Below are 127,755 nucleotides of genomic sequence, written 5' to 3'. Positions count from 1 at the left end.
CCTCTCCCTTCCTCTCTGTAAAAAATCAATAAAATATATTTTAAAAAATTTAATCAGGAACTCCAGGGTGGGGCCCAGCATCACAACAATAAGGCCTCCAGGGCATTAGGAAGCTCCCTCAAGTTTGACAACCACTTCCCTGTGGTTTGTATTCCCTGTAAACCAGAGGAGAGATGTAGAGGCTTGATGAAATTCAGAATAGTGTTAAAACTACTAAATCTTAAACAAAACAAAAAAAAGTCAAATTTAACAAAAAGAGGGAGCCTAACCAGTGTTGCTCGGTTGGCTGAGTGTCTGGTAGTCCCAAGCAACAGAAGGCTTCCGAGCCAGGGATTGCAGGCATTCCTGGTAGGGGACATGGGGGAGGCAGCTGATTGATGTTTCTCTTTCTTCAATGTTTCTATCTCTCTCTCCCTCTCCCTTCTCTCTGAAATAAAAAACATTTTAAAAAAAAGAGCCCTGACTGGTTTGGCTCAGTGGATAGAGCGTCGGCCTGTGGACTGAAGGGTCCCAGGCAAGGGCATGTACTTGGTTGTGAGCACATCCCCAGTGGCAGGTGTGCAGGAGGCAGCTGATTGATGTTTCTCTGTCATCGATGTTTCTAACTCTCTATCCTTCTCCCTTTCTCTCTGTAAAAAATCAATAAAATAATAAAATAAAATAAAATAAAATAAAATAAAATAAAATAAAATAAAATAAAATAATAAAATAAAAAGAAGGAATCAGGCCTGGCTGGCGTGGCTCAGTGGTTGAGTGTTGACTTATGAACCAGGAATTCTCGGTTCGATTCCCAGTCAAGGGCACATACCTGGGTAGCAGGTTCAATCCCCAGTGTGGGGCATGCAAGAGGCAGCCAATCAATGATTCTCTCTCATCATTGATGTTTCCATCTCTCTCTCCCTCTCCCTTCCTCTCTGAAATCAATAAAAATATATTTTTAAAAAAGAGGGAATCAGGCTTTCATACAGACTTTGACTGAGCGCCCACTGTTATTGTCATTTTGGGGAGGGACACTGCTTCTGGGGAAACCCATTCTGACATGTATCTCCAGCTGTCCTGTCTAGCTTTCTTTTTTAAAATGCTGATTGATGGGAGAATAAGATAATTAGGGAGGAGTAGGACAAATAGCTTTCTCATCCCTTGACAAGTTTGTTGGCCCAGATTTTTCTCATAGTTTTTATATAAATGATTTGCATTGTGTTAGTCCTGTCTTCAGCATCTACATTAGTCCTTATAACCCAGAGATGACAGAACCAGGTAAGTTTTCTCTTTCCTTAATTATCTGACTTTGGTTGTGTTCCTTAATACAACAAAATGTGATGTATACATAGGGTAGCCCAAAAATGTATATGCACACTTTGAATCATTATAGAGGCAGTGTTTATTAAAATACATTTCGGCCACCACAGCGCCGGTCAGACGCGGTCGGCGCCCCTCGCGGCGTTCCTCCCGTCCCCACCGCTCCGGAGCCCGGAGTATTCGCCTGCGGGCTTCCAGGCCCCAAGGGCGCACTGAGATGCGAAGGGCTCAGGAGCCCTCCAGAACTCCGAAGGTGTCTTGGATGCAAACTGTAGTTCAGTCACCTACGCCACCCAACAGCGGGCGCCCGCGTCCCTTTGTGCTGGGGAGAGGGGCTGGAGAGGTAACTGAGCGCTCCGTGAAGGAGCCTAGGCCAGGGCATAGCCTTTTGCATCCTTGAAATGGATTTTCCTTTGAATTGGCAAGTATTTTATCCACTGGTGCCTTAACCTGGGTGAACTCTTTCCAAATTGCTTTGCTAAACTCAGTTAACAAATCGATGAGCCCAAACAACTTTGTACTCTTGTACCTAAATCACTGTTTATATGCATAAAATAAATTGCCTATTTAAATGCAAAAAAAATACATTTCATTTTCAAAATTGAGCTCTCAGCTGTTACAGTGTATACACATTTTTTTGAGACACCCTGTACTTAGCTGGACACTTTCTCCTTTTTTTCTCCCATGAGATAGGCATTTTTTGTGGATGCTGTCCTTGCTTTACCTTTACTGTTTTTTAAGGGCTTTGTCAACAGTGACGCACAGACAGAAATGATTTATATTGTTTGAAAGAAAATGTTTTTAGACAGGATTATGCTGCAGCCCCCTTTTGCATATTCCAGTCACTGATTTTATGTCTGTTTTCCTGAGACGGAGGACAAATTCCTAAACAAAGATTTGGTAGTTACTACCAGCCCACTGGTCCCATAAATTATTTCCGAGGAACTCTTTTGTAATGTAATATGTAAAATGGCTTGGCCCAGGTTCGGCAAGTCATATGATATTTGTGATTTTAAAACAATGTGTCACAAAACCCAGCAATTATTTTGAAAAGAAAAATTTGATATGGACTACCTACATTGATGCAAAGCAAAAAGGAATAATGAGATTAGGCTTAAAACTTAATTTTAGTTTATTATTGCCCTTATTTAAATCCTCAGTGTTCCCCCAAAGCTCTTCCTCAAAATCCTTGATAGATTCACTCCATATATTGCTTCCAGAAGCAGTCTGGTTTTGTATCCTGACACAGTCCAGACACCAATTCAAAAGTCATTAAGCTCTCAAAAAATGTTGTTTGCCTGATAGATTTGTTCTAACTCCATACTTTACTTATTAGGTCTCCCCCCCTCCCCAGTTTCTTCTTTTAAAAAAATATTTTTATTGATTTCAGAGAGGAAGGAAGAGGGAGAGAGAGATAGAAATAGCAATGATGAGAGAGAACCATTGATTGGCTGCCTCCTGCTACCCCGGGATGTGCCCTTGACCAGGAATCAAACCCTGACCTCCTGATTCATAGGTCAATGCTCAACCACTGAGCCATGCTGGTCAGGCTCCCCACAGTTTCTTCTGAATTTTTCACACCCACTCTCACTCTCCCTTAGACTGGCAGGGAAAGAGAACCTAATGGACTCTGTGGTAGATTTTATAATAATCCAATCAAAATTTGTACTGCCCCTCTCTTCCCAGGCTTCCTACTTGAACACTGAAAATGACATGTGGGACTCACTTTATATTCCCATTAGACAGCTCTGGTCTGAGGCAATCACGGCATGGCAGAGACAACTAACTATCCACCAAATTACTTGCGCTATCCCTTGGATGATACAGCAATACCTTCAGTAAGAAGTAAACCAGCCAGGAATTCCACCCACATCTCAGTATCCCTTGCAGCTAAGTGGAGTCATGTGACTAGTTGCTGCCAATGAAATGTGAGTGGGAATAGTATGAGTGAGTCCCTTAGAGCAGTGGTTGGCAAACTGATTAATCAAAAGAGCCAAATATCAACAGTACGACGATTGAAATTTCTTTTGAGAGCCAAATTTTTTAAACTTAAACTATATAGGTAGGCACATTCAACTTTAAATTCAACTTTAAATTCATGGTTTTCGTCTTCCGTTTTTCTTTGCTTCTTCTTTGTAGCCATCTCAAACAGGGCACCTAAAAAATGTTTCATTTTATAATAATAAAGCCACCAACACAAAAGAATTACAGTTCTTAAATTGATGACAAAAATACCTGTAGGATTTGCAGCTGGTTGGAAAAATACAGGTCACTTTATGCTTCGAGTAGGTACTTTTGTCACCCGAGCGCGATTTGCGGACGCGACTAGCACTAACCACTGCACGATGAGACTGCTGACTGCCTGGCTCACTCAACTCGTTCATGAATCTCGGGCGCCTCCTCCGCGCTGCGTATCTCCCGGCCCGCCTGCGCCGCGTCTCCCGTTGCCCGACTGACCGACACCCCCCACTTCTTCTAACGCCACTTCTTCAAAATAGACTCGCCCAGGCCAAAAACCGACTTCTGCGCATGGGCCACGAAGTTTCAATCACGCTGTATGTGTGCGCCCGCACGTGGTATTTTGTGGAAGAGCCACACTCAAGGTGCAAAGAGCCGCATGTGGCTCGAGAGCCATGGTTTGCCGACCACTGCCTTAGACGCAAGGTGGTTGGGAAGCAGTGTGTCTCTTCCATACTCTCCCTGTTCTGTCAGCTTGATACAGAAAACCATGATAAAATTGTAAGATGGGGGAACTACAAGATGGAAGAAGCCCGGTCCCTGAATTACTGTTCAGAACAGAGTCGTAAGAGGCACATCTGTTTTGGACTTTACATGAGGGAGAAAAAAACTTCTATTGCATTTGAGACAGTCTGCATCTTGGTGGTGGGAGTTGTTGTTGTTATAGAAGCTAGCATTGCCTTAACTAATACATGTGATTATCACCTTCTTTTTGGCCAGTGACTAAGCTTAGTTTAAGAGTCCGTGTAACACCTACTATTGGCCAATAAGAAGCAGAAATCTGTAGGGAGCTTCTGGGAGTTTCCTCCCTGGTGGAAGGAGAGAGCAGTAAAAGGAGGAGCCTACCACTAACTTCTTCACACCTTTGATCACAGTGGAGTGAGGATGGGACTCAAAGTGCTGTCCCCAGAATCTGGATGTCATTGAGCTGCCTTTGGAGTGTGTTATGTATTATGTGTGATTAATAAATAACCTTAATATTGAAGCCACTTCTGCTGTGTGTGGTAGAACCATCCAAATTGATATACATATGCTCAATTTTTAAAAAACATTTACAGTGGAACCTCGGTTTTCGAACTTAATTTGCTCCAGAAGACTGTTCGAGAAGCGATTTGTTCGAAAACTGAATCATTTTTCCCATTAGAAATCATGTAAATTGAATTAATTCATTCCAGACCCCAAATTATTAAGTTTTAACCTTTCTTATATACAGTACATGTCTAATGTACTGTTTAATCTATAAACAAACACTTCTTTTCTTAAACTTATTGAACCACCCCCTACTAGCCTTAAAGGAATCACTTTCAGCACTCCTTCCAGGGGTGTCTTTCAGGAGGTCAGCATGTGGCATCTTTGTTGCTGTCACTGGCTAACTGCTTTACATTTATCCAAATCAACAACAGTTTTTCTACCTCTTCAATTGCTTGTGATCAATGTTTCTTTCACACCATTAGAAACATTAGCACCCTTGATGGCCTCTTTATGTTTTAAAGTTGTGCTAATCATCCATTTGCCAGCATCAAAAGCAAAAACAACAACAACAACAAACACATACAAAAATGTTCACAGCACAATTTTCTGAGATGTTAGCGGTAAACTGACTCTTACTGGCACATTCTCTCCTTTGTTTGTGGCCTGAGAGATGCTTTGTGTCATGCTGATGTATTAGCACTAAAGGGTTGTGAGGTATAAAAACCGAAGTTTGTTCAACAACCAAGACACTTTTTTTTCATGAACAACTTGGTGGAGAACCAAGGTTTGACTGTATTCAACAAAGTTTTATTGTGGATCTACTCTATGATAGGTGCTGGGGATCCAAAAGCAAACACAAAACCCAGGATCGTTGAGACTGTCATCTCATGATAGAATATGGGTCTGGCAAAAAGATAAGAACATCAGAGGCCATGAATTTTAATTAATAGATTTCCTCAGTGACAAATGTGTTTATTCACTCACAAATATTTACTGAATACCTGTATTCGTGGTAGGAATATGGCAGCCCTCTCAGCTTACAGTGAGGGAGACAGATATTAATCAAAGAATCAAACAAAGGTCTCACCTCAAACTGTAATAATATGAAAATGTGTAGCAGACCTGACCTCGTTACCCACCCCAGTTGCAAATAATAACTTCCTAAATTATTTGTCTACTGTCTCTCTTCCCTGGTAGACTGGGATCCAGGAGGGCGGGACAATATCTCGCCACATTCTCTGCTCCCTCCCATCCTTAGCAAAATGCTTGGCATGGAGGAAGGAATAGGTGTTTACACATAGTTGCTTCATAAATTAGCATTTCCTCCTAGATGACAAAAAAAAATCTAATACCAACGTTCTGTGCTTCCAGATAGAGGGTGCAGGTACTAGTATTCTGCTGGACCAAGCAATACAAAAATAGATCAAATGACTTCTGCAGAAGATTCCCAGGGATTTGCAAAGTCAGCAACAACTTCTGGTGAGGGAAGCTGGTTGAGATCAAATGAGAAGCTTGCAATTATAGCTAGAAGATGTGTAGGCTGGCAAGAGCCTCTAGGGCAAGCATGTCAAACTCATGCGGTTGGTTCTGTGTGTGTTACAGGCAGTAACATTGAGGTGTGGTGGGCCAAGGCAAACACAGGCTCCAAAGAAAATCTTGGGGCTTGGAGCAGAGCTGTGTACATCCTGGCTGTATGTGACCTTGGACAAGGCACTTCACTTGTCTTGGCCCTCATGATAAAGTGGGCACAGCAACAACAGTGCCTATCTCCGAAAGTCTTTCTTAAGGTTAAGAGAGAGGATGCACGGAAAGTCCTTCGCACAATACCTAGCTGGCTCAGAGCGGATTCCCCAGGAACAGACTCTGAGACCAATGAGCATGTGGGAAGTACATGGGGAGTGCTAGTGGAGGAAGCAGGAGGGAGGACTTGGGCTGCAATGCAGTCTCAACAAAGGCCTCAGGTGAACCCACAGGGAGCTCTGAAGCTAAGACAGTCCCTCTGAGTTGTCTCACCTTGAAGCAAAGGCCTTTATATGCCCAGTTACCCAGTCATTGGATACAGGCTGCCCAAGTGAGGGGGTTTGACTTTGTTGAGGCAGCCTCCTTCAGGCAAGGGCAATTCTCAGAGGGAACTCTCCCAACAAGACTCAGCAACTCTACCTCCAGCCTCTGGAAGGAGACATCTGGAAGGACAAATACCTCAGTCCTAAAGGGGAGGTCTGTCTGGGTGGCAGCACACCAGCACATCCACAATGCTAGCATTTAATATGTACCTTTAAGAACATTGTGGCAGCTGTTTAAAATTCCCCAAAGCCTGCTGAGGGCTTAAAGCTTCCTCGTTCTCAAAGCATAACTTCCCAAAGGTTCAGAGCATAATTGGGATGTAAATATACAGTGATCTAAAAATATTTGTCAAAAACGTGTTTAACTCATTAAGGAGCAGGATGACAAAGCTGGATCAAGGGAGGATATGGGAGCTGATGTTATTATGTACATACTGATGTAGATCTACACACAGCAACAGACAGACTTTCTACACACAGCAACACACAGATGCATTTAGTGGGGGGAAATGCTGTAATGAGTTTGTAAAGTTAGATACAAACAGACATAACCTTTGGAGTTGGCTTTTCTACAGGACAAAGTCATCTGCAACTTTCTGTGTAAAGCGAATCACTCAGAGAATGGGTCCTAGTCAATAGCACATGGTCAGTCATAGAAAATCGCATCCCCCAAGACCCAGCAGCCCCTTGGGCTGCCTCATGGTGACCATGATCTAGAGCAGGGTTTTGAAAGAGTGCAAAGCTGTCTTTCAGCCTTATTTCTACATTCTGGATAATTTCTTACCATTGGTGAACATCTCACACCAGCTAGCAGGGCCATCTGTGCACAGGGGTGGCCCTTGAGAACACTTCAGAAGGCCAGGTCCATTGAGGAAATGGAATTTATTCTTTCCTCTTGGTGGTACCAGAGGATTCAGCTTTTGTTCTAGAACAGCCTTTGAGTCGTACCATGGGGACTGCATCCAATCCAATCAATTCTCAGCATGTCTAGTGTGGATGACCTAGCCCCTTCCCAGCTACTGCTTTTTTATTGACAAATTTCTGGTTGTTTCAAAGACGAGCTACACACCACTAAGAAAATGATTAAAAGACAAGGACAGCCACCAGAGAGATGTTGCCCCTAATCTGAAAGATGTGACTTTAGGTAAATCCTTGGGACTCATTACATACATTTTACATTTCCTAAGAAAAGGTGAGGGAGGGAAAGCCTGCCTTCATACTTTCTTGGAAGTACAGAAGGCTGGCTGCTTTAGCCACTTCTCCTAATGCCAACCATCCCTCAATACCAATGGGAGAACTAACCATTGGTATTTCCTAACCACCTCACAGAAGCTTCACACTTGTTTACTGCAGAGCTAGAAGGAAGGGTGGGGAGTGAACTTTCTAAGCATGATATCTGAAGCTGATTAGCTCCCAGTGCCTTTTGCAAGATGCCCCTCCAGTTGTAGGCTGTGGAAGGGGTGATTTCTTTCCACAGTGCATGCAGCGCCCACTGTCTTGGACCCTGACCTATAGATCTCGGGGGAAAGAAAGAAACTAGGCACCACTGAAACACTCTCTCCCTCATGGTCGACAGGGGCCATCTGTCTCTGCAACACCAGGGCAAGTAGAGCCCGCCCTCACCCGCCTGATCTAATGGTAACACGTTAAAGGTACATCTCCAAAGGTTCAGGATTTTCAATCAGTTTTAAATCAGTTTCACCCACTCTATGTCTCGCATCGACCTAGAAGTCCCGTGCTGGGTATCTGATAAGTGAGCCCGTGTTTGGCATTTAATCCAATATTTATGCACAGAGATTGTGAAACAACACAAAACAGTCCTCCCCTCCCCCAATTTCACCTACTGGAAGAGAGAAAGATATGTGACTGGTTCAGGGAAGACTATTTTTGAATGCCATGCTCTTGCCTCCAGGTACAATGGGAACTTGAACTGATGATAAAGCCAAGCTCTCTGCTTTGAGTAGACCAATGGATAAGAAAAGCTTGCAGCCCGAAGTGAAGTAAGTCCATCAGAGAAAGATGAGTATTGCATGATCTCACTCATATATGGAATCTAATTAACAAAATAAACTGATGGAGTGGATCCAGAGACAGGGAAGCGTGGAACAGAGTGCGGAATCTCAGAGGGAAGGCAGGGGAGGGAGGATGGGTAGGAGATAATCAACCAAAGACATTATATGCATATATGCATAACCTATGGATGCAGACACTGGGGTGGTGAGGGCCTGGAGCAGGGAGTGGGGTAGGGTGGGGTGGGCTGGAGGGGGTTGATGGGGGGGAAAGTGAACATATGTAATACTTTCAACAACAAATATTTTTTAAAGTATCAAATTGTACACTTTAAATATGTGCAGTTGACTATATGTCACTGATATGTCAATAAAACTATGTAAAAAAAAAAAAGAAAGAAAGAAAGAAAAGAAAAGCTTGCAGCCCGGCCAGCACGGCTCAGTGGGTGAGTGTCGACCTATGAACCAGGAGGTCACACATGGTTTGATTCCAGGTCAGGGCCCATGCCTGGGTTGTGGGCTCCATCCCCAGTATGGGGCATGCAGGAGGCAGCCAATCAATGATTCATCTCTCATCACTGATGTTTCTCTCTCTCCCTCTCCCTTCCTCTTTAAAATCAATAAAACTATTTTTTAAAAAGAAATGCTTGCAAAAGCACACTTAGATGAAAATGTTCTAGAGTTATAGTGGTGATGGTTGCACAACTTTGTGAAAATTCAAAGATAGAGATGTCTACTTTAAAAGGGGGAATTTTATGGTATATGAGTGATACCTCAATCTTTTTTTTTTTTAAATAAAAGCACACTTAAAACTAGGATTCCCCATGGGGGTTCAGGCTCTTCTTGGCTATCTGCACCTGTTCTAGCAAAACACTGCTCTCAGGGACAGAAGAGCTTGTCAGCTTCCCCAGGGAAACCAAAGCTGGGGCTCTGGCGTCACCCCCAGCTCTGCCAAATTCCAGCTGTGTGTTCCTAGGGACATAACCCTCTTCTACCTACCTCAGAGCCTGGAGAAGTCTTAGGACCATCTCACATATAGCAGGAACTCAGGACGTGCCGACTGTTGAAGTCTACTCCTGGAGAAGCGTAAACCATAGCGAGTAGAGACCACTGCTTCTCACCTCCTGAGATCATGGCACATCCTGGGGAGAGGGGTATCAATTTAGGAACTTTAAAGGCTGGTAACAAGCCTTGTATCTAAATTTTTCCCTATCTTAAACTTTGAACCATAATTTGTACCCACACCTTGGATCCTCTTTCTGTCTTTATCATTTCCTCACTGACTTCAGAGGGACACTAAGTCACATATTCTCTTTATAGGAATAAATGTTCCAACCCTGCCCTATCATGCCTTCAAGTCTTACAACTCTTGGGTACATCGCTAATCTCTATTTCCATTCCAAATTTTGTCTATTTCTCTACCAGACTACACTGTTTTAGTTTTTGGAAGTTTAATCATATAGTTCACTATTTGTTGGGGGAAATTCTCCCTTTTAAAAACTTTTTTTAAACTCCCTTTAAAAACACGTTTCTTAGCTTTGTGTTCATTTTCTTTTCTTTTTTCCAAGAGAACAAATCCATTTTATTTATTTACTTTTCAGTAAGTTTAAATCCTTGAGGGGAACAGCATTATACGAATTCTGTGTCCAATGGCCTAAGCAAGAAGGTTGTTTTGGAAATACCCATGAACCATGCCACTGTTTCCATGAGCACAGTTACCCTTCCCCAGGTGACTCTGGTTCTGTTCGCTTCATCACCAGGAGTCACTTGCTTTGCACACATAAGCACATCTCTTGTTTAGATAGAATTCAGTATCTTCTCACGCATAAACACCTTCAATTTTAAGATATAATTCTAAATTATATCAAGCATAAACACTTTCAAATTTGAGATCTGTGTGCTCCCTCTGGTTCTAGAGACCCTGCTTACAGCCAATAACAATGGCCTTGGACTACAGACTTCCAGGCATACAGGGTGTCCCTTAAAAAAACAACTTTGGGGGGAAACCCTTTATGTTTTCTTATAAAAGTTCTGTTCCAAGCAGCCTCCACAGGCTGCAAGATGGAGAAAAGAGTGTGTTTATTTTTTTTTTACATGAAGTGTAAAAATATACTTTCAGGTTGCAAAAAAGGAATTCCATTGATTGGAATCATTTCGTTTACAAATACTGCACAAATGTGAGGGCCACCTACTACTAGTCTTCTTCACAAGCGTAGGTTTCCCCATTTGGGAACATGGCTTGTCTTTCCATTTCCATCTATGCTGATGCACTGTAGTCATGTTTTAGACATAGCTTAATTTTAGGAGTGACATGGCTTCTGTTGGGATTTACTTCCTGTTTATTGTTAATGTGTAAGAAAACTATCAATTTCTCTATTTAGTAGTTGGCTCCCCTGTGAAATTATTCTAAGAGTTTTTTAGTTGTTTCTCTTGGATTCTCCCAAAAGAGACTACCTATAAAGGCTTCTCTTTCCTAATGTTTCTAAGAGTTCTTGCTCCATTTTATATAATTGTGCTTTCTGAAGGAGGCTGAAGAGTGGGGCTAGAGGTAACCCTGTGTTGTGTCCCAATGGGATACCTCTAGAAACAAATTAGTTCCTTACATTTGCTTTCTAAATTTAGTTTAAAGAAACATTTGCTAATAGGAAAACTGTACATACTGAGAAAAATTTAAAATGTTCACAAAATAGATATTGCTCTTAGGAGTGACTGGCCTCCACTGTGACCCTCTGGCCAGAGCTCATGATGACAGAAGCTATTTGTAATGCCACTGTCAAAGGCCAGCATATGGAAAGAGTTAGGATGTCCACTCCTGTGCCCTTGCCAAAGCCTTTGTCAGCAGAGCTAGGAAGTCTGCATTTGACTGAGCCCCAGCTTTCGAGATTGGAGCCCAGAAGTTACCATGTGGATTCCAACATCTCCATTCCTGTGCTGCCTCCCTGGCTCCTGGTCCTGGCTGGTACTCTCTCCCGGGCTGTAGGCAAGCCATGAATTATATACAAAAAAGCTGGTCTGGGTTTCAGCTTACTGGAAAATAAGGGTCACTCACCATTCCATTATAATTTTGTTTAGACACCAGATAGCTATGTGGAATGTTTTTGTAGGTTACACTAAGGTTAACTTCATCTTAACTAGCTGGAAATCCCTCCCATCATTGGTCTGAAAGTACAGCAACTTTACTGTACTTAGAAGTTCATCATGTCCTAGGGCAGCTCATCACTTAAGCTTATTTCCACAGTTGGCTTCACTTGGAACTGACAATAGAGGAATTTTAATGAGTTTGACAGGGAAAGGACAGCCACACAAGATTTTTGTGTGTGTTTTCCACATGGACTTAAAAAAAAAACTGGTTTGCTTTCAGCAGATTTCTTCATTGAGCCTACAGAAACAAACAAAATATTAGCATGCTATCAAACTCTTCAGTGAAAATGTATTTCACATTAAAGACAATGTCCACATCATGCAAATGAGGCATCACCCCAGTTATAATGACACTGTGAAGGACAACAGATCACAACAAAACAGACCTTTGGCAAAATAAAGTTGTAAGAAAGAGGGCGAGGCATTTTTTGAAAGGCACACTATGCTACCATTTTCTGTGCTTATCATAAAATGGATTTCCCCCAATAGTTATCAAGACCAATGGCACTGCGTTAGTGAGGCATATATTTTATTTTAGTTTTTACACATACACAAACATACACAGTTCCCATAACTAATAAAGTCTTAAACTGCAGCTGGTTTTGAAAGCACATAAACAAGATTACTATTGACACTGTTTGTATTTCCTGGTTGCAAACCTCGGTCAGAAGTATGGATCTTTCTAAGCTCTTATTGTACAAGTCAAAAAAAGGGTTTCAAAGAAGGAAAGGTCATTTTAATCTGAAAGTCACATTTCACCACAAGAAATTAAATTAAGAAAACACATTATAGGGCATAAAACACGAGGAGTATACATTCTAGCGTCATCTATTCTCTGTTCAGATGTTCTATGTTAAAGTCCATTATAGTGACACACAGAGTCTCGTTCAGGGCCCCTTCATTTCGGAGCATTGTCATTTTCACTTGTGCCTGGTTTTATTAGAATTGAGCAAACACAGGAGCAAACAAAGAAACAAAAGCCCCAATAGCAACAACGTCAAAACCAACCACCAGTGCATGAGACACAGGATTCACTCAGTTTAAAAGCCACTTGATGGTTTGGAGTGTCTACAGCTTGGAGATTTTAAGGTGCAACATGAAAAGGTCCTCGCTAGATTCAGCTGCTCATGTCTATAGGAATATACATCAGAAAACAGCAATCATTCCACTGTATAATGGATTCCTTACTCAACAAGTTATTCCATTAGCTCCTCAAGGAGTAATCTGGCACAAAGCATTTGGCAGGTGACTAAGCTTAATAATAAAACAGCTTCTTGATAGTAACTTCCAACAAAGAAACCTCAGAGAGAGGGGAAAACCCTCTGGAATTTCTTCTTTTAAACACAGATGGGAGAGATGCAGCCCACGATCAGTATATGTTTAAGTAGAGTCTGGGTAAATGTCTAGAATATATACAGGAATCATCTAAATGTTTATGTGCTCCAACTTTGGGAATAAGAATGGTTACAAGGTGAACTTCCCAGCTGGAATGACTCATTGGTTTCAGATATCACTATGATAATAGAGTAAATAGTATAGTAAGCACTTTATCAGCAGCCGAAGCTCATAAATAGAACCGTAACATGAAATGTCGCTAAAGCCCGACAAGGCCAACTTAGCAAGGTTTCTACCAAGAGTGGCCAGTGTTTGATATACTAACTAGGAATACAATTACATCTTGATTTAATGATTTGGAATCCAGTGGTTAGGGACGACAGGAGCTCCTTCCAAGGGCTGGCAGCTTGGATCTCATGGCCAGCAGCTTCACGGTTTCTCTAAACGCCACCTGTGTCAATTCACAAACAGACCTCAGTGAGACCAATGAAGAGACTGAGTATTTGCAATTTGCAGCCTCTAGGCCAGCCGTGGGCAAACTATGGCCCGCGGGCCGGATCCGGCCCGTTTGAAATGAATAAAACTAAAAAAAAAAAAAGACCGTACCCTTTTATGTAATGATGTTTACTTTGAATTTATATTAGTTCACACAAACACTCCATCCATGCTTTTGTTCCGGCCCTCCGGTCCAGTTTAAGAACCCATTGTGGCCCTCGAGTCAAAAAGTTTGCCCACCCTTGCTCTATGCCTTCTCCCTAAATGCTCCCACACTGTGAGATGTTCTGCCTGCCTGGTGAGTTTCTTTTCCGTGGCTCACACGGCATCTCTCGGCAGAAGTGCTGCAGCATTTTGAGTAGGACTGTTCTTCTGGGTGGGCTGAGTTTTCTTTGTGTGGATTGTCTGAAAACCTGCAGGATGTTCAAAGTCCCAAGCTTTGCTTTCCAGATGCCAGAGCTGCCACCAGCCATTGTGACAACAAAAAACCCCCAACAGCCCAACCTGGTTTGGCTCAGTGGATAGACCGTCGACCTGCGGACTGAAGGGTCCCAGGTTCGATTCCGGTCAAGGGCATGTACCTTGGCTGCGGGCACATCCCCAGTAGGCTGTGTGCAGGAGGCAGCTAATAGATGTTTCTCTCTCATCGATGTTTCTAACTCTCTATACCTTTCCCTTCCTCTCTGTAAAAAATCAATAAAATATATATATTTTAAAAAGCAACATATTTCTAAATGCTCCCCCCCCCAACCCTGCAGGTACCACCTCTGGTTGGAAAGAACTTGAGAACTGGACTATATGAAAAATGTATACAAGCAATAGGAATGCAATTATTTAGCCCAGGTATTTTTTTTTCCTTTTTGGACAGGGAGTTTGCACTTCTTTTAGTTAGAAATGCAGGAACTAGACTAGAGGAGTCTAGGTTTTGTGGATTTTTCTGGTCCTTACTGAATAGTGAGGTCAGTGAACTGAAGGGTTCGAGGTATGCTAACAACAAAAGAAAACTTCTATTAAATATTAAGCCGTATGTCAGGGAAATAGAATCCTTAGGTATGGTTTTTGTTTTTGAAGTGTTCAAGAAGGCAGCTGCTCTTCCAAACCAGGGATATTCTTTATTTTAAAAATTATCTGTCATACATTCCCTCCCACATGTGAAGGGACCACAACTGCTTTCCCAGGAGCCAAGAGAAGGGAACTCTAAAATGTGCTGTGTACAGCCAATAGCTGAGGTCAGACAGAAAGAAGTATAAGAAACACCATGACCTCATCCATGTGGCCTCCCCAACCTGTTTCCTCACTTGAGAAAGAGAAAGATTGGACTAAGTCATATCAGGCATCAAAGTTCTGTTATAGGAGTGGAGCAGCAGGGAAAAAAGTGACCGAGAGAATGTTGAGACTATAAAAATATATAAAAGGAGTGTACAGCGGGAGGAATTTGGCATTATTAAGTTATAAAAAACCTAATAAGTTCTAATTTCCAAATTTAGGACTAATTTATAAATAAATTCTAATCACTGAACAACAAATGAGCCTCAAACTGAAGTAAATCCAATGTGAGGTGTGTATAACTAAATGCACACAAATGCAGAGGGGTTTGGGACCCATAGATATAACTTAAACAATAAGAGATTCTAGAAGAACTTTGGCAAGTCAAAAGGCTAAAAGTGGGGAACAAAAACTTCAGGGTACAAACTTCAGTCCCCCGCCTCAAACCCCTACTCCCTCAGGTATACTCCAGGAACAAATGTTTGCTTTGGAAGACTCCAGAACGGGTCAACAGAACAGGCAATCATTTGGCCCAACATCAATGTATACAAATGATTCTAGCTAGAACATGAGATGTTGCTGAGTAAAACTAGGGGAGAAGTTCATTTTATTAACTCTACCTCGCACCACTATGAGAGCATTCTCTCTTCTAAATAAGGTCCTACTTGAGACAGGTGTTAGGTCAAACTTGTAGGCAGTGCTTTTCAACACATACACCCCATCCACAGACCCCAAACAGCAGAGCTGGGCAAGGCAGGTGTGGTGCTGAAGGTTCCCATATGAAGGATTTACTTGAAATCCACTTCAATTATTGTGTGTGCTGCAGTATATACCATATATTCATATTCATGTTTGCATTTTTCAAATAAAACTGACCATCCCAGCCCAGCTGGCATGGCTCAGTAGGTGAGTGTCAACCTATGAACCAGGAGGTCACAGTTCGATTCCCAGTCAGGGCACATGCCCACGTTGCAGGCTCGATCCCCAGTGTGGGGCATGCAGGAGGCAGCCGATCAATGATTCTCTCTCATCATTGATGTTTCTATCTCTCTCTCCCTCTCCCTTCCTCTCTGAAATCAATAAAGTATTTAAAAATAAATAAATAAAACTGACCACCCAGGAGGCTGAGTGATATTTATCCTACCTTCACAACCCCAGTTGGAGAGTTATAGATGTAGACTATCATCAAAAGACTGTACCTTTCATTAAAGAGATGCTGTATTTGTCAACAGAAGGTGTTCAGAGTACTTTCTTGGCTGGGACTGTTAAATCCTTCGATCAGGTTTTTGTTACAGTCATCCAGGCTGAGATTTTCACTGGATCTCTTGGGGAACATGGGGGGGCCGGTGAAATCTAAGAGATCTTGAAGAGCTCGGGCATTACCAGTTCCATTTTGGTCCAGAGACATCCCAGGAATCATTTCACTCACTGGTGAAAATTCTGGGATGGAGATAAGCTCTTCTTTTGAAACAGGACTAAGGGGGGGAGGGGGATGGGCAGAGAGAGGAGGAGAGAAGGAGAAGGAGAGGGAGAGAGACAGACAGATAGACAGATAGAACTATTAATTCTAATATTTTGTTACACTACTCTTCTTTTCTAGAGAAGGTGGATTTAGAGCCAGAGCTTGTATGTAACACATTGTAAAAAAAAAAATGTTAGCTCAAATCTGAGTCACTGACAGACACAAGGCCCCGTGGATGAGAACAAGGGAAGGGGACTGAGCAGGGCTGTGAAGGTCAAGCTCACACCGTGTACAGGAAGGAAGGATATAGGAAGCGCAGGCACCAGCCCTCTACTGCAGAGAAGCCAAGTACTTCCCAAACCTTGGAAATGGGAAACCTTGACAGAATGCAAAGGCTGGAAGTTGAAAGTGAGCCGAGGAAGGGTCCTAATTGGCCTCAGGGCTTGGGATGCTGCCTCTCTCTAGCAGTGCAGCCTGGGCGAACTGCTTTTTGTTCCCCAGCCTTAGCTTCCTCCACTGTAAAATGGGACAGTCATTTCTCCTGCCAGGGTTCCTGTGAGCAAGCAGGACACACTCCTGCTGGGGGCGTTCCTGCGAGCCACCTGCTGTGAGTGCTCAGTGAAGGTTGGGGCCATCTCAACAAGGACCCCACCATCCAACCCAGCACCTGCAGTGAATCTCTCCCTCTCCCCACTCCTTCTCTAAAGTGAGACTTCCACTCCGCCCCCTGACTTATCCAGCTCCTGCCTAGTGGGGAGGAGAGAATGCCCCAACCTTGGGCACAACCTCCAGAAATCTCTCTCCAAAAGCAGAGGTAGCCACAGGGACGACTCAGTAAGCACAGAAAGCTCCTGTCCTTTCTTGAACCCTGGCTGATGCCATGTCTTGCCCTCTTCCCCCACCCAGAGACATGAAGACTAAGGGGGTTCATGCCCTAGCCCAGTGGTTGGCATACTGCGGCTCACGAGCCACATGTGGCTCTTTGGCCTCTTAAGTGTGGCTCTTCCACAAAATACCGACTTCTGTGCATGGGCCACGAAGTTTCAATTGCACTGTACGTGCGCGCCCGCACATGGTATTTTGTGGGAGAGCCACACTCAAGGGGCCAAAGAGCCGCATGTGGCTCGCGAGCCACAGTTTGCCAACCACTGCCTAGCCGGTTTGGCTCAGTGGATCAAGCGTCGGCCTGCGGACCAAAGGGTCCCGGGTTCGATTCCGATCAAGGGCACCTACCTCGGTTGCAGGCTTCTCCTTGGCCCTGGTTGGAGCAGGCTTGTGCGGGAGGCAACCAATCAATGTGTTTCTCTCACATTGCTATTTCTCTCTGTCTTTCCCTCTCTCTTCCAGTCTCTCTAAAAATCAATGGAAAAATACCCTTGGGTAAGGTTTAGAATAAAAAAAAAAGAAGAATCAGGTTCAGCATAAGGGTAGGGGGTGGGGTGGAGTGAGAATGTTATGTTAACCTTTAAGTTGCCTCAGCTGTTTTCCCTGGGGGCAGCCTGCTACGATGGTGGCTGGTGGCCAGTGGTGACGGGAGATGGGGAGATGGCGGCAAAAGCTGAGAAGGCCCTGCTATCAGTTTGCATAGGACTTGCTCTTCTGGTGATGGGGCTGCCAGACCCTGGGTTTTCACATATCCGGCTCAGGCCTGGGTGCCAGAGCTGGGGTAGTTACAGTCGGTGTGCCCTGGGAAAGACCTCGGCCTCATGCCCTCCTCTCCCTCAGACCAAGCTGGGAATTCACAGCCAAGGGGCAGGGCAAGCTCCAGTAGAGCTTTTACACGACACTGTGGGTCCCCCCTGACTCAGAGAACCCCACGCACTCCCAGACAGAGGGAAGGCTGACTGCCCAGGGCTTTCCGTTCTAAGTGCCTCTGCCCAACCCCATGCAAAGGGCGGTCTCCTCTCTGTCTGGGGTTAATTTGCCAGGTTGTGTCATCCACAAACATACTTAAGTTTTTAGAATCTGAAAGCAAACTAGTTCCATTATCAAGTCTCCAATGACAGGTTCACTTAAACATGAGGCACTAGACACTGTGGGCCCTGTGGGTGCCCCTTTACCTGCAGGCGCACTCATCCCTCAGCTGCAGAGAGCTTGCTGCTAAGGATTCAGAGCTGCCACCCGTTTTCAGGAAAACTGCCTTCAGCTGATGGGAGCCTCATGCCCATAGACATTATACCAGCATCCCCCTGCCCTAAGCAGCCCACAGCCAATGACTGATGGATCAGTGGCGTGTAGGCTGCCTCCGTATTTCATTCAGACCATGCTCTGATAGAAATTCATCCTCCAGGGCTCCCGTGCCTAATGATTTCCCCTGCTCCATCCTGTTCCCTGCTCTGTCCACTTTCTCCTGAGAACTCTGATAAATCGCAGGCCCTAGACCCCCTCACCCCAGGCTCTGCTTCTAAGGAGCCTGACCCAAGACACTAATGTACCACTGAGAGCTTTCCTGAATGGCAACCAAACCTACCTGCAGTGAGCTGGGTGTGTAAAAATAAAGAAATCAACTATGAGGCTGGGGAGGTGTTTGGAGAAGAGATGAGGCTCAAATGCAACAGAAATCGACTTACCTCACATCCATTGACTGAACTTCTTCAGTTGAGTCATCCAGACTGTTTGATTTCCCGTCCAGGGCATCCAGATGAACAAGTGCCTCAACTGGTTTAAGCCCACTGGAGCAACTGTCTCGGGGGAAAGTTGCTGGGGCAGCACGCTCCACACTGTTAACTTCCTGGCAGGTGCTCAATCCATTGATTTCTGATTGAGAACACAAAGTCGTTGTGTTAATCATAAAATATCCAAAACACTCAATTTAAAGGCAAAAACTGTCAAACTGGATTAAAATAACAAGTCCTGAATATATGCTGTTTACACTTAGAAGGACACACATAGGTTTAAAGTAAAAGGACAGAAAAAGATTTACTATGCAAATGCTAATCATAAATAGACTGATGAAGTGGACTTTAAGACAAGTATTACTAGAGATAAAGAAGGACATTTCTTTTTAAAAAATGTGTTTTATTGATTTCAGAAAGGAAGGAAGAGGGAGAGAGATAGAAACATCAATGATGAAAGAGAATCATTGATCAGCTGCCTCCTGTACACCCCACACTGGGAATTGAGCCGACAACCCGGTCATAGGTTAATGCTCAACCACTGAGCCATGTTGGCTGGGCAAGAAGAAGGACATTTCTAATGATAAAGGTGTCAACTCAGTAGGAAAATTAAGTCATTTGAATTATATATTCACCTAACATGCTAAAAAAGAGCTGGATTACCCAGAAGTGTGGAAGGCAGGAGACAACACCACAAAGCAGTGGTCAGTTCTTAATAGAACCTGCCCAGCAGTTAAACTCCTGGAAAGCAGTATGGGCCAGCAGACTGCTGGCTCCTGTTCCATTACTATTAGAGTAACTGAGGAACCCAGTGCTTTCCAAATGGACCTGGCAGACCTGTGCTGGAGATGGAGATTCCAACGGGAAGGGAAAGTATGCAGCCCTCGTCCAGCAATCACGCTCTTAGGACCCCCGGGTACTTGTCCCCTGCAGGAAATGCGTCAAGCCCTCACCTGCTGAAAGGAGAAACCCAAGAACCAGACCTCACACTCACCTATTTTGTTCGGGACAACTGGTTCTAGCTTATTTTCCATACACACAGCAGGCTGGAGCTCTATTTTCAGGTCTTCTTTCTGAAAACAGAGGGAAGGCTGACTTCACATAGAAAGACAAATGCTTTAAAAAGCATTGGAGGGTATTTGGAACCACGCTGAGCCATCTGCCTGCTCCATGGTAGTTCTTTGGATCTTCTGAGCTTATTACAAATCAGCTGTGTTTCCCTTACTCATATGTCACCATTCTCTTTTTTTATTCATGACTACTGTGTCTCTCCCTGCATCCCCACCCCCATTTCTCTGAGGAAATTTTTAATTACCACCCTGTCTCTGAGACTCCTCTCTGAGACTCCTCTTTTCGGGCACCTGCAGTCTCCTTAATCCAGCCAGGAACAAGGCAGGAAGGGTCCATTTTGTCTGGCTGCTCCTCTCCGAGATCCACGATCCCTCTGAATGTATTCTGCCACTCAGCACATGGACTATCACAATGGTATTCTGAATGCCTACCTTCACTTCCGGAGACACGTCACTCCTTCTTGTTCTCTTCATGATTTCATCTATTCTCTGGGAATCAAAAAGAACCAGGTAAGAGAAATATAAGACCAAAACCACATAAAATTATCTGGGACTATATGCAATTTCACATTTCTCAGAAAACTCATGAAAGAGAAACGTCAGCAGAGGATAATGAGTATAGAAAGGTTTTCCATTGGTTTTGAAGATGTACACCTTTGCCCTACTGACAAGGTCAAATGTTTGAAAGTAAACTAGTAACTATCTAGAATGTTGCTTTCATTTACATCCCATCTTTCTCCTTCCTCTCCCTAGGTTACCTAAAATTCAATAAATCACTACTTGCTATTCAAGAGGACCGCCCTAGAGAAAGTGAGGCTGAGATGCAAATCGGGAGGGGAGACCACAGATTGGTCTCCCGGCTCCCAGGCCTACAGCAACACAAAGCCCAGACTGGTACTAGGACACCATGAGAATGGACCTTTATAATCAGCCTCCTTAAACACAATGTTCTCTGCGAATGCATTAAATATAAATAGATCAAATACTTCAATTTAAAGGCAAAGACTGTCAAACTGGATTAAAATAACAAGTCCTGACTATATGCTGTTTACACTGATAAGGACATATATAGGTTCAAAGAAAAAGGACGGAAAAAGATTTACTATGCAAATACTAATCACAAATAGACTAACGAAGTAGATTTTAAGACAAGTATTACTGGAGATAAAGAAGGATTTTTCTAATGATAAAGGTGTCAACTCAATAGGAAAATTAAATAATTTGAAATATATATTCACCTAACAGCAGAGCTTCAAAACATATAAGACAAAAGTTGATAAAACTGTAAGGAGAAATGGACAAATCCATAACCACAGATGGAGCTTTTAACACTCCTCTCTCAGTAAATGATCGAACAAGATGACAGAAAACTAAGATGTAGCAGATCTGAACAACACTATCAATGAACCTGATCTAATTTGAGAATTCTAAGATCACTCTACCCAACAACAGCAAGAGTACTGAATTTGCCTCCTGTTCCTGCCTCATGCTCAGTCCTCCAAATCCCTTAGCTCTTACCTTCTTCCTCTCCAGTCGCTCCTGTTCAATCTGCAGCATGATTTGTTCTCTTTCTAGACGCATCTGTTTAGCTGCCTCCTGGGCCTTTGCTTCTGCTGCTTCCTTCTGATAGGAACAGGTAAACCAAGGCATAGGCTTTACTAAGTTAAGAAAACACTATAGTAATTCCCTGGGGTTTGCATGTGTTCCTTGACTCATCTCTACCCCAAAGTGGTGCTGCTCCAACATTCAATGTGGATTTACACAGCCGGTTCTATGACACAGCAGACTGGCTAGACCTCACTCATCTATCCTTGGTCCACCATGAAAGTCAAATGCAGACATTTCTCATATGTAGCCAAGGTCTTTCCATGTCTGATGGCAGCCTCTGGCCATGAAGTATATATGTGGCCAGGAGTTTTGGGAAGCTAATTCCCAAAGGATTGACTTTCAGCCATGAGAGGCAGAAGTTGGTAGATAACCCCGTTTCCTCACCCCTCAGAGGGACAATTCTAAGGCATGTTCCACAGTTTCTTAGATAGTCCCAAAGGCAGTGAGTTCCAGTTGCCCACAGTATTCCACTCATCAGTGCGCTTACATTGGCTTTCCATTCACTCCCCGGGTACCAGCTTCCTGGGATCTTCTCCTGAGTTAATTACTAGCACCCATATTCTCATCCAGGGTCTGTCTTTGAGGGAACCCAGACTGACATACAGAAAACATTACCAACTTCACTTTTATTGCCCAAATTAACTCATATATGCATATATTTTAATCCTCTCCCAAGGATATTTTTTCCATTGATTTTAGAGAGTGGAAGGGAGGAGAGAGGGAGAGAGGGAGAGAGGGAGAGAGAGAGAGAGAGGGAGAGAGAGAGAGAGAGAAACATCAATGTGATAGACATATCGATTGGTTGACTCCTACACGTGCCCTGACTGGGGGGTGGGGATTGGACCTGCAACCCAAGTACATGCCCCTGACTGGGAATCAAACCTGAGACACTTCAACCCTCCAATGTGCAGGCCATGCTCTAACCACTGAACATGCTGGCCAGGGCAAAGTAACTCATATTTAATAACCAGCCCAGTTGGTTTAAGAAAATACTTCAAGTAAATATTGAGTCATTCAAATTTAACTAATTTTACCTAATGTTAACTAAGGCCCTTAAGGCAAAGTCTATATGAAGACTCATAAGTACCTGCTTTTCAATCATGGCTTTTTCTTGCTTTTCTTTTTCTTGTTTTTCCTTTTCTTGTTCTTCTTTCAACAGTTGCTCCTCTTTGGCCTTCCTCTTGGCCTCCTCTTCCTCCAGTCTTTTCTTTTCCTCTTCCTGCCGCTTCTTTTCCTCTTCCTGCCGCTTCTTTTCCTCTTCCTGCTGCTTCTTTTCCTCTTCCTGCTTACGGGCTTCCTCTTCTAGGTGAAGTCTTTCCTCCTCTTCCTTTTTTTCCTGTTCCTCTCTCTCCAGCCTTTTGAGAACATAAGTGTTGTTAGAAGACAGGGACATGCTCAGCTCAAAAGGCAAACTGTCAAAGAACCGTGTGCTGACAGGAGTGTAATGCATGATATAGTCACAGACAAGTGCACCTGAATTAGTATCCACTTAAGAAAATGACTCATCCTTCCCAGGAAGCCACTCCAGCCCATATACTTACAAAAAAAAAAAAAATTAACGAAGGCTGACTCCACAGTCTGTTATAAAGAGTAATGATATTGTGAACATATTGTAATGAAGACACAGATGTTCCCCAGTCAATCTACAAATGACTATAGCCCCATCATTCTTTTTTTTTTTTTAAATCCTCACCTGAGGATATTTTTCCCATTGCTTTTTGGAAAGAGTGGAAGGGAGAGAGGGAGGGAGGGAGACAGAGACAAAGAGAGAGAGAGAAAAACATCAATGTAAGAGAGACACATCAATTGGCTGCCTCCCATCATGCCTCCACAGAGGCCAAGGATCAAAAAATCTGCAACCCAGGTACGTGTCCTTGACTGGGAATCGAACCCATGAATCTTTGGTGCACAGGCTGATGCTCTAACCACTTAGTACCATCGGCTAGAGCTTATTCTTATTTAATGACAATTCTTTAAAAACTAAGCAAAGTAAGTATTTTAATACTGACTTAACCTAGAAAAAACTAAATGTCTCAATGGCCACAAATGTGCCAGTCAACAATTTGAAAGCAGTGACTAGGGTTCCAAAGTTCACTTTGGGTTTTAATTGGCATATGACTTCTGAAGCAGCAAATGGAAGAAATGCTCCAAAGAAACTTGACATTTAATATAGAAATTAAAATATCTATTTTTCATTTATTTTGGAAATCTTTAAAAATCTGTCTTAGCTTTTATTCTTTGCTGTATAAAATTAAATGGCATTTGGACATGCCTTTTATCCACAGATGCAGAGTTGGTGATGTGATGATAGCTCTAGGCAGTGAGGGGAAATTCTGTAACATCTAAGCGCTTATTTTTACGTTTCTAGTGTTCTTCTTGCTCACATGCGTGTCACTTTCCTTATCTTTGAAAAAACGTGAGTAATCATACCTTGCAGTGTGCTCCTGACTGGCAATGTGACATATGGGCAAGACCAAGATTGCATTCTGACTGTGCCACTCACCGTGTGACCCTTCCTTGCAAAGTGACTGAACATCTCTGATGCCCATTTACAAAATGGAAACAGCTATATCATTGGCTCCATGACACCACTGTGAGAATGAAATGAGATAATGCATGGGAAGCACTTAGCACAATGCCTGGCTCTGGGTTGGTTCCCAAATGCTGGTTTGTCTTCCAATTTAAAATGAATCCTCTCTCCAACTCTTAATGTCCTTCTAAGAGCATCTATAAAACTGTGTCTTTCAGAAATTACCTTTATTTGGAAGCATGTGTCACTGACTTACTGGATGCTATTATACTGTTATAAAAAGATGAAGATTATAAAGAAGATTCTTCTATCCTAATGGTTGGCTTCAGGAATCGTGGAGACAGTTAGCCTATGTGTCACAAAAGAGATATTTTTAAAAGGTAAATAAATACTTAAAGACATCATTTAGCCTAAGACTGTAAAAGTGTCTGATAAACATATTCTACATTAGCAGAGGTTGCACTGCCCAGAAGCATTGCTACAACAACTGGAATTAACAACAGATATTCTGGAAATCTCTGGAGAAGAGCATTAGGGGGACGAATCAGGAAAAATACACACACAACAACCTCCAGTTCTTAGGTTCCCCAGTAAAAGGCTGAGTACGTCCAACATAGGATTATCACAAGTAGATGTGTGGAGAACAAGATTTATCCAGAGGTTAAGCAGAGCACTGTTTCAGTTCTCATTTCTTTTAAGGAGCCAGTTGTGACTGTCCCAGACAAGCTAATACACAAAGGATCTGCTGTGTGTGAATAAATGCCCAGTTGCTTCACCTTTCTCTTTAGGATCTGAAAAGCCACTCTGTTCCTTCCATTTTACCATGAGGACTTCAGAGGTGCCCAGTGCACACACACAGAGTAAATAACATATCCTCTTGACCCCTAAGTCTCCATAATCACCCACAACAGAAATTTCTCCCCACAGGCCCATTAGCCCCTGCCTGTCCCTCCCTATTACAGACAAAATTCCCTCCATTAACCACAATCTGCTTCCCCCAGAACTGGCTTCGCCTGTGTGAAACCAAGTCACTCAATGTCCTCTCCAAGGCTGCACATCCTTTCTCTTCCTGCTTAAAAAACTGGAGTGAACACGGATTTGGTCCTTTCTCCAGCCCCTCTTCTGCAGGTGGCCTGCACCCCATTGCCCTTGTCATCACTACTCAGTTCCCTACAGAGTTCACCAGACCTGTGTACAGTTCTGTCACCCTCTCCGTCCGTGTTCCTGTCACCTATTCCAAACCTGCCCCTCTTCCTCACCAGGTAGAAAGGATCAGAAAACTGTGGACCACGGTCATCCTTCAGCAGATGCATCCTTATCCCCATCACCAGCCATTGGTGAGGGTCTTCACTGAACAACTCGCAAGCTCCAGCACTTCACCACCTCCTGTCCCACCCTTTCACACTTACACCACATCCCCGACATGTGCTCAGCCTTGAGTTGTTCAATCTGTGGACAAGTATGTAGGTTTCACTATTCTCTCTTCCTTATGTGCTTAAAAGTCTTCAGTTTAAAAAGCTTAACCATTAACATGTTACACTTTGTCTTGTGTGATCTGCTCTCATCCCATCCTTCATTGCCTTCTCTCCTGACCTGTGCAGTCACTTGCTCCCTCTTCTCTGTGCCCCAAGCCTCCGGTCCCCCCCTGAGCACTTCCGGGATAGCATGGAGCCCACTCTGCTGCCCAACTCCAGGCTCAGGTAGTTCCCAGGACCCCTTGTGCCCTCCTGGGCTGCCAACACTGTTAGAGTAAGGCCCCAATAATGCTGACTGGTCATCTGTCCCTGGGCCTCAGCTAACACTCCAGCCTTTTGGCCCCATCCCTACCCCTGATCCCTGTGGAAACAGTCCAAACCTCTACCTTGTCTCAGTCTTCAATATCCTCCTTTGTTGATTGCATCACCAACCACTTTACAGAGAAGCCCGGGGCCACCTGATCTGAGCTTTTGCCCTCTATTTCACTGTTGCTCAGAAATTTCAAAAGGACTATAAATGCTACCACTTGTGCTATTAATCACACACTCTCCCACACCATGCTCCCGCCACTCTCCTGTGTCCTTCCATCATTTGACCCTTCTACACTTACCTTTCCATGGCCTGGGAAAACGTTCAGGTCTCAGGTGTCCCAAACAAATCTCCCCTGCCTTCCACTCACAGCCTCTTAACATCCAGCTGACGGTTCATCCTCTCCCCTCTCACCTCTTCCAAGCTGGCTTAGGTCTCCCCATATCAAATTTCCCTCCCAAATGTCGGTTCATCTCCTAAATGTCAAGACTTTTCCTCAGCCTCGACATATATTGTAGGTACAGATATCCTTAAAGGTCTCTCCTGTGAGGACCTCTCCCCAGCCCTGTGTTTATGAGGCTCTCCCTCCTGCCTTGGCTGCCGCGATGCCCACCACCCCACATTGCTGGGCTTCACCTGCCCCAACAGCCAACCACCTACAGCAGTGATGGCGAACCTATGACACATGTGTCAGAGGTGACACGCGAACTCATTTTTTTGGTTGATTTTTCTTTGTTAAATGGCATTTAAATATATAAAATAAATATCAAAAATATAAATCTTTGTTTTACTATGGTTGCAAATATCAAAGAATTTCTATATGTGACACGGCACCAGAGTTAAGTTAGGGTTTTTCAAAATGCCGACATGCCGAGCTCAAAAGGTTCGCCATCACTGACCTAGAGGCTCAGCCAGTGAGGCGTGATTCTGAGTGGCAGAAGGACCTCTTATGTGGACATTGTGACCTTGCTCATGGGGGCTAACTTGAATGTCTTTCTGTGTGGGCACCTAACAGCTATTTTAGCTTCTTGACGTGACTTACCGGCCCCACTTTGGAATCATAGTAAGATCTCTGGCTTACTGGTTTCTGTCAGTGCCTTCCTCAGGGTAGACCTGGGCTCCAGGCTTTCTTGTCCCAACTCCAAGAGTCCTGATTTACATCTTAGCCCACCCACAAGCCCAGGGGCTATGCCCTGCTCTGTGTGCTTCCAAGAGAGCCCTGATGTCACTGCTAGTGGGCTCTGGATCAGCTTTTGCTCTTCTTCCTAAGCCCCAGCTATCTGGATTCTTGTCAGCCCTGCTGTTCTGAATAGTCTCATCCCTGATGGCATTTCCCTCACCAGTTTGTGACAATAATTGGCTTTCCACAGTTTGACTCAAGGACCTTTATTTTTTCTTGGCAACTGCATGTCTGTGGCATTGGCTCTAAGCTCAAAACAGATGTGGGATGATCTTATTGTAAGTGATATCCACTGTGTTTCATACCCAAATTGTCTGGTATTTTCTCACCTCCCATGTGGTGCTAGGCAAAGCTTCACATTCTGGCAAGAGAGAGGAAAACTGGTTTTGGGTCAAATATATTACTCTCATTTTTAGTTAGGCACCAGGCGTCAACTCCATTTTCAATCAGCTGAACATTTTGCAGGCACTTTCAACTTAGTGTGTCTAAAGTCAAATAGATAGTTTTTACCCTCTAAAATCAATTCCTTCTGTCCTTCCTTTATCGGTTATTGGGTATACCATTCTCCTAAGTCCATAGAGACTCAACCCTCAGCATCAACTCTGAATTGGCCAGTTTTGTTAGGTTGTGCAAGTCTGCAGACTGGAGCTGGCCCACTTGACATGAACTCACCCTCCCTTTTTCAGGTTTACCTTCACCACACTGCATTAGCCTTTGCCTTCTCTTAGCCCGAAACTGCAATGGTGTCTTAGATGGGTCTCTATCTCCTTCTCTGCCTTCTTTGTACATGTACTGAGTGCCAGTGCCAGTGATCCAAGGACTGTATCCCAGCCTTTCAAGATGCTTACTAGGGGTAAGCAGGCCAGTGAACAGACAAGGCTGTGTTAGCCGAACAGCTGGGCTCAGGAAGGGGGAAGAGGAAGAGATATCAGTTCTCTCCTAGGGGCAAGGCCAGAAAGGCTGCAGACAGGAAGCTAGGCTTGACCTGAGTCTGGAGAAAAGGTGGGTCTGGTGAGGAGCATGAGTCCATGTGCAGCAGAGGGAAAGCAGAGGTGTGGAATCACATGGTGAGGGCCTATCAGGGACTCTGCACGCCAGTGTCTAGAATGCTGGAGGAGGAGGGGCAGGTGGTGGCCAGGTCCTGCCCAGCCTTGAAGGCCTGGTGATGGGTTTGGATGGATCCTGTGGGCAAGGGAGTTACTGGCTTATTAAGGAATGGGAGCATGACAATGATACTATGTGTGAATAGTCACTGGGAACACAGTGTGAATAGCAGACAAGCTCTAGGAGACCTAGAGCAGGGAGCTCAGCTCGGATGCCACAGACACAGTCCAGGTGAGAGACAACAAGGTTTGGAGCTTAAAGAAGAGGATGGGCTGGAGGGGAAAGGAGAGGAGAGAGATGCGAAAGAGGCAGCCTGGATAGACCTGGCAGATGGGACACTGAGGAAGAAGGAGAGGGAAGAGTTGGAAGCTGGCTGAGACTTCTGATTTAGGTGACTGGAAAGATGGGGGCACGGAGCTTGTGAAAGAAAAATGAAGTTTGGGAGAAAGATAATAAGGCCTGCTTGAAAAATGCTTGGTTTGAAGTGTATGTAGCACACACTCAAATGAAAGTATAAGGCAGTTCGAAATATGGCCTCTATCCAATAGAACTTTCTATGATGAGGGAAATGTTCTAGAGATCCATGATGGCCATGGTAGCTACTAGCCATGCACCTGATGTGTACTTGAAATGTGGCTAGTACAGCTGAGGAACTGAAGTTTACCTAATTGCAGTGAATTCACATTTCGGTAGCCACATGGGACTAGAGGCTATAGTGGTGGACAGTGCAGCCCTCGCAAGAGACCAAGCCGTAGGCACAGATTCAGGAGCTACCAGTACGCATGTGTTGCTTAATGCCACTCTTGTACCAGAAAGTATTGAAGGTTCACAGAATAAGAAGAAATTAGCTTCAGAAGCAGATAAAAAGGGAAAATGAGAGTAGAAAGGGAGGTGAGAGCAGAGTTGGTTTAGCACACCAAATGCCCATTATGAACCCATGGTGTGAAATGTGAGCCCCAAATCTTTTGAAGTTGGAGAAACTCGCGGCGTGACAGGGGCACTGGCAGAGCAGAGGATTGTCAGGTGAAACTGGCCAAGGACTGAGGACTGGGAGCCCAGATGACACGTGAGTGGAGGAAGGAGACCAAGAAGGATAGGCCAAAGAAGCCAGGGCAAGCTGGACAAGGTGAAAGCCAACAAAGAAATGGCTTAGGCATCTGGCAGTTGGGTGGAATGGTGAGTGTGATATATGAGGACTGAATGTGAGTTAAGGAAACAGACAGGAGTACAGTCAATTATTTCAGGAGCTGAGCTATGAAGAAAATGTGAGACAGGGTAGATGCTGGAAGGGAAAGAACTTCACCTTCCTCAGCACATAGCTATAATCATGTTACTCACCTGTTCAGGGCCTGCAATTACCAAGGCCTGTCATTTGAGGTCCTGGGGTTCATCTTCATCTTCTGTGACCTCCCTTCACACACCCTATGGTACACCCAAACCAGCCCAAGCTCACCAGTCAACAAAAAGGTCTGCCGCTGGCAGGTGGGAAAATCATCAGAGAAGCCTGGTATTTGAAGAAGGAACCAGCCAGACTACCCACCCACCACCACCACTTAAAAAAAAAAATCAGTAAGCCTATAATCAGAGACCACAAAAGACCTGTCAAGGTCACTTCAGGATCGAGAATACTCTATTATTTATTACTCTCAATTCAGTGCCAGTCTTGAAGTGCTGCTTCCTGTCATGTTAATTCTCTAAATAGTATTGGACTGCACTCTGTGATTATCCTGAAAGCTTCCTTTATCAAGTTAAGAGATAAAATCTACCTTGCCTTTCCACATGCATTCCTTTCTGAATATAAAGTTCAGAAAAGCCAGGCTGTCTATATGTTGACCAAATACCCATTACTAACAATGCAGTAGTTCTCAAATATTGGTGAGCTGTTGAGGCAGGACAGGGCCTATGCCTGTGCGTTTTCACTGCACGTCTGGGATGATTTGGACACCCTCCAAAGTTTAGGGACCAGTCTTCTGTCATGATCCAGGATGGGAGTCCCCATACCCTATATCTCATGAACTACGAGGTAGGCTTCCTACTCACTGAGTGGTCTCTGCTCAACCCTCTTCTCTCTCATTTTGGGGTGTGAGTTAGGATAATTTAGATGAAAAACATGATTCAGGAAGCAGAATCAAAACCCTTACATACACAAACTCCTGTTTTTTCAGGGAGAACCTTATTCTATAAGCAAAGCTCGAACTCCTTTGATAGCTCTATGAGGTCTGGTTGGTCCTAGAGTCCAAGAGGAAAATGGGAAGCTGCTGGTAACATTTAGATCCCGGAGCTATGAGTTTCCAGGTCGCCTGAAAAGACCAAAGTTCCATCGCTGTTAATAACATCTAGTAAAAGGTACAGTCTCCTAGACACCTACCAGGCAGATCTATACTTCCACCGACGCTTTATCAACTCCAGCACTAGAAAGAAAGGAGAGTTGCTCTTTCCACCAAAGCCTTTGGGGCAAGATCGCAGCAAAACTCTGAGCATCTGGAATTCCAAGATGGTGGCGGATTAAGTGGAGGCTACACTGACATTCTCCCAGGACCAAACTGTAATTACAATTAAAATATAGAAAAACCATCCTGAACAACCAACTAAAAACTAGCTAGAGAAAACCCTTATAATGAAGGACGTAAAGTAGAGACCACATAAAGACTGATAGGAAGTGCAGAGGCAAGAGAGGCATGGCCTGGCTCCCACAGGCAGCAGCTGAAGTTCTGGAGGGAAATCTTAGCTGTGGCGGGTTCCCACCCACACTTTGGGCAGAAAACATGATTCAGGAATATATATTCTGTCTACAAGAGACCCACCTTAGAACAAAAAACTCACACAGGATGAGAGTAAAGGGATGGAAAAAAATTTTCAATGCAAATGGAAACAAACAAAAAAGCTGGGGTAGCAATACTCATATCTGACAAAATAGACTTAAAAATGAAGGCCATCACAACAGATAATAAAGGTCACTACATAATACTAAGGGGATTGATACAAGACATAAACCTGGTAAACATATATGCACCCAATACAGAAGCACCTAAAAATGTGTGTGTGTGTGTGTGTGTGTGTGTGTGTGTGTGTAAAACACTATCTGGAGTATTTTAAGGGAGAGATTGACAGCAATGCAGCCATAGTAGGGGACTTTAACAACCCACTAACTTCACTGGATATATCTTCCAGACAAAAAATCAACAAGGAAACAGTGACTCTAAATGACACATTAGATCAGATGGATTTAATTGACATTAACAGAACATTTCACCTCAAAGTTGCAGAATATACATTTTTCTCAAAATGCATATTCCACATGTTAGGACACAAAACAAGTCTCTACAAGTTCAAGAAGATGGAAATCATATCAAGCATCATCTCAGATCACAGGGGCATGAAATTAGAAATCAACTCAAAAATATTCAAACACGTGTGCTTCTCATCCGCTCCCTCCCTACCGGCCTTCCCCTCTTGTGTCCCCAGGTGTAACCCGTCTCTTCCTTCTCCTCCGCCTCAGATGGAGTCACCGCCAAGATGCAGATTTTTGTGAAAACCCTCACGGGGAAGACCATCACTCTCGAGGTCTTGAACCCTCGGATACGATAGAAAATGTAAAGGCCAAGATCCAGGATAAGGAAGGAATTCCTCCTGATCAGCAAAGACTGATCTTTGCTGGCAAGCAACTGGAAGATGGGAGTACTTTGTCTGACTACAACATTCAAAAGGAGTCCACGCTTCATCTTGTGTTGAGATGTCGTGGTGGTACCAAGAAAAGGAAAAAGTAGTCTTACACCACTCCCAAGAAGAACAAGCATAAGAGAAAGAAGGTTAAGCTGGCTGTCCTGAAATACTACAAAATGGATGAGAATGGCAAAATCAGTCGCCTTCGTCAGGAGTGCCCTTCAGATGAATGTGGTGCTGGAGTTTTTATGGCCAGCCACTTTGACAGACATTATTGTGGCACATGCTGTCTGACCTATTGCTTCAACAAACCAGATGACAAGTAATTGTATTTGGGTTCATAAAAGACACGAACTAAAAAATAAGAAAATAATCCAAACACATGGAGGCTAAATCACATGTTATTAAACAATGAATGGGTTACCAATGAGATCAAGGAAGAAACAAAAACTTCCTGGAAACAAATAAAAATGAATACAAACAACCCAAAATCTATGAGACACAGTGAAAGCAATCCTGAGAGGGAAATTCATAGCACTACAAGCCTACCTCATAAAACAAGAAAAATTTTCAATAAACTATCTAACACCATAACTTAAAGAACTAGGAAAAGGCCAATAAGAAAAGCCCAGAGGAAATAGAAGGAAGGAAATGATAAAGATCAGAGTGGAAATATGACACAGAGACTAAAAAAAAAAATACAAAAGATCAATGAAACCAAGAGCTGGTTCTTTGAAAGGATAAACAAGATTGATGAATCTTTAGCCAGACTCATCAAGAAACAGAGAGAGAAGATCCAAATCAATAAAATTAGAAATGAAAAGGGTGAAATAACAACTGACACCTCAGAAATACAAAAGATGGTAAGAAAATACAAGGAGAGGGAGAAATAGAAACATCAATGATGAGAATCACTGATTGCCAATGAGAATCACTGATTGCCAACTACCGCACACCCCCCACTGGGGATCGAGCCCACAAACTGGACATGTGCCCTTGACCAGAATCGAACCTGGGACCCTTCAGTCCACTGGCCAACGCTCTATCCACTGAGCCAAACCAGCTAGGGCCCATTTTTGATAAAAACTCTCAGCCAAGTGGGAATAGAGCGATTATACTTCAACATAATAAAGGCCATGTATGACAAACCTACAGTGAACATCATACTCCAGTGATGACAAACCGATGACACACATGTCAGAAGTGACATGTGAACTCATTTTTTTGGTTGATTTTTCTTTGTTAAATGGCATTTAAATATATAAAATAAATATCAAGAATATAAATCTTTGTTTTACTATGGTTGCAAATATCAAAAAATTTCTATATGTGACACGGCACCAGAGTTAAGTTAGGGTTTTTCAAAATGCTGACGTGCCGAGCTCAAAAGATTTGCCATCACTGTCATACTCAATGGGCAGAAACTAAATCCATTTCCCCTAAGAACAGGAAAAAGATAGGGATGTCCACTTTCACCGCTCTTATTCAACATAGCACTGGATATCTTAGCCACAGTGATCAAAAAAGGAAGAAAAAGTAAAAGGCATCCAAATTGGAAAGGAGGAACTAAAACTGTCATTTTTCGCAGATGACATGATATTATACATAGAAAACACTAAAGACTCCATAAAAAACTACAGGACTTGCCCTGATCTGTTTGGCTCAGTGGATAGAATGTCGGCCTGCGGACTGAAGGGTCCCAGGTTCAATTCCAGTCAAGGCAACCCCAGTAGGGAGTGTGCAGGAAGCAGCTGAATCAATGTTTCTCTCTCATCGATGTTTCTAACTCTCTATCCCTCTCCTTCTCCCTTCCTCTCTGTAAAATATCAATAAAATATATATATTTTTAAAAAACTACAGGACTTAACTGAATGCGACAATGTAGCAGGAAACAAAATTAACACCCAGAAATCAATGGCATTTTTATACACCAATATTAAACTCTCAGAAAGAGAAATGAAAAAAATCAATCCTGTTTACCACTGCAACAACAACAAAAAATTAAGATACTTAGGAATAAAGTTAACAAAGGAGATAGAAGACCTGTACTCAGAAAACTACAAGACATTGAAAAGAGATAGAGGAAGATATAAACAAGTAGAAGAATATACCATATTCATGGATTGGTAGAATCAACATCATTAAAATGTCCACACTACTTAAAGCAATCTATAGATTCAATGCAATCCCTATTAAAACACCAACAGCATATTTCATATATCTAGAACAAACACTACAAAAATTTATATGGAACCCAAAAAGACTCTGAATAGCTGCAGCAATTTTGAGAAAGAAGAACAAAGTTGGAGGAATCACAATATTGGATTATAAGTTATACTACAAAGCCATCCTACTCAAAACAGCCTGGTACTGGCACACAAACAGGCAGATAGATCAATGGAACAGAACAGAGACCCCAGGAATCAACCCAAGGCATTATGCTCAATTAATATTTGACAAAGGAGGCAAGAGCATACAATGGAGTAAAGACAGTCTTTTCAATAAATGGTGCTGAGAAAATTGGACAGATACATGCAAAAAAAAAAAAAGAAAGAAAGAAAAAAAGAAAGAAAGAAAGAAACTAGACCAACTTACACCATACATAAGAATAAACTAAAAATGGATGAAAGACTTAAATATGTCATTAAACCATTAAAATTTTAGAAGAAACCATAGGCAGTATAATCTCAGATATCTTTCATAAAAATCTGTTTATGAATACATCTCCTAGGCCCTAGGACTACATCAAAATAAAAAGCTTTTGCATAGCAAAAGAAACCATCAACAAAACAATAAGAAAGCCCATTGCATGGGAGAACATATTTGTATTTGATATGGGGTCAATTTCCAAAATATATAAGGAACTCATACAACTTAACAAAAAGAAGACAATCCAGAGGAGAAAATGGCGACCAGCAGGAAGGTAGGGAGGGAGAGAGTGTGAGAGCGCAAGGAAGTGATAAAGGAGTGTGTGGACGCGTGTGGTGTGTGTGTATGAGCTAGGGACAGTTAGATTCTGCAGGTCTTCTAAGGGGCTGCTAAACCGGGCAGTCTTAGGCGGCGGAGTCCCGCTCCCTGCGCGGACACTCCTGGGCGGCCAGCACAGGCACGGCGACCACGCCATCTTGGGAAACAGAGCTGCTTGAGACTACGATCCTGGCCTCAGCACCACCCAGTCTGATCGCAGCCACCGGGGACAGAGACCTGTGACCACAGCTACAGACCTGCGGACACCAAAAGTTCAGAAATCCCCACGGCAGATCCGTGAGTAACAGAGCCCATCCCCCCTTCCCGCAGGCTTGCGGGCAGCGCCAGAGTAACTAACTGATAGACCCACCCCTTGCCAGGGCCTCAGAGCTCCAGGAACTTTAGCCTGGAAGTGCGCGAGCACCTTGGAACTGATCCCGCTCCAGGAACTTTAGCCTGGAAGTGCGCAAGCACCTTGGAACTGATCCCGCGTAGGGCCGGCTTCTGAGCCCTGGGATGGGAGCAATCGAGCGAACACTGGGAATTTGTCCCGCTTATCACAGGCCCAGGGACCCCAATTCTCTGGGCAGGAGGCAGCACCAAGCACCAGTGACTTGACTGTGTTTCTTATCACCTGCGCCTGAGATCCTGATTCCCTGTGCATTCATACTAAGAGCCAGTGACTCCAATTCCTGGTGCAAGGGCATACAGGGACCCTGATTCTCAAGGCAAGGTCGTGCGAAGCAACAGAGACTCTGATACTGGATTCTGGGGAACTCTGACTCCTGGCGCACGCTAGGGGGCTCTGGTTTTCAAAACGCTTCAGGGGGGTCTCTGTTTCAGCACGGTGCAGGCAGGGTCCCTGATTCTAAGGGTGCCTACGAGGCCACACTGAGCGCTGACTACACTGACTCTGAGCGAGCCTGGTTCCCACCAACCCACCACAACCACACATCTTAGTGTCAGAGCTCTTCAGTGACACTAGGGTGGTGGGAGGCTCCCACTGCACATGGCCCAGGCCCACGCAACTCGACATTTGAACCATCGGGAGATAATCAGAATGAAGAGACGAAACAACACCCAGAGGAAAGACAATGAGGAGTCACCAAGAAAGGACATTAATGAAGCTGAAGCATGCAACATGACAGAAAAAGAATTCAGAGTAATGGTTGTACAATTCATTCACCGGATGGATGAGAAAATCAACAACCTATGCAAGAATCAGGAAGAAATGAAAAGTGATATAGCTACAATCAAAAACACCATGGAAAGTTTCAACAGCAGACTAGAAGAAGCAGAGGACAGAATTACTGAATTAGAAGATAAGGCAGAGAAACAAGCTCAATCTGAACAGCAACTGGAGAAAAAAATTAAAAAGCAGGAGGAGAGCCTAAGGGAGCTTCGGGACAACATGAAACGAAGTAACATATGCATAATAGGGCTGTAAGAAGGACAAGAAGAGCAGCAAGGATTAGAAAATCTATTTGAAGAAATAATGTCAGAAAACTTCCCAGATATGGGGAAGAAAAAAGTTACAGAAGTACAGAGAGTCCCAGGCAAGATGAACCCCAAAAGACCCACACCAAGACACATCATAATAACGATGGCAAATGTACAAGACAAAGACAGAATCTTAAAGGCTGCAAGAGAGAAACAGAGAGTTACCTACAACGGATCCCCCATCAGATTATCAAATGATTTCTCAACAGAAACACATCAGGCCAGAAAAGAATGGACAGAAATTTACAAAGTGATGCAAAGCAAAGGACTGAATCCAAGAATACTCTATCCAGCAAGGCTATCATTCAAAATTGAAGGGGAAATAAGAAGCTTCACAGACAAAAAAAGGCTAAGGGAGTTTATCACCACCAAGCCAGCAATGCAAGAAATGCTAAAGGGACTGGTGTAAAAAGAAGAAATAAAAAGCCCAGAAAGAAAACAGCCACAAAAAAAAAATAGAAATGGCTACAAATAAGTACCTTTCAATAATAACTTTAAACGTAAATGGACTAAATGGTCCAATCAAAAGACATCGAAGTGGCTGAATGGATAAAAAAACATGACCCATATATTTGCTGTCTACAAGAGACCCACCTCATTAGAAGGCACTCACACAGACTGAAAGTGAAGGGATGGAAAAATATCTTTCAGGCAAATGGAAATGAAAAAAAAGCTGGGGTAGCAATACTTATATCAGACAAAATAGACCTCAAAGTGAAGGCCATAACAAGAGATAAGGAAGGCCACTTCATAATACTAACAAGAGGATATAACTCTGATAAACATATATGCACCCAATGCAGGAGCACCCACATACATAAGAAAACTCCTGGAAGATATCAGGGGAGAGATCGACAACAATACAATCATAGTAGGGGACTTTAATACACCACTGACATCACTGGATAAATCCGCTAGACAAAAACTCAGCAAAGAAACAGCAATCCTAAATGACTCACTAGATCAGATGGACTTAATTGACATCTTCAGAACACTTCACCCCAAAGCCACAAAATGTACGTTCTTCTCAAGTGCTCATGGGGACATCTTCAAAAATAGACCACATATTGGGTCACAAACAAAGTCTCCCCAAATTCAAGAAGATTGAAATCATACCAAGCATCGTCTCAGACCACAAGGCCATAATATTAGAAATAAACTACAACAAAAACAACTCAAAATACTCAAACACTTGGAAGCTGAATAGCACGTTATTAAATATTGATTGGGTTACCGATGAGATCAAAGAAGAAATTAAAAACATCCTGGAAACCAATGACAATGAAAACACAACAATCCAAAACCTTTGGGATGCAATGAAAGCAGTCCTGAGAGGGAAGTTTATAGCTCTACAGGCCTATCTCAACAAACAAGAAAAAATGGTAGTAAATCATCTAAATCTACAGCTCAAAGAATTAGAAAGAGAGCAACAAGAAAAGCCCAGAGTGAGCAGAAGGAAGGAGATAATAAAGATTAGAGCAGAAATAAATGACATAGAGACCAAAAAAACAATACAGAAAATCAATGAAACAAAGAGCTGGTTCTTTGAAAGGATAAACAAGATTGACAGACCTCTAGCCAGGCTCACCAAGAAGCAAAGAGAAAGGACCCAAATAAACAAAATCAGAAACGATAGAGGCGAAATAACAACAGACCCCACAGAAATACAAATGATTGTTAAAAAATACTATGGACAGCTCTACTCCAACAAACTAGACAACATGGAGGAAATGGACAAATTCCTAGAAAAATACAACATTCCAAAACTCAATCAGGAAGAATCTAAAAATCTCAACAGACCAATAACTATGGAAGAAATTGAAGCAGTCATCAAAAAGCTTCCATCAAACAAAAGCCCAGGACCAGACGGCTTCACAGGGGAGTTTTACCAAACATTCAAGGAAGAACTAAAACCTATCCTCCTCAGACTACTACAAAAAATTCAAGAGGAAGGAACACTTCCAAGCTCATTCTATGAAGCCAGCATCACCCTAATACCAAAGCCAGGTAAAGACAACACAATGAAAGAGAATTACAGGCCAATATCCCTCATGAACATAGATGCCAAAATCCTCAACAAAATCTTAGCAAATCAGATCCAGCAGTACATCAGAAAGATCATACACCACAACCAAGTAGGATTTATCCCAGGGATGCAAGGATGGTACAATATCCGCAAATCAATAAATGTGATACATCACATAAACAAATTGAAAGAAAAAAACCCCATAGTCATATCAATTGATGCAGAAAAAGCATTTGACAAAATTCAACACCCATTTTTGATAAAAACTCTCAGCAAGGTGGGAATTCAAGGATCATACCTCAACATAATAAAAGCCATATATGACAAACCCACAGCCAACATCATACTCAATGGACAAAAACTAACACCATTTGCCCTAAGAACAGGAACAAGACAGGGATGCCCACTCTCACCACTCCTGTTCAACATAGTACTGGAAGTATTAGCCATTGCAATTAGACAAGAAGAAGAAATAAAAGGCATCCAAATTGGAAAAGAAGAAGTAAAACTGTCCTTATTTGCAGATGACATGATATTATACTTAAAAAACCCTAAAGACTCCATCAATAAACTATTAGACTTAATAAAAGAATTTGGCAATGTAGCAGGATACAAAATTAACGCCAAGAAATCTATGGCATTTCTATACACCAATAGTGAATGTGCAGAGAGACTAAAAAAGCAATCCCATTTACCATCGCACCAAAAAGATTAAGCTACCTAGGAATAAACTTAACTAAAGAGGTAAAAGACCTCTTCTCAGAAAACTACAGGACGTTGAAAAAAGAGATAGAGGAAGACATAAAGAAATGGAAGAACATACCATGTTCTTGGATTGGTAGAATCAACATCATTAAAATGTCCATACTGCCCAAAGCAATCTATAAATTTAACGCACTTCCCATTAAAATACCAATGGCATATTTCACAGACCTACAACGTACTCTCCAAAAATTCATCTGGAATAAAAAACGACCCCGAATAGCTGCAGCAATCCTGAGAAAGAACAAAGTAGGTGGGACCTCAATACCAGATATCAAGCTGTATTACAAAGCCACTGTTCTCAAAACTGCCTGGTACTGGCATAAGAACAGACATATAGATCAATGGAATAGAATAGAGAGCCCAGAAATCAGCCCCAACCAATACGCTCAATTAAGATTTGACAAAGGAGGCAAGAACATACAATGGAGTCAAGATAGTCTCTTCAATAAATGGTGTTGGGAAAATTGGACAGATACATGCAAGAAAATGAAACTAGACCACCAACTTACACCATACACAAAAATAAACTCAAAATGGATAAAGGACTTAAATATACGACGGGAAACCATACAAATACTAGAAGAATCCAAAGGCAACAAAATCTCAAACATATACCGAAGCAATTTCTTCACCGATACAGCTCCTAGGGCATTGGAAACTAAAGAGAAAATACACAAATGGGACTACATCAAAATAAAAAGCTTCTGCACAGCAAAAGAAACTATCAACAAAACAACAAGAAAACCCACTGTGTGGGAAAACATATTTGCCAATGTCATATCTGATAAGGGCCTAATCTCCAAAATTTATAGGGAACTCATACAACTTAACAAAAGGAAGATAAACAATCCAATCAAAAAATGGGCCAAGGATCTAAATATACACCTTTCAAAAGAGGACCGTCAGAAAGCCAAGAGACATATGAAAACATGCTCAAAGTCACTAATCCGAGAGATGCAAATCAAAACAACAATGAGGTACCATCTCACACCTGTCAGACTGGCTATCATCAACAAATCAACAAACGACAAGTGTTGGAGAGGATGTGGAGAAAAAGGAACACTTGTGCACTGTTGGTGGGAATGCAGACTGGTGCAGCCACTATGGAAGACAGTATGGAGTTTCCTCAAAAAACTACAAATGGAACTCCCATTTGACCCTGTGATCCCACTTCTTGGAATATATACCAGGAAACCAGAAACACCAATCAGAAAGGATATATGCACCCCTATGTTCATAGCAGCACAATTCACCATAGCTAAGATCTGGAAACAGCCTAAGTGCCCATCTGTAGATGAATGGATTAGAAAACTGTGATACATCTACACGATGGAATACTATGCTGCTGTAAAAAAGAAAGAACTCTTACCATTTGCAACGGCATGGATGGAACTGGAGAGCATTATGCTAAGTGAAATAAGCCAGTCAATGAAGGAAAAATACCACATGATCTCACTCATTTCTGGATAATAAAGACCATTATAAACTTATGAACAAAAATAGATACAGAGGCAGAGCTGCCTCGAACAGTCTGTCAAACTACAGCAGGAAGGCCGGGGAGGGTGGGAGGGCAGGAGGGGGGTGGGTAAGAGATCAACCAAAGGACTTGTATGCATGCATATAAGCATAACCAATGGACATAAGACACTGGGGGGTAGGGGAGGCCAGGGGATTGTCAAGGGCGGGGGAAAAAAAGGAGACATATGTAATACTCTTTGTAATACTTTAAGCAATAAAAAAAAAAAAGAAGACAATCCAATTAAAAAATGGGCAAAGGACCTAAATAGACACTTCTCCCAAGGGGACATACAGATGGCCAAGAGACATATGAAAAAGTGCTCAAAGTCACTAATCATCAGAGAAATGCACACAGACACGTCAGAATGGCTATCATTAACAAATCAACAAATGCCAAGTTCTGGCGACAATGTGGAGAAAAGGGAACCTAGTACACTGCTAGTGGGAATGCAGACTGGTACAGCCATTATGGAAAACAGAATGGAGTTTCCTCAAAAAGTTAAATATGGAACTACAATTTGACCCAGTGATCCCATTTCTAGGAGTATATCCTAAAAATCCTAAATCCAATCAGAAAGAATATATGCACCCCTATGTTCATAGCAGCACAAATTATAATAGCTAAGATCTGGAAACAGCCCAAGTGCCCATCAATAGACGAGTGACTAAAAAGCTGTGGTACATATACATCATGGAATATTATGCAGCAATAAAAAAGAAGGATCTCTTACCCTTTGAGAGAGCATGGAGAGACCTGGAGAGTATCATGCTAAGTGAAATAAGTCAAGTCAGCCCTAGCCAGCTTGGCTCAGTGGATAGAGCATCAGCCTTTGGACTGAAGGGTCCCAGGTTCGATTATGGCCAAGGGCACATGCCTGGGTTGTGGGCTCGATCCCCAGTAGAAGGTGTGTAGGAGGCAGCCAATCAATGATTCTCTCTCATCATTGATGTTTCTCTCTCTCTCTCCTTCTCCCTTCCTCTCTGAAATCAATAAAGAAATATATATATATATATAAGTCAGTCAGAGAAAGACAAGTATCACATGATCTCACTCATATGTGAAATCTAATGAAAAAAATAAACTGATGAACAAAATAAATCCAGAGACATAGAAGCATGGAACAGACTGATAAATCTCAGAGGGAAGGCAGAGGTGGGTGGGTGGGGAAAGATTAACCAAAGAACTTGTATGCATATATGCATAACCCATGGACACAGACAATAGGGTTGTGAAGGCCTGGGGAGGGGGTGGGTGTGGGGTGGAGGGGGTCAATGGAGAAAAAGTGGGGACATCTGTAATACTTTCAGCAATAAAGAGAAATAAAAAAAAAAACCCTGAGTACCCCCATACCTGTCTTGCTCCATCTTTTCCAGCCTCTCCTGTTCCTTCTGTTCCTTCTGCAGCCGGGCCTGGCGTCTCTTTTCTGCCAGGATCTTTGCGGCCTCTCCTGCATTGGTGGTACCTGCAATAGGCTTCCCTGAGGCTGCACCAGAGGGATCAAGGGAAATGAAATTGATCACACTCACTTAGCAGCTGCCACTTGAAAGGGAAGATCCTACCCAGTGGGGGATGGGAAATGCCGCAGGACTGGCACAATTAGCCACTGAGCAGAGATGCTGCAATGGGCGGCTATGACTGGAATATATTTCACAGTGGAGAGCAGTGGAAAGGCTAGGAGGAGAGATAAGGTCACTAGCAGGTCCCACAGCAGCCACCATCCCTGCGCCCATCTGGGTGAACTCGTTGCATCCTTCACAGCAGCTTATAGGACTAAAGGAAGAGCCTCTCTGTGGGATGTGCTGATGCTGGCCCGATGCAGCAGGGGACAGGACTGAGGGGCAACGTGCAAGCCTCGAGAGCACATGACGTGCAGTTTTCTATATGATGGCCCTCTTTTCCCTCTCTCCCCCAAACACGAGACTCCCATGTGGATCGTGGACCAGGTCAAAGGACAAACAGGCTGGAAAAGCCAAGGCTGGAGTGGCATGGGCAAGGAGGGCCCACCTGCGCTGCTCTCGGCCTTCCCTCCTGCAGCCACGTTCTTCTCGGAGGCATGCTTCTCCACCAGGCGCTTCTCTGAGGCTTCCACCCTGAGTGAGCCAGCTGCCTGCTGAGCCAGGGCCCCTTCCCGTTCCTTGTTGCTCTTCTCTTTGTCTGCTTTCTTCTTGGGTGTTTCCTGGCCGGAAAAGGTGGCTAAGCGGTTCTGCACAGGAGACTCCGGATATGGCACCTTCACATTCTTTGGAGACAGTGGGAATCCTTTGGCAGTAGCTCTGGAAGACCAAAACCATGCCAGAAGGTAATTACTGTGCCTGACTACAGAACTCTCCAATCCTAAAACAGCTGGTTCCCTAAAGTTGAACAATTTCATCTTCTAAGAAGAACAAATGTAAGGCTCACTAGCACAAACTCAAAAGTCCCTGTCGCACTATTACCCTAACAGGAACATATACTATCTATAAGATGTCCCAGGTGGAGGTGACAATATTTTTGGAAGCCACGTTGTTGACACCATGTCCTAACATCACTTAACTTTGATGACAATGTAATGATGGAGTGTTAGGCTTTCTTCCACCACCTCTTTTAGATGGACACCAGAGCTGGATCTGGCATATTAGACTATGGCAATAGACATTGTAGCAAAATACATGTAACACAAAATTTGCCACCTTAACCATTTGTAAGTATACAATTCAGTGACATTAAGTACATTCACACTGTGGTGCAAACCACCACCACCATCCACCCACAGAACTCTGTTCCCATTAAACACTAACTTCCCATTCCTCTCTCCCCAGCCCCTGGCAAACTCCTCCCTTCTGCATTCTGTCTCTAGAAATTTGACTATTCCAGGTAGCTCACAGAAATGAAATCATGCAGGAATGATTCTTTTGATCTGGCTTATTTCGCTCAGCATAATGTCTTCAAGGTTCTTTTGCTCACACGAAGTTTGGTAATTTCATCCCCCTGCCAATTTCCTAGAAATAAGTATCTTGGCTGATTAAAGAAATTAAACACAAATTCATCATGGGAACTTACTGTGCTTTCATAGAGTTTTATTTTTAAGTGCTTCATCTATTTAATAAGGATCTATTTGATCACCAGGAGGACCCAATGAGTAGGTAGGAAACAATGAAGCCCGGCCAGCATGCCTCTGGTTGAGCATTGACCTATGAACCAAGAGGTCACAGTTCAATTTCTGACACATGCCTGGGTTGCAGGCTTGATCCCCAGTGCAGGAGGCAGCTGATCAATGATTCTCTCTCATCACTGATTTTTCTATCTTTCTCTCCCACTCCCTTCCTCTCTAAAATCAATAAATAGAAAGAAAGAAAGAAAAACGAAAAAGAAAATAGAAAAAAAAAAAAAAAAAAAGAAAAAACAAAAAAAAAAAAAGAAAAAAAAAAAACAAAAAACCAACAAAATAAAAAAGAAAAAAAAAGAAAAAAAAAAAAAAATAAAAAAAAAAAAAAAAAAAAGATAAGAAAAAAAAAGAAAACGAAGAAAATAAAAAAAAAGATAAGAAATCTTAGCAAGAAAGAAAAAAACAAGAAAGACGAAAAGAAAAAAAGAATAAAGAAAGAATAAGAATAAGAAGAAAGGAAAAAGAAAAAGAAGAAAGAAAGAAAGGAAAAAATAGAATAGAAAGAAAAAAGTAGAAAAAGAAGACGAAAGAAGAAAGAAAACGAAAAGAAAAAGAAAGAGGAGATAAGAAAGGAAAAAGAAAGAAGAAGAAGAAAAGAAAGGGAAAGAAAAAGAAGAAAGAAAGAAGGAAAAAGAAGACGAAAGAAGAAAAGTAAGGGAAAAAGAAAAGGAAAGACAAGAAAGAAATAGAAAGAAAGAAAGAAAGAAAGAAAGAAAGAAAGAAAGAAAGAAAGAAAGAAAGAAAGAAAGAAAGAAAAAACAACAGTGAAATTGCCAGTGCAGGGAGCCCAGACCTACTGAAGACACTCACCTGTAGTCAGGGATGACCATGCCACACATCTTCCAGAGCAGCCTATGGAAATGGTGCCCGCTAATAATCGATTCAATGTCCTCGACCTCCAAAGGAAAAGGCTGGCTCCAAGAGCCTTCCGTGAGGCTGTGATTCTGAGTGGGAGGTACTTAATGGGAGCCATTCAGACAACTTGGTCTTAATTTTTTTCCTCACATGGACAAACAAAATGTTTTATTTCCAATGCATGAGAAAGTGAAATTAACCTAGGCTAGGTTCCTAATACAAAACTGATCTCAGATATGAGCTATCTCTGATGGTGATTATTTAGCAGACTATTTTCTAAAGCTGGCCATAATAATAGCTCCTCCCATCCCACATGATATTTTGAGTTTTTATCGACATCCCACTGAACCTGGGTTGGCCTGACTGTTTTGAACAATAAAATACAGCAGAGAAGTAATGCTGTTCCAATTCAGGGCATAGTCCTTAAATAGCCTGGCAGCTTCCACTCCCTGTCCTGGGAGACACCCACTCTTGGGGATACTCCCTCCTAGAACTCAGTTGCCATACTGTAAGATGCCCAAGTCATATGGAGAGGCTACATATGGGCATTCTATTCTGGTTGACAGCCCCTGCTGAGCTCCAGCCAAAGCCAGCATCAACTGCCAGCCAGGTGAATGGCCCACCTTGGACCTCCAGCTCAGTTGAGCCCTAGGTTAACTCAGCTGACACTGGAGTGTAACTGTGTGGAAGATTCCAAGTGAAAACTGCCCAGTGAGCCAAAATCAACCCACAGAGAACCCACACAGATAGATGACCCAAAGAGAGACCTTCTGGTTAGCCTAAGTCAAAGAGCTGTGAGAATTAATAACAGATTATTTGTTTTATTCCACTAAATTTTGATAGTTTCTCACAGCAGCAATGAACAGAAACATTCCCCATCATAATGACCAAAGGAACAGAATATACTTCTAAGAGCCTGAAACCACTGAAGAATATTTTACACGTTAGAATTGAGAGGACGGGCACACCTACAGAAGTTGGGGCGATCCACTGGGCCATACTCAATTTCCTCTCTCTAGGTTACAAGAAGAAAGCTATGCTCAGCCACATCTTTGAGAGTGTTGCTGAAGCTAGTTTTCTAAAGCCCATGCAAGTACCCGATAATGGGAACAATAAAAATAAACTTGAGCCCTAGCCAGTTTGGTTCAGTGGATGGAGTATCGGCCTGCGGCCTGAAGGGTCCCGGTTTCGATTCCAGCCAAGGGCACATGCCTGGGTTGTGGGCTCAATCCCCAGTGGGGGTTTGTGCAGGAGGCAGCCACTCAATGGTCCTCTTTCATCATTGATGTTTCTTTCTCTCCCTTTCCCTTACTCTCTGAAATCAATAAAAATATTAAATAAATAAATAAATAAACTTGAACGCTGAAAAGAGCAATACCATTAATATGTACAGCCACCCACAAGTGGCTTAGCTTATCTGAAATCTGGAAGGGGAATAATGTGCTATCAGAGCCATTCTTCACATAGCTCATCTGTGTTGGATGGGAGTTCAAGGGAACTAAGCCCAAAGCCACGCCCATATCCAGTGTGCTTTACAGATCACACACTTGGTCTGCACAGAGGAGAGTTTGAAAACACCACTTCAGTTGGAGTTTATTTTGTGTGTGACACCATTTTAAAAATCAAGTGCTTCTCTTTTATTGACTTTCTTCAATATTGCGTATGCAAAAGACTATTTGTAAAATACAAAAGGTGTAAAGAGTGATATAACAAATGCCCATACATCCACAAACTAGTTCAAAACAAGGATATTGCAGCCCTAGCCGGTTGCTCAGTGGTTAGAGAATTGGCCCACAGACTGAAGGGTTGCAGGTTCAATTCAGGTCAAGGGCACATACCTTGGTGACAGGTTCAATCCCCGGCCCCAGTTGGAGTACGTGCGGGAGGCAACCAATTGATGTGCCTCTCTCACATCAATGTTTTCCTCTCTCTGTCTCTCCCCCTCCCTTCTCTCTCTCTCTCTAAAAATCAATGGGAGAAAATATCCTAGTGTGAGGATTAACCAAAAAAAAAAAAAAAAAAAGACATTGTAATTATGCCGGAATCTCCTGTGTGCCCCTCCCTGATAGCTTTCCCCTCCTCACTCAGAGGCCAACATCACTTTGCATTTTATGTTTGCCATTTTCTTTTACTAAAACTCATTTTACCACATTTATATTCTTTTTTTTTTTTAATTTTTTTATTTTTTTTATTTTTTTTTCTGTTCATCAGATTATTTATTCACTTGATTCTTAGATTCACTTGTTGATAGATGCATATTTGTTGTTCATAATTTGTATCTTTACCTTTTTCTTCCTCTTCCTCTTCTTAAAGGATACCTTTCAGCATTTCATATAATCCTGGTTTGGTGGTGATGAACTCCTTTAGCTTTTCCTTATCTGTGAAGCTCTTTATCTGACCTTCAATTCTGAATGATAGCTTTGCTGGATAAAGTAATCTTGGTTGTAGGTTCTTGGTATTCATCACTTTGAATATTTCTTGCCACTCCCTTCTGGCCTGCAAAGTTTCTGTTGAGAAATCAGCTGAGAGTCGTATGGGTATTCCCTTGTAGGTAACTGAGTTTCTTTCTCTTGCTGTTTTTAAGATTCTCTCTTTATCTTTTGCTCTTGGCATTTTAATTATGATGTGTCTTGGTGTGGTCCTCTTTGGATTCCTTTTGTTTGGGGTTCTCCGCGCTTCTTGGACCTGTAAGTCCATTTCTTTCACCAGGTGGGGGAAGTTTTCTGTCATTATTTCTTCAAATAGGTTTTCAATATCTTGCTCTCTCTCATCTTCTGGCACCCCTATAATTCTGATGTTGGTACGCTTGAAGCTGTCCCAGAGGCTCCTTACACTATCCTCGCATTTTTGGATTCTTTTTTCATTTTGCTTTTCCGGTTGGGTGTTTTTTGCTTCCTCGCATTTCAAATCATTGACTTGATTCTTGCGCTCCTCTGGTCTGCTGTCGGGAGTCTGTATAATATTCGTTATTTCAGTCCGTGTGTGCTTAATTTCTAGTTGGTTCCCCAATATAAGATCGAGGGTCTTATTAGTTTTCTTGTAGATCTCATTAAGTTTATCGGCGGCTTCTAAACAGTTCTTGAGAGACCTTAAAAGTGTGGTTCTGAACTCTATATCTTCCATTGACAATTTTGTCCTGTTTCTTTGTCTCCGCATTTTGTTATGCTTCCTTGGTGCACCCCCTAGTGGTCTTTGTTCGCAGTCTTATAGTTAAATCTTGATTGTTGTAGTTAATTCCAGGGAGGGTTTGACCTCCAGGCCAAGTGGCTATGAGAATCAGCTGTGTCAGCAGTGAGAGAACTTCTGTCCTCTAGGGAGGTGCTAATCTGGCGTTTGCCTGAGGCTATCCAGCAAATGCCTGTGTGCAGGGCTTGGGCGGGGCGGGTCGCACAGGATCAACAGGGTGGGCCGGAGAGAGCAGTTATGGCGGCTCTCAGTCCTGTCCCCAGGGGCTCTGCCTCTCTGAGTCCCAGCACCCGCTGCAAAGCTCAGAGAGAAAGCTGCACTCACTCTGACCGAAGCCAGACAGTCCCGCTTCTCCCGTTTGAGTCTGGGTCCCTAAAGACTCGCCCGGATCTGGAGCTCAGAGTCTGCGACTCCCTCCCGATTGAAAACGCCAACCGCGCCCTCCGCCGCCAGCCCGCTCCGCGCACTCCGCACCTCAGAATTTGACTTCAGCACTGCGCTTCCTCTGAGTGTCTGTATGCGTTTCTCTTTCCTCCTAGTTGTAGGACTTCCACTCAGCCAGCGTTCCTGTGGTTCTGGGTGATGTCCCTTCCGTTTTTTGGTTTCACTTTTGAAGTAGTTGTTCAGAGCAGCAAACTCCGGCGTTAACCTATGCCGCCATCTTGGTTCTCCACATTTATATTCTTAAAATAACAGTGCTTAGTTTTGTAATTTGAGAACTCGATCTATTCAAATTCTTCTACAACTTCCTTTTTTCTGTTTGACACTATGTTCCTGAGATCCACCCACTGGTTGTAGGCAGCTTCCATCCATTCTTTTCCACTGCTGTATACTCAATTATAGTTTTCTTGGTTTTTTTGTTTTGTTTTGTTTGTTTGCTTGTTTTATTTTAGTCAATTATATCTCAATAAAAAATAAAATAGAAAATCGTTCCTGAAACACAACCTTCAAGATTTTCAACTTCAAAGCAATAGCACAAAAAACTGAAATGCAGACAAGCATTCAGAGACAGGGAGGCGGACCCCTACTGTGGCACCTGACATCCCCACTGGGTCCAGGGGAGGAAGAGAAATGGTGCAGCTCGCTGCTGACCACAGGACAGAGTCATATCTATTGTGGCAGTGCACCCCTACCTTCAATGGGGCTTGGAGAGCCAGGTTCCCAGAACATCACCTGCCAAGATTCTGCGTTTAGGCCAAGTCCTGTTCTTATCAGCCTTAACATAGCTTTATACTTCTTTTGTAAAACAGGTAAGAAAAATACCCCTCCCTTTTTCATAATACAAAAGTAATATCTGATTTTTGTAGATAATTTTGAAAACAGAAAGACAAAAAAGAGAGGGGGAGGATAAAAACCTCACTGTCCAAGAACCACTGATTGCGTACACTTATATACATTCACCAATGTGGTTAGGTATATGTATATTAAATATCTATGGATCTTTTAAAAATAATTTATTAATCCTATGTCTAAAAATCCATCTTAAGGAAATATTAATCAATATAGAAAATATGTACTTGATAAAAATGGAACCATGTTCCACATACCATTTCTCACAATATCCTGATCATCTTTCCATGTAATTACATATTGTTCTTCATAATTTTTTGTGGCTGTATAGTACTCCATTGTTTGGATGCGTCATAATTTATTTAGCAATTCTCTATTGAGAATATTTATGTTGTCTTCAATTTCACCCTATTAAAACAAGGCTACCCATATAGTATAAAAAAAGAAATAACACAGAGCCTACGGAGAGTTTGCTTCCATAAACTGAATTCTCTCTCTAGAGAGAGGGCAACATCCCTTGTTCACGTTAGTGAAATTTACAATGATGATGATGAAACTTGTCAACTACTATCCATGTAGGAACCGTGAGTCAATATTCTAGAAAGGGCAGGGGAAATCTGGAAAAACCTCAGTGTGAGCAGGCTTTTCTCTTTGCTAATGTCAATGTCCCAAACTATCACCAGAGTTCTGACATATGAAAGGAAGACTCGGAAATAAGACAAATGGGGACCTTACAGCCCACCTATTGGATGTAGTTTGCAAGAGAGCAAAATATCATAACCAAAGGCAGGCAATAAAAGAACAGAAAGGATGCAATGGACTTAAAAAATTAACAAACCAAGATGCTATGAATTTAGCAATGAGCTATAGAAGGCTTTTCCTTGTGGAAGATGGATACAACAATAGCAGGAATTAGAAGTCTATAAAAACATAGCAAAATAATAATAGTGAAAAAGTCTCTGTTAGAAAGTAACATATTAGAAATAAGAGCTCCTGTCACCTTGAAATATTTTTAAGTAATTCCCAAGTGTTCATTAAATTTGTGTTTTAGCTTATGTTCTTTGAGCCAAACTGATGCATTAAAAATGAGTTTAGCCCTAGCCAGCTTGGCTCAGTGGATAGAGCATCAGTCTGTGGGCTGAAGGGTCCTGGGTTCGATTCCGGCCAAGAGTACATGCCTGGGTTGCGGGCTCAATCCCCAGTAGGGGGTGTGCAAGAGGCAGCCGATCAATGATTCTCTCTCATCATTGATGTTTCTATCTTTCTCTCCTTCCCCCTTCCTCTCTGAAATCAATAAATATACTTTTTAAAAATAAGTTTTATATGATTCTTTCTATATAAAGGATTTCCTATTTTCCCAAATTAAAATCATATTTCTCAGTACCACTGAAGATGTTTCCATTCTACTGCTGGACTGAGTTACTGAGTCATTCTTATCAATTACTATCAGTAAAATATTTTAATGACTTAATACAAAGTCATACAATGTAAATTTGTTTTTCATTTACATAGTTTCATGGTGAATTTACCCAACTTTTTAAAAAAACACATATAACGGCTTTGTTAGAAATAACCATACTACTAACGGTGGCTGATAAGTTGTTATTGCGTCTTTTAATGAAAGACTCACGAGCGAAATGTAACCACTTCACTCCAGATGCAGCTGAAAGAGAAAGGAAAATGCTAGAAAAGCAGAATGGAATTAATGGGCCTAAAGAGAAAATGCTGAATGGCTCATCTTGGTAACTAAGAGTCCCATATCTCTACCAAGCAACAAGACCCCTTAGCCCATTGTTTCCCACCCCAGCTGGTTTGGCTCAATGGATAGAGCACCGGCCTACGGACTGAAAGGTCCCGGGCTTGATTCTGGCCAAGGTCACCTGCCTGGGTTGTGGGCTCGATCCCCCATGTGGGGCTTGCAGGAGGCAGCCAATAAATGATTCTCTCACATCATTGATGCTCCTATCTATCTATCTATCTATCTATCTATCTATCTATCTATCTATCCATCCATCCATCATCTCTTTCCCTCTCCATTGCTCTCTGAAATCAATAAAAGTATATTAAAAAAAGAGCCCATCATTTCTCCAGAAGATACTCAAAGAGTGAAGGAGGTAAGTCACAGTTCAGCATTCCTCCTGCTCACCTCTTAGGGCCTTCTATGCCTTGTGGGGAGAAGGATACACATCCTGCACTGCACAGAGCCTCACCCAACTGGTTTAACCTTCTGACTGTGACAAAGGGGAAAGATGATTACCTGCATGACCCGGGAGAAGGTGATCTGTTAGAAGAGTCTACAGGAGAATTGTATCTTTTCACAGGGGACCCAACGCTCGTGTTTGACAAAGAAGGTGTTGCTTGTGAATCCCTCTTCATCTTCTCCATCTCCATCTGTAGGGGACATAGAATAGGACAGCCATGACCCACAACTGCAGTTTCTAAAAATACCCCAGATGGAAGCGATGCACAACTTCCTTTCAGAAGGACACAATGGGAGTATTTGCAAAGAAGCACCATGAGCTCATTATAGTTAGGTGATTTAGTCAAAAATAAATTCAGCCTCAAAATGCAAAGATTTCTTTCTCCTTGTTTTCTTGAGAAGAGTTAACAGAACCATATGATGGTCCTGGATACAGGACAAAGTAGGTTAAAAGTAGGTGAAATTACCAGCCATCATTACCTAAAAGATAAATCATAAGTAGGGATATAAAGTAATAATAATAATAAAACAAATAATACAAATAAATATAATAATTAATAAATACATAATAAAATATACTGTTTTACATACTCAGAATTGTAAACCTACTTTTGCCCACTCCTGTATATAAAGATCTACAATCATTAGGAAAAGTTTCAGGTGTGATTATAACACAAAATGGTGAATTGTGACCCTGGCCAGGTGACTTAGTTGGTTGGAGTGTCTTCTAATACACCAAAAGGTTGTGGGTTTGATCCCCGGTCAGAGCACGGACAGGAAGCAAACAATCAATGTTTCTATTTCCTATCTCTCTCTCTCTCTCTCTCTCTCTCTCTGCATGTCCTCAGGTGAGGAATTTTTAAAAAGGGGGGCAGCCCTAGCTGGTGTGGCTCAATGGATAGAGCATCAGCCTCTGGACTGAAAGGTCTTGGTTTCGATTCTGGTCAAGGGCATATGCCAGGTTTTGGGCTCCATCCCCAGTAGGGGGCATGAAAGAGGCAGCCAATCAATGATTCTCTCTCATCATTGATGTTTCTCTCTCTCCCTCTCCCTTCCTCTCTGAAATTAATAAAAATATATTTTAAAGGGTGGGGGGCGGTGGTTTAAGTGAAAGCTACAATGACATTCTTCCAGAACCAAACTGAAATTACAACTAAAATATAGAAAAACCACCTTGAATAACCAACTAAAGAATAGCTGGAGAGAACTCTCAAAACCAAGGATGGAAAGTGGAGACCGCACAGAGACTGGTAAAAAATGCAATGGTGCCAAAGAGCTGGCAGGCTCCCACAAACTGTGGTACACTTACACCATGGAATACTATGCAGCTGTAAAAAAGAAGGATCTCTTATCCTTTGAGACAGCATGGAGAGACCTGGAGAGTACTATGCTAAGTGAAGTAAGTCAGTCAGAGAAAGACAAATATCACATGATCTCACTCATATGTGGAATCTAATGAGCAAAATAGATCCAGAGACACAGACACATGGAAGAGATTGACGAATCTCAGAAGGAAGGTGGGTGGATAGAGATTAACCAAGGAACTTATATGGATACTAGAGGCCCAGTGCATGAAATTCGTGCACTCGGGGAGGGTCCCTCAGCCCAGCCTGCGCCCTCTCGCAGTCCGGGAGCCCTTGGGGGATGTCTGACTGCCAACTTAGGCCGTGAGCCCAGCTTCTGGCTAAGTGGCGCTCCCCCTGTGGGAGCGCACTGACCACCAGGGGACAGATCGTGCATTAAGCGTCTGCTCCCTGGTAGTCGGTGTGCATCATAGCAACCAGTTGTTCTGTTGTTTGGTTGATTTACATATTAGCCTTTTATTATCTAGGATATTATATAGGATATGCATAACCCATGGACATAGACAATAGTGTGGTGAAGACCTTGGGGGTGGGGCAGGTCCAGGGTAGAGGAGGTGAATGGGATTTTAAAAAAGGGACATATGTAATAGTTTCCACAATAAAAATCTGTATATATAAAAGCTAATATGCAAAGTGTCCCCTCAGGAGTTTGACCAGGAGACTGGGAGTTTGATCGCTATCTATGATGTGCACTGACCACCAGGGGGCAGCACAAAATGAAGGGAGGCCCCGGCTAGCAGCCGGAAGGCCCCAATCGGCCCTGATCGCTGGCCAGGCCTAGGGACACTACCCATGTACAGATTTCATGCACCAGGCCTCTAGTCCTATCTAATAAAGAGGGAATATGCTAATTAACTCTCACACCATCACAAAGATGGTGGTGCCCACAGTCAATAAGGAGGGAATATGCTGACTGCCACGCCCTCAAAGATGGTGGTGCCTATAGCCACAGATGGCAGCACCCAGTCCCCTCAGCCCCACCAGGGTGGCAGGCGTATGGCAAGGCCAACCCAGGTGGGCCTGGCCGCTCTGCGTGCCTGCCTCTGGAGTCCCCTAGTCCCCTCAGCCCCCAGCCTCCCAGGGCCAGCCTGAGGCACAGGCAAGCCTCAGATGGCAGCTGCCCAACCATCCAGGGCCGGCCCAAGGTGCAGGCAAGCCTTGGATGGTGGCTGCCCAGCCGCCCAGGGCTGCCAGAGGCTCAGGTAACCAGGGCCGGCCAAGGCTTGCGCTGTTGGCAGCAGCAGCAGTAGAGGTGTGATGGGGCGTCGCCTTCCCCTGATCACCTCCTGCCCCTGAGGGCTCCTGGATTGTGAGAGGGGGCAGGCCAGGCTGAGGGACACCCCCCCTCCAGTGCATGAATTTTCATACACCAGGCCTCTAGTAAATTTATAAAAAGACAGTGAGCTGTGGACCCTGTGACCCTACCCACCCCTCTATATCTTCCCCATGGTCTCCCTCTACAGGAGGCTAGAGGCATGTGCCTCGGTGCCTGGCCCACAGTGGGTGCTCTGCAAGGGTGGTTCCCTTCTCCATCACACTTTTCTGTAGCAAATCCTTATTTGGTCCTCACACCCATATTCATAGGCCCCCCTCCACAGAAATATACCCTACTATAAAAACCAAGGGTCCGAAACATTCACTTCTCATGTGAAAACCTTAGGGCTACCCTGGATTTAAAAAAATGTGGTGTTATAAAAATAAATGCCCAGTAGTACAGTAATGTGGTGGTTTTAAAATAAATGCACACATAATTGGGTGTTCTCCCTTCAACAGATGGGGCTCAATTCCCATACTCCTGAGTGTGGGCTGGTCTCAGTGACTTGCTTTTAATGCACAGAATGTGGCAGAACTGATGATGTGAAACTTCTGAGGCTGATGCATAGATGTGATACATAAACGCTCTGTCTCTCAGATCTCTTGCTCTGGGAGAGGCCAACTGCCTTGTCATTTGGACACTCAAGTGGCTCTATGGCGAGGTCCCCATTGTAAGGAACTGAGGCCTCCAGCCAATAGCCATGTGATTGAGCCAGCCTGGAAGAGCCCCAGCCAAGCTTTCAGATGACTGCAGCCCTGCACGCCATCCTGAGCACACCCTCAGGAGAGACCCTGAACTAGAAGTGCCCAGCTAAGCCACCCTCAATTTCTGACCCAAAGAACCAGTGAGGTAATAAACATTTGTTTGAAGCTGCTAAAGATTTGGTATAATTTGTTACTTTCCTTCTGAGAGTCTGGAATCTGAGTATGTGCCTGGCAGGGGGTGCCTACATGACCAGCTCCCAATAAAACTAACAGTGACAACAAACAAAAGTAGTGTAGTATGTATAATTTCTAAATAAATATACCTAATTGGCAGTTCCTGCTCAACATGTGTTTTGCTGATGGTGTCAGTATGACAAGAAAAATATTTAAAGGAGCCCTAGCTAGTTTTGCTCAGTGGATAGAGCGTTGGTCTGCAGACTGAAGGGTCCTGGATTCGACCCTGGTCAAGGGCACATGCCCGAGTTGAGGGCTCCATCCCCAGTAGGGGGCGTGCAAGAGGCAGCCGACCAATGATTCTCATCACTAATGTTTCTCTCTTTCTCCCTTCCTCTCTGAAATCAATAAAAATATAAAAATTTAAAAAAATATTTAAAGGCCACTGTGATTAATGATGGCTGGCCTAGAACCTCAGTTCCGGTTGCCTGTAGAGGCAAGACTGGCCCAGATTCAGACACCCTTAAAGAAGCAGAGAGAGGACACTCAGAACATTCTTTCTGACTCCTAGCCTCTGGAGGGCAGGCTGGAAGGAGGATGAGGTCTTTAGGAATTTGCTCCAAGGCACTAAGATTTAGGAGGGTCCAAAAAGTTAAATGCTTTTCAAAGGTTGGGTGAAATTTTAGGCCAAATCTGAACCTTGAGCAGTCCCTGGACATTGACAGATAAGCCCAAGTCAAGCGCAGGGAGGAATGGCACTGTCAGTTCAACGGGTCCCGAGGGTGAGCATGTGAGTGTGTACATACCCAGGAGACCTCCGGTCCTATAGGGGTTCCTTTCCCAGCTTTGACTCGGCTAGATGTGGATGAGGACTTCTTCTTTGTGGTGGTTCGAGTTGGCGAAGACTTGTAGGAATATTGAGCAGGGCTGCCGGTAGCTATAGGGGGGCAGATGTTAAAGACTAGAGTGTTACAGCAGAACAGCCAGAGAGACCACAGCATAGATGGAAAGGGTAGGGTGAGCAAGGAGTTGGGAATAACACACTTGTTAAAACGTGACACACAGGCAATGCCATCTAAAAATCCCACCACGCTTTTTCTCATGTGCACAGAAGGGATTATATCATTGCGGTCGGATCACGAGAATTCTCACTTCATATTACACAGTGTTGTACAAAGTATCATACTTTAAAAAGATATTAGCTTATAAGAACACATACTAAATAACTTCAAAATGCAATGGGTGTTTAATTTTAAAGCGTGCCTTTAACATTTATGTAAAATGTTCGTTGTACTCATTCAATAGAAACTTATCTGGCCACTGGCTAAAGCTAGAAATGAAACTACTGGTCCGCAATGTGGTAAAAGACTCCCACAGTCAGAGTTCAAGAGTCCAGTTCAGCCCTAGCTGGTTTGGCTCATTGGGTCCCAGGTTCAATTCTGGTCAAGAGCACATGCCCAGGTTGTGGGCTCGATCCCCTGTAGGGAGCGTGCAGGAGGCAGCTGATCAATGAATCTCTCTCATCATTGATGTTTCTCTCTCTCTCTCTCTCTCTCTCTCTCTCTCTCTCTCTCTCCCCCTTCTTCTTTGAAATCAATAAAAATATATTTTAAAAAAAGAGCCTGTGTAATTTTGTTAACCAGTGTCGCCCCAATGAATTCAATAAAAAGGGGGGAAAAAGAATCCAGTTAATTTCAGGAGTCCAAAATCTGGGCTTTGCAGCCAGACAGACTGAACAGTCACCTAATAGCTGGATCATGTTGGGCAGTTTGCTTAACCTCTCTAAACATCAACTTCCTTGTGTAGAAAGAGTTAACATAGTAGGCCTGACTACTGTCTTTGCACATAACTGCTTACAGCGTTGGGCCTTGGTCAGCATCTGTGAACTCAGATTCCAGGAGCATTCTCAGCACTAAGCAAAGCATAGCTCACTGCACCTAAGCTATTTGTACAAACACCATGACTTCTGCTTTCCTTCTAAGAGTCTGGAATCTGGGCATGTGTCTTCCAGGGGGTACCTATGTGACCAGCTCCCAATAAAAACCCAAGGCACTGAGTTTCTAATGTGCTTTCCTGGTAGGCAACATTTCACACGTCACAACTCATTGCTGGGAGAACGTGACCTGTGCCACTATCCTGGAAGAGGATGCTGGAAGCTCGTACCTAGTCTTCCCCAGAGTAAGTCATAGCAATGAGTCCTCCTAGACCAGTGATGGCGAACCTATGACACCTATGATGGTGTCACCTCTGACACGTGAACTCATTTTTTTGGTTGATTTTTCTTTGTTAAATGGCATTTAAATATATAAAATCAATATCAAAAATATAAATCTTTGTTTTACTATGGTTGCAAATATCAAAAAAATTTCTATATGTGACACGGCACCAGAGTTAAGTTAGGGTTTTTCAAAATGCCGACACGCCAAGCTCAAAAGGTTCGCCATCACTGTCCTAGACCAAGGGTGGGGAACTTTTTTTCTGTCAAGGGCCATTTGGATATTTATAACATCATTCATGGGCTATGGATTATCAACTTAAAAATTAGCCTGCTATATTTGGTCAAACATTTCATTAACTCACCCCTAATGCCTTGGCAGGGCCAGAACCAACGATTTCACGGGCTGACGTTCCCCACCCCTGTCCTAGAGAGTCACTAACGCTGGGAGGAGTCTTGGGGACCTCGTGACACATCTCTCTTCCCAAAGTTGAAATACTTCCTGCTTCCCAGGAATTTTTTATTTGTTTGAGACATAATTCACATATCATAAAAATTCGCCTTTTTAATATTTTGTGTTTCTAGTATATTCACAAGGTTGTGTAACCATAACTACAGTCTAATTCCAGGACATTTTCAGCACCCCCAAAGGAACCCTTATACCCATAAAGCATTCATTCCCCTCCCCACTCCCCCATTCCCTATCAACTACTAATTTACTATCTCTTTGGATTTGCCTATTCTGCACATTTCACATAAATGGAAACATACAATTGTGGCATTTTGTGTCTGGCTTCTTTGACTGAACATGTTTTCAAGGTTCATCATGTAGCATAAATCAGGAATTCATTCCTTTTTATAGGTGAATAATATTCCACTTTATGGAGATATCACAATTTTATTTATCGATTCATCTGGTGATGAACATTTGGTTTTTTTATACTTTGTGGTTATAATGAAAAATGCTGCTAAGAACACTTGTGTACAAATTTTGATATGAACATATGTTTTCAATTTCCTTGGCTACATACCTAAGAGTGGAATTGTTGGGCCATATGGTAACTCTGTGTTTAACTGTTTGAGGAACTTGGCCACACAGTTTTCATTCCCACCAGCAATGCATAAAGCTTACAATTTCTCCACATCCTCACCAACACTTCTTTTCCTTTTTTGCTTTGAATTTTAACCATCCTAGTAAAATGTGAAGTAGTATCTCATTGTGATTTTTATTAGCATTTCCCTAATGGCTAATTATGTTGAGCATATGTCGTGCTTATTGGCCATTCATATATCATCTTTGCAGAAACAGCACTGCTCAGAAACAGCTAGAACTAGGTAGAGAGTTATATGTCATTTATATGTCATCTCACTGATTACACTATCTTGGGAACTAAGACCAGACCTACCCTAATGTAGACAGCATGGTTCATGGGCAAACAGAAGATGCCAGTCCTGATTAATATTGCCATGATGATTTGACCCACTTTGGTCAAAGAAGGGCTTTGATGGTATGGCCCAGTGTTTCTCAGACTATAGTATGTAGGTCTGGTGGGTCCTGGAGTTTGTTTTCCTAACAAGCTCCCAGGTGATACCGATGCTGCAGGTCCATGGACCAGGGCTTGAGTAATGAGGCTCTAGACATATGTTAAACTCTCTTACTGTGCCAATCTCATTTAATCCTCATGGCAATTTAAAATAACTCCATTTTATAGATGAGGAAACTAAGGCTTAGAGAGGTTAACTTATCCAAAGTGGTAAGAAACAATAAGTGGTAGAGTTTATAAACCCCAAAGACTGGTTTAAAGGCTACTCTGCCAAACCATCTCTTTAAATTAAAAAGTCTAACCTCAAAAAAATAAGTCTAGCCTGGCTGGCGTGGTTCAGCGGTTGAGCATTGACTTAAGAAGTAGGAGGTCACGGTTCGAATACCAGTCAGGCCACATGCCCGGGTTGTGGGCTTGATCCCCAACAGAGGGCATGCAGGAGGCAGTGGATTAATGTTTCTCTCTCATCATTGATGTTTCTCTCTCACCCTCTCCCTTCCTCTCTGAAATCAATAAAGATATATTTTAGAAAAAAGTCTAACTCCCATTAACTCATGAAATAGAGTTTTTTCCTAATCCACATGCCTTCAATGACAAAATTATTTACTTACCTTTGTGACACTTAAAAAAAAGAAACATAGCAATAGCAAAACACTGGTGGGCAGGCATTTCCCAAAGCCAGTAAAAGCGAAGCAAAATACAAAAAATCAGGAATAACTTATAGGCTAACCAACACCATTTCTGGCATTTTCCTTAGTGTCACCAGCTTGGCCTCTTTTACCTGAGCCACTGAACTGCTTAGTGAATGGGACTGCACTTTTGCTCCTGGATAAAGCAGCCTGTGTGGGCGCGGACAGACGCCTAACGCCTAAGTTTTCCGGGAAAGTAACTCGCATGCCAGGAGCTGAGGAATGGAATCAAATAAAAAATGTAAAAAGCAACATTCGAACAAAACAAAACAAATGTTTAAAACAGCACAGTGCATGATGCAAATTAACTTTTGGGTGGTAGGACTAAGTGGAAAATAAAAATATTCTGGCACAGGATGGCTTCAGAGTTCATCATAGTAAAATAAAACAAATGATGTATCATTTAGAGTATGAAAGAGTGCATTAATTCTCTTGGGGTACCAAAATTCATTCAATATGCCATTACAGTATTACCTGTATCACTCACTCTAAGAGAGTTAGCCCATCTCTATAATATGGACTCAAGAAACCATTTACTCACCAAGTAGATCTAACATTGAAAAAAAGATTACTTCTACAAAACACTTGTTTTAGGTCCTCTGTAAAGAAATATTTCATAAGACACTGATTTTGTTCATGTGTAAATATGCATCCTTTCATACTTTTTCCATATAAATAAGGGCAAAATTAAATAAGCATGAAAATAAAAATAGCCATCTGATTATCAGCTTTAATGGAAGTAATAATATTCACAATCCAAAATTCAGGGACTTAAATATCATTCTGATGGTTTTGGAACGTAGTATAAGGTAATGGATTAACTTTTTCATTACAGTCAAACCTCGTTTGTCAGATGTCTCCCATCTCAAACAATTTGGTTTTTCACCAAGTTGTTCACAGAAAAAATGTCTTGGTTGTCAAACCAAACTTCTGTTTTTTGATCTGACAACCCTTTCATGCTGATACATCAGCATGACAAAAAGCTTCTCTCAGGCAACAAACAAAAGAGAAAATGCTTTTGTTGCTAGGGAAGCCAACATTAGCATAATTTTAAAACATAAAGAGGCCATCAAGAATGCTAACGTTGCTAAGGGTATGAAAGAAGCAATGAGCATAGGCAATGGAAGAGGTAGAAATACTGTTGCTGATTTGGATAAATGAAAAGCAGTTAGCCAGTGACAGCATTTTGGAAGCAGTGATATGTGAACAAGCAAAGATGCTGCATGCTGCCCTCAGAGACATCCCTGGACCAAATGCTAAAAGTGATTCATTTAAGGCCAGTGGGGGGTGGTTCAACAAATTTAAGGAAAAAAGGTGTTTATTAATAGATTAAACAGCATGTTAGACATGTACTATATATAAGAAAGGTTAAAACGGAATCATTTGGGGATCTGGAACAGATTAATTGTATTTACATTATTCTTAACGGGAAAGAATGATTCCGTTTTTTAACAAATCGCTTCTTGAACAGCCTTCCGAAACGAATTAAGTTCGAGAACTGAGATTCCGCTGTACTTTGTATTCTTTGGGTACCCAGTAGCCAGTAAATGGTTGGGGAATTAAAATGTTCAATTCATAATTAGCAAGTAGATAATTTAGCTGCTAATCTTTATATACTAATCAATGCAAATATGAATTTAACATCAATTGGTAGCCACGTGAATTCATGAAAGCATATGAAATACACAAATAGGATAGCATTATGGATTTAAAAGCATGTAGATGTTTTCTCATCCAGCTCTTAATCAATCCCAGGTTTCCAGTGCTTACCCATGAACTACATTAGAGACCAGCCACACTGACATTTATGGGTCTCTGACACACAGGACAAGCCACTGTGCTCGAGGTGCAAGGCCAATGCCATCAAAAAATAACTAGGAAGATGCACTCGCTTCTTCAAAGTCACAAACATCCTTCTGCTGGCCCTTTGGTGATGACTTGACGTGTTAAGTACTCCACTGGCACCTGACACTTCTTTAGTGAGGCTTTAAAATACACATTCGATGCATGGGCAGCTTCCCACCTTCCGTAACCTGCATGCTCTGAAAGGTCTCAGTTCAGACTTTTATCGACTTCTCTGAGCCTTCATTGGAACTCGGGTAGCTTTAAATCTCCTTCAGATTCTGACACTGGCACGTATCCTATACATATCATCTCCTACCTCAAAGCAGAGTACTGAAAAGGGCCGCCCATCATTTTCCCCTTTAAAGGCTCCATATTAATTCTGAACTGTTTGGGCAGGCCCCCAAAGCACAGGCAGTAACACATCTGAGTCTCCCACATACCTCTGACTCATCAATTCTGCCATTTCTGGCTAATCACCTACATCACACCAATAGCTGGATAGTTACTTTTTTTTAACAGTCATATCTGCCCACTGGCCAATTAATTTTGGGGGAGGATAACCCCTGCATGCACTGCGGAAGATGGAACAGTCTCTTTAAGGCAGGGAGGACAGCAGTAATTCTGTCTCTATACAACCACAACCTGGCTGCAAAGGGTGTTGCCACTTTTGTGGCCCTCACATTTAGGCCACAAGACTAGGATAATGGCAGTGTTTGCAGAAGGCATAAGAGGGGCTCTCACTCCCCTGGCCGGCATGGCTCAGTGGTTGAGTGTTGACCCATGAACCAAGAGGTCAAGGTTTGATTCCTGGTCAGGGCACAGGCCTGGATTGCGGGCTCAATCCCCAGTGTGAGGTGTGCAGGAGGCAGCAGATCAATGATTCTCTCTCATTATTGATGTTCCCCCCCCCTCTCTCTCTCCCTCCCTCCCTCCCTCTCTCCCTCCCTCTCACTTCCTTCTTCTCCGAAGTAAATAAAAATATTTAAAAAAAATTTTAGAACAAAAGAGGGGCTCTCACGAAGACTGACATTAAGACACACACACTAGAAAAAACAAAACTGGATATCAGATCTCCACGTTCACTTGCCTCGCTCTGGAGAATAAGATATTGCTGCGGAGGATGAAGACAGCCGCTTACTCATAGGAGGCTCCATCTGCTTTGGTAAATTCATACTTGATGTGGAAATTTTCTCATATGCTACAGAGAAACACAGTAAAGACATTAGTACATACACCACTGTAGACTGAGAAACACACACCCCAGCATTCTTCCCATCCTAATCCACATGCCTTCGAAGCCACTGTGACACAGCACACTGCTTCTAACATCCTCCTATCTACCAGAAAATGTTCTATGGCCTGACTGGGTGCATGAGCAGGAACTGGACTTTTTTTGAAGGCTGTCTACAGCTCAGGTTGGACAGAGAAGTCATTTATAAGGCAAGGAGCTCTAGTTAAAGCAGAATAAGCTTCAGTTGATTTCTTCCTCTTATCAAGAGGTCACAATGGCCTTTTCTCAAATGTTATGATAGTTTATGGTTAGAATGTTAACATATGGTCCCAGGTTTGGTGTTCTTAATTTTAGAGTAGTTTCTAAATGAACCCATTACAGTAAATGAAGCAGTATGGATGGTGCCCTGCCAAGCCATATTGGAACCCAAGGCAACAGGGAAGATGTATTTCTTGGCTTGAAAGGAAGCAAACTCACCAATAAGATTTTCAAAATCTACCCCTCTCCTCATGTTTTCAAATGAGAGAAATTCCATGTTTGATATTTCTTCTGACTAAGAGATGATCTTAAAACATTTTAAAGCCCTAGCTGGTTTGGCTCAGTGGATAGAGCATCAGCCTAAGCACTGAAGGGTCACAGGTTCAATTCAGGTCAAGGGCACGTACCTCAGTTATAGGCTCAATCCCCAACCCTGGTTGGGGTGCATCCAGAAAGTAACCAATCAATGTTTTTCTCTCTCTGTCTCTCCCCCTCCCTTCCACTCTCTTTAAAAATCAATGGAAAATGTCTTTTGGTGAGGATTAACAAACGAAAAAGAAAAAAAACTTTTCATTGACTTATGCTGAAGTCAAATTACAATAAATTCTTGTTTTGGTATAAATAAAATATTAAAACTTACAATTCTGAGAGTTTTAAATCTTAAAATTCTGTGAGTTTTCAATTTTTCAGTATTTTGGCAACTACTTTAATGTTCTGAAAAATAATTAACTATTGGAAATTACATGAAGTCATGTACATAGATAGGGGTACACATTTCCTCCTTTGCCTCAGGCTCCAACATGGTTCTGCATGACAATGGTCTTTAGGAATTCGATATTTTGTTCATCATGAATTGTTCTGCATTAATTTTGATTAAAATATTATTTGATCTTGATATTGTGTGCCCGAGTTGAGTACACTTGCCTCACCCTGGCCGGGACCCTGGGTGCGATTCCCAAGGGGTAGTTATCAAGTCCACCTGCCCCTCTTTATCAAGGGAAGGCCAGGGCCCACACTACAGTTCCCTCAGCCCATGCAGCAAAACCTCTGCTACTCAGTAACACTAAGAAAGATTATTCTTCAGAAAAGGGATGTTGGAAAGCAAGGATATTTACACTTACTGCTATAAACTGACCTTGTGCATGGCTAGTAAATAGTGCGTCCCTTTCACCTTGTTTTTTCTTTGCCAGCCAAAGATGGGTTGAATTTCTAAAGTCATTATTAAATGGGAGCAAAGTTTTGCTAATTCTATTCTTGACCTAGACCCTAGGAAGTTCCAAGCCTATATCGAAAGCAGAAAGCCTATCAGAGAGGTGAAGTCAAGAACCGAGCCCATTGATTGCCTTGCTTGGATCCCCAGTGTTAGTGCTGAGGAACTCCCTGCCACTCCCTCTCAACACCTCTCCAGAAATCCATCACATTAACAACACCCGGAACTCCGTGATTAAGCAGAAGTGACTGAAACACAATACTACTTAATGCCCAAAGCGATGATTAATGAGTGTGTGAAAGATCTGAATGCACAAACGTCAAACACTGACAAGATTTTCAAAGCAGAAGTTAGTGAGCTAAGGATGATGACATGTCTCCAGGGCAGGAGGATGTAAGGCATGTACAGCTCTGCGATGACAGAAACATAGAAATATGAGCATGTCATTCACATCGCTAGAAAAAATGTTCTAAGGGGTAAGACTAAGAAATCATTTGTAAAAGTGCTTCAGACACACATGGTAATGGAGGATGATGATCAGTACAGTCATCACAAAATGCCATGGCATGGTGATGCTCGGATATACCATTGGTGGACTCGGAGGCAGCAGGGGTCTCTGGATCCGGAGGAGGGGTGCTGGCCGCTAAACCTAGAGGAGGGGGTGGAGTATTTTCTGATTCACCTACACAGCAAAAAATCAGAGCAAAGAGAGATAAAGGAAAAGTCCCACTTTCTGGTTGACTTAGTTCCTACTTAGGAAACTAGAAAAAGTAACTGAAATGGGCTGACTTCTCATAAACAGAAAAACGAAGTATATTCACTGATAAGAGGTTAAATGCACAATTCAGCAAAGACAAGAAACTGTAATATAAGTGGAAACCCATCTGCTTTCAGGAGGAGCTATTCCACACATCCTATCCTGTGGAATAGGATGACAAGAAATAAGACACTGAAGGGGGAAAGCCATCCAGACTAGTAACAATCCATACAGTAAATTAAAGATCTGAACCTTTAAAATGAGTATGAACTGGATAATGAAATAAGTCATCTTGAAACAAAATAGAAAGAGCAATAAGAATTAATAATGAGGAGAGGAAACCCCTCTCCCGCTTTTTAGAGGGTAACTGCTGCTCAGCCTTTGTGGGTTGCGCTGCAGCAGTGACTTAGCCTACTGCCACTGACGTTCCCAGAAATCAGATCGTCTCAATGCTTGCCGGGTGGATCCAGTTAAGCAGGCTCTGCATTCACGTTCTTTGCTTTTCTTTTGCTTTACCTCATAGCCCAGTTATTGTACCAACTGCTGCCTGCTAGCAAAAGAATGGAGATCCCCTTCACGAGAAACACATACATAGGAAACTTGGCAGTTTGAAACATCACATCTGGAAAAGGTATCTGCAGATTGGTACCAAGCATCCCCCAGCCGCCCCCTGCAGGCTGTGCCCACAATCTCCCACCTGCCCTGGGGCCCTGCAAAGCAGGGACAGCACTAAACTCACCTTCACGTCCTCCAACCCCGACGATGACTGCCGGGGACGTTCCTCCCCAGGCTGCTGGCAAGGCTCCTCCCCAGGCTGTTGGAGAGGCTCCTCCCCAGGCTGTTGGAGTTGCTGAAGCTCCTCCCCATGAGCACCTCTTCTTCAGCTCCAGCTGCCTTGAGCGCTCCAGGGACCTGCGCAGCATAGCCTCCAGCCGCTCCTGCCCAGGTTTCGTAAGGGAGAGCAAAATTAACACCAGCCTCAATGCTGGGATGAGTCACCAAATGGGGATCTGTGCTCAGCATCCAAAACCCAGACACAAGTGCTCTCTGCTGCACAGTGCCTTCTTGGTGGGTGGAGAGTAAACAATGCGGCTGGTGTGATCCCAGACCCAACACCTCATCCCTGGGACAGGCTGTGCAGCCAGGCCTTGATTTGTTTGTTTGTGTTTTTTAAAAATATACTTTATTGATTTTTTACAGAGAGGAAGGGAGAGGGATAGGGAGTAAGAAATATCGATGAGAGAGAAACATCGACCAGCTGCTTCCTGCATACCTCCCACTGGGGATGTGCCCGCAACCAAGGTACATGCCCTTGACCGGAATCAAACCTGGGACCCTTCAGTCCGCAGGCAGATGCTCCATCCACTGAGCCAAACCGGCTAGGGCTTGATTTGTTTAAGAATAATGCTAGACACGCATTAACACCTTGAGGCCTGTCTCAAGCCTGTTTTGTCCCACCTACTATGCTCTAGACCAGGGGTGGGCAAACTTTTTGACTCGAGGGCCACAGTGGGTTCTTAAACTGGACCGGAGGGCCGGAACAAAAGCATGGATGGAGTGTTTGTGTGAACTAATATAAATTCAAAGTAAACATATCATCACATAAAAGGGTATGGTCTTTTTTTAGTTTTATTCATTTCAAATGGGCCGGATCCGGCCCGCGGGCCGTAGTTTGCCCACGGCTGCTCTAGACCCAACCAAATGCTCTCTAGTTGAAATGCATAAAGCAGTCTGATTTGAGAACATTTCAATTAAAATATAATTTAAATGTTATAGCCTTAAGCCTAACTTTTTTAGGGTGCTACATGACTGTGAGGTTTATTTTGCAAAGCCCTGTTTTCATCTTAGAATTTCTTAAAGGGGGATTAACTGTTTTCTAAATTATAACACTTTTCTGCTCTATAGTTTTCTGGGGATAATGCTACATATTTCAAAATAAAGAGAGACAAGTGTAGGGGAGCTTCTAGCCACAAAATAAAGCATCTGTGCCTTCTCAGAGATGGATGGGAAAAAGGGAGAGAGAATTCAACAGTTTTTTAGCCAGAAGAGAAAAGCATCCAGGCTTCTAACAGAGCATTTATCAAAAGCATTCTTCTCTATTAACCCAATTGTCACTTTCATAAGGTTGGGCCTGACTGCTGGCAAGTATTTCCTTGGCATTGGAGTTCCAATTCTATACTCCTCACTGCCCCAGTGATGCTGCAAATACCAACCCTTCTCCCTGCCTCCACATGGAGAAGGCCAAAGCAAGGTAAACAGTTATGCTGACACCCTTTGGCCTTCATAAAACCCACCCTGGGATGCTCCAGGAACTGGTCTAATCTTCGCCTGACTCCAAACAAAAAGATCCTCTTTTCTCCTGGCTTAAGTAAGCAAGCCAAATTAATTTAGGGCAGCACCAACTGAGCAACCGTGACTTAAGGATTAGGAAAGGCTCCCTTATTTTACTCACTAGAAACACAGAAAAGAGGTGCCTGGACCCATCCTTGGTCTACACCAGAGGGATAAGGTGAGCATTTGCCACATCTTGGCCTCCTCTGCAGAATTGCTCTCTGAACAACACTTTGCTAAGAGACAGCCTCTCCAGGGACCTGAGAGCTGAAAGGCGAGTTTTTTCCTCCTGTAAATCTCAGATTTGAATTTGCTCTACTTTTTGGCTGAGATTCCACAATCATGAGTGTGCATTTTCTGGCAGAGTCCTGTCCTCATGACCTGGGGGGGGGGTGTCCATGAAATTGTGACAGCCAACCCCCAGGGTCTGTCTGAGAAAAGCTGGGGGCATTGAGGGACTTAACATCTTGACTATTTGATGCTTGAGGTATGGTTGCTCAAGACTGGGGCTGAATAGTATTTCATTGCATGGATTTAACATATTTAATCAATGACCTAACTTAAGTGCTGAAACCTTGTACCACAGAGTAAATTTAGTATTTAGTGGGTAATGGGAGATTTCCTACATGCCAGGACCTCACAAGGTAGCCTCACATCTAATAGGCCAATGAGAAGAAAGAACACTAACACTTCAGGCCCACCTTACCACCAAACAGCTATCTAGGGGCATAATTAGAAGGGAATGATCACCCAAAGCCAGACCTACTCATTGACTGTTCAGTTACCTTTAGAAAAAAATACCTCTCCATCTACCCTCAATCCACCGAGGGGCTCCAAATTCCACCATTAGAGATTCATTCCTTTGAACTGTTTGTAGGCTTATGAAAATGAAGCTATCCCTGAAAGATGATACAATCACTTTGTGTCAACCACTTTTGTAGAGATGATGAAAAATAGATAGTAACCAAGCTCTATGGTAAGGGGATTTATAGAAGCCAAGGTTGTCAGAATGGGATGACTCAAACATCAAAAACAAAACAAAACAAAACAAACAAAAAACCAAACTGGTGCACTTCACTTTTCTTAAAGGTTAGTTTACATAGGTCAGTATTACTCAGTATGTATCTTTCTGTTCCATCATGTGATGGAATGGAAAGAATCCTAGATTTAGAGTCAGGAGATATGGATTCCAATTCCACCTCTGCCTGCTACTTTTTAGCCCTGTCACCTTGAGTTCATTGTTTTAACATCCTTGGACATCAGTTTCCTCATCTATAAAATGGGGATATTATCTATATCGACAGACCACTCAAGTCTACAAGATAATAACTAGCATAGGAAATCCTCAGCCAATGCTAACTGAATCTGAATTTAAAGAGGAGATTATCAACAGGGCAGTTTGAGCAGTGGTTCTCCAACCAGAGTGGGTCCCTCCCCCAGAGTTCCCTGCATGCTTGTTAGAATACCATGGCTGGGTCCCACCAAAGCAACTCTGGGTGGAATCTGCTGAGGATTTGCATTTCAGATAAGTCAGTCCCAGGCAATGTCAGTGCTGCTGGTCCTGGGGCTACACTTCCAGAAGCACTGGTCAGAGGACAGGCTGAGCATGAGAGAGCATTTAAGAAAGTTCCATCACAACAGAAGAACAGTATTAATAAATATTAGAGCTGCATACCGCATACCTCGACTCCTGCCAAGCTCTGGCTCTCCTGATGGTCGATAGAGGATGGGGAAAGGACAAAGCAGATTCTTGTCCCTAGAATGTCCTCTATTGGGTGGGGCTTAGTAGAAGGAAAGAGTAAGGAGACCTCATCATTGACCTCTTGAGCTCTGGCTCTAGATCTGCCTGGATGAACTCAAAGGTGAATCATGATGAAGGTGACCTGCTGAGCTGGCCTAGCAGTATAAAAGGACTCAAGCAAGGCACGGCCTGGGCACTGATACCCAAACAGCCAACTATGGCAGGAGAGGAGGGCTGGCAGAGCCTTTTCCAGTGCTCTTACTACTTGTGATCTGGAGATGACAGGTGGACAAGCTCCCAAATGGTCTCCAGCAGAGCTCCATAGAGGGTTTTTCTCTCTACAGATGTCTACCTCTAACCAGAAAGGCCATTCAGTCACTATGGGTCCACAGCAGCCAATGGGCAGCCCTTGGCTTAGTGAAGTTATGTTTAGGTTGAGTTCAGAAATGTGTCTTTCTTTTCTTTTTTTAAATACTCACCCGAAGCTATTTTTCCATTGATTTTTTAGAGAGTGGAAGAGAGAAAGACAGAAATATCAATGTGAAAGAAGCACATTGATTGGTTGCCTTCTGCACATGCCCCAACCAGGGCCCAAGCTGGGGAGGAGCCTGCCCTTGACTGGAATTGAACCTGGGACCGTTCAGTCCGCAGTCTGATGCTCTATCCACTGAGCCAAACTGGCTAGGCAAAAATGTATTTTTCTTACACTCAGCCTGGTGGGTCTTGTTAGGTATTAATCAATATCACAATGATAAGTTGTGATGTGTCAAAATACCTTACAAAGATGAAGCTACTCTTTGAGAGAGGCCTTTCTTAGCATGAGGAACATGGACTTGGCTTTGCCAGGCTCCATTTTCCAGGGCCTCTGATCAGGAAGCCATCCCTCCCAAGTGGAGAATGGGTGACCACAGTTTATTGTCAGCCCTACCCCAGGGAGGTGACAAGGCTTGCTCCAGAAGCTCCATCCTTGGAGCATGAGAGGGTTGGAGGAACCTGCCTTGAGGAAAAGGCAGCCTCCAGTGGACAATGGACAGCCCGTTCCCCAGGACAGGCCTGGCCAGCCTCCAGTCCTCCTGACCTTCAAGACCCCTGGGAGCCAGGCTGTCTATGGTGCTCACTTCTCTACTGGCAGACAGAGGCCCCCTGGCTGAGTCTGGGGCTCACCCATACAGATGTGAAAACTCACCAAGAGCCCTAGCTAGTGTTGCTCAGTGGATAGAGCGTCAGCCTGTGGACTGAAGGGGTCCCAGGTTCGATTTTGGCCAAGGGCACATGCCTGGGTTGTGGGCTTGATCCCCAGCAGGGGGCATGCAGGAGTCAGCCGATCAATGATTCTCTCTCATCATTGATGTTTCTATCTCTCTCTACCTCTTCCTTCTCTGAAATCAATAAATACATTTAAAAAAAAAAAAAAAAAAAAGAAAAGTCACCAAGAGCAACATCATGGCAACCGGTCATGGAGCCAGGACAAGGCTGGGGGGAGAGGGGGGAAGTCATGGGATATTTTTAAAAATATATTTTATTGATTTTTTACAGAGAGGAAGGGAGAGGGATAGAAGTTAGAAACATCGATGACAGAGAAACATCCATCAGCTGCTTCCCGCAACCAAGGTACATGCCCTTGACCGGAATCAAACCCGGGACCCTTCAGTCTGCAGGCTGATGCTCTATCCACTGAGCTAAACCACTTAGGGCGAGTCATGGGATTTTTATGAGCTCCTAATATCACACCCACAGAGGCAGGACTTGGTGGGCAACCCAAACACTTTCTAATAAGATAGAGAAGCCAAATGGGCTGCAGTGGAATGAAGCCCTGCAGAGGCTTCTCCCTGGTTGACAGAGGCAGAGCCGGACAAAAAGAACCGAAATCTGCCCCTGGAAAGAAAAAGGAGAATCTCCACAGCTGTGTGCCAAGAGGCAGCAGCCCTCCCAAAGATCTCCAGGGACCCATGGGGCTGTGTGCAGAGGGTTTCCTTAGGAGAGGGGCTCCCACCATCTAGACTTACCCATTCTCCCCAAAGATCACCCAGGCGAATCCCAATCAGGCCTCTGCACAGGCAGAGCCAAAGCCAACATGGCTAGCAGGCCAGCCTGCATGTGGATAGTCCCTAGGCTCCACCAGGCTTGCCCGGCGCCCTAAGGGCTGGAGCAGGTGGCAGAGGGAGGCTGCCGCTTCCTTGCCTCTGCCTCGCTAGGTTGCTACACAACCACAGGAAGCCCAGCTCTCGGCCTCGCCCTGCGGTGTCTGGGGAGAAGGAAGCAAGCTTGGCTTGTGTTTATGCTGACAAGGGTCAGGCAGCATCCCCTGTTCTCTGCCATCACCATGTTAGGGATGAAAGGGAGCACACAAAGCAAATAAAAAATTAGTCGGCTGCACAACCACTAAAGATTCAGCTGCATCAGGACCAACCATCTGGCATGACATTCCCTCACCTGCAAGAGCGAGGAGTCTGAGAGCTTGATTTCAGGTAGGCTGAAGTCGCTGAAGGGAAGCAAACATTTCTGAGCATTACTCTGTGCTAGGTGCTTTGCTGGGCACTTGCACAAATGTCACTTCCTTTAATTCCCATGACCACCTCTGTTTTGTGCTAAGAAGACTGAGTTAGAGGGCTATGAGAGGCCAGGGCTGGGGTTTACATCAGGAGCAGATGAAGCCACACAGTGGTCAGGCTGCAGCCAGCAGCAGGGAACCATGGCTAAGGCCCTGGCTTAGACCTTCATTTACTAAGAGGAACAAAGAAATTGCCAGGTAAACAAGTGTTTTGTGGGCAAAGATGAATGTAATTGTGTGTGTGCGCATATGTTGGTGTTTTTTAAATTAAAACAAGAGGAAAGGGTAAAGATATATCATGATAAACCATTCATACATTTAAAAAATACTGAATTTGCCTGGCCAGCGTGGCTCAGTGGTTGAGCATCGACTTATGAACCACAATTCAATCCCCGGTCAGGGCACATGCCCAGGTTGCGGGCTCAATCCCCAGTGTAGGGCGTGCAGGAGGCAGCAGATCAATGATTCTCTCTCATCACTGATGTTTCTATCTCTCTCTCCCTCTCCATTCCTCTCTGAAATCAATAAAAATATATATTTTTAAAAATACTGAATTTATAGGAAATTTCTGTATTCTACAGTGTTGGCAATTAACAAACCTCTATGTTGTTCATACTAAATGATGAGTCATTATACCTTATGAATAAAAGATGATCATCACCTGATACAAGGCTATGACTACATCCTTAAAATATACTTGTTAAGAAAATCTAAACCCCAAAAATGCTTTCCAAATATATTTTCAAAGTTTAGTAATAAAAGACTTGGTAGGGGTAATTAGATTCCATTTCTTTTTTAAAAGGTAACTAGAAAAGATGATGAAAGCAAGGAACTGCATTATAATATACTAGCATCTTTGGATTTAAAGGCAGACAATTTGATTTTTCCAGCAGTGAATAACAGGATCAAGTTATCTTCCACACTCACAGCCCTTCCTCAAGCCTGTAGGCTCAGACCCCCAGCAGAACCCCCAGGTCTACATCACTAGGCCCCTATCTACAGTTCCCTCTGAGTCCTAGAGTCAGAGATGGTTAGGCTGTAAGAGGCCTTGGAGACTGCCAAACTTAACCACTCACTTCAGAGACAAGCCATTCAAGGCCCAGAGAGGTCAAGTGACTTGTCCAAGGTCACACAGCATATGAACAGCTGAGTTGAATGGATAAGTCATTTTGTTCTTAGCCTAGTGCCGTGGTCGGCAAATTGCGACATGCGGCTCTTTGGCCCCTTGAGTGTGGTTCTTCCTAAGCCTTAGGAGTACCCTAATTAAGTTAATAACAATGTACCTACCTATATAGTTTAAGTTTAAAAAATTTGGCTCTCAAAAGAAATTTCAATTGTTGTACTGTTGGTATTTGGCTGTGTTGACTAATGAATTTGCCGACCACTGGTCTAGTGTATTACTGGACTTCCAGTGTGATGCTGCTGAAAGACAATATGGTGAGCCACCCAGCAGAGAGCTTAGGAGATCACGCTTGTACTGGGCAGGACGCCCTGGTGCCCTGAGCACCAAGCCCTGTGTGAGCTGCTCAGATGAGTTGGGGGTCCCAGAACTTTACCCCATCCTCCCGGAGCTTCTGCCTCCTCTTCAGTTCCACCGCAGCCCTCTTCTCGTCCTCCCTGCGCCGTTGTTCCTCTAGCTTGCGCCATCGTTCTTCCATCTGCTTTTCATACTGGAGTTTGGCCCTTTTCTGCTTCTCCAGGAACTGTTGCTCTCGTACAGCTGGGGGAAGAAAACCAGAGAGGTGGCATTAACAGCGCACTCCACACCCTTTGCATTAAGACCAACAATGCGGAAGCAAGAGAGACCAAAAAAAGAGCCCAGTGGGAGCTCAGGCCACAGTGACTGAGATGAGGGGTTCTGGCAGCTCTGCCACTAGCTGGGTGGCCCTGGGCATGCTAACCATACCATCTCTGCTTTGGTTTCCTCCTCTGTGACATGAGGACAGTCACGTTTGCAACATCATGGTGCTGTGAAAATGGAACGAGACAATGCATGAAAAAGGTACAGTATGTTACCCTACACGTGGCAGCTACGACTATCAGTGTCATCCTCGAGTCGGTCTTGCCAGCCTGTGTAAGCCATACACGGGCTGAGAAATGAGAGTTGTAACGGTACATTCATTCAAAATTCAAAACACGTTAACTGTGTGTACACCACTCACCGAGCTAGGCAAGGGGGTAAACACATGAATGAGCTTGGCCTTTACAACACAATTAATAAAGGGGCCTTAACCCTACCTGGCCCAGTCAGGGAAGGGTTCCCTGGAGGGAACAATGCCTGAGCTAACCAGTAGGAGGCAGTCAAGAGAGAATTTGAAAGCTCCTCATTTGTCTCAATTCGGGGGGTAGGGGATCACTTTCTATTTACCTCAGAGCACCCCGTGGGGACATGCCCTACTTACCCATCTACAACCTGCAAGAGGTAAGGCAGCCTTTCTCAACCGGGTTCCCCATCTTAACACAGATAATGTCTCAATTGGCCTTTCTCGAAGCCCCAAAGAGAGAGAACCTGAGTGAGGGCATACAGTGGATACCCGAGAGGCGAGGGTGGCAAGCGCTTCTCAGGTTCTCATTCCTCATGCTACCCACAGCCCCAAGCACAGGGCCTGGAACACAGCGTACGCTCAATGTGTGCTAGGCGAGTAAAGGAACTATTTGGAGAATAACATAATTGTGAACGCACCAATCGCAGCATGGGTTTGCCCCCAATTCTCCACGTTCATCTAACAACTGTCCTACCTTTCTTCCAATTCAGTCGAAGAATTTTAAGGCTCTTGAGGAAAGATACAGCCATATCTCCACTTCCTTGGTCCTAAACTGCCAAAGTGCACAACTTACCCAGAAACTTTTCTCTTTCTTCGCGTCGTTCCTTGGCTAGTCTTTGTCTCTCATCACATCTTAAGAACCCCTCCATGCCTGCAAGAAAGAAAACATGATTTTTAGAGAGAGTGGAGGGAGGGAGTGGGGGGGGAGAGAGACACATCAACTGGTTGCCTCCCATACCCACCCTGACCAGGGCTTGGCATTGAACCTGCAACCTAGGTATGTGCCCTTAACCAGGAATCAAACCCGAGATCCTTTGGTGCTTGGGCCTACTCTCTAACCACTGAGCACACTGGCCAGGGCCACATGCTCAAGTTTGATTTTGGTTCTGAGAAATTTGCTCTGATGTCAATCTCAGTATTTTATTTGTATTTATTTTTAAAATATATTTTTATTGATTTCAGAGAGGAAGTGAGAAGGAGAGAGAGAGAAACATCAATGATGAGAGAGTCATTGATCGGCTGCCTCCTACACACCTCCTACTGGGGATGGAGCCCGAAACTCAGGCATGTGCGCTGACTGGGAATCGAACCGTTCTTATAGTATGGGAAATAATTTACAGCACTAGGTCACCATTGGTAATTCATGAATATTATTTATCTAATGTTCCAGTACAACATTTAGAAGCAATAGGCTTCAGTGTTAGCCCAACCATCAGCTTCCTAGTTCCTGAAACCTCCTCTATTGTGACATCACAAGCTGGCTTCATTGTGCCAGTTGCCATGGAAACCTGTGCCCCACCCCTTTCTGGAAGGTTCCTGTACTGTCCAGGAAGGACTGAGGGGTCTGGGCTACAAAGTAGGAATATGAATAAGGACAGGGATAGATGAGACAAACACTAGATTGTCACGATTCCCCTCCAGCATCTGCTATTGCCGCCTGGATCACAGACAGGGCAAATCAGTGCTTATTAAGAGAGAAGCACTAAAAAAATCAACCCTGAACTAGTGTCACTCTCCATGTTTGGTTTCAATCAACTTAATCGATGCTACCAACAACATGGATGGCATAATTTCAAGCCCCCTCCCAAATAAAATAATTTCAAGGCCCAACTTCTCAGCTCTTCACTGCTGGGCCCCACAATCAAAGCCCAAACACTCTTCCCAGCTTGACCTCAGCACTGCCCCTTTCTCCCACACACCTTCCAACTAAAACCGCCCCTTCTCCCCCTCCCCCATACCTTCAAGCCCCCACAAGTCCCCAGACCCTGAGATACTCTGTGCCCCCCAGACAGAAGAAGCCTAATTTCATTCTGTTTGGTTGTTGTGTTCTCCTCTAACTCGTTTTCCATGGGGACAAAGAGGTTACTGAACCAAGGTGGCTTCTGCATCTCTGGGTCACCCAGCTCAGGCCACTGTCCTGTCCCCCACAGTTGCCCCAAGATACACACATAGTCAAAAGTAGGCATGTAGTTGGTGGAAGGGGAGCAGTGAGATAAAACCACATTTCTCTTTTCTCTAAATATGTTCAGGCTCTCATCTCTACAGCAAGAGTTTGACTAGTATGAATATGTTCTACGTGAAAAACCACAAAGAGAAGTCAAAGAGCCCTGGACAGATGCTTGTGCCCTCCCAAGGGGGACATGCACCTCTCTGTGGTGCCCACGCCACCCTCCAGGCGTTAATGGGCCTGCCCCATATCTAAGGTAGAGCACAAGAACTACTGAAAATGTTCTTTAAAAAGAAGAAAGAAAAAAATGGAGAGAAAAGGGCCAAGCTCATTTGAAACTGGCCACCTTACCTCGAGGTTTTTCGAACAGAAAGCTGGGTTTTCCGTGGACATACATGATTTCAGGCTGCCTCCTGGTGGACATTTGAGGCTCACTTTCAAATCCCTAACAGCAAGTCTTTACTATGATGCTCCTGCTCTGTTTCATCATAATAGGAGATGACAACAGAGCAGTTACTATGGACCAGTGCACTGCTTGGATTACTGTCATAATAGGAGGTGACAACAGAGCAGTTACTATGGACCAGTGTACTGCTTGGATTACTGTCACCAGGGCACTGCTTGGATTACTGTCATAACAGGAGGTGACAACAGAGCAGTTACTATGGATCAGTGCACTGCTTGGATTACTGTCACCAGGGCACTGCTTGGATTACTGTCATAACAGGAGGTGACAACAGAGCAGTTACTATGGATCAGTGTACTGCTTGGATTACTGTCACCAGTGCACTGCTTGGATTACTGTCATAATAGGAGGTGACAACAGAGCAGTTACTATGGATCAGTGCACTGCTTGGATTACTGTCATAACAGGAGGTGACAACAGAGCAGTTACTATGGATCAGTGTACTGCTTGGATTACTGTCACCAGGGCACTGCTTGGATTACTGTCACAACAGGAGGTGACAACAGAGCAGTTACTATGGACCAGCGCACTGCTTGGATTACTGTCACCAGGGCACTGCTTAGATTACTGTCATAACAGGAGGTGACAACAGAGCAGTTACTATGGACCAGGGCACTGCTTGGATTACTGTCATAACAGGAGGTGACAACAGAGCAATTAGTATGGACCAGGGCACTGCTTGGATTACTGTCATAACAGGAGGTGACAACAGAGCAGTTACTATGGACCAGGGCACTGCTTGGATTACTGTCATAATAGGAGGTGACAACAGAGCAGTTACTATGGACCAGTGCATTTGGATTGCTATCACGATCTTATAGGTGCAGAAAGGGAGGCACAGAGAGGTTAATTAACTTGTCTGAGGTTACACCTTCAGAAGTGGAGAAGCCAGGTTCCAATACAAGAACCTGACTCCAGGACCTACATACTTTCTTTTTTTAAAATTTGTATTTATTGGTTTTAGAGAGAGAAGGGAGAGAGGGAGACAGACAGACAGACATCAACTTGTTGCTCCATTTATTTATACATTCATTGGTTGCTTCTTGTGTGCCCGACCAGGGATCAAACCCACAACCTTGGTGTACTGCAAGCATGTCAAACTCAAAGGCTAACACAGGCCAAATAAACAAGTTTAAGTGTATGTGGGTCACAAAAAAAAACAAAAGCTTCAATTTTCATAGAAATGTAGGTTTATTTCTATAGAGACATGCTGAATCCAAAGGGCTGAAACAAATGAGTAATCGTTAACATAAAATAGTAGAACATTTTATAAAATTAATATTTTTTCTTGAACATTAACTTACCAGACACTGAATAACTGCACAAATTAATAAGCGTAATGCAAAAAAACCTATTTTTCTTGTTCTTCAAAAGCGAAATATTTCCTTAGTCCAAGATTAATGACGTGGCCATCGGCTGCTAAAATATTCGCTGCTGGTATTAGTGGAGAGAAGTGGTGCGCCTGTGTAAGGCGTGTAAGGCGCATAAGGCGCGTAAAGGCGCGCTTTTAAGGGAAATGGATGCAACACGAGTATAGTGATCAGTCATTAGCGAATGTTAGTTCATTATTAATCCTATCTAATAAAAGACAAAAAGGGTAATTAACCGTACCTCCACTACGCTTCCCATTGGCTAATCAGGGCAATATGCAAATTAACCGCCAACAAAGATGGCAGTTAATTTGCATATGCAAGCTCCAAGCGGTGGAGTGAAGCCAAACAGCCCCGAAGCCATTGAGCAGCGACGCCTCACTGCCCCGGGATCAGCGGAGCTGCGAGGCCTCCCAGCACCGGCGTCAAGCGGAGCCGCAAGGCCTCATGCCCTGGGATCAACGGAGCAGCAAGGCCTCCCAGCACCGGCGTCAAGCAGAGCCGCGAGGCCTCATGCCCCAGGATCAACGGAGCAGCGAGGCCTCCCAGCACTGGGATCAGCGGAGTCACGAGGCCTCCTGGCCCCTGGAGCAGCATGACAGGGGGTGGTGCCACAACCCCCAGATAGGCTCTGCTCTGTGGGTGACAGGGGGCAGCGCCCCAACCCCCTGATCCGCCCTGCTCTGTGCGTGACAGGGTGGAGCTCCCCAACCCCCTGATCGGCCCTGCCCTGAGTGTGTCAGGGGGCAGCACCCCAACTCCCCAATCGGCCCTACTCTGTGCGTGACAGGGAGGAGCTCCCCAACCCCCTGATCGGCCCTGCTCTGTGCGTGACAGGGGGCAGTGCCCCAACCCCCTGATTGGCTGGCTCTGTGCGTGACAGGGGGCAGCGCCCCAACCCCCCCCCCCCATCGGCCCTGCTCTGTGCATGACAGGGGGCAGTGCCCCAACCCCCTGATCGGCCGGCTCTGTGTGTGACAGGGGATGGCACCACAACCCCCCCCCATCAGCCCTGCCCTGAGCGTGACAGGGGGCAGCGCTGCAACCTCCCGATCTGCCCTGCTCTGTGAGAGGCAGGGGGTGGCGACACAACCTCCCCATCGACCCTGCCTTGAGTGTGACAGGGGGTGGCGCTCCAACCCCCCAATCGGCCCTACCCTGAGCGTGACTGGGGGTGGCATCATAACCGCCCGATCTGCCCTGCTCTGTGCATGACAGGGGGCGGTGCCCCAACTCCCCAATCGGCCCTGCTCTGAGCCCGACCAGGGGCTGCACCTAGGGATTGGGCCTGCCTTCTGCCACCCGGAAGCGGGCCTAAGCCAGCAGGTCGTTATCTCCCAAGGGGTCCCAGACTGTGAGAGGGCACAAGTGGGGCTGAGGGATACCCCCCCCCAGTGCACAAATTTCTGTGCACCGGGCCTCTAGTTATGTATAACAGGATATTATAAAAAATAAGTTATGAAATTTTTATTAAAACGTTTCTTGCATACCGTTATATTGGCTGAGTCGCAAAAATATTCATTGTGGGCCACATGTGGTCTGTGGGCCACGAGTTTGACATGTTTGGTGTATTGGGACAACACTAACCAACTGGGCTCCCTTGCCAGGGTCATGACACACACACACACACACACACACACACACACACACACACACTTTTTTTTTTTGAAAAGGCATATGTAGAGGATCCCCTGCTCCATGGCTTTTATTTTGATAAAAAGTCCTGCAAATCTAAACATCAAGCTACAGAGTTACAACTGAATGTACCTCACCATGAAAGGATTTTGGCAAGTGCATCCCATGAAATGGATCACAATTCATATAAAAGTGGTGATATGGAGAAGACACTCACTGGCATGCAGAATGCCAAACAGCTCTCCCTTCTATCTCATAGTTCATCTATTGAGCCCCTTTCTCTAGTGGCTGATATATTTGGACTGGGTATCTTTAAAATTGGCAGTGACAGCCTCCAGCAAAGCACTTCTCTAGAAAGTTGGTTGACATCCTATAAAAGCAATCACAGCTCTGGGAACATACTAGTAAGCGTAAGCAGTGGCTCAGTTGGTAAAAGGACATTAGATTTCCTAAATAGTTTGGAGAATATCCAGAGCCCCTCAGAGTAAAAGATAAAGCAGTGTGTATGTGTGTGTGTGTGTTCTTTAAAAAAAAATATATATATATATATACACACACACATAAACACACACACACACACACACACACACACACACACTAGGGGCCTGGTGCATGAAATTCATGCATGGGGCGGGGGGGTGTCCCTCAGACCAGCCTGCCCCCTCTAACATACTGGGAGCCCTCAGGGGATGTCCTAGTGACAGCTTAGGCCCACTCCCTGCTCCCCTTGGGGAGCGGGCCTAAGCCACAGTCTGGCCTCCCTTTGTGGGAGGTGACCAGGCTGATCAGGGGAAGGCACCAGCCCCATCACCCCGCTGCTGCAGCTACTGCCAGTCACCGCGGCCAGCAAGGTGTTTTCATCAACATGGACTCCAGTCCCTTCACCATGAAAAAATGATAACTTTCTTTAGGCATTTTCAAGATGTGTCTTTCATAGGATATGACATTTCTTTATTATTTTTTTATCCTCACCTGAGGATATGTTTCCATTGATTTTTAGAGAATGTGGAAGAGAAAGGGAAAGACAGAGAGAAACATCAAAGTGAGAGGAACCCTTTGATTGGTTGCCGCCTGCATGAGTGCTGACCTGGGCCCCAGCCAGGGAGAAGCCTGCAACCTAGGTACATGCCCTTGGTCAGAATTGAACCCAGACCCAGCAGTGGGCAGGCCGAGGCATTATCCACTGAGCAAAACCAGCTAGGACAGGATATGACATTTCTTAACCCTCCTGCAGCGGATCTTCATATTTTTCGTCAGGAGTGTGGTGAAAAACCCTAGATCACCTTTTTGGATTCTTATTACCCAAGTTACTAAGAAGATTACCAGTGGCATACAGGAAGTTTAGCCAATGAGCGGTCAGAAAAGGTGTTTCCTCTGTAGTTCACACCAATTGCCGGCTTGGACCCCCAGCCCAGACCTGATGCCTCTGGCCCAGGCTTCAGGCCTGGGCAAGGGACCCCCATCTTCCCCCAATCACCGGCTCCGCCCTCACCCAGGCCTGATGCCTCAGCCAGAGGCATGACCCCCATCACCCTCCCATTGCCAGATCGGCCCCTTGCCCAGGCTTGACGCCTCCACCAGAGGTGTCAGGCCTGGGCAGGGGACCCCCATCTCCCCCCGATCACCGGTTTCTGGGCAGCTACTGGGGTCACACAAGAGGTCCTGGATGGCAGCTCTGGTGCTGGTGGCTGCGCTGTCCTGCCCTGCCTGCATTATGCAAATTAGTCGCCATCTTTGTTGGCAGTTAATTTGCATATCATGCTGATTAGCCAATGTGAGGCATAGCGAAGGTACGGTCAATTACCATGTTTACCTATTATTAGGTAGGCTATTTATTGATTTCAGAGAGGAAGGAAGAGGGAAGAGCGAGAGAAACATCAATGATGAGAGAGAATCACTGATCAGCTGCCTCCAGCACACCCCCTACTGGGGACCAAGCCCAAAACCTGGGAATGTGTCCTTGACCAGAATAGAACCTGGGACCCTTCAGTCCGCACTCCGACGTTCTCTCCACTGAGCCAAACCAGCTAGGGCTCCTGCCCCATTCTTGATGCCATCTTGCTTTCCAGGACAACCATATTCAGGTGATGTGCAGCCCTGAAATGGAGGCCTTTTCCCGGGCAATTCATCCCTACAGGAAATGAGAATGAAACTGGGATACTGAGCTGCTAAACAACTATTTTATGTTAACAGAACAGCATGAAATTCCATACTTCACTGATTTGCTCTTGTTTGAAATAACTTCCCGTTCATTGTGTCTGGGCCGCAGGAATACATTTTTAAAAACTAATTTTAAAATGAATTTTATTAGCCTGAGGCACTCTCCCACTAGAATATTAATGAGATGCTATTATTCAATTATTCATGGTACTGGTAATAACCATTATCGAAACACAAAGTTTTTAGGGGAAGCCAGCTGTGTTTGACTTTTAAAAATTAATTGCATTAAATGAATTTTAAAGTACCCTTCTCAATCATACTCACATCCATGCAATTGTAATGTCCTCCAAAAAAGAAAGGGGACCAGGAATGAAGACCTCATCAAGTGGGAAGTCCAATGCTAGCTGTGATGATCTGGCTAAGCACAGGGAGATGACTGGCTCTCAACTGTGGCCACACAATGGAATCTCCTGGGAGCTTTAAAACTTACAAGTGCCTGTGTCTCCCTTTCAGAAGCTGGCCTGGTTGACACAGGTATGGCCAGGGCCTTGGTGCTTTCAAAGCTCCCATGTGACTGTAAGGTGCAGCAGCAGGACAGAGAACTGCACACCAGAAGTGTCTGGAGGGCCTGTAACCCCAGGCTGCTGGGTGGTACACCCAGAGCTTCTGATGGAGTTAATCCCATCTGTGGCCTTCTTCCAAGTCCCCCAAGTTACTGGTTTTACTTTTTCCTCTCAAATATCCAGATAATAGATCTGGTTCCAACAAAACATTTTTTTAAAATTAAATTGATTGGGATAACACTGGTTAATAACATTATATATACTTCAGATGTACAACTTTATAATTCAATGTCTATACACTCTATTGCATGCTTGCCACCCGAAATCTAGTGTTCTTCTGTCACCATATATTTCACTCCCTTCACCAGTCTGTATCTATGAGTTTTTTGTTTTGTTGTTCGTTTGTTGCTTTTTGTTTTATATCCCATGAGTGAAATCACATGGTTCTTGTCCTTCTCTGTCTGACTTATTTCACTTAGCACAATTCTCTCAAGAATCATCCATGTCACAAATGGCAAAATTTCATCTTTTTATGGCTGAGTAGTATTCCATTGTATATGTATACATGTTCAACTAATCTTCTGTCGAAGGACACTTGGGTTGTTTCCTTGTTTTGGATTTTGTGAATAATACTTCAATGAACATACGGATGCCTGCAGTTTTAAGAATAAGTCTTTTCAAAATTCTTGGATACCCAGAAAAAGGATTGCTGGATCATACAGTAGTTCTATTTTTAATTTTTTTAGGAACCTCTGAAACACTTTCCCTGGTGGCTGCACCAATTTACATTCCCACCAGCAGTGCACTAGGTTTCCTTTTTCTCCACAACCTCTCCAACACTTTTTATTTCTTGTCTTACTGATAATCGCTATTCTAACAGGAGAAAGGTGGTATCTCATTGTGGTTTTCATTTGCATTTCCCTTACAGCTAGTGATTCAACAAAGCATTTTTAAAAAATGCAAAGATATGTGGTTCATTTGAATATGTAAAAATCATACATCCCTGTAAAGTGTCTTTGCCACACAACCTCAAGAGCTTTGTTATTATATTTTACAAAATTGGGGAGCAAAAATGAATGTTGACAAATTGAAAGAAAAATAAATTAGTCTGCTACTGTTTTTGTTTAAATATGTTTTTATTGATTTCAGAGAAAGGAAGAGAGAGGGAAAGAGAGAAACATCAATGATAAGAGAGAAACACTGAACGGCTGCCTCCTACACATCCCCTATTGGAGGTCAAGCCTGAAACCCACGCATGTGCCCTGATCAGGAATCGAACCAGCGACCTCTTGGTTCATAGGGTGATGCTCAACCACTGAGCACACCAGCCGGGCAGTACGCTACTATTTGTTAAAAAAGGGGGAGAGGGGATGAAAAATGTGCCAATGAATGATAATGTTTTGTGATAGTTACTGTGATTACATAAAATTATATATGTGAAGAACTTTCCATTATAACAAATGCTCATTAAAGGTTAGTTGCCATTATTTTTAGAGGGAGGTTATATTTAGAGATTAAAGAAATAAAGACTCAAAAAAGTCAAGTGACATATCTAATGCTATATTAAGTAGAGGGACTCATTATATCTCTGACCCTTTAACCTGTTGTGATTTCTCCTAGACTCTGCTGCTCTCCCTGGGGGTGGGGAGAGAGGGTCATGGGAGGCAGGATCAGCAATGAAGGTCAGAAAGTTGGAAATTCTGGGGAGGGGTAATGGTATATATAAAAATATGCTAGAGAATAATAGTCAAAGCCCAAGACCTCATTGAACTTCAGTCCTACCAGTGGGAACTGAAAATCAATGGACATAATCCTTGGTTCATGTTTGCATGCAGATATACTGTTTTTGTTCAGAAAGCATCATATATTCCTGCCTCATATTTTCAATTAAAATCTTAAAACCAACACGGCTAGCATGGCCCAGTGATTGAGTATCGACCTATGAACCAAGAGGTCCCTGTTCAATTCCCAATCAGGGCACATGCCCAAGTTGTGGGCTCAATCCCCAGTGGGGGGCCTGCAGGAGGCAGCCGATCCATGATTCTCTCTCATTATTGATGTTTCTATCTCCCTTTCCACTTCCCTCCCTCTCTGAAATCAATAAAAATACATTTTTTAAATATCTCAAAACCAATTACAACCCCAAAGGGTCAGTAAACTTTCTATTTAAATATATTTCCGGATGGTGCTAAATCCCAGTTCCCAGTAGCTCCTGTTGGTGTCCATCCACGTCTCAGTATGACTGCTTCAGTGCAGTGGACTGTGATGAAAACCCACAGCACTAAGAGCTAAAGAAGATGCTTGCCTGGCAACCTGATTTTTCTCTAAAATGAAATTCAGATGCATTAAAGGCACTCTGAGAATATTAATAAATCAACCTTTAATACTGTTAAAATCATACCAGTGAACAATGCACAAAATCCCTGAAAAGTACATTTAATGTATGACTGGTACTTTCAAAATTCCAAATTATGGAATTTTAGGGGGAAGAGCTCTCAGGGGCCCAATTCATTGTTCTACTTGCTTCAAGAGAGAGAGGGTTGCTCCCTGACCTCCACCAGAAAGAGAATGGTCTTTATCCTCTTGGCTTCCTCCATTCTGCTCATCTAATACAGTGGCTCAGTTCTTGGGCTTTTGTTATATAGATGGAGAATACAGGTAGAGAGGGTTTCAGGACTGCAATAAGTGAATGGGCTTTGATTACTGACATTAGAAAGGGGAGCAAAAACTATGTGAGGGGATGAAAGAGAACGAAGTGAGACATGGAGGACAAGGGAGTCAGGAACTATGTCAGGTTGCCTCTGGGGAGAATTATGCCTGAAAGTTTAGTACTGGAAGGGGTTTCAAATGACCCTCAGAAGGTAGGTAGGGATGTGTGTGTGTGTGTGTGTGTGTGTGTGTGAGAGAGAGAGAGAGAGAGAGAGAGAGAGAGAGAGAGAGAGAGAGAGAGAGACTGGGAACCAGAGGAACAAAGAGCTGCAGGTTAGAATTCAATTGACGTGTCCAGTAAAGATCTGAATTGCTTTTAATCTGTTTTGCCCACTGAATTCTATTTCTTTGGCTATCACATGGGGTTCTGTTATTTGGGATATTTATATTTAGAAACAAATACCTATGCAGGAACTAGCCTTAGGGGAGTCGCAGGGTTTCAAAGACCCTTCAGGGACCATTTATTCCATTTTCTATCTCTGGTAAGAGAAGAACTAGGTAGCTTCAACTGCAATTTGTGTTTTGTAACATGTCATTTTTCCCAATAGCTTAATAACTTAGCTGAGAACTTGGGGGGGGGCACTAATCCAGTGATTCTGGGGCTTTGCATACACCAGGAAAATCCCCTGGAAGACTTGTTAAAACAGACTGCTGGGCCCCCACTCTTCAGAGCTTCTGATGAAGCAGATCTGGGGTGGGGCCTGGGAATCTGCACTTCTAATGAGTTCCGAGGTGATGCTGATGCTGCTGGTCTGGGAGACACACTTTGAGAACCGCTGATCTAATCCATTTCTCATCTGCTGTAACCTAGGTATCAAAATACATTAAAAATGTGTATACAGACATCAAAAAGTCCTTGGAAAGAAAGAAGTGGAGAAATAGGGAACTACATATGAATATACACAAATCTATGCTATTATTATGTTTTTGTAAAATACACTTGCTAAATACCTAAAGGTTTCTTTTAAAACTGCTGAATTACATTTTCCAGAAAAATGCCAGCCATAATAAGGGTATTACTAAACGACTCAAATGATTCCTAAACAATTTTCTTAAATCGCAATTGCAGAGCTAAGAGAATGACCAGTTTTTATTATAGGGTTTTTGTTTGTTTGTTTTTAGTTTTGAACTGAGTGAAGTCCAAACAATCACGAAGAGCAGAAAAGTCTGACATCAAGGTCAAACAGTAATAAGAATGGATCTCCTCCTCTTCACCTCATAATCCTCACCAATCTGCCATGAAACCCTCTGCATGGGGTTACAGCCAGTCTGTTCCCAGTCCTCTGTTCTGTAAAAGGGAGGTAATGGTGGCCCAGCCAGTGTGTCTCAGTGGTTGAGCATTGACCTATGAACCAGGAGGTCACAGTTCAATTCCCAGTCAGGGCATATGCCCGGGTTGTGGGCTCGATCCCCAGTGTGGGGTGTACAGGAGGTAGCCGATAATGATTTTCTCTCATCATTGGTGTTTCTATCTCTCTCTCCCTTCCCTTCCTCTCTGAAATCAATAAAAATATATTCTATAGAATAAAAGGCTAATATGCAAATCGACCAAACTGTGGAATGACCAGTTGCTATGACGTGCACTGACTACCAGGGGGCAGATGCCCTGACCAGTAGGTTAGCTTGCTGCTGGGGTCTGGCTGATCCGGACTGGGCGAGACAGGTCGGACACACCCTGGAGCCCTCTCGCGGTCCTTCCCTGGCCGAGGCGGGGTCTTGGATTGCGAGAGGGCACAGGCCAGGCTGAGGTACCCCATCAACCTGTGCTCCCAGCCTCTAGTAAAAAAAGAAAAGAAAAGAAAATAGAATAAAAGGGAGGTAACAGTAGTGCCTGTCTGACTTACAGGAGAGATCTCTGGCACTGCTTTGCTGCATCCAACACACAGTGGGAGCTCCAAAAACTGAGCTATTCCGAGTGAGGTACTCTAGCCACCTGTTCCTATTTTTCCCTCTTTGTTTTCTACCACTGAGACCTTCCGCATACATATCTGAAGACCAAGCATGCTACCTGTCCTAAGGGGCAATCTGAGAGAGTGCACGCAACACTGCCAGGGTAAATCCAGGGCAGGCATTCTTTTTCCATAAAAATTATACCAGAACAGGGATGTGTCCCCTTGATTTTTCATCTTCTGCCAAGTTACTGATCATTGTTTATGTCTACACATGTAGACACAGTTCCTTCTGGTATATTAGTAGAAATGAGATCCTGTCTTTAGCAGGATAATGGCTTACTAAAAAAGAATCTGTACATGACATTTCACACTCACTGTGGAGGTAGTAACCACGCTGTTCTTCACCATTTAAACAGTATATTGCCTAATTATATTCATACACACTTATCTACTCATCCCAGGAACCAGCAACTCAGATACACTTCCCCAGAGCCAAATAAAAACATGCCAAGTTATAAAATTCAACTGTGCCCTCTGGGGAACTGTATACATATTCATGGGCCAGACTGTCTTTCTCTAAAGGTACCATTTATTATTTATTTCCTGCCAGGCATTATGCTCTCCAAATGTTATTTAATGCTCACAATAATCCTAGGAGGTAGAAGGCATCCCCATTTTACAGATGAGGAAATTGAGACTCTAAGAGGTTAAGAAATTTGCCCAAAGTCACAGTTGGAATGTAGCAAAGCTTGGATTTGAGGCCAGTCTGGCTGACTTGTAAGCTGACGCACCAACTAAATTCTGAGAGGGAAGGAAGGGCACTGACCTAGGGATCTCGATGTCCAGAAACTGGGAACTATTCTTGCTGGGGTGCATGGAGGAGCGTGGTAAGAAAATGGGCTCAGTACACACTAACAATGTGACCACTGGGGAAGCATCTAAGCCTCAGTTTTCTCATCTGTTAAACAGGTATAATAGTAGAAACTGTGTCATAATGTGAAGCTTAAAGAATATATGTAAAGCTCTTAGCCCAACAGTACCCCAGTCAAGGGACCTTGAATAAATCTCTTTCCATCTCAGAGCTTTGGGCTCCTCTTCTGTGAAGCAGGAATATTATTACCTACTTTCCAGGGTTGGGGGGAGGCTTGTGAAAACACTTGGCAGGGGAACAGCCACAGCTGGCTCCCTTCCCCTGATGAAAAATGAGAACACATAACAAACAAGTTGTGGCAGACACTCACTGGGGCCCCGAGCCCCAGGCCATGGAATCATAAGCTCCACATTCCAGTCTTCCCAAGAACCCCACAAAATTCCCCCAGGAAACCCCCCACAACTTCCTAAGAGTCACAGTTTCCACTCAAGACTTGCTCTGCCCAGCTGATAATTCACTTAGAAGGTGAGTAGACATAGTCAAAGGTGGCTGAAAAAAGACAGCGAATGGATGGCTAGAAAAATTCAACTTAATTATCTATCTCTCTCTCCCTCCCCCTTCCTCTCTGAAATAAATAAATATATATATTTTTAAAAAGAAAGAGATTTATAAAGGATCCTAGAGGTCACTGAAGACCCTTTTGGCCAATCTTCATGCCACTCCCAGCCCCGTTACCTGTAAGGTCATTATTTTGGGAAGAGCTGTGCCCTTGAGCATGAGCGAGGCACATCAGAGAGCTCCTTGTCCCAAGCCCCTTATTATGTCCTCTTTCCAGAGTATTTGCACACACTGACATGCTCATGGGCACTTGGGGTCCCTCTATTCCACCCTTGCTGTTACAGGGTTGGCAGGAGCCTTTGGGTCCCATCTGAAGACAGCCCCTTGGTTTGAAGGCTGCCTCCTCCTCCTCTGCCATCTCACTGGGCACCAGACCTGAACTTTGACCATTGCTGCAACTCAACCATCCAAAGTGCACCCTCCCACTCCAGGCCCTTCTATTCCCAGTATCAGCTGGCAGCAGCAGTTACATCAGCCAGTGAGTTGAGGGGCCACTGACAGGGTCCCTAAAATCAAAACCAAATCATAAGTGTGATGCTCAGAGACCTGCTTCCCCGCCAGCTGGCCTCAGTTCCGAGAAGATTCCTGGATTTTAAAACGAAATAGACAGGCTAGAAAATAAATCACTCCAGTATTACAAACAATTTGCGGACACACTGTATTTAAGAACTTTGAAACTTGCAACCTTTGGTTCTTTTTTCTCCCTGAAACGCACTCCCAGCAAGGTTGTTCCACCCTGCCCCAAGCTACAGGCTCTGCATCTGGCACCCGCAGCTAAGCCATAATTCTTAAACAAGGACATCTTCAAGGGCACTTTGAGACTTTGAGGCCGAAACAGCTTCCAGATCAAATTGATTCTTTTTAAATTGCAAGAGCGCCCGGCCAGCATGACTCAGTGGTTGAGCGTCAACCGACCTATGAACCAGGAAGTCACAGTTTAATTCCTGGTCAGGGCACATGCCTGGGTTGCAGGCTTGATCCCCAGTAGGGGGCATGCAGGAGGCAGCCGATCAATGATTCTCTCACATCACTAATGTTTCTATCTCTCTCCTTCTCTGAAATCAATAAAAAATATATATTTTAAAAAGAACAACAATATACTGTTGTTATTGAAGCATGGTAGCCCATCCTGGCAATCGGGTTTGGATTCAACCCATTATTTTGAATTGGCCAAACTGTCACATTTGTATTACAGCTGAGCCCAAATCAGTGCTTAAATGACCACTGCCTTTAAAAACAACATTCACTGATGAATCTCAGAGGGAAGACGGGGGTGGGTGGATGGATGGGTGAGATTAACCGAAGAACTTATATGCATACATGCATAACCCATGGACACAGATAATAGTGTGGTGAAGGCCTGGGGGGTGGGGCTGGGGTGTGGAGGGGATCTATAGGGGGCGAAAGGGGGACATTTGTAATACTCTCAACAATAAAGATAAATAAAAAAATAAAGTACCTCACAGGTTAAAAAAGTTTTTAAAAAACAGCATGCTACAAAAACCTTCCACTCTAGTGCATTGGTTCTCAACCAGGGGTGATTGTGCCCCCAGGGGACACTTGGTAATGTCCAGAGATAGTTTGGTTTGTCAAAACTTGGTGGGATGCTACTGGCATCCAGTGGGTAGAGGTCAGGGAAACTGCTAAACATCCTAGAGTATAATGACCCCCGCCACACACACACACACACACACACACACACACACACACAAACAAACATACAATCACCAGAATCATCCAGCGCCAGATGGCAGCAGTGCCAAGGTTGTGAACTTTCTCCAATCTGCAAGGTGCATGCGCATGATATCCTTACACTGCATATGATATGATAGTGGGGAAGGGCACTTAATAAGAATAGAGCCACAGTTGTCTAATAATCATTCACCTTACTAGCTATAGATGAGAAGTTTTCTTACAGACCCTGGGAAGCCGGAGGATGAAACAAGGCTGTAAAAAGATAAGATGTTTCGATGGGTCAATTACTCAGAAAATAAATACATTTTGAGAACAGAACAAGGACAGGACACGCTTTGATTTGGTTGCTGTGCATGAACCCTGACCCCCTCCAGGAGTTTTCTCAGGAATGCTGACTATTCTCCAGTCCCAGGAAGGGGCTGAGCTGTTTGTAACATCACAGAAGATTAGCCACCTTGTTATGGGACTTTGAGTTCCTGAAGGCGGAACTGCAGACCCTCCCCTCCCCTTTCCATGTTAAACTTGCAGCTCACAGCTGCACGTAGTAACTATCTTCTCTCTCAGAGGGTGAGAGCAGAATTTCCAGGATGACCTACTGCTCTGCCCATATATGATTCAATCCTGTCTTTAATTTGGCTCAAGTAGTGACAGGCAACCTCAGACCCATTGTGCCCAGTTTCACATACACCTTGGTTAATGCCACTTCAATATACAGCACTAAGAAAGGAGCTAAAAATGATAAATACACAATAAATATGATCCAGAGCATTATGCTAAGTGAAATAAGCCAGTCAGAGAAAGATAAATACCACATGATCTCACTCATTTGTGGATTATAGAGAACAACATAGACTGATGAAAAGGGACAGACTCAAAGACTGAGAAACAGCAATCAGGCTATCAATCCCCAGAAGGAAAGTAGGGGAGGGCGGGGGTAAGGGGAAGAGATCAACCGAAGGACTTGTATACATGTATATAAGCCATACCAATGGACATGGACAACAGGGGGATGGGAGCATGAGTGTGTGTGGGGGGGAGGTTGGGGGTTAATGGGGGGGATGAGGACACGTTTGTAATACCTTAACTAATAATAATAATAATAAAAAAAATATGATCCACATGTGGGCAGCTCCACTAAAGCACTGTAGCAATTTGTAGTAATATGCATTGTATAAAATTTCTTTTCAAAAATAGAGAATTGGGAAAAAACCTCAAGATGGCAGCATAAGTAAACACCGGAGTTTGCTGCCTCGAACAACCACTTCAAAAATACAACTAAAAGACAGAATGGACAACGTCCAGAACCACAGGAAGGCTGGCTGACTGGAAATTCTACAACTAGAAGAAAAGAGAAAAGCATACCGAGATTCAGAGGAGGCGCAGTGCGGAAGTAAAATACTAAGGTACAGAGGCACACACGGAGCGGGCTGGCGGCTGAGGGCGCGGTTGTCGTTTTCAATCAGGAGGGAGTCTCAGGCTCTGAGTTCCAGTTCCAGGTGAGTCTCTGGGGACCCATACTCATACGGGAGAAGCGGGACTATCTGGCATCGGTCGGAACTCAAGGGCAGCTTTCTCTCGGAGGGGCTTGCAGCGATTGCCAAGACACTGAGAAGCTGGGCCTCTGAGAGCAGCCATAACTGCTAGCCCCGCCCTGTTGATCCTGTGTGACCCGCCCCGCCCAAGCCCTGCAGGGAGGCTTTTGCTGGATAGCCTCAGGCAGAGGCTAGATTAGCACCTCCCTAGAGATCCAGGAGCCAGTGTACCTAGAGGTCAGAGTTGGACCATCCAGTTTTCAGCTCCATGGAACCATAAAGGACACACTCAGGGGGCAGACTCAGTGAGCACCAAAGCCCCATTGAAGCAAGTCTTGCCCCGGAGGGGTGTTTCCAGCACAGAAGTTCTCCCACTGCAGACACAGCTGATTCTCACAGCCAATTGGCCTGGAGGTCAATTCCTCCCAGCGATACCTACAACAATCAAGGCTTAACTACAACAAGACTGTGCACAAAGACCACAAGGGGGTGCACCAAGAGTGTCCTCCTCAGGTAATTGGGGAGGCTGAACCACTAGGCCCTAGAGGACACTTAGCACAGAAAGCCACTCTACCAACACAGGGAAGCATAAAAAATGCAGAGACAAAGAAAAAGGACACAAATGACAGAAATGGAGGAAAGCAAACTACTGGATATAGAGTTCAAAACCACACTTTTAAGGTTTTTCAAGAATTTTCTAGAAACTGCCGATAAACTTAATGAGACCTACAAGAAATCTAATGAGACACTCGAGTTTGTGATAAAGGACCAACTAGAAATTAAGCATACACTGACTGAAATAAAGAATATTATACAGACTCCCAACAGCAGACCAGAGGATCGCAAGAATCAAGTCAACGATTTGAAATACGAAGAAGCAAAAAACACCCAACCGGAAAAGCAAAATGAAAAAGAATCCAAAAATACGAAGATAGTGTAAGGAGCCTCTGGGACAGCTTCAAGCGTAACAACATCCAAATTATAGGGGTGCACCCCCTTGTGGTCTTGGTGCACCCCCTTGTGGTCTTTGTGCACAGTCTTGTTGTACTTAAGCCTTGATTGTTGTAGGTATCACTGGGAGGAATTGACCTCCAGGCCAATTGGCTGTGAGAATCAGCTGTGTCTGCAGTGGGAGAACTTCTGTGCTGGAGACACCCCTCTGGGGCAAGACTTGCTTCAATGGGGCTTTGGTGCTCACTGAGTCTGCCCCCTGAGTGTGTCCTTTATGGTTCCATGGAGCTGCAAACTGGATGGTCCCACTCTGACCTCTAGGTACACTGGCTCCTATAGAAGAAGAGAGAGAGCAAGATATTGAAAACCTATTTGAAGAAATAATGACAGAAAACTTCCCCTACCTGGTGAAAGAAATAGACTTACAAGTCCAGGAAGCACAGAGAACCCCAAACAAAAGATATCCAAAGAGGACCACACTAAGACACATCATAATTAAAATGCCAAGAGCAAAAGACAAAGAGAGAATCTTAAAAGCAGCAAGAGAAAGACAGTCAGTTACCTACAAGGGGGTACCCATAGGACTGTCAGCTGACTTCTCAACAGAAACTTTGCAGGCCAGAAGGGAGTGGCAATAAATATTCAAAGTGATGAATGCCAAGAATCTACAACCAAGATTACTTTATCCAGCAAAGCTATCATTCAGAATTGAAGGTCAGATAAAGAGCTTCACAGACAAGAAAAAGCTAAAGGAGTTCATCACCACTAAACCAGTATTATATGAAATGCTGAAAGGTATCCTTTAAGAAGAGGAAGAAGAAGAAAAAGGTAAAGATACAAATTATGAACAACAAATACGCATCTATCAACAAGTGAATCTGAAAATCAAGTGAATAATCTGATGAACAGAATGAACTGGTGATCATAATAGAATCAGGGGCATAGAAAGGGAATGGACTCACTATTCTTGGTGGGGAAAGGGGTGTGGGAGATGAGGGAAGAGACTGGACAAAAATCGTGCACCTATGGATGAGGACAGTGGGTGGGGAGTGAGGGAGGAGAGTGGGGTGGGAACTGGGTGGAGGGGAGTTATGGGGGGAAAAAAGAGGAACAAATGTAATAATCTGAACAATAAAGATTTAATTAATAAAAATAAATAAATAAATAAATAAATAAATAGAGAATTGATCAAATTCTTACAGGTGTTCAACACCACCAACAGGCATACTTTGTTTCCCGGGTAGGACTGTGACTAAATGCATTAGGCCCTAGCTGGTTTGGCTTAGTGGATAGAGCACCGGCCTGGGGACTGAAGGGTCCCAGGTTTGATTCCGGTCAAGGGCACATGCCTGGATTTGGGCTCAATCCCCAGTAAGGGGCATGCAGGAGGCAGCCGATCAATGATTTGCTCTCATCATTGATGTTTCTATCTCTCTGTCCCTCTCCTTCCCTCTCTGAAATAAATAAAAAAAAAAATATTTTAAAAATAAAAATATAAATGCATTAGTAGTAGTGCTAAGGGTTTTAGAACAATCATCATAGAAGAAATTGTCCCAATGCCGCTTTCCTGGAGAGCAATGCAGTGACACTATGGTGTGAATTTGCAGTGGAGGCAAAGACAGCCCGCTGCCCTTGGGACCTGGAATGAGAAGGCTTATAGGGCATGGTCACTGCCCCCAAACAGGCCACCCGGGGAGGCAAAACACACTCCATCAGCCTTCACATGGCCTTCATAGGCCCTTCGGGCAAAGAAGTTCCCTCCTAAAGACTTGAATACAAATTACACCCTTAATCATAATCCCTGCTGATGGGAATGATCCATATTGTGTCTTACAACAAATATCCTGCCCCTTTCCCAGGGGCAAGGGGGAAGATGGATGGATGGAGGCAGCTCTGATTCCTGTAAAATCCAATAAGCATTTGAAAACTGGGTTCACTTGATTTCATCAGCACTAAAAGGAAGTCTTAAGCATTTGATCAGTTATTATAGGCATTTCACTTTGGGCACTTGTCTGCCACAAAGAATCTGTAAGACACAGGTTGCCTCCTGACTGCAGCCGCTGCATCCCTTTTTATAGTAACAGGAAGGACGTCTGTGTTGCCAAGGCAACCCAAGGTTTCACTCATCAACACAGCACTAAGGACTGTCACTGAGAACAGTATCACTCTTCTGGGGCTTTAAACTGAGTCTAACGCACACCGTAGATGAGATGGTCACCTACGAAGATAACAAAGATAAAGAGCAGGTATTGGGGTAAAACACTTTCTAAAGTTTTCTGGCAGGTGATCATTCAAGCTGATGACAAGCCAAGAGAGGTGGCCACCAGGAACATGTAAAAGTAAAGGCAGTTCAAATACACCGGGGCCCTGAGATACAGCCTAGTCCTCAGAGCCCTGCCCCTCATAACACAGAGGCCCTTCCTGCACCCAACCCTGTCCTTCCAGCCTCCCCCGCTCCGTGGGTCCAGGGCCTGGCCCCTGGAAACTCTACCCAGTGAATGAATAATCCAAATGCAAATTCATGAGGTTTTGAACGGGAATGGAATGGAAGACAAAGAGTGGATTCTAGCCCAGAGAGGTGTATGCTACACACACAGGCAATTGAATGCAGGTGGGAGGAGAGCTGAAGGAGACCCGAGGTTCTGGTCCTGGGGAGCGAGAAGAACAGTGGCCGGCACCATGCGCAGAAACTGGGAAGTAGCCTCGGGACACTTGGGGGGTAGGTGGTGACTTAAGTTTGGTCATTAAAGAATTTGGGGAGCTTGGAAAATAGTTTAATGGGAGGTTTTACCAGCAGTCAGTTTAGAGACTAGAGATGATGACAGGAACAATGATGATGATAACCAACCTCGACCATGCCAGGCCCAGTCCTGCTTTACCTGTTTAACCACATTTAATTTTTCCAACAAATCTATGCAGTTAGTACTGTTATTGTACCCATTTTGCAGGTAGGAAAACTGAAAGGTTAAACACTTTTTTGGAGTCACAAAACTGGTATATAGCAGAGATGAGATGCAAACTCAGCTGGTCTTGTTCTAAAACAGTGGTGGTGAACCTTCTGAGCTCGGCGTGTCAGCATTTTGAAAAACCCTAACTTAACTCTGGTGCCGTGTCACATATAGAAATTTTTTGATATTTGCAACCATAGTAAAACAAAGATTTATATTTTTGATATTTATTTTATATATTTAAATGCCATTTAACAAAGAAAAATCAACCAAAAAAATGAGTTCACGTGTCACCTCTGACACATGTGTCATAGGTTCGCCATCACTGTTCTAGAGCTACAGGTTAGGGGAGGGGGAAGGTGATGGCTGCCTAGAGGTGAAAGGCAAGGCCTTGCCTTAAAGGCATGGATCTCGTCCTAGTCGATTTGGCTCAGTGGATAGAATGTCAGTCCATGGAATGAAGGGTCCCAGGTTTGATTCTAGTCAAGGGCACGTACCTTTGTTGCAGGTTCCCTGGCCCTGGTCGGGTGCCTGTAGGAGGCTACCAATTGATGTGTCTCTCTCACATCGATGTTTCTCTCTGTCTCTCCCTCTCCCTTTCACTCTCTCTAAAAATCAATGGAAAAATATCCTCGGGTAATGATTAAATAAATAAATTAATTAATTAATTAAAGGCATGGATCATAAAGGAAAATATATTCCACATTTACAACAGAAACCTGTAACATGTATGCAACCATGGGCTTCTACCACATGTAAGAAGGACTTTTAGAACCTGCCTCAGATGATAAAACTTTACAGATCTTGCCCTCTGTATTTTCATAATTTACAATATTTCAGATCCATGCGACTGACTATTGCTGAACAAAATATTTGAAATCATGTCACCTCTCTGCAAACTGTCATGGTCTAACAACCAAATAGCCAGTCCACGTTCAAAAATATGTAGACAAATCAACAAGGGTTTAAGAAGGTCAAGGTTCTTTTAACTTACAAATTCTACACGTTTAAGTGCCAGTCAATATATGATGCGTTATTATGTGACAAAATTTACTAAAAATAACTTTCTGTGTAAAAATACTTCTGTGCTTAGAAGTCGTGTCACAGAGCCCTTGGCCAATAAGGAGCCACTTTTAGCTAAGTGTGAGCATTGCTGTTGCAAGGCTGGTCCATTCAAGTCTGGGACTCTTCACACTGAAGGCCAAATATGTCAAACTCTCAGCCCATGGGCTGCATACGGCCCACAATGAATATTTTTGCAGCCCAGACAATGTAATGATATGTAAGAAATGTTTTAATAAAAATTTTGTAACAATTTTTACAATATTCTGTTATACATAATCTCTCTATATAAAACCCTAATATGCAAATAGACCGAATGGCAGAACAACCGAACAAACGGTTGCTATGATGTGCACTGACCACCAGGGGGAGCGTGCGGAGCATGGCAGGCATTGGCAGCAGGTGGCAGAGTGTGGAACATGGTGGGTGTTGGCCGTGGCGGGATGGTGGAGCAGGTGAGCAGGGGCACCAGACCAAGGTAGGGTGCCGGTCACTGTCATCAGGGAGAGCCTCTGGTGGTTACTGAAAATTCTTTGCTCCTGGGCGCTGCGGTCCCACCCGACACTCGCACCTGCTGCCAGTGCCGGCCCTGCTCACACCCGCTGCCAGCACCAGAGCCGCCACTCGCACCTGCTGCCGGCGCCCAGCGCCACTCCCAATCACTCGGCACCATCCATGGGTGCAAGCAGCAGCTATTGGCCCCAGTCACCCCTGAGTGCTTCACCACCTCCCCCTACTCCTCGGGGGTGATCAGGGCATCAGCTGCCACTCGCACCCTCTGTTGGTGCTGGCCCCAATCGCTCTGCGGGTGCGAGCAAGGCTGGCGCCATCAGCGTGGGAGAGGCTAGGCGGGGGTGTGGAGGATGGGCCGAGACCCGCCCCTGTGCCCACCACAGCCTCACGGCCTACAGTGCCTTTCAAGGCGCATAAATTCATGCACTGGGCCCCTAGTCCTCCTATATAATAAAAGGGTAATATGCAAATCGACCAAACAGTGGAATGAACGGTCGCTATGATGCACACTGACCATTAGGGGGCAGACGCTCAATGCAGGAGCTACCCCCTGGTGGTCAGTGTGCTCCCACAGGGGGAGCGCCACTCAGACAGAAGTTGGGCTCACCGCTGGCGAGCGCAGTGGCAGTGGCAGAACCCTCTCCCACCTCCATGGCAGCGCTAAGGATGTCTGACTGCTGGCTTAGGCAGGGAGCGGGCCTAAGCCATCAGTCGGACATCCTCTGAGGGCTCCAGAACTGCAAAAGGGCATAGGCTGGGCTGAGGAAACCCCTCCCCCCATGCACAAATCTCGTGCACCAGGCCTCTAGTTATTAACAATGTTGGCTAATGACTGATTACTATAATCACGTTGCATTCATTTTCCTTACGCACTTTACACACAGGCACACCATTTCTCTCCACTAATACTAGCAGCGAATATTTTAGCAGCTGAGGCCACGTCATTAGTCTTGGGCTGACTTGTTTGGTGTGCGCAACAGGATATATTTCACTCTCAGAGAACAAGAAAAATAGGTTTATTTGCATTATGCTTATTAATTTGTGCAGTTATTCAGTGTCTGGTAAGTTAATGTTCAATAAAAATATTAATTTTATTAAAATGTTCTATTATTTTATTTTAACAATGACTCATTTATTTCAGCCCTTTGGATTCACCATGTCTCTATAGAAATAAACCTATGTTTCTATGAAAATTGAAGCTTTTGTTTTTTTGTGGCCCACATACACTTAAACCTTGTTTATTTGGCCCATGTTAGCCTTTGAGTTTGACATGCTTGCTGTAGGCAGCCATCAGTATTTTATTTTTTTAAATATATTTTTATTGATTTCAGAGAGGAAGGGAGAGGGAGAGAGAGAGATAGAATCATCAATGATGATAGAATCATCAATGAGCCAATCATTGGTCGGCTGCCTCCTGCACGCCCCACACTGGGGTTCAAATCCGAAGCCCAGGCCCTGACCAGGAATCGAACCATGACTTCCTGGTTCATAGGTCAATGTTCAACCACTGACCCTCGTCAGCAGGGTGGCTGTCAATAATTTTAAATAGCTAGTATAGGATTGACTGTAAAGCAAAAGTGAATGTTTTAGGATGATGGAAGTGTTCTAAAACTTAATTATGGGGGTAGCTGCACAACCATATAAACAAACTGTTCACTTAGAATGGGTGAACTTTACAGTATATAAATTACACCTCAAGAAAACTATAATGGGAAGAAAGGGAGGGAGGAATAGGGGCGGATAGAGCAGGAAAGGGAAAGGAAGAGAAAAGCAAGTACAAATCTAGGAAAGTTAGGCATTTGTAAAAACCTGTTTCAACTATCCCAAAATGTACATTGTAACGTGTGTTTCTGATTGTGGAATTATCCATGATTAAAAAAGCCCCCAAACTCCTGCTTCAGGGGAATAACATCTAGGCGAGTACTGTGCAACCTTGGGGGGAATCCCTAGGGGAACCTTATAATGCAGGTTCTATACAACAGGTCTGGGCAAGTAGAGAGTCTGCATTTTGAAAAAAAAACAAACAGTGATGCTGACATTGTTGGTCCATGGACAACACTTTGAGAAACCCAGGCTTAAACCGGTTAAACTACAAAGACATTTGTGATCTCATTTATGAAGCGGCATTTAGGAAGAGTTTTAGAGTTCCTTCAGTGGCTGGAAGATGAAGAAGCCCAAGATCCTTCTGCTTTTCGCTCAACCACCTCAGTGTGTCTTGCCTCATGATCACAAGATGACTGCCACAGCTCCAGCATCACATTCTCACAGCAGAGGAAGCAGAATGAAGAGAGTAGGAGCCAAATCAGGAGGAAGGGGCCCTCTCCTCATACTCATTCCTCTCTGATCCCAGAAAGACCCCTAGTTGTCTTCCCCTAAGTCTCCTTGGCTGGTTCTGATTCACTTGGCTGAAAGGGAGACCAGGAGAATGAACACATGGGAAAGGGGAATGGAACCACCAAGAATGACTTAGGCCTGAAGTGACTCATAGCTTGGCTCCATTGCTGTCTACCCCAAACCCTGAGCTCTCTAGGAAGGGAAGAACGGCTGTTGGGTAGTCAGTCAACAGCCTGTCCCATTTATGCTCCTGTGTGAATAGCCCACCGCCAGCAAGTAAGAGGGTGTCCCCCAACAAAGCCTCCACACGCTGCCACAGGGTGGAGGGGAGAACTAAATAAAAGAATGGGTTTGTCCACTTTTTATCTTTCCCAGACAGCTTTGCAAAGTGAGGCGCTGTGTTGGCTCTATCACGCATCACAGGTTGGCACAGGTCAGGGACTCACTAAACGTTGCGGAGTGGACCAAGAGCTTCTGTTAAGTACCTGTCCTTAGACTCCATCAAGGTCATTAAAGCAAATACCTTCAGAGGATTTCACACTAAAGGAGATGCTGCTGAATTAAAAGCTGGAAGGAAATGAGAACTAACACATATGACAAGTAGAAGAGATTAGCCACTGTAAAACCAGATGTAAAAACTTCCAGACTCGTGTTTAGACAGGATGTTCAGAAGACATTGCCGTGCATGGGTGGGGCTGCAGGTCAGCACCTCGCCTACACCACACACTGCAGGGGCAACGATCAGGCTGCGTCTCTCCTGCCGACCTGGATTAATACTGAGGCCACTTCCAGGTGATGACTTGAATCTGGCATGGGGCAGATGGGATAGGGGAGTGTCAGCATATCCATCTCAGGCATTTTGCTCTCCTGGATGAAATAACCAAGGGATGTTTATCTTGACCAAAAGAAATTGACTGGCTTGGTCTTTGTGCTCATTTGAAGTTGCCACAAAGCAAACTTGTCAGTCTTTTCCAGGCCTAGAATGGCTACTCAACTGCCCTGACCCACCAAAGGCAGTGTGTTGCATGCTTTAGATGTATTTTTTTCTAATTCTTTTTTAAAAATATACTTTTATTGATTTCAGATAGGGAGAGGGAGAGAGAGATAGAGACATCAATGATGAGAGAGAATAATTGATCGGCTGCCTCCTGCACACCCTCCACTCGGGGGCCGAGTCCACAACTGGGCATGTGCCCTTGACTGGAATCGAATCAGGGACCCTTCAGTCCACAGGCCGATGCTCTATCCATTGAGCCAAACCGACTAGGCCTATTTCTTTCTCATTCTTAATACAACCCCAAAAAGTAGGTCTTATTGATCCCATTCTACTGACAGGAAACTGAGGTTCTGAAAGATTTTTCCTAAGACAACACTGAGCTATATCTGAAGGTGCCTCTGGGAGACTCTCTAAGGCCCGGCCCCTAGCCCTGTCCTCCTGGAGGGTCTGAAGGCCGAGCCTGCACCAGACTCCAGCTGACTTATCATCTGGAGCCAAGCCAAAAGTGGTCCTTCCAGCCTGAACCTGATACAGGACTTCTATCAGCAGGATGCTCACCATTTTCTATTTTAAGAAATAAACAAAACCCCAAAGTTCCTCCCTAAACAGGAGCTTATCCGATTTCAACCAGCGTATCCTCCAGAACACAAGGAGAGACAGGACAGATTTTGTTCTAAGAGTTCGCTGTGCTTCTCTCTCACGTGGCTCAGGAAATTCCACAGAAAAGGGCCTGCTGGTACTCGTCCTTCCGCAGCAATATGGAGATGGAATAGGATGGGAAATATATATATATATATATATATAATATGGCATGCCTGGGAACGAGCACTGCTGATGTCTTTTTAACACCAAAAGCAATTAGTAGATGCAAACATTAAACAGGACCCTGACTACCCTTTCTTGTCAAGGTTATTTGTTTTGAGCAAGATGGTTTGCTTTGATTAAAGCAACCAGTTGCCAATAATAAATGAGAAAATGTTTTATTTTGCCCACAAGAAATTACAATACCTATGATTCCCAGTAAGAACCTAAGCTTAGCCAAATCTTTCCTGCATTGATGTTTATAATCAACAGTGTTTCATGAAAATTATTTCATAGAACTCAGAGTTCTAAGAGAAGAATAAAACATGGCTACCATCCAGCTTCTACTTCCCCAGCGGTAACAGCCCAGCTCCAGGCACGCCTGTAACAACAGGGCTCTCATCCCATTTATAAGCTTAGCCTTTGGCTTATTCCTGGCAGGACCTAACCACGTGCCTTGTATCCAGGAGGAACATAATAAAACATGGCCCCTCGTGCCAGCTAACATTTATTGAGCGCTTATTCTCTGTCAGATGCTGGATTAAGTGTTTTGCACACATTATCTTACTTAAAGCTCTCAACCTCATGCAGTTGGATTTATTACTATCCCCCGCCTCCACAGAGGAGAAGAGGCTATAAGCTGTGCACTTGCCTGGCCACGTGGCTCAGAGGTTGAGAGTTGACCTATGAACCAGTAGATCACGGTTCGATTCCTGGCCAGGGCACATGACCGGGTTTCAGGCTCGATCCCCAGTGTGGGTAGTGCAGACGGCAGCCAGTCAATGATTCTCTCTCATCACTGATGTTCCTATCTCTCTCTCTTCCCCACTTCATCTCTGAAAATCAATAAAAAATATTTTTTTAAAAAAAGAAACAAGAGGCAAATGATAAGAATACAATAGAGAGGGAAAAAAAGATGGGTGGCTTATACTATAATTTGGGGGGCGGGAATCACTGTGAAACAAGGAAGCAAAAAAGCTGAACCCAAAATCTATAGAGACAGAGTAGTTTAGTGCCTAGGTGCCTAGGGCTAAGGGTTGGGAAGAAATGGGGAATGATTGTGAATGGGTGTGTGGGGGGGTTCTTTTTGGGGTGATGAAAATGTTCTGGAATTGACTGTGGTATTTCTGTACACTGCACAACTCCGTGAACATGCTAAAAAAAACCAAACACTGAATTGCACACTTTGAATGGGAAAACTGCACAGTATTGAAACAAGAAAGAAAACTGGCCAAGTATTAGAAGACCACAGTAAAACCATCCACAAAGCATCAAATACTAAAGCCACAACTACATGATGAGAGAGTGACAATCAGTGCCCCCTGGTACCTATGAATAGCCTAGAATCACAAAAGGGGATGCGTTTTATTATTTGCTTCAAAGCAGAACAGTCTAAAATGTAAAAATGAAATATTTAAGGCATTTATTAGAAATGCTCTGTCTTATATTTGGAAATGCAAGTATTTGCAGAATTTGGGATCAGAACGAGAGAAAAAACAGAACCAGATCCAAGCCAGGGAAGGACCTCTGACAAACATGGGAGGTGTGGCAAAGCAGAAAGAAGCCACGTAAAGGCCTGTCTGATCCTACAAAACCAGGCTTCCAGGGCATTCCTGAGTCATCTGACCCATTTGTGAGACTATTCAGTATCCTGTTCCATAAAATCAGGCCTCATAAGTAGCTGAAAATATGTCAGGTAGCAGGGGAGCCTTTCTGAGTTCTGGTCTGAAAGCCTTGCGGTGGGCTAAAAAGACTGCATGGCATGTCAAGTATTTGGTACAAATATCCTTCTTTTTCGTCTCATTTAATCCTGAAAGTTCCCTTCCTTACACCCACGCTGCGTTCAAGATTTTCTCCCAATCCCTCTGGTCCCTAAGAGGCTATAACAATCAGTGACTAGTGGGGATGATTGCACAAGCTTGTGAATATACTAAAAACCATGGAACTATACACTTTACACGGGTGAAATTTATGTTATGTGAATTATATCTCAATAATAATTTTTAAACTGTTTAAAAAATCAGGGCTAAACACAGAATTACCATATTACTCAGCCATTCCACTTCTGGTTATATACCCCAAAAAATTGAAAGCAGGGACTCAAACAGATATTTGTACACCCATGTTCATAGCAACACTGTTCACAAAAAATGGAGGCAGCCTGGCCTGTTTTGATCAGTGGTTAGAGCATTGGCTTGCTGACCAAAGGGTCACAGGTTTGATTCTCAGTCAAGGGTACGTACCTCAGTTGCAGGTTCCCCAGCTCCTGCTGCGTGGGGAGGCAACCAATTGATGTGTCTCTCTCACATCAATGTTTCTCTCTCTCCCTCTCCTCCTTCCCTTCCATTCTCTAGAAATCAATGGATAAAATATCTTTGGGTGAGGATTAAAAAAACAAACAAAGAAACTCCACCAAAGATGGAAGCCACCCGTGTCCATCAACAGATGAATGGATAAGCAAAATGTGGTCTATACATACAGTGGGGTCTTATTTAGCCTAACAAAGGAATAAAATTCTGACACATGGATGAACTTTGAACACACCATGCTAAGTAAAATAAGCTAGTCAGAAAAGGATAAATATTGTCTAATTCCACCTATAAAAAAGGTACTTAGAACAGACAGATGCAGAGAATAGAATGTTGGTTACCAGGGACTAGGGGTAGGGTGTAATGGGGAGTTACTATTTAATTGCTACAGAGCTTTTGTTAGGGAGGGAAGAAGGAGGGGGGGAGGAGGGAGAGGGAAAGAAACATCGATTTGTTGTTCCCCTTATTTATGCATTCACTGGTTGACTCTTATATGTGCCCTGACTGGAGACAACACTCTAACTGAACTACCTGGCCAGGGCAGTTGTTTCCACATTTCAGCTATTGTAAATAGTATTATTATCTGAGATCCTGATTCCAATTCTTTTGGATAAATACCCAAAAGCAGGATTGCTGGATCATATAGCAGTTCCATTTTCAATTTTTTAAAAATATGTATTTTTATTTATTTCAGAGAGGAAGGGAGAGGAAGAGATAGAAACATCAATGATGAGAGAGAATCACTGATCGGCTGCCTCCTGCACACACACACACACACACACACACACACACACACACCAGGGATTGAGCTCATAACCCGGGCATGTGCTCTGACTAGGAATCGAACCATGACCTCCTGGTTCACAGGTCAACGCTCAACCACTGAGCCATGCTGGCTGGGCCCATTTTCAATTTTTTGAGGAACCTTCATACTATCTTTTATAATGGTTACACCATTTTGCATTTCCACCAACAGTATACAAGGGTTCCCCTTTCTCCACATTTTCGCCAGCACTTGTCATTGATCTGTGTGTGTATCCTATCTAATAATAGACAAACATGGTAATTGACCGTACCTTCGCTACACCTCCCATTGGCTAATCAGCATGATATGCAAATTAACCACCAACAAAGATGGCAGCTAATTTGCATAATGCAGGCAGGGCAGGACAGCGCAAGCCGCCAGCACACTGCCATCCAGGGAAGCCCCAGAAGACCCAGAAGTCGGCCTGCCTTGCTGCCCCTGGACCCAGAAGCTGCCTGATATGGTAGTAGCTCTATCAGTAAGCACTCTGAAAGTTAGTGGCATAAATGCACCAATTAAAGGACAGATTATGAGGGTGAATCAAAAACAAAACCCACTTTAAATATAAAGACACATAGATTAAAAGTAAATGAATTAAGCTGCAGCCTGTTTTGCTCAGTGGATAGAGCATTAGCCCGTGGACTGAAGGGTCCCAGGTTCAACTCCAGTCAAGGGCATGTACCTTAGTTGCTGGCTTGATCCCCAGTCCCTATCAGAGCATGTGCAGGAGGCAAGCAATCAATGTGTCTCTCCCTTTCCCTTCACTCTCTCTAAAATTCAATGGAAAAATATCCTTGGGTGAAGATCAACAAAAACAAAGTAAATGGATTAAGTAACATTAAAGAGATTATAAGAAAAATATATTCCAAATTTTGTTAGTTGTATAATGGTTATGTTTAAATTATTAACACCTAAGAAATTGGGTGAAGGGTACATATAATATGCTGTAGTATTTTATAGGGGTTTTTTTTACATGTATGAGATTATTTCAAATTAAAATATTAAAAAATTAATAAAATATTAATTGAAATGTATCTGCATTACATGAAAAATCTCCTAATTGCTTCTAGCATAATTTATTAAATTGCGCTAAAATTTACAAGGGTTCAATTAATTCTAAATGATATAATAGAAAATATATAATAGTGCAGTTATAAGCACTTATCTGAAAATACAAATTTAAATAAGTGAATTTAAAGAATGGATTAGCCAAAGAAAATATATGCACAACCAATGGACACAGACAACAGAATGGTGATGGCCAGAGAGAAGTGGGGGGCAAGAGCTGGGTAGAGGGGGGAAAGTGGGGGAAATGGGGACATCCTATATAATAATAATAAAGGGCTAATATGCACATTGACTGAATGGCAGAATGACCAGTTGCTATGATGCACACTGGCCACCAGGGGGTAGATGCTCAATGCAAGAGCTGCCCCCTGGCAGTCAGTGTACTTTCATATGGGAGTGCCACTCAGCCAGAAGCTGGCTCATGGCTGGGCAGCGCAGAGGTGGTGTCAGGAGCCTCTCCCACCTCCGTGGCAGCACTAAGAATGTCCAACTAACGGTTTAGACCCGATCCCTTGGGGGCCTAAGCCTTTAGTCGGACATCCCCGAGGGCTCCCTGGCTGCCAGAAGGATGTCTGACTGCAAGCTTAGGCCTGATACCCCAGGGAGTGGGCCTAAGTCGACAGGTGGACATCCCCCAAGGGGTCCTGGACTGCAAATGGGCACAGGCCGGGCTGAGGGACCGCCCCCCCCAGTGCACAAATTTTTGTGCACCGGGCCTCTAGTTTTTTAATAAGTGCCATCTGACAGGCGTGAGGAGATGTTCATCAGTAAATTCTTAACTGGAGAAAGAGGTGAAAAGGCTGCACTATGGGCAATTTGTTCAAAAAGGTTAAAGAATGGAGACACCAATATCACAGGAGTAAATACCACACAGAAAGTCACATTAGGAGGCTTTGGGGAACTAAGCCCTAAGAAGGTCACAAGTCCCTTTATGGAGACTGGGGGGTTTTGTGAAAAGGATGCTGAGTGGTTGTCCTGCCTGTTCACAGGAGGCATTAGCAAGAGAGAGGCATTTGGAGGAGAGATGTTTGTATGAACATAAAGAACTTCTTGACCCAGGAGGTGATGGGTGCCCCTCCAGCTTCAAAGAATGTGGAGCAAAGATCCACTCTCTGGAAAAAATATGGGTGGCAGCTCACCCCATATTTTCTCTCAAGATTCTCTGCAGACCTGGAGTCCACAGAGGGAACTCCAAAAGGCTGGCCCTTGGTCTCCTTGATCCAAGATGATGAGGAGTGAAGAGGGAGCGGGGTCTGGTTCTTAGAGGGACAGTTCTCAGCAGGAATGCCGCCACTTGACATTCTCCACAATTTGAATACAACAGGCAGAGAGGAGAAGAAGTCCAGAAAGTCACTGGGACTCCATAAACACAGGGCCAGGGCCCTGTTCAGCCCATCCCAACCCTCCTGGTATGTGTACCGGCCGAACCACTCAGGGCCCAGACGTGTCTCCATTGTGGCACAGCTGGCTTGTCTTCAGATCAGCCTGTGAATCACGTGTGCACTTATTCAGATCACTACAGCTGTGATCCAGTCAGTTTGTCTTCAAAAGGGACCGATAACCCCAACACAGGCCCGTTACAGTAACACCTACCCTGAGAAAATATTTTTCTCAAAAGACCAATTCCTTATGATCTAGATACCAACCAGCCAGGTCCTGGTTGGCTACAGAGATTTTCCTGTGAGGGCTGAGGAAATCATTCTGCCACATCCAGGGCAAGTTTTCCCACATACACACCACACCCCAGAGGGTCACAGTGATGCCAAGCCACAGGAACACTGCCAACACCTCGGTGGCCTGGAAAGATAAGACTGAGGCCCTGAAACCCGACAGCCCTTCTGAAACCAGGCGTGTGCCCAGCAATGTAAACTGGGAAACAAACTAGAACACAGGAGGTGGTCACTCACGTTAGGATGTTCCCAAAGGCAGGATCCTGTTGGCCTTTTGTCTAATACTAACCCCACTTCCAGGTTTATCTCCCTGGCGCCAAGACATTTGCACCCATCACCCTGTGTCCAGGGGCAGTGGGAAATTCGCTTCTACTGTGATTTCACCCTCCTCAGAAATTCCGGCCTCAAGTCTCCAAGGCGGGTTTAAGTCTACACACATGACACTCCCAGAGAGCTTACCTTCCAGTCCTTCCTTTTGCAAGCGAGGAGCTGCAGTGTGTTGCTACATGAGCAGAATCCAGGAAAAGGAAAACCCGAGTCTCTGCAGGTCCAAGAGCAGACTCCCCAGAAGCCTGCCACCAGAACTGTAGTTCCCTTCTCATTTACATACACGGTGAAGTCATTGCAACCAACGCCCTCGGGAGTTGGGGCTCACATCTCCTTCTAGGGCATTACTCACTTATAGATGAACTACCTTGGGAAAGACAACAGCATGCAGAAGCTAGAAACCAGTTCTTTACTCTGGTCCTGTTTTTATTTTCATTTTTTTATATGTATTTTTCATGATTTCAGAGAGGAAGGGAGAGGGAGAGAAAGAAACATCAATGATGAATCATTGATCCGTTGCCTCCTGCACACCCCACACTGGGGATCGAGCCCGCAACCCGGGCATGTGCCTCAACCAGTAATCAAACCGTGACCTCCTGGTTCATAGACACTCAACCACTTAGCCACACTGGCCAGGCTGGTCCTGTTTTCAGTTGGGAGAAACCCTACCTGGAGCCAATGATGGGACTGAAAAATTTCCCTGACACTTCTTACTATCCAAGGAGCGTGTATTGAACCAGCTACTAATGACCTGCCTCATGAAGGAGTGTACAGTTGGGCCAGGACAGAGGCACGTAAACAAATATTTATAAATGTAATACTGATAAGGTGCAATAACGCTTTATCGGAGCAAAGGTGGATACACCACCTGGGGGTGGTGGCTGTGTCTGTGCCCCCACATCGCCCACTAGAATGGCTAAAATTAAAAAGGCTGACAATACCCTATGTCCATAAAGATGTGGAGGAACTGGAAGTCTAATGCAAAATGATATGGCCATGTGATAGGCAGAATAATACCCGCCCCCCCCCCCAGAGATATCCACATTCTAGTCCAGTGATGACGAACCTATGACACGCGAACTCATTTTTTTGGTTGATTTTTCTTTGTTAAATGGCATTTAAATATATAAAATAAATATCAAAAATATAAGTCTTTGTTTTACTATGGTTGCAAATATCAAAACATTTCTATATGTGACACGGCACCAGAGTTAAGTTAGGGTTTTTCAAAATGCTAACACGCCGAGCTCAAAAGGTCCGCCATCACTGTAATCTAGTCCTTGGAACCTGTGAATGTTACCTTATGTGACAAAAAGGCATTTGTAGATGTGATTAAGTTAAGGCTCTTGAAATGGGGGGATTACCTAGGGTTTTCCAGGTGGTCCCCATGTAACCACAAGGGAGATTAGGAGAGTTAAAGTGAGAGAGAGAGAGAGGGGATGTGACAATGAAAGCAAAAGTTGGAGAGAGAGGGATCGGAAGGCGCTACTCTGCTGGCCTTGAAGGTGGAGGATGGGGTCATGAGCTAAGGAGTGCAGGCAGTCTGTAGGAGCTGGAGAGGACAAGGAAAGGGATTCTCCCCTAGAGCCTCCAGAAAGGCTCTGCTGACACCTTAATTTTAGGACTTCTGACCGCCAGAATTATAAGACAATAAATTCTGTTGCTATAAGCCAGTAAACGTGTGATATATTTGTTATAACAGCAATTGGAAACTAATTCCAACACGTTTCCAAACGTGTTGGCACTATCTGCTAAAGCTGATCATAATAAAGCCTATCATAATACCCAGCAATTCCAGTCCTTGGTATGTCCACAACAAAAATGCATCTGTATGGGCACCAAGAGATGGGTACAGGCATGTTCATTATAGCAGTTTTAGTCAAAAGAATAAAAAGCTGAAAATAACCCAACTGTCCACGAGCAAGAGAATGGATAAGACAAATTGTAGTACAGTCACACAATGTTATAATACTCAGAAATCAAAAGAAATGAAAGCTTGAGATCTGTAACAGGGGTAAGCCTTACAGACATAATGTTGAGTCAAGAAAACCAGACACAAAAAAGTATATATTTGGTGAAAAAGTTCTGGAGATAGATCATGGTAATGGTTGCACAATAATGTGAATGAACTTAATGCTACTGAGCTGAACTCTTAAAAATGGCTAAAATGGTAAATTTCATGTTATATATATTTTGCCAAAATAACAATGTACATACTACATGAATCTATTTTAATAAAGTTCAAAAACAAGCAAAACTAACTCACAGTGAAAAGAGGTGAGAACAATGGTCACCTTTGAGGGTGGGGGAGTATGGTCTACTCTAGGTCTAGGAGGAGGCACAAGAGAACCTTCTATGTGCTAAGAATGTTTAGTTTTTTAATCTGGGTGTTGGTTACAAGGGTGTATATGTAAACATTCATTAGACTGTATGCTTCAAATCTATGAACTTTTGTTTCCAAACGCCAATCCCAAGTTTATTTGATTTACTTGTGTTAGTGTTATCAAACTGTAATGGAAATGGAAAAGAAAAAACCACCAAAGTGTACATGGTCGAGGAAGGCTTTAGGGAAGAGGTGAGGTGTGAGCCACATACTGAAGGATGAACATGGCAGACACAGAGAGGAAGGGAAGAGCATATGGATAGTGAGGTTCAAGTGCATGCAGGGTGTCCTGGACATTACAAGCGTGGAGTGGTCACTGGCTAGAGAGAGGGGGCTGGAGAGATAAACAGGAGCCCATCCCAACACGCCTGGGAATCCCCATCAGTAGTGTAGACTGTACTCAAGCTAAGCAGATGTTAGAGGAGGTTAAGCCAGAGAGTGACATGATGGATCCATGACAGAGAGGGTAACACCTGGACAGAGGAACAGAGACAGGGTCTGACCCAGGCGACAGGGATGGGGTTATGAGAAATGAAGGAGACAGAACTCCCTGTCTTGGATGTAATTTGAGAGGGGTCCGGGAGGCTATTAAGTCTGCTGCCTCCAAGCCTACGATGGCTGGTGATTCCGCTAACACAAAGGGTGAAGACCAGACTGCCCCTCCCTCTGCTTCCTGGGTCGGCAGTGGAGGATCACAGCATCCGGAGTTGGAAAGCACCAGTCAGATTTCCTACTGTACCATCTCACGTATAGACAAGCACCCAAGTTCTTTTCATAGGCCAACACCTGAGGCCACAGTTTGTGAGGAACAAGCTGGAACGAGAGAATTGAGGCTTATCTAGTTGAGTGAGCATGTCCTGGAGAAGAGGGAGCATGACTCATTCAGCTGTGGCGCCCAATGCCCCTCGCCAATATTACCTCCTACCACAGTCTAGGCCTGTGGTCTCAGTCCCTGCCAACCTCTCACTGGAAAAGCTCTCCCCACAGCCCACCCAAATGCTGTCCAGCTAATGGTTCCATCTAATGGTTTGGTAATGCCTTGTAAGTCAATCTGGTTTCTCTTCCAAGTTGTACAACCCAAACTGAGGGGTTAGCTGACCTTGGGCAGCCCAGGGCTCCCCGGAGACAAACATAAGTCTTGGCTTCTAGGTTCCATCACTGCCCTGCAGACCTGATATGAACCACAGGAGCTAATTGCATGTTCTGATCTTGGTGGCCTGCACACATCTGAGCATTGTTGAATGACAAGTGCCAGTACCAGAGGTTGTAGAGGAGACGCCGAGAACAGATGGGTTTGAAGTGACTTGTTTAAGGCCTCATTCCTCACTTTTTGTTCCTTATCTAAGTAAGTCCATCTAGTTAACTGCACAGTCCAATTCAGGAGCCACTACCACATGCAGCTATCTACATTTAAATTATTTAAAATCAGATACCATTAAAAAACCAGTTTCTCAGTACACATATAGAACAGATGCAGAACATTTCCATCCTCACAGAAAGTTCTACTGGACAGGGCTGCACCCGTGTGTGGTATCTCCTTTTTAAATTAGCATAATCATAAGAGGCACTCACTCTGAAATCATCTTTACATGCCAAAGTGGCAAGAATCCGCTCAGCTGGTGTGGGTCAGTGGTTGAGCATCAACCTATGAACCAGGAGGTCACAGTTCAATTCCTGGTCAGGGCACATGCCTGGGTTGCAGGCTGGATCCCCAGTTTGAGGTGTGCAGGAGGCAGCCGATCAATGATTCTCTCTCATCATTGATGTTTCTCTCTCTCTCCCTCTCCCTTCCTCTCTCTGAAATCAAGAAAAATATATATATTTTTAAAAATCCTTTTAGCCCTAATCGGTTTGGCTCAGTGGATAGAGCATCGGCCTGTGGACTGAAGGGTCCCGGGTTCGATTCCGGTCAAGGGCATGTACCTTGGTTGCGGGCACATCCCCAAAGGAGGGTGTCCAGGAGGCAGCTGATCGATGTTTCTCTCTCATCGATGTTTCTAACTCTCTATCCCTCTCCCTTCCTCTCTGTAAAAAATCAATAAAATATATATTTTTTAAAATCCTTTTAATTTTTAAATAATAAAGATAAAATTATGTACCACAGAGGACATTCAACACTCCTTAGTAGAAAGGCACAGAGTCTTCTTGAATCTCTCAGTCGAAATTGAGAGAAAGTAAAAGACAACGGAAAGCTGAACAGGGTAGAGTGAAATAGTCCATGTTGCTATCTTTTTTTTTTTCTTTTAATCTTTACTGTTGAAAGTATTACATAGATCCTCCTTTTTCTCCCATTAACCTTTTCCAGTCTGCTCCTGTTCTTCCCCCGCCCCAGGTCCTCACCACCCCATTGTCTGTGTCCATGGGTTAAGCATGTATGCATACAATTTCATTGGTTGATCTCTTCCCACCCACCATGCCCTGCCTTCCCCCTGAGGTTCAAGTCTGTTCATGCTTCTATGACTCTGGGTCTATTTTTGATCATCAGTTTATTTTGTTCATTAGATTCCACGTATGAGTGAGATCATGTGATACTTATCTTTCTCTGACTGGTTTATTTCACTCAGCATAATACTCTCCAAGTCCATCCATGCTGTTGCAAATGGTAAGAGTTCTTTCTTTTTTATTGCCACGTAGTACTCCATTGTGTAAATGTACCACAGTTTTGTTTTTAATCCGCTCATCTGCTGATGGGCACTTAGGCTGTTTCCAAGTCTTGGCAATTGTAAATTGCACTGCTATGAACATAGAGGTGCATATATTCTTTCTGATGGTTGTTTCTGTTTTCTTGGGATATATTCATGTTGCTATATTGACTGTTCTGCTATTAAGAGTTAATCTCATCCTAGAAGATTAGGGATATGTGGAAATTAATGGACCATTAGTGAGAAGCACTTATTCTTTAGAAATAATTTGTGACTGACGAAAACAAAATCAAGTGAAGTGGAATCAGGGTGGGTGAGAAGGGAAACAGAGCAGGGACATGTTTTGCAGTAAGAAAACTGCAATTACTATCAGTAATTTTGTCAAGAGAGCTTTTAGTCTGAAGATGTAACTAAAACTGATTACATAATATTGGTTACTAGCTAATAAAAATGATCATTGTTAAACTGTGTTCATAACACACAACTCCACGGGGGCGGCGGGGGGAGGGGGGGGAGAGACAGGAATAACCCAAGCTCGAGGAAAGCTTTCACAGAAGGCCATCACAATATTTCACTATCAATTATCATCCTGGACTGGTGCTCAAGAGAACTGAATACACAGTGAATAAAGTAGAGAAGAGGAAACCCTCAGAGATGACACTACCTCCATGGACAAGGACTGTGCAATGCCAAAAATGCATGCCCATGTGCTAAGGAAAGAGAACATACAGGAATCTGGGGATGGGGGTATAAAAAATAGGCATAGGAGAATCCTGTTTTGCCCAGGTCACAATTCAGATGGTTATTTCAAGTGAAGGGCACACATTAAAGTGCTCTGAAACAGGGATAAAACCTGTTCAATAAAAGACTTTAGCCCTAGTCAGTGAGGCTCAGTGGCTTGATTGTCATCCCATGCACCAAAATATTGCCGATTTTTTTTTTCTTTTTTAAACTTTCACCCAGCCGGTGTGGCTCAGTGGTTGAGTGTTGACCTATGAACCAGAAGGTCATGGTTCGATTTCTGGTCAGGGCACATGCCTGGGTTGCAGGCTCAATTCCCAGTGTGGGGCGTTCAGGAGGCAGCTGATCAGTTTCTCTCTCATCATTGATACTTCTATCTCTCTCTCTCCCTCTCATTTCCTCTCTGAGGTCAATAAAAATATATTTTTAAAAATCTGTTTTAAAAAATACAACTTTTTTTAATGTGTGATACCACTTCTGGGAATATATTCTATGAATCTTGAAACACCAATCAGAAAGAATATATATATATCTCTGTGTTCATTGCAGCAATATTTACAATAGCCAAGATCTGAAAACATCCCAAGTGCCCATCAGTAGATGAATGGATAAAAAAGCTGTGGTGCATTTACACCATGGAATACTATGCAGCTGTAAAAAAGAAGTATGTCCAAAAAAAAAAAAAAAGAAGAAGAAGAAGAAGAAGGATCTCTTACCCTTTGAGACAACATGGAGGGACCTGGAGAGTATTATGCTAAGTGAAATAAGTCAGTCAGAGAAAGACAAGTATCACATGATCACATGGAATCTAATAAACAAAATAAACTGATCCAGAGCTACAGAAGCATGAAACAGACTGAAAGATCTCAGAGGGAAGCGGAAAGGGGAGTGGGAAGAGACTAACCAAAGAACTTATATGAATAGTAGAGGCCTAGCGTGTGAAATTGCATGAGACCTAGACCTACTGCGCCACCGCAGGACCCCAGGCCCCACCGCGCCACCATGAGACTGAGACCTGCTGTACCATGGGACCCATCAATGCACCTCCTGGTGACTGGTCGTTTGGTCGTTATGGTGTTACAGCCACTGGCCTTTTACTAGTATAATATAGATATGCATAACCCATGGACACAGACAATAGCATGGTGAAGGCCTGGGGTGGGGTGGGAGCTGGGTTGAGGGGGTCAAAATGGGGGGAAGTGGGGGGCATCTATAATACTGTCAACAATAAAAATGTTTTTTATTTTTTATTTTTTTAAAATATATTTTATTGATTTTTTACAGAGAGGAAGGGAGAGAGATAGAGAGTCAGAAACATCGATGAGAGAGAAACTTCGATCAGCTGCCTCCTGCACATCTCCTACTGGGGATGTGCCCACAACCCAGGTACATGCCCTTGACCGGAATCGAACCTGGGACCTTTCAGTCCGCAGGCCAACGCTCTATCCACTGAGCCAAACCGGTTTTGGCTAAAAGTGTTTTTTAATGTTGACATTATGGCAGACATCTCCCATTCTCCCCCCCCCCCCCCCCGCACCACCACTTTGCTCACCTCCATCCGCGTCCACCTCCCCCTCCCTTGTATTTCACCACACTACTGTTCATAGGGTATACATATATGTTTCTTAGCTAATCCCTTCACCTTCTTTATCCAGTCACCCTAACCCCCTCCCCTCTGGCTCCCACCAGGCTGTTCCATTTATCCATGCTTTCGGTTCCATTTTGTTCAGTTTACTTTGTTCATTAGATTCCACATATATTTGAATTAGTTGTTTGGGGTTTCTTCAAATATATTCCCAGAGTGAGGGCATCCATCCTGTCAGCCAACCTGAACTTGTTGGTCACTATCAGCAAGTGGCTTCTGTGAACACGTGCTAGGAAGGCACAACACCAGCCCTAGCAAGGAAGTGACCAGACCTCACCTCACAGAGCCCATCTCAACCCAGCAGATGGGATTCCCACTGGACACAACATGGAACCTGGAGACCCCGAGCCAGATACTATTGTCTTCTCCTTCCACTTCCAATCAGTCAAATACCATGCTTTCCCTTGGTCCCAGCTCAACAATGACCACCAAGTCAAGCCCACCCCCTTGCCACAGCCTGTCAGGTCCCCAAGATGATGGTCTGTATGAGCACCTTGCCATTTGCCCATTCTGGGGAAAACAAAAGCAACGTCTTTCCCCAAGGGCCTAGGGGTCCGGGCCCACCTGGCCTTATTGTGGGTAGGAGAGACCATTTTGTCAAACCGTCTTTCCATTTCCACTAAGCACTGCCTCACAGAGACCCAAGGCGGACTGAATAGCACAGCATATCCTGCACTTCATCCCACACTTGATGGCACAGTGACTGACCACCTCAGTACCAGCGTGCCCTAAGTAACCATGGGCTCGCTCTAGACCAAGAGAACCTTCTGCCAGGATGGAAATGTTCCCGGTCAGTGCTGTCCAATATATCAGCCACTAGCCATAGTTGGCTACTGAGCACTTGAAATGTGGCTGGAAGTATAAAATACACACTGGTTTTGGATAACTTGGTGCAAAGAATAGAGATCTCATTAATAATTCTTTATATTAATTAGATGTTGAAATAATATCTTTGATACCCTGGGCTAAATGAATGGTATTATTAATTTCACCTGTCTGTTTTACTTTTTAAATGAAGCTATCAGAAAATTTAGGATTACATTTGTGATTAGCATTCTTTGTAGTAGCCAGCACCAGCCTACACTACTAGTATTTTTCTTTAAATTGAATTTTCATTTTTAGATGTTTTGAAAACACACATGAAATTACAGCTTGATGTACTAGATGTAGTTTTACAATTAAAGAATCTACAGAACTTTTTTAAAAATATATTTTTATTTATTTCAGAGAGTAAGGGAGAGGGAGAGAGAGATAGAAATATCAATGATGAGAGAGAATCACTGATTGGCTGCCTCTTGCACACCCCACACTGGGGATCAAACCCACAACCAGGCATGTGCCCTGACCTGGAATCGAACTGTGATCTCCTGGTTCATAGGTCGATGCTCAACCTCTGAGCCACTGCAACCGGGCTACAGGACTTTTAATGTAAAATTGAAGAGATAAGTTTGTCCATGTGTAATTAAAACTCTCTTGTGTTCAACACCCTTTCGGAAATGCTAGCCCAGGGCAGAGTTACTAATAGAGTGGCCTGTGGACGGGTGCCAATCTCCTTATTGTTCCTTTCATCCACAATAAGGACATAAATTGAAAGCGTACATTTAGCCCTGGCCTGTGTGGCTCAGTTAATTGGAGCGTTGTCCTATACACTGGAAGGTCAGTGTTTGATTCCCAGTCAGGGCACATGCCCAGGTTGTGGGTTTGGTCCCCGCTTAGGGCAGGTGCAGGAGGCAATTGGTTAATGTGTCTCTCCCACATAGATGTTTCTGTGTGTGTGTGTGTGTGTGTGTGTGTGTGTGTGTGTGTGTGTGTAAAAAAAGGAAAGCAAGTGTACATTTAAAAATGTTTATAGCAATTTAAAAAACTATTGTTACTGATTTCAGAGAGGAGGGAAAAGGAAGAGAGATAGAAACATCAATGATGAGAGAGAATCATTGATCGGGTGCCTCCTGCATGTCCCCCACTGGGGATCGAGCCCACAACCTGGGCATATGCCCTGTCCGGAAATGAAAGCATGACCTCTTGGTTCATAGGTCAACACTCAACTACTGAGCCACACTGGCTTGGCTGTTTATAGAAATTTGACAGAGTAATGGGATATCCATTGATATTTTGGACCTAATATCTAATCTAATTTAATATTTAAAAATTGGGACTTGTATTTTCCATGTCTTTTATATTTGATTTTTCTAGTAAGTCTTTTTATTGTATTTTATTAAGAAATTGGTCAACAACAGATTGGAAATTAGAAAAAACAACAACAACTGGTCCTTCACCAGAGTTAGTTTGAGACATACTGGCCTACACTATAAGAGAGAATTTTCCATGGGCATTCCAGAGTGATGACCGAAGAGCCACAATCCTCAGTCATGCCCAATGCAGTGTCCTACGACAAGAACCATACTAAGGTGACCTTCCAAATCCTAACAATAAAGGTTGGCCTAGAGGGGGGCTAGTTCCTAGCCAACCAGAAATCCTGTTAAACGAACTTCTCTTCCTCTAAGCATTTTAGTTAATAAAATTTTTGCTCTAAGAAATGGGAATCCTCATCACCTTTGGGGAGAAAAACAACTGTGTACTAAGGAAAAGACACACGAAATCCTCATAAAACATGGATCGACAGTACTGAGCTAGATTTTGCTTGAGAGAGGGCTGCATGGCCCATGTATAAAAGGAGTTGGTTATAACCCATCTGGGAAGGCACAGCAGCATAGAAGCTAGAACTACTTTACTCGAGTCAATCACACTTGGGTGTGAGATCTGGCTTGCCACTTACTGTGTGACCTTGAGCGAATGACTTGACTTCTCATAACGTCAATGGATTTATTTGTTGCACTAGAGAATCTCCAAAGTGAGAGATGCCTCTTCTCCCACAAGGTGCTTACCACTCCTCGCATCAAGAAAAGGAGGCTATTTTCCCTCCCCTTGAATGTGGGCTGGCCTTGTGACTTGCTTTGACCACTGAATGCAGCAAAAGTGATATTCTGGGACTTCCAAGCCCAGGCCTTAAGAGAACTGGCAACTTCTGCTTCCTCACTCTCAAAGCGCCGCTGCCACACTGAGTTCAGGACAGACTCCCTGGACCATGAGAGGCTTTTAAGACACTTCAAGCCTACTGAGATCCCAGATGGCTGCAATGGCAGGAGCCACTCAGCTGACACCACAAGGACTGGAAGAACTGCTAACCGCTCAACTGAACCCAACCAACCCCAGAACTGTGAGAAACAATAAACTTGCAGTGATTTGTTATACAGGCATGGATAACTAAAACATCTCTAAAAGGAGGATTAAAACAGTATAAATCCCTGGCCGGTGGCTCAGTTCCTTGGAGCATTATTCTGTACATCAAAGGTTGGCGGGTTCAATTCCAAGTCAGGGCAGATGCCCAGGCTGTGGGTTCCATTCCAATCAGGGCTGGTTCGGGAGGCAATCGATAGATGTTTCTCTCTTACATCAATGTTTCTCTCTCTCTCACCTTACTCTCTATAAAATCAATTTTAAAAACTTTTTTTTTTAAAAAACAAAGGGTGTTTGGGTCAGGCGGGTATGGCTCAGTGGTTGAGCATCGACCTATGAACCAGGAGGTCATGGTTCAATTACCAGTTGGGGGTGAGGTCTCATGTAGGGGGCGTGCATGAGGCAGCCAATCATTGATGTTTCTATCTCTCTCCTTCTCCCTTCCTCTCTGAAATCAATAAAAAAAAAAAGTTTTAAAGTGTTTGTGAGGAATATAGTAAAATAAAGTGTGATGAGTGGTTATAATGTTGCTTGGCATATCAGTGCTTGACAATGAGCGGCTGTTACTATCTGAGGAGCTAAGGTTACCACAAGTGCAGTAGGTGACTGGAAACTTCCCACAGGCACATTCAGGTTCTGAGGGCTCAGGCCCTGAGCGACAGCACAGAAGGTGAAAGGGAAGGCTTAATTCATACTGTGAGAAGCCTAGAGGAAGAGTAAAAGGGATAGGGGACATTTCAGACTGAGGGGAGCACAGGACTATGTGACACTGAGGCAATCCAACAGCTGAGATCTGGTAATTCTACCTGCTGGCTAAAGGTATTTAAGCAGATCCAAGCAACAGGAGCTGGCTCCTCCTTCGTTACACCGTGCATATAACATAAGCACTAAAAAGAACAATACATTTGATAATTTCCACAGGGGAGGTAATTAAAAGGAAAGAAAACATCACTGGAGGACAATGGGAACACATACCGGATTTTGATATCAGAAGAAACTGTTGCTAAAGGAAACAACCAAGAGGTAGTCCCTTGCGGCCTCCTTCTGCAATACCTCCCAGAAAAACCACTCGCCAACTCATCTCCATCCCCCAATGTGCCCCCATGAAATAGAGAGCCTACATACCACAGGCCTTTCCATCTTTTCTGGCCCTCACAGCACTCAGCACAAACTTAGGAACAAAGGTTGACCTCAAGAAATGCAGGGTTGCCCCGGTTTCGCTCAGTGGATCGAGCATCGGCCCTCAGACTGAAGGGTCCTCAGTTTGATTCCGGTCCTGGGTTGGTAGGGTTCCTGCGGGAGGCAACCAATCAATGTGCCTCACATCAGTGTTTGTCTCTCCCTCTCTCTTCCACTCTCTCTAAAAAATCAATGGAAAAATATCGTTGGCTGAGGACTAACAACAACAACAAAAAAATACAGGGTTGAATCTCATTAGGAATGATACAGCCTTGCTCGACCAATGAATGATCAGATTCTGGGGTGGATTATAATAAAACCTCAATAATCAAGACATTTCTGAGGATGGCATTTTTCTAAATACAACCACCTCATGATCCCTCAAACAGAACAAATCACAGTACTACCAGGCACCAAAACTGAACACTCCACTTTTTCCCCACCAGCCCTAATGCACACAGAAGTTGAATATTTTAAACCTTCACACGTCTTTCCATATTTCCAATTTCAAATGAAAGAAAATAGCTTTAAGCTCATCTTGCTATCAGTAGAGTCCATTAAATGGTTCTACAATAAAATTTCCAACTAGAACTTGGTAAGAATGCCCCCTTATTAAGTTCCTTCAAATAAATTAAAATCCCACAGATATATTGCAGGTCTAACCATACAGCCCCTCCCTATCTCTAAGCACTGAAATAACCTATTATTTAAGCTCTCAACCACATAAAAATGTGAACTTCAATAACCTCCCTTTCCCAATGTTTGTTTCTACTAGGTCCCCCTCCCTCACAGCTTGTTCTGATGGGTGAGTGGGTGGTGAGAGGAACCAAATTTTTTTTTTTTAATATATATTTTATTGATTTTTCACAGAGAGGAAGGGAGAGAGATAGAAAGTTAGAAACATCGATGAGAGAGAAACATCGATCAGCCGCCTCCTGCACATCTCCCACTGGGGATGTGCCCGCAACCCAGGTACATGCCCTTGACCGGAATCGAACCCGGGACCCTTCAGTCCACAGGCCGACGCTCCATCCACTGAGCCAAACCGGTTTCGGCAGAGAGGAACCAAATTTTTAACCCCAAAGTGTGTCTTTTGAGATATTGATTTAAACTGGTTATTAAAAACCAAAAACCTCAGAAAGAACTTTTGACCGCCCCCCCCTTCCTGCCTAGAATAATTCAGATAGAAAAATCTGCTTCAGGAAGTGAATCAAACCCTAATCGGTTTGGCTCAGTGGATAGAGCGTCAGCCTGCGGACTCAAGGGTCCCAGGTTCGATTCCGGTCAAGGGCATGTACCTTGGTTGCAGGCACATCCCCAGTGGGGGGGTGTGCAGGAGGTGGTTCTCTCTCATCCATGTTTCTAACTGTCTATCCCTCTCCCTTCCTCTCTGTGAAAAATCAATAAAATATATTTTAAAAAAAACAGGAAGCGAATCAACATAATCACTTCAGCAACATATGAATTAGCACATGTGATAGACAGGAAGAAATGTAGCAAAGCCTGTTCCCCTCTGTGTTCCATTGTTTCTGGGTGGCCCAGTAAGAATTTGTTTACCATATGTTTGCTCTTTCTCCTACCTGTGATTTACCTACTTCCCCTTTGTGATCCTGGACCCCCAGGTCCCCACCTTACCCCTTCTCCTTTGTCCAGAATGTCATATAAGCAAGCCTTAACTGCCCCATGCCCCATTTGGGGGTTCATACCTTAAGACACCCTGCCATGTAGATTTGTAATAAACTTTGTATATTTTCTCCTGTTAATCTGTCTCTGTTAATTTGATTACTAGCCCAGTTGGAAGAATTTAGGTGGGAGTAAAGTTATTTTTTTACGCCCCCCACAGTGCATTCTGCGTTCTTCCCTAGCAGATGCAGCCCAGTTTCTCAAGCAAAAAGGATGAAAACAGAAGTACATATTTATAGTATTTATATCACTATCCTGATGTTTGTTAAATTCTGCCTTAAAAATATGAATGATGAAAAACACAAACTGGGAAAGATTTAAGCCACCTCCTCCTTCTATGAGTGATGCAAATGAAGGCTCAATCACAAATACACCCTCCCAATGAAAAGCATGTTTTAAGTGACTACAGAACATTTCCCTTGATTTGTTTCCCTTCCTTGGTACACCTTATATAAAATGATTATTCACTATGCGCTAGTTCTTTGAATCCTATACTTAAGATCTGTGAGCCTTGGTGGTACGCATGTTATACTGCAGTAAAAAAAATGTTTTTAAAATAGCTCACATTAACTTTAAAAAAAAAAAGGCGTTGCCAAGAAAAACAGCATGAAATCAGTTTCCTCGTCACTTACACCCCCACACTACCTGCAACCACTTTACAGAACCTTAGAAGACGCGCGACCTGCTTATCTAAAATTCTGCCAAATGTCCTCAAAATCTCCCCCTGCTCAGCTCATTTCTAGGCAGCCAACCCGGGCACCAGCCCTCCCCTCCATGGATTCTAGGAGCTGCAGCCTCGCGGGCCTGGAGACTCATTCCTCGCGCTGCCTTGTGAGGGGGCCGCGGCCCCGCCAGACCCCTGGGCAGCACACGTAGGCGGCAGGGAAACCCGGCCAGGGGCGCCCGCCCCGCCACCCGCCCCGGCCAGTGGGTGACCCACGGGTTCTGCCCCGGGGACGCCGCAGAGCAGGCAGCTGTACCACCTGCGCATCCGGCTGCAGACGTCGCTCGTGCGTTTCCCTAGACGCAGAGTGGGCGGGCGCGCAGGCCCGGGCGACCCCCCGCAGCCCGCTGTCCTTCCGAGTGCCCCCCACGCGGGCGGATCACGAGGAACGCCCTACCCCGGGCATCAAACGTGGTCTTCGGCACCCCACGGCAAACATACTTGCCACCCATCCTAAGCCACCCCCAAGCTCACTCACTCACTCACTCCAGCCGAGAGAGGACCCAGCCAGCCCGGCTAGGGGCGCGGCCCCCCATCCAGTGCCCAGCCAACCCCAGGCAGAAGAGCACTGATCTTACCTCCACGCTGCGCCCCCGCCCCGAGCCCTCCAGGGCCGCTGCCCAGCGCGTCCCGCAGAGGGTCCGCCCGCCCCCAGGGGTCTGAAGCCCACGCACCCGCCGAACCCGGGGCTCTACCTGAAAACCGATGGTTGGGCGGCGAGGTCCGCACCCCGTTTGGTTCGGCCATCTTCCCGTGGAGCGGGGAGCCCCGCGCAGTCCCCTGCGTCCCGGCTCCCGCGCCGCCGCCGCCGCCTTCGCCTTGCTCCATCTGGATGCGCTGCTCGCACGGGCCCACTGCCCACTGCCCACTGCCTGCGCCCTTGCGTCGCGCAGTCCTGGCCCTGCAGCGCCCGCGTCCTCACCTGGCATGCGCACTCGGCGTGCACGTGCGATGTGCGCACCGGTTCTCACGCCGCGAACGCGCACACCGGGCCTCACGCACAGGCGCGCACCGCGTGCACGGGCAAGGTGGGGGCACTAGTTCTCCCAGCGCACGCACATACCGCGTGCACGTGCGTTGTGCACACAGCGCGCTGGCACACTCGTCGTGCACACCCACCAGTGGAAACACACCTCTCCGTGCAACGCACACTCAAAGCGTTATACAGTTTTTCACACAGCGTGTGAGCAGCGCGCACACACACCATGTGCACGAACGTGCTCACTCAGCACGCATATGTTCTCACACATCGTGCACACACGTCTTCACAGGGCTCGCTGACATTCACACACACACTAGGCGTCCACACACATAGCAGTTCCTGGCTAGGGCTTCAGGCAGGCGCCCCTTGGGCCAGTGCCAACTTACGCAGACACGGTGGACCCTCCCAACAAGCACAGTTGGGTTCCAGTTCTCACCCCAGCCAGGCCGGCGGCCACTCAGGGCGGGACTCCAGCAAGCCAGCCAGGATGACCTTCAAGGAAGGGCAAGGGCACGCAGTTTGAGGGATTTGCGTCCTCCAACCATGGCCCCCGCCCTCCTTGGCTGATTGCACCCCAGAGCTACTCAATGGTTCTTTTCTTGGAGTGCAAATAACACGCACTTGAGAAATCTCCAGCGAGGAAGGCCTCTCTGGAAAGACAGATGAGAAACTGTTAAATGGGTAGTGTGTCAGGAGTAGGATGGAGAAAGTGTGTGTGTAAGGGGGGGGGGTGTCTTTCCCCTGGACATCATTTTACACATCATGAACATTTATCTTTTCAAAATCATGCATATTGAAAAAGGCATCTTTGTAGAGCCAGCTCAAGCCTCCAAGTGTTTGCCCAGATGCAGGCTGCCAAGTGATGATCCACTGCAGTGGAGTCCCAGGCTACACCTTTCTCTGTTGGCCCATGACCAGCTGAGGTTCTAACGCCCACCATTAGGGGAGAGAAGAACACATGATTTAAAAGCCTAATTAAGTTGAATAAACGAACAAGGTTTCTTTGGGGGATGATGAAAATATTCTAGAATTAGATTATAGAGATGATTGACTCAATGAGTATACTAAAAACAATTGAATTGTACATTTAAAACTGGTGGACTTTGTTATGTAAATTATACAATTAAAGAAAAGAAAACAAACTGAACCCCTCAGGAACTGAAAAAACCTGGAGAGCCCTTTTGTGGCACAGAAATATGATGAACCTGTCTGTGGCGCTCGACGGTGGTAAGCCAGAAGGGGAGTTTCGACACAATTGAGCAGGTAAGCGGGCTTGTGGGGGCTGGTCCCTTGGCTGTAAAGAAAGCTGTTTCTCAGTTAATCAGGTCAGTGGAGCTGTTCCCACCCTCCACTTTTCTTACAGATTTTTTCTTTTTTAAATAAAGATATATATATATAATTGATTTCAGAGAGGGAGAGGGAACGAGAGATAGAAACATCAATGATGAGAGAGAATAATTGATTGGCTGCCTCCTGCACGCCCTCTATTGGGGATGGAGTCCACAACCCAGGCATGTGCCCTTGACTGGAATTGAACCTGGGACCCTTTGTTCCACAGGCTGACCCTCTATCAATTGAGCCAAACCAGCTAGGGCTCTTACAGATTTTTTTTAAAATATAGTTTTATTGATTTCAGAGAGGAAGGCAGAGGGAGAGAGAGAGAGAAACATCAATGATGAGAGAGAATCATTGATCGGCTGCCTCCTGCACGCCCAACACTGGGGATCGAGCCTGCAACCGGAGCATGCGCCCTGACAGGGAATCGAACCGTGACCTCCTGGTTCATTGGTCCACGACCAACCACTGAGCCATGCCAGCCAGGCTCTTACAGATTTTTGATACCAGTTTATAATTCATCTAGTTCTTTTGTTGCTGTTTTTAATCTTCAACAGAAGATATTTTTACCATTGATTTTAGAGAGAGTGAAGGGAGGGGGAGAGACACAGAGAGAAACATTGTGAGACACATTGATTGTTTGCCTCCCACCCGGGCCAGGGATGGAGCCTGCAAACCGAAGTACATGCCCTTGACCTGAGTGGAATCCATGACCATTCATTTTGTGGGCTGATGTTCTAACCACTGAGATACCCGGCTAGGGCTAATTCATCCAATTCTTGAGCTCATTCATGGCTTGCTGACAAGTCAGAGTAGCATTCCTCTCTAGCTTTGTTCTATTTTTTCTTCTTTTTACTTTCTATTCCACTCCGTCCTCTTTCTAGTAATAGACACTTCCTCTGTTTTCTAGCTGTATTTTTCAGTCATACATTGTGAAGATATGCATGGCTTTAATTCATATAAATAGTATTGCACAATAGTTATGATTCTGTTTGTTTTCCCTTGCTTGGAATTGCTTTCAATATCTATCCATTGCAACTGTATATAAAAATCTACCAAAAATAGATTAGCCATTCATTCTGGTTTACTTTTCTGAAAATTGCCTATTCAATCCTTGCCAATTTTTCTATTGGACTTCTTGTCTTTTTCTGTTGATTTCCAGGAGTTTCCAGTATTCTACATAATTCTTTATGGGTTTAAAAATGTTGCAAATATTTCACACTAGTCAACTAACCCTAAGATTAGCAAGCCTCCTTAATTTTTATGCCCAAATCAACCCATTTAAAAGCTTCTTATATGGAAACAATCTCAAATTTATAGAAAAGTTTCAAGAATGACTTTACGGCCCTCAAACTGAAGGGTCACGGTTCAACTCTGGTCCAGGGCACCTGCCTTGGTTGCAGGCTCCATCCCCCGCCCCTGTCAGGGTACATGGGGGAGACAACCAATCTATGTGTCTCTCTCACAATAATGTTTCTCTCCCCACTCCCCCCCAACCCCCACCCGCTTCCCTTCCATTCTCTCTGAAAATCAATGGAAAAAATATCCTCGGGTGAGGATTGACAAACAAAAAAGAATGAGTTTACAAAGAATATTCATATACCTTCTACTCAGATTCACCTATCATTACCATTTTACCGCATTTATTTTATCATTTGTATTTCTATCTATAGCTTTAATATTTTATCAAATGTTTTGAAAGTTGCATCCATATACTTGGCCCTTTACCCCTAAATATTTAAATGTGCATTTCCCAAGAATAAGGATATTCTCCTGCACAACCACATTAGTTATCAACTTCGGTAAATATAATATGGAGCAATTTCATCTAATTGGCTTGCTCCAGTGTAGAGGCACTATATTTTACTATTTTAATTTATAAGCAATCTGTGGGGAAGCACTAAGGCCATGCAAATCTCCTCCTCCTTGTCAAAACTTCCCCCTAGATTTAGCATCTATTGATAGTTCTTGCTTGATCCAATCTTTCCCGGGGTTACAAAATAAATTCTTATCAATTTTCCTCTATGGTTTATGCTTTAAGAGGTCTTTTCAAAATGCAGGTATAAAAGGTCAAATTGTGGGAAGTTTATTGCAGCCCTTAAACCTCAGTGGAATTGGGACTCAAGGGGGAAAAGGGGCAAACCCAAGCTGTAGTATCAGGTAGTTAGTAGAAGGAAGGAAATAAAAATCAGAGGTCTTGTTTAGTATACTACCACAACTCCAAGATAGTCTGTATTTTCCATTACAGATTTACCCTAACTCTAAAGCAATTGTATTTCTTGTATGTGATATGATAGTTCCATATTTACTTTTCTCTATTAAGTGGCTTTCCCAGCACCATCTATTAATTTCTCCTTTCCCCAATGATTCTGAAACAAAGCACTTTTTATCATATATTACATCTGCATAGGTAACTGAGCTCTCCATTCTGATATTTCTGTCTGTTATGGCATCTATTATTACTATGACTTATGGAGAGAATTGACTTTTTTTAATCATCATACCATCTATGAACACAGTGTCTATTTGAGCCATGTTTTAAAAATGAGTTTGTGCCCAGCCAGTGTTGCTCAATGGTTGAACCTCGACTTATGAACCAGGAGGTCAGGGTTTGATTACTGGGGTTGCAGGCTTGATCCCCAGTGGAGGGGTGTGCAGGTGGCAGCCGACCAATGATTCTCTCTCATCATTGATGTTTCTGTCTCTCCCTTCCTCTCTGAAATTAATAAAAACACATTTTTTAAAAACAAGTTTGTGCCCTGGCTGGTGTGGCTCAGTTGGTTGAGCCTTGTTCTGTGCACTGTGTTGCTGGTTCTATTCCCAATTCCCGGTTAGGGCACATGACCGGGTTGTTGGCTAGATCCTTGATGGAGGTGTGTGCAGGAGGCAGCTGATTGATGTTTCTCTCTCCCTCTCCCTTCCTCTCTCTAAAATTAGTAAAATACATTTAACCACATTATTGTCTGTGTCCATGGGCTATGCATATATGCACATTGTTACTAGGTTAATCTCTTCCCATCAACCCCATTCCCTCTGAGATTCGTCAGTCTGTTCCATACTTCTGTGTCTCTGGATCTATTTTGTTCATCAGTTTATTTTGTTCATTAGACAGACAATAGTGGTGAACGCCTGAGAGGGGTGGGTGCAGGGTAGGGGGGTTCAATGGAGAAAAAAAGGAGGCATCTGTAATACTTTCAACAATAACAATTTTAACAAACTTTTTTTTTTTTTTAAGTTAGCTGGGCCTTTTCCATTAGGTTAACTTCATAGTTATCTTAAAATTTATATCTAGTTGTTAGTCTAGTGCAGTTCTAAATGTTTTGTCTCAGACCACCTTCACAGCACGGGTTGGAAGCCTGCCACCTACTTCTGTTATTTTACTGGAATATGACCACACTCACTTGTTTACATGTTGTCCACAGCTGCTTTTATGGTACAATGGCAGAATGGAGGAGTTGTAACAGGCATGGTCTACAAAACCTAAAATATTTACTATCTGGTCCTTTAGAGAAAGTTCACCAAACCCTACTTTACACCTAAAATTGAAACTCCCAAGCAACTTTTATATATTAATGGTGGGTGCTAAGTTTTCCAAAAGTCTAGTTTTTACTTGAAAGCACGACTGTAGTATTGGCAATACTGTCAGTTGTCCTTGCAATGACTAGTTTACTTGTGTGCTGTATCTCTGAAATAGGGATGTATCAGAAAATCTAAAAAAGTATTTAATAATTTTTAGTTATCAAAAAAAAAGCCAATGATTTAAAAACATACTTTTAGTGAGCAAATTTGAGAAGAGTGGCATTGTTTCACATATTTGCAAATCTCTTTATGGTCTTAACAGAAGACAGTCATCTATCTGCTTTTGTTTTCAATGTGTTGCCGTATATTATTTTGGTTAAAGCATATGAAGAAAATCTGGCCTCAGAGGTATGTGGTTGGAAGAAAAGTATTTTAATAGCCTTTTCAGATTTGTGTATGTTCTTTGATATTACACCCAATCTTAACAAATGATAATTTCATAAAGGGTACTTGCAATGTAGAACCTAACACTGAATCAATGATCTTTTCATACTATTAACAATTAAACCCACTGATCATTTAGAAAATATTGGCTAATCCATGAACTTCCAAATGTCAACACATTTCATTCTACAATATTTAAACAGTCACATTCATTAATACCATCACTGATCTTTTCAGAAGTCTTCACTGAGGCTGTCAAGCTAGTAGCAGGTACTAGTTTTCTAAGTTCTAATTTTTACTTGAAAGCTCAAATTTTATCATTTCCAACAAATGTTTTCAGTTGTATTCCTTCAAGTGACAGGCTCATTTTATTCACTTGTGAGAAAATGTTTTCCTCAAACCAAGTTTGAAAAACCAGTCAATTCTTTCAAGTAAAAATGGTGTTCCATGAGCAGCAGTGGCTAGTTTAGTTTGCAATTGAAATAGTCACACACGTTTTTCCTTGAGACAACTGTA

General features: G+C 43.9%; 1 protein-coding gene and 1 pseudogene across 7 annotated transcripts; one reads left to right on the top strand and one right to left on the bottom strand.

Moving 5' to 3' along the window:
* Window positions 1–12,234: 12,234 nt before the first annotated feature.
* On the bottom strand, window positions 12,235–121,914 carry MAP7D2 (MAP7 domain containing 2). Of its 7 annotated transcripts, none has more exons than XM_036305491.1 (19): window positions 121,655–121,914; window positions 74,056–74,133; window positions 72,774–72,937; window positions 65,334–65,532; window positions 64,355–64,519; window positions 62,226–62,336; window positions 59,386–59,508; window positions 55,652–55,782; window positions 51,346–51,479; window positions 50,719–50,751; window positions 42,617–42,885; window positions 41,963–42,095; window positions 22,661–22,928; window positions 21,484–21,588; window positions 20,398–20,454; window positions 19,890–19,968; window positions 18,851–19,037; window positions 16,018–16,293; window positions 12,235–13,508 (listed from the first exon to the last, which is right to left on the bottom strand). In XM_036305491.1, exons 1-18 carry the CDS (start codon window positions 121,785–121,787, stop codon window positions 16,044–16,046), a joined length of 2,619 nt encoding a protein of 872 aa, XP_036161384.1. In that variant the 5' UTR covers window positions 121,788–121,914; the 3' UTR covers window positions 12,235–13,508; window positions 16,018–16,043. The 7 variants fall into 7 exon arrangements, with proteins under 7 accessions (XP_036161384.1, XP_036161388.1, XP_036161389.1 ...); XM_036305495.1 differs by having other exon boundaries at window positions 64,424–64,519; XM_036305496.1 differs by lacking the exon at window positions 121,655–121,914 and adding an exon at window positions 106,858–106,976.
* LOC118654186 lies at window positions 31,689–32,191 on the top strand (annotated as a pseudogene).
* Window positions 121,915–127,755: the final 5,841 nt, after the last annotated feature.

The sequence above is a fragment of the Myotis myotis genome, unplaced genomic scaffold, assembly GCF_014108235.1.
Source record: "Myotis myotis isolate mMyoMyo1 unplaced genomic scaffold, mMyoMyo1.p scaffold_m19_p_4, whole genome shotgun sequence".
Taxonomy (NCBI): domain Eukaryota; kingdom Metazoa; phylum Chordata; class Mammalia; order Chiroptera; family Vespertilionidae; genus Myotis; species Myotis myotis.
Note: the sequence above shows the minus strand (reverse complement) of the source record. Positions and strands in the feature narration are given on the sequence as shown.

Bases quoted from the DNA above. Each gene is read 5' to 3' on its own strand.
- MAP7D2 (XM_036305491.1), bottom strand. From the start codon at position 121,787: ATGGAGCAAGGCGAAGGCGGCGGCGGCGGCGCGGGAGCCGGGACGCAG. The intron at 72,938-74,055 runs GTAAGTTGTGCA...TTCTTCCCCCAG, and splicing joins AGAAAGAGAAAAGTTTCTGG to CTGTACGAGAGCAACAGTTC. The intron at 20,455-21,483 runs GTAAGAGCTAAG...TTTGATTCCCAG, and splicing joins AGCGACTGGAGAGGAAGAAG to AGAATAGATGAAATCATGAA.